We start from the raw sequence: 137,949 nt of genomic DNA on the forward strand, positions 1-137,949 counted from the left end.
GAACCAAATCAGTTAGTTTCTCGCTCCAAGCTAGTCTGAGCTCCAGCTCCAGGCCAATTAATTTATCCAGGAGCGAGATAAGGCTTGGATGGCTTCGCACGGTTTCGAACCATTGCCTGCTCAGTCTCCCTTGCCATAGCGCGCTGAATCCGCCTCCGAAAAAGAACTACCAGCGAAAAAACTGTTCAATCATGCGGAAATAAATTGTTGAGGCCAACTGGATTGATGTGAAATGGTAGTGACGTGAATAGGTCGAACATATGTATGATGTTATTATGATGATCACATTAAATGTCAGAAACATCAAAGTTCGAAGGGAAAAGTTGTTTATGGCAGCCTGGGTCCATCTAAAAGAAAATTCAATCTGCATATTTCCTCTTCATATAATTTTTCGTGGTCTGATTTCCTTGAACTACCTTGGTTAGGATTATTCTTATTCCTCAAAGAATATCCTCACAATATCGTTTACATTCAGTTTGTGTCAAATTATATCAGTTCCTTTTTCTCCCCTTACTCATAATTTAATCCCTTCTTTCTATTTTTATAGCTGAATCTTTAAAATGTGCTTTAGATAAGTGGAGAACCAATTCAAACCCCTTAGACTTAAGGATTACAAACGTCTTTCTTATCATTTTCTCCCTATGCCCGCCGGTTTGATGCCGTTGATATCGAAAAACGTAGGTCTTTGCATCAAAAAATAGTATATCGTAGGGATAATTGAAATCCTGAAGTGCAGGTGCACTACGGAAGTGAACTGTTTCCAGTAAGTGAGGACAAATGGTAACTAAAAGCAGGTTGTCCGAGCTCCCAGGAGAGGAGGAGAAGGAGGAGGATTAAAAGTTTCCAGGGAAAGAGGGGGAGAAAGAGGAGGAAAAGGAGGAGGAGAAGGAGGAGAAGAAGGAGGAGAAGGAGGAGGAGAAGGAGGAGGAGAAGGAGGAGGAGGAGGAAAATGAGGAGGAGGAGAAGGAGGAGGAGGAGGAAAATGAGGAGGAGGAGAAGGAGGAGGAGGAGAAGGAGGAGGAGAAGGATAAGGTAGTGGGGGAGGAGGAGAGGAGGAGAGGAGGAGGTAGGGTTAAGTAATCAAAATAAAAACGTTATTCTAACGGTTGGAAAGTGAACGCATGGAATTATAAGAGGATGTTAGTGAAAAAAAAAACAGAAAAAAGTAGAAGCGGGAAAATACTGAATAATGTTTTGGATTGTTTTTTTCTTGGACATTGTTGCAACTTCGGAAACGTGTAAAGGACTAATACAAAGATCTTCATGAATGATCATAGCATGAAAGACACAGTTTTTCACGACGATCTCAGTTGTAACGCGCCACCTCTGCGCACGTGCCGCATGCACGTGCGAGCGGTCGAAGATTGAAGAGGTCTCCTCAACCATTCAAGCCTATTCAAGTTGAACCAATGAAAAGAGTGCTGAGTGAACCGGAACGTGTACGTAGAGAAGCGTTCTAACGAATCTCGTAGCAAGTAAAGCGGTTCCCACGATCTTTTTTTTAGGACGATTAGGGAGAGGTTAGCGGAACCACCCCGAATCCCGCAATTCCTGACCCTAGCTCGGGGTTTTCCCGCGGATTTCCTTACCACGTCAAATTCTTGGTATGCTGCTTTCAAGTAGGTAGCGAATTTTCTCGCGCAATACAGAGAGACTCCTCTTTGTGATTCATTTTTCGTTTGTTTCCGCTACGACTCAAAAGCGTTGCACTCGACATACAAAATGCACAGAACTTGTTCCAATAGAAACTGGAAAAGAAAAAGTCGTCGTTCGTTAAAAAGCGAAGTGCAAACGAATTTAAAAATGCAAAACTTGTTAGAAATGAAACAGTCCGGCCACTGCTGGCCTTTTAATTCACTTCACTGCTGAATAATCGAAGTTATCATCGGAAAACTGAGCTGACTAACAAAAAAACATAGGTCGATGAGCAATGGTGAAGTATTATGTAGAAGTATGAAATGTGGATTCTGACAAATTCACAAAAATGTCATGAAAGCATTTCAGTTGGTGGCATCATATATTTTTCATGCACAAAACAAAGGGAAGTTCTTCTAGCGAAGTCTCACAAGAAAACGGTAGATATTCATGAGGTGAAAATAAAAAAAAAGAGCCGATAATTGATTTGAAACATGTCCAGAATACTCTACCATGATAATTATAATTTTTCAAATTTTTTCAGAGAATAGAGGTATGAATCTCAGGAATAAAAAAATTGTTTCCTTCCTAGATAGCAGCAACAAGCTTTTTTTGCGTGCATACGAAGAAATACGAAGAACTCGGTACGAAGAGGTACACAAGGAAATCAAAAACCTCCGTAAACCGGTAACTTTTCTTCAGCTCTCCAATTTCTGTCCTCCAAAACTCATCTAAGGGGATTTTCTGCGCTACTCACGACGATGGCAAGAACATCTGGCTTTGGCGATTCGTGGAGCGATTCGGTATGTTATCAAAAAATTATTAAATTACATACTCAAAAATAACGTGCAAAAAAAAATAGAAAAGGACCCAATTGGTGCCGAGTGCGTTCAAACGGGTGCTGAGTCATGCGGAAGCAAAAGCCTGCGTTGCATCGGGCATGCGTCGCGTCTACCTGGTTGAACACATTTAGAAGATGTTTGTGAGTTTTGATGTTTTTTTTTTGAAAGAAACGTAGGGTGATCAACTTCCTGGATACCTTCTCTTTTTTAGGTGCCCAATACGATGTTTGAATGGGGAGAGAACTGTTGGAAATCTTTGGGCGAAGTGAAATAGGTTGGTTAAGAAATAAAGGAATTAAGTTCACAAAATTGAATTTAAAAAAGTAAAAAAGAAGAAATCTGCAGTGGTAGCCTAATGGATACTACGTCGTGCGTCATGAAATTTTTTAGTTCGGTCCTTCTCTGATGTTCTTTCTTTTAATTTCACGTGCTTTTTTTGTTAGAGAAACCTAACATAGGGTCCCATAGAGTATTGAACATCTCGGCTACAGCTTTACGAGGATGTGATTTAATCAACAAGGTCCACAGTTTGCTTCGTAAGGTTTTTCCAGGCTATTATAACTATTTAGCAATGCAACGATCGTTAAACTTCTTGGTAAAATTTATTTGTACTATATAAAATACAAAAATGAGTGAGTCACTCCGTAGATGTCATTTGGCTTCCAGAAAACGAGAGAATTCCGCTCTAAAGTTGATTTTTCCCCACCTGTCCTTTAAGTGTTGTTCTAATCTACAATCTGGATCACTCGCTTCTTCCACTTCATCCATTTAAACCAGGTTTTCCACTCCTTCCATCTCTAGTTCATGGAGGATCCGACGGTGCACTCCTGATGTGGTCTGCCAGTTTCGTTTTTTTACATTATTTTTTTTTTTGAAGAATGGTTCCCGGGGTGGAAAGCGGGTCCCTCAACGCAATCCCTCGGCGTGTAAAGTGTGGACGTTGTTGATTGGACCACATCTTCACCACCTTACATGTATCGAAGCGTTGTATACCGTTAGGGTTTCAATGTTCAGTTATAACAGAATAAAAGGAGCATACGAAGAATAAAAGGAAAAAAAAGTGAAATCACAGAGGGAACGGATCAAAAGCGCTACTACTTAGGTCAGGATAATATTCATCCACTAAGCTACCAACCCCTTCTTCATTGACTTCTGATCGTTCTCTTCGTTAAATTGGCTGTCTCTTTAATTTTGGTCCTAGCGCCTCATCCTCCTCCCTCAATCTCAATTTAAACAACTCACACCTACATACTTTCTGCATCTACACTGTGCACATAAAGTTTAATGTGGTCGCGGTCCCTGTATCTCCGGATCAGACACTGATCTGGACAGTGAGCAGGTTCTGGTAAGCATAAAAGTGTAGTTAAACGACTCTCATACGGTAACATTACGGCAGTAGCACGTGATTCTCGGCTGTTTGAATAATTTCATCCGGAAAAACTCGGTTGGTTGAAAAGATTAACACCGACGTTTTCCACAAATATAGCATTTTGCATTCTGCGGAATCGGCAGAATCAGCAGAATAACACTTTATATAGTTCAAAGTAAAAAATTTCCCATAAGTATATAAATAGACGGTATGGGCAAGGCGAACACTTTTCCTCCCTTAACATAACTTAGCGAAACTCGAAACTCGAAGAAAAAAAGACGAATAATGGGCTGAAGTAAGGTAAATAGAAAATCTATAAAGACATAAGGCAGTTAAGGTAAATAGACATATAAAAGTATATGTGGCCTCAATCAATCTGTCCGTTATGAAGAAAGAATGACGACATTTACAGAAATGAGATTAGAAACAAGTTCCACTAATTTCCTAATTGATTGGCGCTGGACAACCATTTTGGGATTTATGAACTTGTTCGACTTTATGAATGAAGGACCGTCGAGGTGGGATGAACTCGTATGAGGCCTTGGCAGTGCCATGTCGATGTACCAAACAAAATTTTTTCCTTCCAAAAATTTCCCTAATAAGCTTGGCAACAATTTATTGAAGAGATGAAAAACATCGTTTGGCGTAGGAGTGGGACCTTTGAACCATCAACTGTGGACACTATGTAGTTAGGAGCTCCTTACCATTAAACTACACACACCAATCCATGATTAATGTATGTATATAGTGGCTATAAGGCTATAAATTGAATTACTGTCGTCCGCGACGTAGGAGAATTTATTGTGACGGACCGATACGATGAATAGATCGGTGAGAACTACAGGAATATCATGGAGGAGCTCAATAAGAATTTGTCAACATCAACAGGAGGACGTTTCAGAGGACGTGAATAAGATTTTGGTAGGATTTAGAAATTTTCTTCGGATAACAAAAAAGACACCATTAACACCACAATATAAAGTTATGGCAATAATTCCATGAAACACATGAAACGTGGTGGCGTTGGCGATGATTAATCACCGATCAGAAGAAACCGGTCTACGACGGTGGTTTGTAGACAGCGGGTGGGTGATGAGAGCCGTGGAGACGGGCGGAGTGGAGAAGTCGGGTTAGAAATGTCGGCCCGCAGATGACCTTATCATGAAAACCGTGAAGACAAGAGACATACACACTCATACGACGCAGGGCGTTCCTACCTACCTACTCTCAATCAATCGAATCATCCAGCACAGCAGGTTCACGTCCCCGGCCCATCCTTCTTCCATCAACAGCATCCGACCGACCACTCACTCACTCGCTCGCTCGCTCGCTCGCCCCGCTCGTCAAACTCCATCATCGATGTCTTAATGGGATTTATTGCCTGTCGTCAACAGTTAGCCGTTATCGGCGAAATTTCATTCATTGACGGGTTCGGACGGAGTTTTATATAACGTAATTTTGTAAAGAACGAGTGCAGCTCAGTCGGTAAGAGGTTCCGCTACACCTGTACGATAGATCGGAAGTTCGAATCCGACCCAACGCCAGAAATTTAATTCTTTTAATTTTTTGTGATATGGCGCCTTAGTCGTCTCGTCAGCAGCTTCAGAATTCGTCCGGATCGTCTTTCAAATATGCACGATGATGATAAATCTGCTGTTAACTATGGTCCCAAGCGCAAAATTACACATAAACGCATTTGAAGTTATCTTTAAACTGCACTCTGTAAAATAAAAACTCTGTAAATATACTCAAATTATTACTTTAATATAACGTAAAATCAAACGCCTACGTAAAATTCTAAGCCTACAATTTTCTCCTCGAATTTTGATACGGAGTTCAAAAGGGTAATTCCTACCGTACCCTCTGTATCGTAGAAAAAACGATTTTTTAAGTATAAAACACATTGTAGCTTAAAACTGTAGACTACAACTTCGTTGAATTAATTAAAATTTGTTTATTTTAATCAAATTCGTGTGATTGGATGAATTATGATTCTTGCTCTACTCATGTTTTCTTCAGAGTCAAAATTGTGTTGAAGCTAAGGCTTCCACTCCTAAAACTGGTGTCTCAGCGTTCAGCGTTAGCCAGTCACCTATATTTGTGTTGTACCGGTGGAGCTTTCGTTTCACTCTGTAAATTTATTCTTATTTCTAGAAAGTCACCCTTATTATGGAGAGAATGGGCTGCAAAGTGAAGTTCACAGAATACATAGAAATTTGCTTTATCTGACAACAGTAGTGTGTGTCTCTGCTGCTGATGGCTACTTAGGTTTCACTGCCGGAGGCGGCCCCACTACCACTGGGGGATGAAAAGGTGATGTGAAAGCAACGAACGAAATTACCACCACTGTTACAACGAAGAGAAGTGAAGTGTAGAAACCCATTCTGAAAGTTTTTCCCTGGTATTACCGTTGTTTTTTCTTTTATTCGATTAAATGAGAAAAATTGAAGAGAAACAGTGCCAAAGAAGTACTGAAGCTGAGCACAGTTGACGGAGAACAGTTGATTGATTCAGCGAAGCAAAAGCTGCAAACCGAAGTGACGAGATGCTGGGGACCCGGTTTATATCGCCATTCAATGTTGATATCCAGGAATATATTATCTCCTTAATGACAGAAGGGAAAAGCTTTAATGGAATTGTGAAACAATGCTCAAACGACTGATCGATTTTTAATAGGGAATTAAAAAAAGAAGGTGACAAAATTTGCATAGATGTGCTTTCGAAATGTGCTGCACATGTCCCGACCAACTCGATCACAATATGTTGGATACATCTTTAGCGAAAATAGTGAGGGGGATTAGGTCGATTATCTTTGTCATAGTCTGGAGATAACAATTCTCCAGTTTGCATCGCTCCGGTCATGGCCTTTAAATAAAGCGCCACTTGTTACGTGAAAAATAAAGGACGTAGGTCAAGCTCTCCTCCTACGTGTTCGTCGTTCATCCGTGTTACACGTCTTGTAACTTAATAAAATAGTATTATGAATAAGAGACGACTTTTGCAGAACCTTACCCAACCCATAAATATTTAGGAATAATAGACGTGCTTTATTTTCTCTTCTTTAAATCCCTTCTTCGGCCATTCAGAACCGATTCGCTTAATTGGCCTCTGATTGTTCCAAGAGAGTTCTTTGCTTCTGCCGTAAGGAGGACAGATTGCAGAAAACTCATTTCTCATATGTGTGCAATTCATTTGTATCACAGGTGTTATCACACAATGAAATAATTTAATACGTGATCGAGTTGATCGAAACTTGGGAAACACATTTCGAAACCATATCTATGCAAATCTGTCCGATTTCGTTTTCCTTCTTTTGCTATTAAAAATCCACCAGTCTTTTGAGCATTGTTTCACTTTTCCATTAGAGCCACCCTTATGACTCCTCCGTGTATCTATTCCCTTCTTCGTTCGCCTCAAGTTGGTAGGATGCCGTTATCAAAAAGTGGAAGAACGCATGCAAACGGCTGCTTAAATAGTAGCAAGATGTTTATGTGATCTGACGTGGGACGCTATTTTTATCAGTAATATGATGTCTTTCATGTCATTTTATGCCAGAACATCATTCTTTGATAAGTGTTTGGGGGAAAACAGAAGGAAAATCCTTATTTATTTATTTGTCTATTTATTTATTTATTTATTGCAACTGCAGGTGTCCCACAAAACAAAAAAAAACAAGATGGAACAGAGCTCGTTAGAATTTCGCCTGAATTTTACACAAGACTGGCTCTTCAAAGCATGAGGAGTGGTGGGTTAACAGGTTATTCTCCTGTTACAGAAGGTGCAAAATCATCACGGGAGATCCTTTTCCCAGACCCGGAACGCTACGGTAGATAAACGGATACCAGGGTTCCGGTGACTAAATTAACCTCAAACGGAGGAATCCGTCAGGGACCCTGGGCGAACGGGTGGGGGACCTCAAGCGCAAGGGTTCACCAACTTTGCTATCCTTGAACTGCTTTCCACTACCAGGAGAGAATAAGGACCAACACAATAACCAATAAGGACTAAGGGAGTTTGGACGAATTTGAAAAGGAATCGAATCAAGGCAGAATTCCAGCGAGCAAGTGTCATAATGAACAACAAAAAAAGAGGAACAAAAACTGTGAGCTAAAAACAGATACCAATCCAATGCTTATTGTGGACGCTTGTTAGAAGAGGAACTTGCTCCGCGTCTCTGAAACAATGAGATTTTTGGCCTTCTTCATATCTAGAATAGATAGGACATTCAATCTGGATAGCCTATCTTTGAATATCTTTGAGTTTGGACTAGACATAATTTCAGCTGGAAGTAGATTAATCCAGCGCGCAACTCCACAGAAAAAGGAGTTAAACTTAGTTAAAAAGAGTTTTCGTCTGAGTTTAGGGTAGTGTAAATTGAAGCTTCCTGTTCTCCTGCTAGTTGGTCGGAAAATCCAATACTTGCTTGCCTTTAGCTTAAATTCCATTCATAGGATCCGAAAACCCAAAATTAAATCGTCGAACGGTAACACTGTTGTTTTTCGCTTTATTTTAAGAAGTTAGAGAATTGAAGAGTGTTAAAAAGGCACTGAATTTAGTACATTTAATTTAGTACAATTCAGAACAGTTGATAGATTAAGCACATGAAAGTCTGCAGACTGAAGTGATCAGATGCCGGACACTCCCTTTATATTGCTATTCTACGTTGGAAATAGCAAAGCATCGATGGACCGGGCACGTTATGAGAGAGATAGACGATAGATGGGCCAAAAGAACGCTAGAGTGGATCCCAAGAGACGCTAGACGCCCTCGAAGGAGACTGCCGACGTGATGTGTTTGCTGCACAGATGGAGTAGCTGAGAGCTCAGCTTGAGAGAGCCCAAGGATCTCTTTAACGTCACTCGCCATGTTTGACAACATCTTGGATGACAATGGCGAAGGAACGAGTGGAAGAGATACTGGGGTTCGCACGTAGCAGTGAAAACGGGCGATCTAAGTAAGTAGGATAGGAATTCCCTTCTCAAAAGCATCAGTAGTAAAGAAAGACATTGTCCTAATACTTCTATAGGTTCTCTATAGGTTCAATGGTATGGAATGTTTATTGGCGTAAAGCGAATAAAGAAAAATATGAATGAACTTGTGTGCAACAACATGTAACTGCGTGAACGATGACGATTCGGAAGAGTTTGTCTTTCTTTTTTCGTTTCTTCTTTCGGTGGAAAGTCTCAGCGTTCAACCCTAGGTGGTCACCTATATTTGTGTTGTACCGATGGAGCTTTCGTTTCACTCTGTAACCCTTTTCTTTTTTTTTCAGATTGCTCTAATTGTGTAGAGGATGAGCTGCAAAGTGAAAGTTCACAGAATACATAGCATTTTTCTTTATCCGACAACACCGGGATACATCTCTATTGCTGACGGGTAATTAGCCCCGAATTGCATTCCAAGGTGATGGCTGCGGCTTCGCGAAAGCAACGAACGAAACCATCGCCATTGTTGCCAAGAAGACAAGTGAAGCGTAGAAACTCATTCTGAAACTATTTTTTGGTAACACTGGTGCTTTTAGTTTACGGAGTTAAAATATTGAAGAGTGTTAAAAAAAAGCACTGAAAAATTAGTACAATTCAAAACCGTTGATGGATAAAGCAGAGAAAAGCCTGCAGACCGAAGTGGAGAGATGATGGGGACCCGGTTTATATTGCTATTCTTCGTTGATATCCAGGAATACATTATGTCCATAATGGCAGAAGAGGCAAACAGCTTTAATGGAATTGTGAAACAATGCTCAAACGACTGATGGATTTTTGATAGGGAAGCAAAAAAAAAAGAAGGTGACAAAATTTGCATAGATGTGCTTTCGAAGTGTGCTGCACATGTCCCAACCAACTCGACCACTTACTAGATTTCATTATGTGATAACTCATGTGATACAAATGAACTGCACACATATGAGAAATGAGTTTTCTGGAATCTGTCCTCCTTACGGCAGAAGCAAAGAACTCTCTTGGAAGAATCAGAGGCCTATTAAGCGAATCGGTTCTGAATGGCCGAAGAAGAGACTTGAAGATGAGAAAATAAAGCACGTCTATGATTCGTAAATACTTATGGATTGTGTAAGGTTCTGCAGAAGTTGTCACTTATCAATAATATTGTTTTATTAAGTTACAAGACGTGTAACACTAATTCACAATACGTCTGCGAGAGGAGAGTTTCCTGAAAATAAGTTGACTTACGTCCTTTATTTCCTACTTAATAATTAGGTACATGCGGAGCCCCATCGTGGAAATTAGGAAGAATTTTCGACTGCGGAAGCACAGGAAAAATCCTGCGTAGTTTGCTCAAACACGGAATTGGAATTTGAAAGATTGCTTCATCTTAGTTTTGAAAATGATAAACCACGATTTCTCTCCGATACGGTATCTTAGTGGATTTCTCCTAGCCCTACAGGAAATCATCGAGAGCGGTCATGAACAGGGCGATGCAAACTGAAGAATTGTTATCTCCAGACAAAAGATGACAAAGACAATCGACCTCATCTCCCTCACTATTTTCGCTAAAGATGTATCTCACATATTGTGATCGAGTTGATTGAAACTTGTGCAACACATTTCGAAAGCACATCTATGCAAATTTTGTCACCTTTTTTTTGCTTCCCTATCAAAAATCCATCAGTCGTTTGAGCATTGTTTCACAATTCCATTAAAGCTGTTTGCCTCTTCTGCCATTATGGACATAATGTATTCCTGGATATCAACGAAGAATAGCAATATAAACCGGGTCCCCATCATCTCTCCACTTCGGTCTGCAGGCTTTTCTCTGCTTTATCCATCAACGGTTTTGAATTGTACTAATTTTTCAGTGCTTTTTTTAACACTCTTCAATATTTTAACTCCGTAAACTAAAAGCACCAGTGTTACCAAAAAATAGTTTCAGAATGAGTTTCTACGCTTCACTTGTCTTCTTGGCAACAATGGCGATGGTTTCGTTCGTTGCTTTCGCGAAGCCGCAGCCATCACCTTGGAATGCAATTCGGGGCTAATTACCCGTCAGCAATAGAGATGTATCCCGGTGTTGTCGGATAAAGAAAAATGCTATGTATTCTGTGAACTTTCACTTTGCAGCTCATCCTCTACACAATTAGAGCAATCTGAAAAAAAAGAAAAGGGTTACAGAGTGAAACGAAAGCTCCATCGGTACAACACAAATATAGGTGACCACCTAGGGTTGAACGCTGAGACTTTCCACCGAAAGAAGAAACGAAAAAAGAAAGACAAACTCTTCCGAATCGTCATCGTTCACGCAGTTACATGTTGTTGCACACAAGTTCATTCATATTTTTCTTTATTCGCTTTACGCCAATAAACATTCCATACCATTGAACCTATAGAGAACCTATAGAAGTATTAGGACAATGTCTTTCTTTACTACTGATGCTTTTGAGAAGGGAATTCCTATCCTACTTACTTAGATCGCCCGTTTTCACTGCTACGTGCGAACCCCAGTATCTCTTCCACTCGTTCCTTCGCCATTGTCATCCAAGATGTTGTCAAACATGGCGAGTGACGTTAAAGAGATCCTTGGGCTCTCTCAAGCTGAGCTCTCAGCTACTCCATCTGTGCAGCAAACACATCACGTCGGCAGTCTCCTTCGAGGGCGTCTAGCGTCTCTTGGGATCCACTCTAGCGTTCTTTTGGCCCATCTATCGTCTATCTCTCTCATAACGTGCCCGGTCCATCGATGCTTTGCTATTTCCAACGTAGAATAGCAATATAAAGGGAGTGTCCGGCATCTGATCACTTCAGTCTGCAGACTTTCATGTGCTTAATCTATCAACTGTTCTGAATTGTACTAAATTAAATGTACTAAATTCAGTGCCTTTTTAACACTCTTCAATTCTCTAACTTCTTAAAATAAAGCGAAAAACAACAGTGTTACCGTTCGACGATTTAATTTTGGGTTTTCGGATCCTATGAATGGAATTTAAGCTAAAGGCAAGCAAGTATTGGATTTTCCGACCAACTAGCAGGAGAACAGGAAGCTTCAATTTACACTACCCTAAACTCAGACGAAAACTCTTTTTAACTAAGTTTAACTCCTTTTTCTGTGGAGTTGCGCGCTGGATTAATCTACTTCCAGCTGAAATTATGTCTAGTCCAAACTCAAAGATATTCAAAGATAGGCTATCCAGATTGAATGTCCTATCTATTCTAGATATGAAGAAGGCCAAAAATCTCATTGTTTCAGAGACGCGGAGCAAGTTCCTCTTCTAACAAGCGTCCACAATAAGCATTGGATTGGTATCTGTTTTTAGCTCACAGTTTTTGTTCCTCTTTTTTTGTTGTTCATTATGACACTTGCTCGCTGGAATTCTGCCTTGATTCGATTCCTTTTCAAATTCGTCCAAACTCCCTTAGTCCTTATTGGTTATTGTGTTGGTCCTTATTCTCTCCTGGTAGTGGAAAGCAGTTCAAGGATAGCAAAGTTGGTGAACCCTTGCGCTTGAGGTCCCCCACCCGTTCGCCCAGGGTCCCTGACGGATTCCTCCGTTTGAGGTTAATTTAGTCACCGGAACCCTGGTATCCGTTTATCTACCGTAGCGTTCCGGGTCTGGGAAAAGGATCTCCCGTGATGATTTTGCACCTTCTGTAACAGGAGAATAACCTGTTAACCCACCACTCCTCATGCTTTGAAGAGCCAGTCTTGTGTAAAATTCGGGCGAAATTCTAATGAGCTCAGTTCCATCTAGTTTTTTTTTTTGTTTTATGGCACACCTGCAGTTGTTTTCAACAAATAAATGAATAAATGTGGATTTTCCTGCTGTTTTCCCCGAAAAGTTATCAAATAATGATGTTCTGGCATAAAATGACGTGAAAGACATCATCCTACTGATAAAGATAGCGTCCCACGTCAGATCACATAAACATCTTGCTACTATTTAAGCAGCCGTTTGCATGCGTTCTCCCACTTTCTGATAAGGGCATGCTATCAACTTGAGGCGAACGAAGAAGGGAATAGACACGTGGAGGAGTCATAAGGGTGGCTCTAATGGAAGTGTGAAACAATGCTCAAAAGACTGGTGGATTTTTAATAGCAAAAGAAGAAAAACGAAATCGGACAGATTTGCATAGATATGGTTTCGAAATGTGTTGCACAAGTTTCGATCAACTCGATCACGTATTAGATTTCATTGTGTGATAACACATGTGATACAAATGAATTGCACACATATGAGAAATGAGTTTTCTGGAATTTGTCCTCCTTACGGCAGAAGCAAAGAACTCTCTTGGAACAATCAGAGGCCAATTAAGCGAATCGGTTCTGAATGGCCGAAGAAGGGATTTAAAGAAGAGAAAATAAAGTACGTCTATTATTCCTAAATATTTATGGGTTGGGTAAGGTTCTGCAAAAGTCGTCACTTATTCAATAATACTATTTTATTTAGTTACAAGACATGTAACTCGGATGAACCGGAGCGATGCAAACTGGAGAATTGTTATCTCCAGACAAAAGATGACAAAGATAATCGACCTCATCCTCTTAACTGTTTTCGTTAAAGATGTGTTCCACCTATGAAAGCTTCTCTGTTCGTTTAAAATTCACATGTTAATTCGTAAGAAAATAATATTTTTAATACGTGATCGAGTTGGTCGGGACATGTGCAGCACATTTCGAAAGCACATCTATGCAAATTTTGCCACCTTCTTTTTTTTTGATTCTCTATTAATAATCGACCTGCCGTTTGAACATTGTTTTACACTTCCATTAAAGCTGTTCCCTTCTGTCATTAAGGAGATAATATATTCCTGGATATCAACATTGAATGGCGATATAAACCGGGTCCTCAGCATCTCGTCACTTCGGTTTGCAGCTTTTGCTTCGCTGAATCAATCAACTGTTCCCCGTCAACTGTGCTCAGCTTCAGTACTTCTTTGACACTGTTTCTCTTCAATTTTTCTCATTTATTCGAATAAAAGAAAAAACAACGGTAATACCAAAGAAGAACTTTCAGATTGGGTTTCTACGCTTCACTTCGCCGCCTCCGGCATTGAAACCTAAGTAGCCATCAGCAGCAGAGACACATGCTAATGTTGTCAGATAAAGCAAATTTCTATGTATTCTGTGAACTTCACTTTGCAGCCCATTCTCTCCATAATTAGGGTGACTTTCTAGAAATAAGAATAAATTTACAGAGTGAAATGAAAGCTCCACCGGTACAACACAAATATAGGTGACTGGCTAACGCTGAACGCTGGGACACCAGTTTTATGAGTGGAAGCCTTAACTTCAACACAATTTTGTCTCCGAAAAAGGAATGAAAAGAGCAAGAATCATAATTCATCCAATCACACGAATTTGATTAAAATAAACAAATTTTAATTAATTCAACGAAGTTGTAGTCTACAGTTTTAAGCCACAATGTGTTTTATATTTAAAAAATCGTTTTTTCTACGATACAGAGGGTACGGTAGGAATTACCCTACATATTGTTGTCGGTGTTGTCGAATAAATCTGAAGTTCGGCTCTCGTGCGAATTTTATGAGGGCGTTCAAGTCTCAGAACAATCTATCATTTAACAAAAAAATTAACAACTTCAGTTTTCTTGATTTCTTAAATTACTACTTCAAAAAAGCAATAAAATTGGCGGATTGCAGAGGTCCCATTATTCAGCTCTGCTAACGTCGGTTCATAGATGAAGTAGTGTATTTCCTGGATTTTTTGAGAACTCATTTCTTAAACGCCTCATGAGGAACGTGGAGGATTGTCATATACGCTCATACATCCACTTGTATAGAATGTTTATTAACATAGTTTTTAAACAGACTACAAAAAATATAAATAAACAAAACGAACTAAAATTAAAGAATAATGATCTCGATGACCAGTGAAAAACTGAACTTTACGGTATTTGTCGATAACATTCTTTCATAATACACAATGTAAATAACAAATCAATTCTTTATCAAAATGTCGCGTTTGAAAAAAAAACGCGGGTGAAACGCCGAAAATAAATTCCTCTAAATCATTCATTTCGCTTCGTGTTTTAAACCGGTTATTGATTTCTGCTTTGCTAGATCGTGCCAGGAACGCAATCAATCGATCTCGTATAGCTTTCGGGAGATAAAATTTTGCCGCCAGCGCCTAATGAACGCTTCTCCACTTTTTATTTTTAAGCGAATATCTGACAACCGTTCTATGAATCACTGGGCTACCATATCCAGGTCTACCGTAGCTGGACTGCGGTGATGGTTGTGCAATGTTCTGCTGTCCTACATAGGATGGTTGTGGGAAAAATTGGGATTGCTGTCCAAGCCCAGATCCCATAGGAAGATTACTGGATTGGAGCATGGTTTGCGGCATGGTTTGTGACTGACCAGGCTGGTGGCAACAAGGTTCTGAGGATGCGGGATTGAACGTTTGTGACTGTGCGGCGCCTGGAATGTTTTGCATTTGGTCGTATGGTGGTTGTGAAAAAGGTTGGTTAGGTTCGGATACGGAAGGATTAAAAATTTGTGGACTCGGCTGTGGAACGTTTTGTAGTTGTTCGCTGGCAGATTGCATTGAAGGTTGAAATTGTTGTAAATTTTGTGCAGCGCTGTAGGATGGCGGCGGTGGTTGCGGAATGAACTGCGGACGTCCGTAGCCGCCTCGTTTTGTTCTGGAATAAGAAAATAATGAGCACTAGGCGGTGGGAATGTTTGGAATCATCCTTTTCCATCCAGAAACAGCTTATTATTGATGAAGAGAACAAACTTCAAGGTGCTTGGAACCGCATTCAAAAAAAAGAGGAGAATTTTCTTAAAACTAAAAAAGTGTTGAAGTGTGAAGTTTCTTCATACTGTGCAAGTGAAAAATGCTCTTAGTTTTATAAACATGTTTTGTTTTTCTACTCCTAATCCGATTTTCCACCACAAACTCACGAAAAAAAATAGTTTTCAAGAAAGTTGAAATTACACAAACCGTAGAATAGCGGGGGATGCGAACGGAAGCACGCAGAACACAAGTAGATATTTCATGTTGATGAAGTTTAACTGCAACCACCCTGTCCCCTTAAATACTCTCCACTTAAGTAATTCCCGATGTGAAATTCCCCGAACAGAATTGAGGGGGCCTAAAATCAACGTTTTTTCACCTAACAAAATGACTCACAACGACAGGAATTCGTCCGAAATCCTTATGGAGAAAAACGTTCCGGTTCATACATCGTTGATGTATTTGACTTAATTTGAGCAAGAAATTTCTGAGTGAAAAAAGAGAAAAAAGTGCAAAAATGGCGTTCATTGACTGGATTGAGAGAATTGACTCACGTGCTACGTCAAACAATTACTTAAAGTAGAATCCAATGAACAAGACGTGAATGTGGGGTTACTTTTACCTTAAGCTAAAATTTTCTGTAATTTAAAAAAAATTAAACAAAATGAACAATAAGCAAATAATAATAAAATAATAGTAGTAAATAATAACAAAATAAATAATATTTTTTAGAGGTGCAATTTTTGTAAGTTTTGATCGATTACCATCCGCCCTGTTCCTCGCCACCGAAGAACAACAGGAAAAAAGCTTCCTGACGAGTTCTAGGGATAAAATCTTTTTTACAGTTCAGAAATCCCTGGAAACTGTAACGGATAAAACGTCTCCGTTAGATTCTTCAGTCATGAAATATGCTGGTAAACAGGTTTATTTCTTTTCAACTTCTTGTGCTCTTTCATTATTTCGACTCTCGAATACGGTATGAACGATTATGGATACAGTATCGGAACGAATTTTTGACAGATTTACTGTGAATGAGGTGGCCCTCTGGAACGCGTTGCTACAGTTACAAGTCTCTCTTTAAAATTTCATACTTCTGTTAATTATTTTAACTGTATTTCCATTCATTTCTTCCTTTTTTTCGTTTTCTTTTCTTTAATTTCTATCTACTCCATTAATACAGTGTGTTGACAGTTTTTTTTGTTTATGTAGAACCCTTGGACTGTACTTGAGTGTCATATGTGCTTTCCCCGGAAGAAAAATCATCTGACACTTAATCGCTCCCATTTATTTCTGGAAAAGAAACAACGTTCACACCGCTACAACGTTTTCTCTCCACTTTATCAACGAATTTGTTGTTTTTATACACATAGTATTAGGTTGAGTCGAAAGCTCTCGGGCAAATTGACAATATTTTTATTTATTTTACAACTTTTAAACGATAACTGTAAATCATTTGAAGTATGCCCCATTGGCATCGATGGTCTGCTGCCAACGTATAGACAGATCGTAGATACCCTTGCTCCAGAACGCTGGGGACTGCTCCTTGAAGAACTGCTCGAGTGCCTTTTTGATGTCGTCGCGGGTTTGGAAGTCTTGACCATTCAGGTGACGTTGGAGATAAGAAAAAAGATGGTAATCCGAGGGAGCCAAGTCTGGGAAATACGGTGGGTGTGGTAAAATGGTCCAGAAGAACTTATTAAGTTCAGCCTTGGTCATTTTTCCAATGTGTGACTGAGTGTTGTTGTGCTGGAAGTAGACTTCGCGCTGCTGCGGCCGTGTATTTTCGAGATTTGTCTTAAAACTCCTCAGTTGCTCAATGTAGACGTCACTGTACACCCCTGAGCGAACAGCTTCACGTATTCGACACCGTGTACGCTCCATCAGATGCAGAGTATAACCTTTTTGGCGAGTACGTTGAGTTTAAAGACGTCTTCTGCATACATTTGCTTTTTTATTTGTTAATCCATTGGGCACGCCGGTGAATGTTAGAATAGGAAATGCACTTCTCATCCCCGGTGGCTATGTTCCTAAAACCAAGCGTAGGTGCGCGTGAGAAGAGAAAGTGCCGTATCAGCGCGACCGTCCATGTCATACTGCGCCAGAGCATGTGGTACTCATCGACCTAGTTTTCGCACCTTGCCGATTGACTTCAATCGGCGAACAACTGTGGTTTGACTCATCCCAAGAGCAGGTTGCCAGTTCGCGAGTGGTTTGAAACGGATCGGCTTCCACCTGTCTCCACAGCAAGACCAAATCCAACTCCATTGGGCGTCCCGAACGATCTTTATCTTCAATGGAATAGTCACCCGACTCGAGCTTCACTTGTAGACTGTACTTCTAGCGGGGGCGTGCTCCTTGTAAACTTCCTTCCGACGTCTATCGATATCCGCGGGTTCTTGGCCAGATACATGGAGAAAGAGTATGACGTTGCTGTGGTGGAGGGACGACGGCTTGAAATTGGCATGTTGGCAGGAAAGGAATTGGCTCAGTGTAACCTACACTTTGAAGAGCTTTTTATACTCTATCAAACGGTAGCTAACACATCCATTTTTGTCGGCTCTTTGCTGAGTGAAAGAAATCATCACTACCGCATTGTTCGAGAACTTTCGACTCAACCTAATAGTACAGTGTAGTATACTGTAATGTATACAGTAACCATCATAACCTTGGTAGCATTTGTAGACGCAGCAAAAACAGAAAACAAAAAAGAGACCAAGTTGTACATCCTGAACAAAAATAGATGCTTTTATTTTTTCTATCGTGTACAGTATAAATATTAATTACGAGGTAAACTAGAGATCGTAACAGAGAGGAAGAAAAATTCCAGGAACATTTTAGAAGGAGAAAAAACATGCGAGAGGTCCACAAGCTTTCATAACCTTAAACACTGCCGATAAAGCGTCAAAGGAGAAGAAATCGGAAGTGTCGTAACTTCTCATCAAAGCGAATTTCTCGGTTTTACATACTTTACAAAAATCACATTTAAGATAGCACGTGACGTGACTGTCGAATGCGGAATCGTGGATTGTCGGACAGGAAGGAGTATTGTTCTGAATAGAGAAAAAAAAGAAATTCAATGGAATTGTAATATAATACGACAGTAATTCTCGTAATTTCTGATTCATTTAAGACGTAAATGTTCTCTAGAAATTGAAATTACTTCAATTTTTGAACAAAAAAAAAAGATCCGGAAAATTTTCTCCTTGGATAAAATTCCGTTTCTTCCCGAGAAAAATGCGAACTCACCCTGAACAAATCCTGAAGGTGTGCGATTAAGCAATCAGTGGTACAGTCGAGAAATTTACGACCTGCTGCGGTGAACTGAGAACGAATCTCTGAAAAAATCATTTATTTATTTATTTATTTATTCAATTATTTACATGTGAACAAATTTGTTGACTACAATTTAGTGTCAATAGTAACAGTAGTAGTACCTGACGAGTTAAACTTCAAGCAATTCCTCAGCCCATATTCCACAAGATAACCTTTTTCTCCACATGAGGCTTCCTTTTCGAGTTGTTTGTAAACGTCACAAGAACCTCCACCAACGCTGTTTGCCTAAGATTTATAAGCAATTAAAGAAGCCCGGTTGGGATGAATAGACTACGTCATATTATCTGGAAAAATCCTTAGAATTTCCGGAAAAGTCCAAATTCTCCGTTTCTTTCCTTTGATATGTAGTTTCTGTCCAAACAAATCGTTCAGTTAGGAATCCAAGAGCAGCATCGGAAAAGTTTTCCTCTATGTATGTACTTCACACTACTATTTTTCTAATTTTCTACTCTGTTGCCCCTTCTGACTTCCAGAACAGCTTTTTCTTGAATTTTTCATATATTTTAATTTATACATAACAACTACATAGTCGTTCTTCGTTCAAATGTGATTAATTTCATTTTTGTGGACTTTTTTTCGCAAGCTTATTATAAGACTATTTCGTCTCATTCCAACCCAACATCCCGAAAAAGAAAAGAAAAATCGGACACCCTTTAGCGGTGCAAAAAATCGCGTCTGCAAAAAAAAAAACAAACCATGTAGTTTTTGAAAGAAAAATTCAAGAAAAACTAGAATATTGCTAATTTTATTAGACTGAAAAACAACGAAATTCTGAATATTTTTGCATATTCTCGAGAAACTCCGAAAAAGAAAACTTACTACCGAATAATTTTTAAGTTTAGTGAACTCATTACTCCAAGAAAAAAAATTATTCAGAGTGAACCTCACCGTGATCAGCAGTGTTACTGCTGCCAATGGAACGAATATCGAGATTAAAGCCATTATTGTACACCGTTTATCATCCCTAAAAAATTTATCTCAATAATCAATAAAAAATCAGAAAATTCTGGATGGACATTGATGGAAATTCCCATAGGCGAAAGAAAATAATTCTTTTCCTTTTAAAAATTACCTCAATTTTTTCTTCTAGAAACTTTTTGTCTCCTAAGCGAAATGAAACAGTAAGTTTCTAGAAGAAAAAATTGAGGTGATTTTTAGAACTTCAGAGAAAAAAAAACCTGGAAAAGGAAGCGAATGTGCTCAACTTGCATTTTTTTAGAAAATACACTGGGAATGTCAGAGAACATTAAAAATAAGGATGAGATCCTCTGATGTTTCGATGAGCTCACATTAGAAAATCACAGTTGAGTTAATTATATAATATTAGAGCACCAAGCAGAGCTCTTGGAAAAATTTCTAGGATGTACTGACAGGATAAGCAGCTACTGGTGCAAAAAGCAATAAAAATTTCCATCATCCGTGCAGAGTTCACCGCAGGACAATGTCATGAAAACGTTCCTTTCTGCATAGCTGTCACAATTCTATCGTACGAACCCGAAATTATAGCTCGCAGAACTTTAGAAGCGTTTTGGATAAATGCAAAAGGTCCAAAAATGAACAGAAAGGAAGAGTGCTTAGCCGTGACCAACAAAAAACCCGCAGAGGTCTTGATACAGAGCTGGCTCTGTATCAAGACCTCTGCGGGTTTGATCTACGGGGTCATATGCGGGTCGCATCCTAATTAGTATCGGCGGAGCGATTGCACCACGCGGATATCCGCTAACATCACGGCAACGCGGCTACTGAGGTGGGCCCAACGATTTGGGCTTTTTTGGTTTTTGTTTACGGGTGTAATATCCTAGGGGATGATGACTTGTTCTGGATGAGGCATTTGAGAGGATATATTGCAAATGTTCTTACTTTCCAGGCCGAAACGTTAGCTGTAATAAATTTTGTTAACAATCTTGGCTGTTGCTTAAATTCGGCTATCAACAATGATAACTCTATTTCTAATGAATTACTGCTACTAATCGATAAATGATAACACTGTGAGCAAAGATCTTTAAAAAGAGCCAAAGATCAACAACTAGCGGAGATACCTATATGTTGGTAGATCACATAGCAAAACCTTATAGCAACTAATAATTTCATTAAATTTCACCTGCGCCACCTCAACTTGAAAATAAATTTTCTCAAAAATTGCTCAATGTGTTCTCTGCTGCAAAATGTCTGTCGATCAATTCATAAATATTGAATTTTATTAAAAAAACCTCCTCTATGTAACGTTAGAGGAACATTAAGAGAACTCAGCGAAAAATTCCTTGGAATATACATATTTGAGAGGAAATGACATGAAATGGGAGAAGTTCTCATCTTTTTTTCAAGAAGCGCTTCAATAGTTTAAAAAATAGTTTAAAAATTGTTTTTGTGCAAATTTCAAAGTAGAATCCAGCAGTGAAGCCCAGCCAGTGAACAAAAAGATATGTTGAAAATTTTTAATCCATTGGATTGGACCTACGTCCAAAGGCAGCAGTGCAAGTGCTAAAGGAAACCTCAACTTATCTTGCACCCTTCAGAGAATATCCATGGATTAAAATTCAAAAGAAGAAAAAGATGCCCTCGTTAATCATTACAGTAAAAACCGAAGAAATGGGGGAATTTTCATTTCCCGGAAAGCTCCATTAATCTTTTAGAATGAATAGTGGGCGTTAAACAGGAAAACAGCCCAGAAGAGTGAGAGAAATGGAAATCCTGAGCGGATGGGAAGTCAAGAGCGTTCTTTCCGGAATTGAAATTAAGGGATATATCCAGCAGCAGCAGCAGTGCTGGGGGGGGGGGGGATTTAGCTCAGCTCCTCCCGTTCATTTTCAAATTTCAAAGAATATTCGTGGGACAATTTAGCTATATAGGAAAGATACAGTGGTTAATCATAGAAATAAAAACATGAAGAGCAAAAAACTACTTTTATTTCTATTTATATTATTAACTATTATTACTATTGCTATTTTTATCCCTCTTTATATTGATAATTATTGTTTTTTAATATATTCTTCTTCAACTATTTTTCAATTTCCCAAAAAAAACCCAGGATTAATCTATCAAATAATTAATTTATCTAATGTAGTGAGTCAATGTAGAGAAGTCCTCAAAGAGGACAACGACTCGAAAGAGAGAAGGAGGAATGGAGAAAGTGAAGGGGGAACCTGAGAATTTTTTTCGAATTTAAATTAAATAAACATCGAATGAAACAATAGAAATACTAGCGAGTCATGGGCTAAGGCGAAAAGAGTCCAACAGTCTGTGTCAGATCGGCGGCTCTGGTGAGGAGGAGGTGATTACGAGGTCAAATCGATAATCATCGATTTGATCTTGTGTGATCATTCACCTCCTACATCACCGACAATTCATCGAATTGGTAGAAAAACATCAGAAACTATTTGTCGGGGTGTAGTTCTTACTGACAAAAACAAAATAAATGATTTATATACATAAATATTATTGAATCATTAATGAATTAATAAATATCTACTAATTACACATATATGCAAATCGTAATAAATAGATAAACAATAGTATATAATTTTTTATAAGATTTATGAAAAAAATATTTGTATTTATTTATTTATATAATTATACTATTTATTATATTTAATTATATTTATATAATCATATTTTATTTACTTATATAAAAAAAATCATGTTTTTTTGGCTACGCTGTGATGTACGGAATAATATGAATATATACGTATAAATAAATAAACAATAAATAAATAAATAATAACAAATATAAAATATATACAAATAAATAATAAATAAATTTTCTATGGAAATAGCTGCTAAAGTTCCAAAAGACAAATTGTGTGAATCTAATTTCTAAAAAAAAATTTAAAATCTAATTTACGTTTTTTTTCGTTTTCGCTGTGATCTACGGATGTCATGAAAATCAAACGGATCAATTTTTCTTAGCAAATGGCACTATGTACGTTCCACCTTTAAAAAATGCACATTTATTCGTTTGTTGTTTGTTTGTTGTTTGTTTCGTTTGTTTTCAAAAAATGTTTCTTTTTCAAAATTAATTCCAGAAGTTTTTAAGTGACAACCAGTCATTAGATTGTAAATGGAAATATTTTACAGGGAACTGCCAACCATCTACTTCTCATATAAAGGAGATCACTGCAGGTGAGTAAATGGAGGCCTGTTTTCCTTCTGTTTTGTTTATACGTTTTTGTTTTTTTTTGTGTTTGACAATGCTCCCAAGAACAATGCGTGTGAAGTCTGTTGTTTATTGCAAAAATGTTGTGTAAATAGTGTTTATTAGCTTAAAGGGAGCGTTCGCGGTCGTTTTCGATAGGGGTCGTTCCTCTCCAGTAGTAAACATACTTGGGGACGTAGCTTTTTTTAGAATATGAGCATGAACGCAGAACATTCTCTTTATACATCCGAGAATTTGATGGAGAAGAAGCATGTGATCAGTTCATCGGACGATGCAACTCTTTACACCGCTACGAATGAAGGAAGGAGAGCGCTTGAGGTAGACTGTTGATAAAATTCGTACACAGAACAGTTTCTTGCACCTATATAAATGATAAAATCCACAACAATCCCATTCATTCAATCGGATAAGTAAAACGTTGTTTCGCTGGAGGAAATGATCAGGCTGATGCTGTTCTCCATCCGATCCTTGGATTTGTAGGAGGTTTTTTTCGCTTTCTAGCTATAATATTTGTGAATTATATTAGTGATTGTAAACGAGAGGTCCACGCGCTGCTTCATTAGAGAATGACGAATTAAAGATAGTAATGAATAAAATTTGTAAATATGTTTGAAGGCGTAAGAAAAAAAAAATAGGAAGAAAGATGAAGGAAGAAAAGAGCCGCTATTCTTTTTCGGACGAATTCGAACGAGGAGGACGAAGACGACGGAGAGCTACTAATAGATGCACTATTTCAGATATTTATTATTATTTTTACTTTTAACACTTTTATATTAATTCTATTATTCTCTTTTACTCTTCACTTTTATTACTTTCATATTTTATTATTACTCGAATTCACTGAACCCTCATATCTTGAACTCTGTCTACTACTTCTGCAGAGAATCAAACGCCGAAGGTTTCCGCAAAGGTACTCAAAAAATCCACGCTCTCCAGCTCAGTTTTTTGGTGGTGCAGCTTCCAATAATTGTCGTTAAATTGCAACATTTCTACGTTTCAAAAAGTTTTCACGCCGAAAGTTTCATTCGCTTGTTTAGAGCGTATATAAATGAACAAGATAACGACTAACTAAATATGGACGTATCTTAAGCACGGCTAAAGCGCAAAAAGAACCAAATGTGACAGAGGAAGCAGTTTAGTGGTCTAAGATAGAGATTGCTAATAAGTATTTCATTTGTCTAATCGATTAGAAGCAGCGAGAATCCACCCGCAGTATGTTTATCATATTTTCCCCATACAATACTCTATTCGAGGGAATTTACAGTGATCCTTCCGATTCATTCAATATGTACTCCTTTTCCGTTTCAGCCCTTCTCCTTCTATTGTTGAGATAGCACCGAAACACATTCTGCTCCGATACATTTAGATCTTCTTACTTTTCCGCTTCCTTGTTGTGAACTTAAGAGCTGGGACCCAATTCTTACGGTTCTAGGATACTTTAGGCGACTTATGTAAACCTAATCCAACGCGTATATAAGCCACCAGTCTGTACTTCAGAAAACAACGGAAATAAGGAAAAGCGTTCTAATCCACAGCCTAATGAACCAACAGGTACTGCAAAGTAAATACTAAGAAAGGGTGTTTCCATAATAGCTTTACTTCTAGTTAATATAATTTTGTATACAATTATTAGTTTAAGAAAAATCTCTGCAAACTGTCTCTGTAAACAACAACTATTCCAGTCTTTACAATAGAGCCAGAAAGTATTTCAAATCATGTAAATCCTGTAGAACTCAATGATAAAACGACAAAGAGAACAAATGAAGCCAAACGAAACGTAGTAATAAGAGTAAGATGAAAAAAAACGACACGGTTCCAAGGATCACGTGAAAAAAAAGACGAGCAACAAGAAAATGCAACCTCTACCTCCAACAGCAGAATCAATAGCTTCGGCCGATGACAAACAATTACGAGAGAGGACAACAGGCATCATAAATCAAGTGGTGCGAGAATACCCGCCGTGATAACTTGCAGATTAAAACTAAATCTGTGGTGATAGCAACAATGTACAAATATCACATAAAATAAATCAACGAGAAAAAAAACAATGTGAAAAACACTATGATTCAGCAGCTGCTTGCAGTTTGGAAACAACTTGTTCTGATGATATCCGAGATGACGTGATAAGCAGGGTCTTCGAGCGTGATTTCCCACCCTGTTTGTTATCAAAGGGCCGGTCATTGAGATGCGATTGCTACTGCTATCGTAGTGCATTGATGAACCTACCTTATCAAGAGATAGTTCGCTCTTCTTCAGACCAAGAACCCCACGCATATAATCCACCAACTCCTCGTTTGCCTCTCCCTCACGAGGTGGAGCAGCTATAGCTACACCGATTTCAGACTCACCAACATCTGAACATTTTACATTTCCTTTTACAGCGATGCACAAGAATTTTCATATTTCTAATTGTAGTACGTATACCAGAAGCGTAGACAGCATTTCTCTGCATCTCTGCAGAATTCTAAACTTTCTTAGAAACATCACAGGGGGCTTACAAATGTGTAGAATCCTAATAATCGATTTTTAAAAAGTCCAGGGTTTTTTTGTAGTCGAATTGTACGATTAAGTTTCGGACATGTATATATACCCTACCGAAATCGTGATAAGCGCCTTGGGAACAAATCGGCAAATCGTCAAGCATAGCAATAGGAGAAAAGACATACTACCTTTATAATTTCTTATCGTTCGTTCTCATTCGTACCATAATCATACTGAAAATTAGTTCAAAATAAAAAAAAAACCATTAAACTAAATTACAAATGCCGTCAAATATAAATGAAAGCTAACTGTGTAGTAGAGGAAGCAAATAGTTGTAGAGGATTTCCACGTATCCCAGTCAAAATTCCTCCACCAGGAAAGAATTTCACAACTATTTCTTGTTTGATAATATCAATTAATGGCGACAAAATTCTCTCTTCCATGTTCCTCAAAACAGCCTTGTAAAGAAATGCCAAGTCAGGAATGGTGTAAGAATTTAAAAACGGAGTCACTACATTAATACGGCTTGGTTAGACGGGTTCCCCCAGCTGAGAGATTAAAAAATTACCTGTCACAGCACTAACTTTCGCTCCAGGTTTTGCTAATATCCTCAGAACTATGTTACCATTCTTATCCACGGAAACGGCAGCATTTTGTTGGGCCATCTGGAAGCATGCAAGCGACTTTTGTTGAAAGAAATTCTTTTTTTCCTCTGCGTCAGCTGACAAGCGTGCGTCCTTCTGCACACAAAGAGAATGTCTACAGGATGGATATTTCCGTTCCACAGAACTGAACTGTAACTAACTTTTCTCCCTAAGGACAGAGCTTTCTAGAAAGAAAATCTTCTAGAAAGAATGAACTAACCTTTCTCACGGTGACCGATCTTGACTGTATCAAAATAGTGGAGAACTTGAATAGAGAAGCTCGCATAACAACATTAAACGTCGACCATCAGCTGGAAGGAAGAGAATGGTTTAACCAAAAAGAATAATAATCATATACCTAAAAAAGGCAGTGACTGATTCAAGCATTAAAAACTTGCAAATAATTGAATTTGAAGAAAGCATAAGAAAAAGGAGAAGCGTAAATCCAAGACAAAAGAGAGACAAGGAAGGATTGCCTACAGCCAATCCTAATTCTTTTTTTCCTCTGCGTCAGCTGACAAGCGTGCGTCCTTCTGCACACAAAGTTTTGCTATTGACGACATTGGAGAGGTGTACAGAGCTCAATGGACCTGGATCCCCTTCACTATATTATTTGTCGAGAAAGAGTGTTCAAAATTAGCTAGATGATCGGTACTTCATATCTAACTTCCAACTTCTAACACCCGGAAGAAATATTCTTATTCCCCAAATTAAAAAAGAAACAAAAAAAGGAAAAAGTCTAGGAAAAGCTACCACATTTACACGGAAACAGTCAATGGTTTATGCTGTTTTAGATAATTATTCGGAAGAAACGAAATGGTAATTACTTTCTCAGCTATGGCGATAATTTTCGTTTCGTGTCTAGAACCAGCGCTCAGTCAACCGAAGCACCGTTAATTGCTGCTGGTCTAACGATTAACGGAGGTATAAAGATTTCATGCGCACTAAAAGAAAAGTATTTGGACGAGTAGTACCAGCAAAGAGCAAGAGTAAAAGTAAGAGTAAAAGTAAGAGTGGCTTTGAGGTAGAGTACACGCTCTCCTGAGGTGAAGTCGTAATATCGAAGAAAAAATACGGAAGAAAATAGGTATGAAAATAGAAAAAATACGGAAAATACAGAGAAGGACTCTTTTGAAAAGTATTCCGTAGTTAATATCATACTGATATTGCAAATTTTTCGTCCTCACAAATCTTACGAAATTAACTGCGTTTCTAGGCGTATGACTCTATTCAAACATAATTTGAGTTTTTTTCTGTTTGTTAGCGGTATGAGTCAGCGTTGATTAAATAAAAATATTTCGTAATGTAGTAGGACACGATTCTGACAGAACTCCACAAAAAAGACACTCCATGGTCTGACTACTATGCTTCTAATTAGAATCAGATTCTGTCTCTATGATTTTTGTGATGATGTTTCCGTGACTTCACACAAAGTTGCGAGAGCTTGTACGCAAAATTACACGAATTAGGAGCTATATACAAAGACTGAAGGACATGAAAAAATTTTCGAATGATTTATGAGAGAATGATTATCCAATGTCTTCCGATATTGCTTGGTTGAAATGAAAAATGAATGAGTGAAAAACGAAAAAAAAGAAAGAAAAAGAGAAAAAGAGAGTTTGCCTAATAAATAAATTAAACGTAATAAATTGTAGTGCATTACTTCTTTTTGGTTCTTTCTAAATAAATAAAGTGTGGTAGAGGTGAAATCATGCTTTTTTGGATGAAGAAAAAGAATTTCTATCCCTACGACGCAGACAAAAATGTACATAAGTTCTCAGTAGTTGCATCGTCAACATAGAAACACATAGTTTTTCTTAACCTTGTTGATATTTGCTATATTTATTTACTTTGATTCCACAACAATTAACCGTAAATATCGCAAATAATGCTATGCTATCAAATGACAAACTGTTTAGGACACGGTTGTTTTGTTCATGGGATTCCTGTTTCAACATTCTTACGAAGTGTTTTTTTCCAGATTAGGAACTATGCTGAAAAACCTAAGAGGTCCCGTCTAGAAGTAACAATAGAAAAGAAGACAGATAAAATACAATTGACAAGCAAAATAAAGATACAGTTCTAGGTTGCTTTAAAGGCATCACCCCACGAATCTGAGGTGGTGGAGATTTCAGGTGGAGTATTCGTATACAGGATGGGAGACTACGGAGAGGGGGGTAATTCCGTCCATTTCTTCCTAATTGCCGTAAAAAACGGCCCGGAAGATACGGCTTCATTCGTTTTGGCGCACCATTTTGTACAAGAGGTTCGATTGGAGCGCGCCAGTCTTGTGCGGCGCCGCATCTTCCGGGCCGTTTTTTACGGCAATTAGGAAGAAATGGACGGAATCACCCCCTCTCCGTAGTCTCCCATCCCGTATACGAATACTCCACCTGAAATCTCCACCACCTCAGATTCGTGGGGTGATGCCTTTAAACAAGAGTTTCACTTCAGGACTGACACCCTGCTCTACGTGACAGTGTTCGTAGGTCCCAGTTGGATTCTCTATTAGTCCAGTTCTAGGATTTGCTTAAAAAAGGTCCAATTTGCTGCAAACAACTGCGCGGAAGAAACTTCCAGAACCTGCAGGATCAGGGAACCGTGATCGACTACAACGTAGCCATTTGGTCGTCATTCGTGTGCTCAGCCCAGCTATTACACAACGCAATGTTTTCTGCACTTTCGTCTTTGTCATCGGAGGTTCAGCAAGATGTTTACGGTAGGTTTTTCATGTCCACGGCTGGGTTCCTGACCAGAATTACCGGTCAATTTAGTCCAGAATCAAGTTGATTGAATACGTGGTCGATAGATCCGTGAACTTGATTTTTGACCAAATTGAGTGATCATTTGATGAGGGTTCCGTTCGGGGATTGATTTAAACATAGAAATTGGTTACTGGAAAATTCTTACTGTAATGGAGACGATAGAAACTAGAAGCTGCCGAAAAACAACGAGTTGTGTAACAACTACGATGTTTGTGGTTTGTATTCGGTCCGTATAGGGTGGTCAAAAATCAAATCCATAGGAAAACGTCGATACTCCTAAAAAAAAACCCTCCACCACCCACCCACCCCCACCGATCCTCGTTCTGTCGCCGTGCGGCAGTGTTCGAACGATCGAACTCGGTCGACTACTTCACACTCCGGTTGTTATTTTCCTCTCGTTTCGAGGTTTCCCGTTCGATGCGATGGTCCTGCGTGGAATAGTAGTGGTTTTTACGTGCAACTAGTACTAATAGTCACCGTGTTCATTTATCAGTAGATTGCTTCGTGCTTCGATAAGGCATTGTTGTCCCGTAGAATCCTGAGTATTTCCCGCGTTCAATCGCTAATAATCTTTGATTTATTTATTTCGACTCAGAGGTTACAGAGGTTACGTGATCCGCTTGCTATTCACCTTTTTTTCCAGTGGATTTGATCGCTCATTGAGATGTGATCGTAAACAAATCGGCGGCTTGGCACGAATCCAGGAATGACGGTGCATGTCTCGAGTGTCGAAACATCGATGTACTTTGACCCGTGGCGCCCGGGTACCCGTATTTAAACCCCCCCCCCCGTCAAAGCACTTTGACGACACAGCGATTGTTTCCCGGATCCGGTCAAGGACAACTACTCACTGGATTTTTCTCTTTGACTGGGATATTAGTTTATTATTTGGGTAAATTCTACTCTAATTCTCTCTAAAGATAAAATTCTTAGAACGAACAATGATTTTTCTTTACTGTATTGTATACTTCCCAACTGTACAACTATACTTTTGCCTTACAGTAGCCAGTAGCAGTGTTATTGTCCTTGTTTGATCACTGTTTACACCACTCGTTCTTCCCGATATCGATCTCTCTCGGCGAACGTTCTAATGGACGTCAGACCACTGTGCCGCTGGACGTCGGACGTCTTTTGCATCATGGTCATTGGCCTTAGCGCTTTTCTCTCACGAAATTCTTCCAGTGCCGTATTTTTTCGTCCCATCGTGTGGATTTGTTAATAGCTCAGCTATTTGATAAGACTTTCAGTGAATCGATCATGCAAACCGATGAGAACGTTCCACACGGCGGAACAAAACCCGAATACAACTATTCGGACTACTATTCCTACTTAATGCAGAATCCTTGGATTCAACAAGTAGGTTTTTTCAGAACATCTCTCTGTTTATTCGAATTTCAGGGGAATCTTTTTCTCAAAACATTATAGATGAGCTTTGAAGATTGTTTTTCTTAAAGGCATCACTCCACGAATCTGAGGTGGTACGGATTTCAGGTGGAGTATTCGTATACGGGATGGGAGACTATGGGGAGGGTGGTGATTCCGTCCATTTCTTCCTAATTGCCGTAAAAAACGGCCCGGAAGACACGGCTTCAGGCGTTCTGGCGCACTATTTTCCACAGGGAGTTTGACTGGAGCGCGCCAGCCTGGGTAGCGCCGCATCTTCCGGGCCGTTTTTTACGGCAGTTAGGAAGAAATGGACGGAATCACCCCCCTCTACATAGTCTCCCATCCCGTATACGAATACTCCACCTGAAATCTGCACCATCTCAGATTCGTGGTGTGCTGCCTTTAAGTGGGAAGACATGGCCACTTCTGCAAAAAGTGCAATGTTTCATGGAAAATTAGATAAGACCTGGACGGAGATATTGGAGCCAGTAAAGTGCTGTGAACTTAAATACATTAATGTGACTACACTCGCTTCTTTCTTACAAAAATTTCGGCTTGTGCACAGCACATTTTACCTTCAAATGTATTGAAAGCACCAACTGAATTCCATGTGTTGGGATTGTTGAAATTTATAGAAAATTTCTTCTTGACTTTTGTACATCTGTCAATTTCAAAAACGTTATGGTCGTGGTAGGACGTGAACAGGTTACGGAGGGGTGTTGATGTGTAAGGGTTCGTCGATCACCTCATACCACAGTGGCTATGAGACATCGTTTGTTGACTTAAATCATAGCAAGGACGCAAAATTTTTTAGGGTGCATTTGCGCAACCTAAATATACAGAGTCATGTCGAAACGATCTGGTGCTTAGTGCATTTGCGTAGGCGGGTGTGCTCGAAGCGGCACGGTTCAGCGTAGCGTTTGGGATCGATTGGGAACCCTTGCTAGCACCCATCGCAGCGGTGCGAGTATTTTCGTAATATTTCCATTTCATCTATAATTCAAAATAGAGATATTATTAATTAGTTCTTATTTTGCAGTTTAATGCAGTCTTTTTATTATTTTTTAAAGGTAGATCCTTCTTTGCGTGAAGCATGGAATGTCGCGAGTATGTTTCAATGGATCCCCATACTTCCTTCCGCTAATTTTTGGTGAACTTTTCAGATAGACAGATACATTTTGACGCCCTTTTCTCTACTGCGTTTTTATTGACGAATTAGTAAAGCAGTGAAGTGCAGCAGTGTAGATTTCTGCGATGTGATTTCAAAAACACTTGGTGCATCATACTTATTGTCACCAATTAAAATTGTTCTTGACACAATTACGTGCTTCTCCACCCTTTCCCTTAGGAGTTTCCATAATTATTTCCTGTACCTTTGGGTTCTAATTACGAATTTCCTTAACTTCAGGCAATCGCGACATATGACTGGACAAAACACAGCAACAAATTGCTTGAATCTACTTTGGATCGCGTTGAGTCCGGTGTTTCCACTGTAGCACAAGCTGCTACTCAGAAGGCAATGGATGCTCATCAGAATTACTATGTCCGTCCAAAAGAAGCCGTAGCTTCTGCATATAACACAGGTTTGAATTATGCTTAAGAATTCGAAATTTGGTTTTGTATTCTTAGAAGGTTGTAAGAAGAAATAACCACTGTTTCTTGATATACAAAGTAGCAGGAGCTACTAACTGAGAACTTTGACGTAATATTTGAAGTGCCGAACAATTCTAATGTTTTAGAATGCATTCCTTTTTTTGATGTAGTAGTCGAACGCCAAATCGCGTGATCACGTGATCGCATCGACTTCCTTTGAGGCACATCACATGAAAAAAAGGGACATTTGGCACTATACTTATGTTGTTTTTTTAAAATCTGAACCCTTTCTGGGATCTCAGACGATCTAAATCTTCTTTAGGCAAAGAAAAAACAATGTACGCTGTGGAAACATCGAAGAATGTCGCAGTCCAAGGTGGTACTGTTGGCCTTGGAGCGGCCGTTGTTGCAACTCAGGTGAGGGTCCTAATAATTGAGTACGGTATGGTACCTGTTCTTGCAATTTTTTCCCCCCGAAAGGATTCATGCACTTTCCTGTTTGTGTAGAGTGATTTATTTATTCGAAAACACCCAGGTGTGCCACAAAACCGACAATTCTGATGCGAAAGTGCAAATTTGTTCAGAGAATTGTTTACGTCCTTTTTTTTTTAAATCATTCCAGTGCCTGCTTAGGTTGAGCGAGTTTCTCATAAAAATACAATTATTTACAGCTAGGCTTGGCCCTTTCCGCTGGAGGTGCGAATCTCTTCCTGAACACAATCGAGGGAGCACAAAACGCTGGCCAGCGTTTTCTTGCTTCTGTTCGCGATGCTGAGAAAATGGTTGAAGAGAAGATCTGGTCTGCTATTTCTGAGGGGCAGCGTGTTGCTCAGGTAAAATTAATGTACTAGTTTCAAGAACTATTTTTCTTTTTGAAATTTTAAGAGAAGTTTCTGGAACACAGCAGGTCGTAGAAAAGTAGGCGAGAACCAAAAAAAAAGTAGACAGCCTGACTATTCGATGTGATTTTGGGGCATAATTTTCGCAACTTGGCTTTCTTTTCTTTTCCTTGTTATTTACTGGAATATAAGATAGATCTATGACAGCAACGTACGTAAAGTTACTGTTTACGTCTGAAGTTTGTTAGTTAAATGAAGCCGTTTCATGGTGACGGTGCTCTATCATTGTAGTTATGAAAGAAAACTTGCCTAGTGCTGTCGCAGTCGTAATAGCTGAGTCAATTCGCACCTGATACGTCCACGAACAAAAGATAGGATTGAAGCGTCGTAAAAGCGAATAGGACATGGTGCTTAGGTCGTTTATCGACATCTCTTCTTTCCTTAGTAACTAAGTTAGTAACTAAGTCTCCATAGTAAATAGTAGCTAGTCCAAAGTTAGTCGCATTAGTCCAAAATTACATCGTCCCAAAGATGTTTGACGTTTGATAATTCCAAAAGAAAAGATGAAAAAAGAAAGGAACGTCGGCTGAGAATGGAAGGGAAGTGGGTGAACATTGTATTGTATTCCATTTGTAACATTGTAACATTTTATTCAATTTCTTTTTGTCCTCAAAGCACAGACACCATGAAATTTTTGGTGTTTCGGGATGGTTTTTGGTGCATCCATCATGTTAACCTAAAAAAAAAACGTCTGAGGCTGCCGAAGTCTGGAGGAGATCACGTTGTTCTCCCATTGTTTTCTAACATTCGTAATTTAAAAAAAAAACATCCTGCAACTTTGAATGGTTATATTTCAGTCGTTGATAACATGTGAATAAGAGCAGTTCCTTTTTCCTTTTTCGCTTTGCTGCCTCTGGATCTTCTTTAAGATCTTGTTTCGGGTGGCCAGAGGATTTCTCGTGTTATTATTATCGTGCGCAAACCTTCCATTGTATCCAATATTTCTAATTTTGAAGATCCCTGTGGATAAACTCGCCGAAAGCACGAACGCGTTCCTGGATGTGGTCAGCGTGCTTGTTGAGCGATCTCTTGGAGTGACAGTGGAAGAAGTACCGGATAGTTCCGTGAAAGATCGAGTGTCCAGATTGGCTCATACAATTGTTGGTGCTCTCAGCAGCAAGGTACCATGTCCATTTGATATGAATATGAATCACATCTCTTATTGTACATTGTATTGCTGTTTGTGCTGTAAATCCCTTTTAATCTTAATTCAGGCTCATACACATGTGATTGATCCGGTTAATGCACAGCTACACGCGCTACTCGAACATCTCAGCAAAAGTTTTATACTGGTATGTTCATATAAATCTTTTATTTTATTGTTAGCACCTTTATTTTCCGTTTTATTCTGCGTAATGCTGTAATTTTCAGGTTGATTTAGTTCGTGAAAAAAGAGAATGGGCTTTGGAAAAGGTGGAAGAGCTGTCTACTTCTGTTTCTGACTTGAAAACCCGCTTTGAAAATGAGGCCAAACAGTACAGTACAAAACCAGAGGAACTTCTAATGAAAAGTATTCGTACTACCTCAATTCAACTGAGGGATAATTTGCAACAGTTGAAGGATAATGGGCAACGAGTAGGTCCTTAAGTGTATCACATCTCACAAGAGTGCAATATAAGACAATATTTACAGATTTTCGGCGATGGAACCCGTGTTGAGTCCCTTATCACTTATTTGCAAGAGTTAGACAAGAATTTGGGAGAATCTAACGATATCTATCAAGTTAGAGATGAGGTATGTCAGTGTTATATCTTTATTTTACCCTTTCATTCTTTTTTCATTTTCTTAATCCTGTTTTCATCTTTATTTTACCCTTTCATTGTTTTTTCATTTTCTTAATCCTGTTTTCTTTTTGCTATCCGTTAAGCGCAGTGCATGATTTTCTTAGCGATTTCTCTGTTTCAAGGTTTTGTCGGAAGCCCGTCAACGTCTTGCCGAAGTTAGTGCCTGGACCACAAGCATGCTTACCAGAGAAACCAGAGAAAAGCAGTAATATGGAAAGACATAAACTATCATCATGTATTATTTTATCCTCAATTTTATCTCTAGCCTTTTTTTTCTCAACGTGTTTGCCAAGTTTTAGCTGCTCATCATCATATTAACCAGTTATCTGTCGATCCCCTTACAGTATTACCAGATGTTTATTTTCGCGTAATCAACCAATCTTATTGTCTTACGAGTTTATTTTTTTAAACCAGTAAATATATGTATAAGTATTGTACTTTGTTTCATACGTCAAAGTTTACAGTTCCGGTTAAAACAACCTGAAGCTGGTGAAATTGTATGGGTGGGAGTTCTCTGCTCTTGGTTCCTTTAATTATTTCGACAGTGGCGATTAAAGCCAACGAGGGTCCCACATCGATCGCAACACCTTACGCAATTGCACCAAGCTTTACGTCATTTTGCTCCGACTGTATGTATCAGTGACTTAAGTACTGTATACCATGAAATTGACGATGTTTAAGTCTTCAGGGGCCGGATCTGTGACAGAGAGGAATCGGTTGCCAGCGTTTTTGCATTTTCATGGTATCTGGCAACCGAGAGTCCTCAAACTTCCACGAAGTTTCTCGCTTATTCCACGGATATGAATTTTTACGCGGGAAACTCGTCCACTTTGCCGTAAGGTTGAAACCTTTCCAGCACCTCTCATGAATCTGGGCACAAGAAAATATAAAGTTGAAGGTGCAGAGTACGAGTATGAGGGTGTCCCTTAATCGTCCTAGAACTAGAAAAAAATCGGCAGCGTGGGAAACTGCAGTTTTGCACAATTTTCCTGCGATACACCTTATAGCGCGTCATCTCTGTACTCGAGCGGTCCTGTACGCCAGCCTAGCGGACAAAAATCAATGATATTTCCTCAATAGCCTCAGTTCAAGTGAAACCAATAGCTGGGATACTGAGGAAATCGACGCGTGCGTACAAAGGTGGCGTTATAAAGTGCCTCGTAGGAAAAATTAAGAAGACACTTTCCCATGCCGTTTTTCAGGACGATTTCAAGGAGAATTCAGCGTGAAAATGGCCATACTTGTGTAATTTACACTTTTAGCAATATGTTTTCATGGAGTGATCCGAGCCTAGTGAATTTCATGGTAATGTCAATCAAAATTCTGGATTTTCGAGGGAAACTCGTCCTTTTTTTGAGCACTTACAATAATAACAACAATTTATTAGCAAAACGTAGTTTCTTTGAAGGAATCTTATCAACAACTATCAATGTAACAAGTAATGGTAGATTTATTGAGGTTTAACGGCTAGGAAGAGGTTCCAGTTATGGTTGTCGTCGGCAATGAACTGTAATTTCGCATTCCAACCATTCACAAGCGAATCGTATTCGTTTTGAGAGAATTTCTGAGAAAAAATATTTTAGCAGCATAGTTTATGGGTGTTTGTGTTAACAAAATTAGAAAAAAAGCAAAGAAAATTAAAAAAAAAGAGAAAAGAATCCCAACCGATAAGAATTCTTCTTTGTTGTTCTCTACTCGTTGGCGTTCCTCTTCAAGGATCTCCTCGAATCTTCCGGTCATGTTCTCAACGACGATATCGGTGAATCCAACTTTCTCAGCTATCTACATTAAGGAATCCTGTTACCACTGAGAAATAGTGAAAAAAAAACTTGTGAAGTGGTGAATCACGGATAGTTGGTCACAAATTACCGTACCTCTCTGATTTGTTTGGTATTTTTAAGGTAATACTGCCTCTGTTCGACGTAGCGCTTGAAATTCTCACTCAACTCGCCATAACCAACACCATACATTGTGATCAGGACTTTTCCACCGGGTTTCAAAGCTCTCTAAAAAATTCAGGCAACTTTTTTCTCAGTTTTCGGGGTTTTTCGTTCGCTGCTGAACCTTTCCTATGATGTGTAATCATTTCCTTTGCAAAAAGTAAACATCGCTTTCTATTTCCCTCACCGAGTCTTTACTTATGTGTATATGGTTAAACAGAAGGAATTTTTCTTATTTATTTTCATTAATTTTTAACTAGGATTTATTAATATTTTTAATTAAGTCTTCTTCTTATTAATTTATCATTATTCATTACAAAAATTCTACTGAGGTTTTTTCTTTGTTGTCTAACCTTTTCCCTCTTAAAACTAAACTAAACTTTCTACGTTTCTCACAGGTTCTGCATTTATGTGTTGCAAACAGAAAGATTTTCAAGTGATTAGAAGGGAAAAATTCTTTCTATACTCTGGCGGAAATGTTTGGAGCACTATCTCCATTACGATTTAAAATTGAGAGTTCAATACTCTTTTTTCTCGGTTCTTTCTTTTCTTCTTGTTTTCTTTTTTTCTCGATTAATTCCAGGCTTTTTTCTGCGTTTAAATTCTGGAGCGATATCGTAGAATTTATCTCTAAAGGAGTTAACATTTACTTCGTTTTGTAAATTTTGAGCATCGTCTGTATCATAAATTTAAAAATGAAGAATCCAAATTGGACGTGGAAATAAAGAAAAAGGAAATATAAAGCTGGAGTTCGTTATTTCTCTTCCCCAAATCTTTTTCTCTTTTTTTTTTCCTGAACCGCAATTCTCTGGATTCAGATCTCATACGTGGTTCTGCTTATGAAATTCATGGAGCTTTCTAGCTGTTTTTTTTCTCGCTGGCGTTAGAATCGATCGATTGAAAATTAAAAGAAAGGAAGAACAGTTCTAATGATTGATTTAATCAACTGAATGATTAAAATTAAATTTGATTAAAATTAATTATTTAAATTGGTAATTAATTTGATGAACTTTGTAGAAGTATAATATTAAAGTCTTACATAAATTCTGCTGAAAAGATTCTCGGTGTTTTCAATATGTTGTATACAATCCCGAGAGAAAACATAATCGAATGAGGCCGGTTCGAAATCGTACACGGTTGCGTCACAAATCGCATATCTGAAACGAGCGCGCTCGTCGTCGTTTCCGAGGTGCTTTTCCTCGAAAAAAAAACTCCGAGACTCACGTGACACGAGAATCCTTATCCCGCTGGATTCGTTGCAGTGCAACTGCTAGCATGTTTGACGAAAGATCAACACCGCACACATGAAGGCCGAATTCCTGAAATTTTTCCAATCATCCTGGTCCTCAATATTTTTTTCATTTTTTCGAAAACAGTCACTTTTATTCGTAGAAATGGGCACACATTCATGAGGGATTTTGAGGAAGAATTAATCTTCTAGGAGATGAGAAAATGAGAAAGGAAATTTTCTTTTCTACACCTACATATTATTTTATTAGGTATTTATTTATTGTACCTATATTTTTCTGCATGAAATAGTAGTTTTACAATTGACCAAACAAAAAAAAACTAAAAAAAATTAAGCAAAAAATTGGAAAAATAAAATTATGTTCTTCTCAAACGCGGTGAAGAATACTCTACTTTGTTTTAACTGATTTAAAAAAAAGAGATTTTCCTGCGATATCCTTAGAGAACTACCGCAACTTCTTAATGAGATCTACCCAATATCCAAAAATGGTTTCGTGATCTGATTTAAAAAAAAAACAGAAATTCTACGAATTTTGGATAAAAAACAAAGAAAAAAAAACAAAAACATGATCTATCAAAAAATCAAAAACATGATCTGGATGAAGTACAGTCGTAGAATCAACGAATAAACTAAAATTATGACCAGTTAGGTGCTTTAATCGTCCCGTATAGGTCCCATGTGTGGAAATAAGCGTTGATCAAAAAATACTTTAAATAGGTAATAGTAGATAAAATATTTTCCACCAATGAGTTTGAGTGGGAATGTTTATAGGATTGTTTAAGTGCGATTCTAAGCCGAAACAAGATATCTCCAGGATTTTGGAAACCATTCTCAGGTTTGTTATAAAAGGGTTTGCGTTAACAGATACCACTAGAACAGCTGAGTCTCTCCCTTTTCTTTTCTTTTTTTTTCTCGAAAGGATTATGTATAGTACAGGGTAGGTGAAATAGTAAAAATTATACGTAAAATTTCTGTGAAACAATTGGGTACATGTGGTTTCCGTCATTTTTTTGCCCCTTCAGTTTTCTTTGTATGGTTATGCCATGATTACGATCGCGAAGCGGATAACATTACAAAAAAAAAATGAAAATTGAAAAAAAAATGAGATGGCTGAAAATCCGCGCGCTGACTACATCAAAAAACTTTTGTTAGAAATTTTGATGGAAAATACATCATGTTTTTTTGTTGTCAGCGAAATTGTAAGCTTTTTGAAAACGATAAATTTAGCACATTCTCAATTATTGCCCATGCGAATTTTTTTTAGAATAAAAATAAAAAATAATGTGCTGAAGTAAAAATAAAACTAAAAAATAATCGTTTACGAACTCACACTCGCGGCTTGTCTCGCTCCGCCACCGATCCCCACTCCGATGTCCAACATTTTCTGACCAGTTTTCATTGATCCAAAACGCTTCAGTATACTCAAGTTCTGATCCCATCCTCCTGAAGGATCGTGGATGAAGAATCTTTACGCCTACATGTTAGACTTTAATTCAAAATCATTTGAGGTCGATGAACGTATGCGCAGCGCTGGACCCGGGGAGTCAACGTTTAAGTCAATATTTTATCCTTCCAGACGAGTTTTTGATGCCAATTGATGGACCCTGAGGGGATGAATGGTGTGGTTAGCGGCATCAGGGTGTCATGTAAAGCCATTGATTATGAAGCTGTAGGCGAACATCTTACCGACCGCTATACTTGTTCCCTCCCGAAGGGCAATACAAAATATTACTTCATTCCTATCCGTAGGACATTTTGTCATTTTGTCTGCTCCATGCCCCACGTACGGGGCTGTGGCTATCTGCGGGGCTTACGTTTATCATCAAGACAACTAGTCAGCGCATGGATAAGAGGAACAAGAATCGAGTATGCCCTCACCAGGGTCCGCTACTGTAACCAAGGACCAAACAAGGATTCACTTTCTCTTAAAGGCATCACCCCAGGAATCTGGCGTGATATGGATACCTATATCGGGTCGTAGATTATTTATACAGGGGTAGTTCCGCTGATCTCTACCTGCATCACTGTAAAGTCTGTCATTGTCCATACGATGTCCTCTACTACAACGAACCACTCTTTCGCCCCGCCCCCGCCTGCGATTCGTCGAATGTAATGAATTGACCATTGGGGCGCCCGAATCGTTTTTCGACGAATCGCACGCGGGGGCGGGGGGCAAGGGTGGCGCGTTGCAATAGAACACGTCGTAAGAAACAGCGTTTCGGAGCCGTCCGTTTACAGTGACACAAGAGGAGATGAGCGGAACCACCCCTGTATTCATAATCTGCGACCCGATACAGGTATACTCCAACGAAAACCCATACCCCGCCAGGTTTCTTGGGGTGATGCCTTTAAATACCATGCACCGTATTGTACTTCTTCATACTTTGCAGTTACGGATTGAGCACCTTACATGGATAAACCTTATCATCACTAAATTGCTAGCATAAGTAGTTAACGTTTTTCGTAATGTATTTTTATTTTTACTAAATAATGTTTTACTGTTATACGTATCCATAAGCGGGTTAAAAGTAACTGTGAGAGAAATGTTTGCGGGAAAAACTGCAAAATGCTTACCGGGAGAGATAAAATCCTTCCCAAATATCCATTCGTATGCATAAATACCGGTATCAGTGTATTGTGTTTTGTCCAGGAAATCTCTGGAGTACGATTTTTCTCATTTTCTTCTTATTATTTTTTTCGATTCTTTAAGAAGCTTTTTTTTTATAGGATCTTGTGGTCCAACCTGAAGGTAATGTTAGAAGATTGGGTAGTTGGGAACTGTTTCTTAGTCAACGTCCAGATATAGTCCTGCCAGTTTTGATGGGCCTACAAATACTGCTTATTTAAAAAAAAATAGGACAAATTTTAAAACTGCAAATCTTTAAAATGGCTACTATGCTACCGAAAATAGTATTTGGAAAGTTCCTTCCTTTAAAATATCCTGAAAATTTCCTAGAAAACACCGAATCACGTGGAAAAATCTGTCAATCTCAGAGTTTTCGAGAAATCTAAACTCACGTAAATAGAATCCTCCACTTCGTTCACCGCATAGAATGAAAATCCGAATTTTTCGCCACCTTCATCTATCCGAAAAACGTCAAGATAATCAGTCAGTTTTGCCACTTTCTTGGGATCGTTTAGAGCAGCTGAATAATTTGCAATTCGGAGTTTTTAATTCTAATTTTATATATTTTATTTTCATACTCAGGTCCTGTCGAATGACGCATGCTCCGCCCAGTCGAAGTGATTGCAGAGCGTTGGAGACGAATTTGTCCAAGGCACTGCTATCCTGGAGTTCCTGTAAAGGCGCGATTTTAACGAAAACTATTAGAAATTAGTTTATTAGTTTGAATATAACAAATCATACAGTTAAAATGAACCTTTACCATTTAATTGACTTATTTTATAATAACATTTTTTAAAATTATTTGATCTATAGTATTTCCAAAGGAATAATCATGGTATAACTCAATAACTAGAAATAATAATAACTCCTGATCAGTTTATAATTTTAGATGACAAGTAAGCATATTATTTATTTATTTATTTGTTTATTTATTTATTTATTTATTTATTTATTTATTTATTTATTTATTTATTTATCTATTCACTTACGCAAACGGTGCTTTAAGAAAAGAAAAGCCATGTTTTATTCAAGTGGAAACAAATAGAAAAAAATTCTACATTAAATTTGATCTCTAACTTTCAGTGTCATTTGGAATAGTATTTTTTTTGAATTTAAAATTATCATTTTACTAATATCTCACATATAATTCTTTATATTAATATTTATAACCATAGAAAATTTTCTATAAATTTCCAATTTCATATATATTCAAAACTAAATTTAAATTAAAATGAATGAATTAGTTAGTTTTTTTTTAGTATTTATTGATTTTTCGACTCGTAATTATTCGCCCTGATCCCGTTTTCTAGCTTTCTTTTCTGGCTTACGTCCTGCCCACACCTATCTGATGTGTCCGAGAAGAAGTTCTATCGCAAATTAATGCGGTTATGGGTTTTCTGAAGTGCCATGCTAAGAGATAAGCGTGGATCGCGCCAGAAAACACGCGACCGCACCTATCTGATGTGTCCTATCGCGAAAAACGAGCATAGTTTACAATACGATCCAAAGGACGCACCGACCGTCTTCGAAATCAACAAATCTGCTGATTATTTTAAGAAAAATATAAAAGTGGCCGAAAAAAATAAAACTACAAATGCTAGATGCTGGATTTCTAAGCCGAGATTTTGCAGTAAAATCCATCAGTAAAATAGATTTTATTTGTTGTAAAGGTTGTTACTACTATTATTACTGTTTTAACACTATAGTTCACCTAATATGCATTGATCTTGTTTCTTAACATTCTACATTATATAACATTATTTGTATTATATTTTCATTGGATTTTATTATTTTATTATTTTATTATTTTATTTTATTAATTTGTTTTTATGATACTTTTTTTATTATATATTCATTACTTTTTTAAATATTTCATCTTCTCGTTGAACAAAAACAACAACAACAAAATCTATTTTTTCTTTGAAAACAGGAATGACAACAACAAAATCTATTTTTTCTTTGAAACAGGAATGACAACAACAAAATCTATTTTTTTTCTTTGCTAGCGTGATTGCAAATCCCAACTGTTTAATGTTCTTTTCGTTGATAAAAGTCAAGTGTCCATTGACAGCGAATATGGGACCAAAATGTGGTGAAATTGGATAAAAAATCCCAAGAAACTTGGTAAAATACGGTCGAAAGCAGGCGAATCCTCTTCTTAGAGGTTACTCATACCTCATTCTTCTAAAATCTATGAAGAATTTTTCTATTCTAGGTAAGATTCGAAAAAATGCTTTAATATGTATAATTTTACATATTTATTTAAGAAATGAGGAAAGTTGCCATTAAAGAAATAAATAGGAAATAGGTATCCCATTCTTAGTTCTAAATATTGCTAATTTTCGTTCCAATTGAAAATTACTGGTTCAGCGAAAAATTATTTATTTAATTATTTATTATATTTATTTATTTAAGAAATGAGGCAAGGAAAGGCTAGCGAAGAAATGAAACGTAAATTCCTATTCTTCGTGCAAAATTCTCTTACTCTTAGCACGCCTTTCAATAGAATAAATAATAAATAATAAATAGAATAAAATGAATAACTAATAGCGTAATAAATAAATAGATAAATAAATAAATAAATAAATAAAATATTTTTAGTTTTGGTTTCAATTATTATAAATATTACTGGTTCAGCGAAAAATTCTAACAAAAATAACATAACGTCACTAAAAAAAATAAAATGAATAGTAAATACAACTATAACAAAAAATTAAGTGAAAACTAAAATCATACACTACTTATATGTACTATGAACTGTTCTGAAATGAATCAAGAACACTTATGTAGACCCGTGTAAGAAGGTGAATAGCCTTGAAACGAATAGTGTAAACAAATCCCTCGCTAGAAATATGTTTATTAGTCCCAGTTTTCATTTTTTTTTCAAATTTTTTCCCAACTAAATATGTCAAACAACATCAAACCTTGTCAAGTGCCTGGTTAACCACAAGCACATCGAGATCCACAAAATTTTCTATGGAATTGGTTCCTTTGATGGAATTTACCGTGGTCGATTCTCCGAATTGTCCTTCTAATCTGGAAAAAAGTAAAAATTTAGCTGACTGCTCCTAAAAAAATATTTGAAAATTTAATTCACTGTGGTTCATAAAAGTCTTACTCAAGATTGTTGTCGTTTTCGCCTGAAACAACACCGACACGCCACGGCTCTGGTATTCGAAGAACACGATGAACACATTCGACAAGTTGTTGCTCTACCGCCGGCATTTGTTGACAAACAACGGAGCTGAAAACGTCGAATCAATAATCATTTAATTTTTATGACCTTCAGAGGCTCTATATATCAACAATCATTTTGAAGATGAAAAACAATAGGGAGAAAACAACAAGGGACGCGGTACATTGTACAGGTTGAAGTAGTGAAACTGTACTTTTCCAAGAAATTTGTATGGTGCAAGGATTGTGTGCTGAAAACCTTCACCTTCAATAACGTCTGAAGTTGAGCGACCGAGCAGCGTTACACTGGTAAACAACAAAGTTTTGTGGCGTAAATAAATGAACGGTCTGAGGATGATAATGGTCAAGCAGTCACGGTAACATTTACGCGTTATGTCAAAATACAGGAGACCTTCCAGAACTTGCAGGGGCCAAGCAAGCTATGATTTTAAAAGTCTGTAAAGTCACTACCGTATCAATCCACTTCGGATGTGCCAATGCGTTTTATTGCAATTCGTATTCTTGGAAGTTCTGGAAACACTCGTTGGCCTATATAATGACTTGCAGGGGCCAAGCTGACGATCAAGTCAGTGTTTCTATCCCCGCAAACAGGTTTCGTACCAATTTATCGACCCCGAAGAGAGTTGGTTGGTTGGCCCCAGGAGGTTCCGAACCATCGACTGTGCGGCCGCGCTGTGGACCTCTTACCGACTGAGCTACACCCATCCTGCTACGATTCTTTATTAGTTCTACGATTTTATGCGGACAAAGAGATTCATCTCCTAAGAGACGGAACAACTATGGGGTCACAATAAGCCAAAAGATATTGAGGCTTGTGGAAGAACTTCTTGGTAACCCCCTCGTCAGTAGACATGAGATGTTCAAAGGTTAGGAAGGAAAGGGATAGGAAAGGCTGAGCGTTAGTGATTACTTCTGAAGGGGTATCTCAAATCAGAAGTTTTTTTAAGAGTTGCCAGCAGCAACAGTAAAAGACTTGAAGGATCAGATTAATAAAAGAAATCATTAAAAATCCGCGATAATACCAGAATGCAATTTAAAGCAATTATGTAATAATAATATAACGTAATAATAATATGAAATGGTGAGAATTTTCGTGAGAAACTCGAATCTGAAAGAACTGAGAAGCTCAATGTTCACAGTGTGATGGCCGTCATCTTTGTGGATATTCAAAAACTGAAACTCCTAACCTATATATCAATTTTCAGTTGTGTATCCAATGTTTTTTGCAATAAATAAAAAGAGAAAACAAATGTTTTTTTTTAGGTTTTTTTCCAGATTTTTTTCTTTTTTCTTCTTTCTAAACTAAGTTTTTACAACTACGTATAGTAATTGTACTAATAAAAAGTGCGATCTGTCTGCTACACCCCGCATTCGCGTTTTCAAGGCTAGAGCTATATTTGTGATAAGTAACATTTGATATCGTTTAAAAATTTCAAAAAGGTTTTTTTTTTGAAAAATCAGAAATTACTGCACAATCCCAAATCCTTGTCAGCAGTCAGAAACGAGCCCAGACTCGTACAGTTGAAAAATACTTCCCACTTTTATGACGTAAGAATCGAAAGACGTAAGTATTGATTAAATTAAAGACGTAAGAATTGATTAAATTCATACTGTAATTCCAACTGAGCCCGGTTTTTAAGTGAAATTTCTGGAAAATGAACAAAAAAAAATCAAGATGAACTTTTTAAGAGTCAATTACACTTAAAATCTACAAATAATGGATTGAGATGCCCGCAAAAAAAGTGATTTCTTCCTGAACGACGATAAGATAACGTATTTATACACTCGTAAAACCGTAGCAATGGTCTTATTACCAGGTACAATGGGTTCGATTGCGATTATCATCAATTGATCACTGACCAAACAAATAAATTAGAAAAAAAAGGAGAAACATGGGTGAAAATTGCAGCATGCAGTGAGGATGGAAAAACGCTCTTAAATGGCATGAATTGCGATAATATCAAAGGTCGAGCATATCGAAGGTCATTGATGGGAATAACTGGAAAAAAGAGAGAATTGAAATTGAAAAGTTCATAGAAAACGAGAATTGTCGAGTACAGTTGAAAAATGAGGCTTAGAGGCCACGTTTGCAGAAGGAAGGAAGAAATTTTCGTCGGAAAAAAAGACGAGAATTTGGTGCTGCGTGGGTTTTTTCTATCGTTAAGAAAATCTCGAAACGATTAGAAAAATCGATTGAATAGAATTGATATAATTAAAACTTCTAGTATTAACTCTAAAACTTTTTAAATTAAAATTAAAAAATTATTTATTATTTAATTTAAAAAAAAACTCATCAGCTAGATTCCATTTCCAAACTTATATGTACTGTTCTCTGAAACTCCTGATCTTTTTCAACATACTTACGTATTTTTTCTTTCAAGTTTTTGAAATTTTGCGGAACACTGCAGTAATTTTCCTTTTTTTTTCGAGAAACCTATATTTATGAATACGGTGAAATCAGCCGCATTCCTCCCTAAATACCTGTGCAAAGTATGTTTGTTGAAACTGAGGAAAAACTAAGAATCACAAGTAAGTCAAAGAAATTCTGTGCTTGATCAAAGCACACCATAAAATGTTGGGAAAGGGAAACAGTTTTTTTTCAGCAAAAAAAAAAATTTGATTGAAATCTATTTATTGATCTTCATTGTTGGTCGTTTGTAATCCACAGCTTGTACATAAATTCTCAAAATTCACACAATTTACATGAGTTCGGGTTTTTTTTCAGAAAAAATTTCCCTTTTTTTCTTCTGTATTTATTCTGTGGTGCTCTCTTGTAATATCGTTCTAAGTACAGAAACGTAGGATTAAGGGATTTCCAGTCAGTTCTGTTCTGCTCCCGGGATGTCTAAACTCATTTTGTCGCGACCACCCCCTCCAATCTTTTTGTGACGTCACGCGATGTTGAAGATACTACAGACATACGTACTACAGAAATAGATACTAAAAAATTTTTCTAAACATAGTAGATGGAAAAATAGCAGCTACAAGCCTCGAATGAAACGGTGGTCAGGTCCCGTGAAGAATTTAGGTCCAACGACGACTTCCGTCAAGCAGCACTTTTTTTTGTTCACATCTTTATGATGTGATCTATTTTGTTACCGTACCCTCCACCGAGCGAAACCTCCGTTCAACGGTGAGGAGGAATCGCTCACTGTTTGAGTTATTAAAGGCAGCACCCCAGGAATCTGAGGTGGTACGGATTTCAGGTGGAGTATTCGTATACGGGATCGTAGACTATGGAGAGGAGGCGTGATTCCAGTCCAGCTCCGGTACGCTATTTTCTACAACGAGTTCGATTTGAGCGCGCCAGCCTTGTGCACGCGTCTTCTGGGAATCACCCCCTCTCCATAATCTACTACGCCATATACGAATACTCCACCTGAAATCCGCCCCACCTCGGACTCGTGGGATGATGCCTTTAAGGAGCCTGAAGGGAGGTTAATCTAAAGTGAATGGTCTAAGTAGAGGCGAAACAAACCACTCTTTTAATTTTTTTAATTTTAGCCTCTATCTTTTTTTTTAGTGATTTTTGTAGTCAGCGAGCAGGTAAGATATTTCGATACACTTCGGGAAGAAATATTTATTCCTGAATTGGAACGGCTGAGAATGGTTGATGATGTGAAATGTTGACGAACAGCAACAGTTAGTTGCGGGATGAATCCTTCGTTTCACAAAGGCCACACGATTTCCTGCACATCTCAGCGACCTGCTTCAAACCCGGCTTTTCGCAAGCACTTCTCTCCTTTAATACTCTGCAGACATTGCCATCTAATTCGTCGTAACAGTCCTGGAAAAATTTATAAAGAAGTTTTTGGGGGCTTTAGGCTGCATACAATGATAATTACATCGTATTCGTAGTCCTCGTCGGCGAATGCGTTCAGAACCAGCAGAGCAATGAATATGTAGAAGAACATTTTGCACAGTCGACGTCGATGACTGCTATCAAAACACGGTGCTATTTTATACTGTGCTGGACAAAGGCATTCCAGATTGTGGCTGTAAGCACGCTGTATAAATATACAAAGTCTATTCATTTTTAATTTTTTTTTCTCGGAAACGCCAGTTTTCCCTACCAGAATCGATCCGGGAAGTGCTTTTTTTGTCTGCCATTATTTTTGAAAAATCAACAAAACGCTTACTTTTCACATCGATAAGCTCCCACGGGTCATTTAGGGAGGACATTGACGTTCGTAAACCTTCGATTCTGAATTGAAGTGAGCGCTTTGACGCATTCTATGAGTATTGATTAATCCCGTGCACTTCACCCTTTGTTCTTTTATATTTACAGAACAAATACTGAAAGGAGAGCTTACTGCTCGTGCTGCTGGTTCTTCGTCTTTCAACGAAATCCACATGACTTCTTGGAACTTACTTTTCCCCTTCCGTTTCTTTACAATTTTCTACATTTTTCCAATCTCCGGATATTGGGAATGACCTGTTTTGCTTAATTTTCTTTTTTTCTTTACAAATCTTTACCTTGCGCCAATAATCGTGTAGATCAAAACTGCTCCAAAACAGTGTGAGGAGACTATTGCGACCGCAAGGTACGTATTTACATACGAGCCTCCTTCTCTTCTAGGATATCGTTCCCGTTTTCCTCCTAAAATTCGTCGCCTTATCGCAAAGAACTGGGAAAACACCCTAGAGAACACTCCGGCTGTAGCTGTGACTGTACACAGATGCATAGTGGGATTTTATCAATGGTATTATTTCAAGAGGTCAGATCGAAGATCGTAGAAATACATAGGATCCGTCTCTATTTCACAAGTGAACACCATTTCCTATGGATTAATTTGTTAGGTGAGAAAAGGGAAAAATTTGAATTTTTCAGTTTTTCAGTTTCTAGTTTTCAGTTCAGTTTTTTTTTTCAGTTCATAGTTTAGTTTTAGTTTATACACAGTAAAACTTTCAGTTTTTTTCGTGTGCCAAACATTTCGGAAAAGTTGCCGGCGAACGAAAAATTATTGTAGCTTTGTTACACAAAGTGAAAAACATCACAGTGCAGGCATGCTAACGAAACTAAAAAAAAATTTAAAAAAAAATACAGTATTGGGGTCCGGGAACCAAGTCTTTTCGAGATATTTATAAAACCTTTGGTTTTTACTTCAAAAAATACTAACAAATAAAAATATTAATAAAAAATTGAAATTAAAAAAATTAAAGTATTAATAGAGCAACATAGAATATAATAGTCATGATCATGAACAAAAAATCGTTAATCACTGGAAAATGGATCATGAACGGGAAATCACGAAATTCGCGCTATCCCTTGGATCGATCCTTTCAACGTTCCCTGGATTAAGCGCAGTACTTTTGTTTTTTTGGCTTTTTTTGATTATTAGGTCTCCTGTTCAAGGACTATTAGCCTTAACGTAAGATCGTTCCACGTAAAGGAACAGGGTGATTTCTATTCGAGGAAGCATATCATCCAATATCCTTGAATGTCCTCAATATTTTAGGTATGGTATGTTTTATCTTTTTATTTATATTTTATTTATTTTTATTTACGTTTTTGTTTATATTTTTAGGTGTATTTTAGGTTCATTTATTATTTGTTGTTTGTTTTGTTGTTTGTTTTATTTTTGTTTTATTGTTTCCCACGCCGCCAGCAAGTTTCTTCTCTAACAACGACCACTATAAACATTGCTTGTTCCGTATTTCACCCACTTTCTCACAATTCTAGTTTTTTTTCTTTCTCTTATTTTTTCATTACACCAGCTACCTGGAATCCTGCCTTGATATGCTCTTTCTCATTTTCATCCCTATAATTAGTCCTTATTCTCTCCTAATGTTGGTTAGCCGTTCAAAAGATTCAAAAGCAAGGTTAGTGAGCTCTTCCGCTTGTGGACTCCTCCCCACTCTTTCTGCCAGGGTCCCTGACGGATTTCTCCGTTCTGGGTTAAGTTGGTCACCCAAATCCTGATTACCGTTTATTTGTAGCGTTCTGGGTTTGGGAAATGGTCTCATAAAAGGATTCCTCAAGCGAGATCGATCTTCCTGGAGCAGGAGAATGACCTGTCAACCTATCAAACAATGTGTCATGAAGAGCCAACTGCCATTCTGTATAACAATTTGGAAGAATCCTAGTGAGCTCCGTTATCGCTTGTTTCTGTTTTCTGTTTTATGGCTCGCCTATGAGTGTTTTCAAATAAACAATAAATAAATATCACGAAATTGACAATTTTAGGATTTTTGTGGGACAGTGCAGAGTTAGGAGTTGTAGTTTACAAGTACGGGGGTGGCTCCGCTTAATTTCCTGTAATCTTCCCAAAAAACAGACGGCGTGAAAAATAACCTCATTTCCTACGAGGTACGCTAAAATGCGCCACCTTTCACACGCCTCGCATCGGCAAGCGAATGGTCAAAAATCAATGAGGTCTCTTCAGCAGCCTATTCAGGTTAAACCAATGAATATGCTCTTGAGAGAACAGGAGCAGGTAGAAGACGACCACGTTGAATTCCCTCGTCCTGAAAAAAAAACAGCGTGGGAACCACCACAGTTCCTATGAGGTACCTGAAGAATGTTTCACCCGTTTATACGTCCCAGTTTCTTCAGAAGTCATTCATTGTTCTCACTTGAATAGGCGACCGAGGAGATCTCATTGATTTTTAATCGCTCGCTCTTGAACGCGGCCCGTACATAAGTGATGAGGTTCATGACGTCACTCGTAGAAAAATCTCTTAGAAAACCAAGGCCGTTTCACACGCCGTTTTTCAGGATGATTAGGGAGAATTGAGCCGCGTTTATACTCGCATTCTAAAGCTCGAACTAGACTCACTAACCCACAGAGGCCAGAACATCGTCAATTTCGTGAGTGACGATGTTCTAGCCTCCTTTTGATCAATTTAATTGACTAGTACACTACATCCCAAACCTCTTACGGTATGCGGCACTTCCTCAGGACTCTTTTGCAACCGTTTTCTATCTCTTTTGCTCAGGTTTAATGTTTTTCACTGTACGTTATTTTATTTGGTGCGTAGAATAACAAAATTTCCTCAAATTATTTAGGAGGAGCTGAAAAGAAATTTGTGTTCAAATAGAAGCAATAAATAAACAACAGCAATTAGAAACTTCTTCAGAAACAGCGCCCACATCTCCCACAAATCCTTAGAAATTTGTGGAGGTCAGAGAAAGTGGCCAACGAGAACACCAGTTCTGATGGTTCTCGTGTTTACTCCGAAAATTCCTAAAAAGAAATGGATTTGTGATAAGAAATGGACAATCAGAAATATTTGAGGTAGGGTTGAGTGAGGTTTGACGAGCAGTGTCCCTTTAATCCTTCACAAATCGAGAGGAATTCATAGTTTCCTCAAGTGCATCGCGAAAAAAATATCTTAAGAATTCTTTAGGATTACCATCTCTTCTTGACAGAACAGGAATTAAATTAAAGTGACATGAACTGTCACTTTGATTCAGTACACTTGCTTGGACGAGTTGTCCTGTTGTAATCGTCGACTCATACCAAGTTACCCCCATTGTCAATCGAAACGAAGTCAAATCGCACTCCTATCACTTCTATTCCACCACGATAATAAAAGAAAAGGACAAAAGGAGTATAGGAATATAAAAATAAATATGGGAAGAATAAAAGGATAGATAAAAGGATAAGAGGAACTAAGCGACAAAGATCACAGCCAGATCTCTGGATCTGGGTGAGAACAGCTGCGAGAAAAACAGCGGTGTTCGTTTTGGTTCACGTGAAAAACTTCATTGTTCATTCATTCCATTATTTCACTGGAATGGAACTCAAACATAGAAGTTGCTAGTTGCCGCTCCAGAAAATTTATGTTTCAAAAAAAGTGGATGGAAGTAAGATTAGTTGGCCTTTAAAAAATTTACTTTTAAACTTCAAATTACCCTTATTAATTATTATAAAGTGGGAATAAATGAATGAACGAATAAATAAATAAATAAATAAATAAAGTTTCGGCAAAACCTCATTGACAAAACAAGAAAACATAAATCCAGTTAACCAGGTGCTAACGTTTTAAAAACTAAGAAATTTTTAGAAATAAAAATAAATAGATAAAAATGAATATACATATAATAAGAATAAATAATATAAATAGATAATAAATAAAATAGAAATAAGAAATATTACTGAGTACAATTTATTATTATTATTATTATTATTATTATTATTATTATTATTATTATTATTATTATTATTATTATTATTACCATTATTATTATTGTTATTATTACCATTATTATTACGTCTCCTTCATTAATTAATATGAGATGAGTATAAATTATTATAAAGAAGTCTTAAAGTAAGGATTTAAGATCTCTTTATAATATTTTAAGGATTTAGTATTACCGCACCAATCAGGCACTTTTTTGGACTTTTTCCGAAAATTATTTGCTTTACTCACTATCACGTGTAGAGCAGTAAAAATTTACGATAGAAGGAATAAAGTGTTTTTCACCGTCGTCAGATTTATGAAGGTCTATACTCTGACGGAATTACTTTCAGAACAAGTTTTTAGCCATCGTCGCGGAGTTTTCAGTCAGTTCGAAAAAAAAGATCGCTCTGAAAGTACTCCAGCGAAATGATCTACAAAAAAAAGACACAAAGAAATCAATTGCCAACCTCTTTCTACACAACGAATCGCACTTGAAATAGCTCAGATGTTTAGGAGTTGATCCGGAAAGGTGATGGAAAAATGATTCGTGAGTTTCAGGATTTTCCTGACACTCGCACTGACCTCAAATACGAATGACATAAACATTTATGAGACTGCCACAATCTGTTCGTTTCCTGCTTCATTGCAGGCCCCGTGCAAAAAAGTGTTCACAACAATTTGATTTTTTTTCTCAGTTTCGACAATAACAACCATAAAAAATAAAAACAACAATAACAAATAATCACTACTTGTTTTTTTTTTACCAGCCACTGGAATAAACTGCATGAAAAAACTGCATGAAAACCCAAAAACTTCACTCCACTTCTATTGTTTTGATCTAGACGAGAGATGCTCCTCAATCGAATTTTTTTTTGAAAAAATCTCTGTATTTTGAATTCTGTAGAAAGGGTTGGTTTTAAATAAGAAATTAATAAATATACAAGTAATATTTAAATAAACAAATTTGGTTTTATTCTAATCGTCTAATTTACCAACTTTTTTCGAATTTGGCGCTTATTAGCCTTTAAACCTACTTTTTTTATTTCACCGAGTCTATTTCTTTTTTAATCCGAAAGGAAAAACTCACTCTAAAACTACTACTTCAAAACGATCTACTAAAAAAAGGAGGGCACTCTCCTTGAGTTCCGTCTTCCGAGCCTCTGGAATGATTTGCACACTCGAAATGGATCTCGTCTCTCTACGACTCACTTAGAAAACGAGACAAACAGTAAAGATTCTCCGAGAAGCTCCTCATTAATTCTGGTTTTCCAGATCCAACGCTTTTAAGGATGGCACAGCTCGTTCGATTCCTGCTTCGTTTCCGAGCAAGAACGAAAAAAAAAATTCAAAAACAACAATTCGATCTGTTTTTGCAATAAAAACGACCAAAACCGCATAACCATCGGTTTTTATCAATCACTGGAATAGACTGCATATACGCTCAATTTGTACTGTTTTACCTAGATTTTAAAGGTTTAGACTTTTTCGAAAGATTTTTTTTAGCCTTTTATTGGATAGATTTTAGGAGATCTCCCGATCTACCAAATCTACCAACCTATAAACTTACTTTTCCCATTTCATTGCCTCTCTTTTCTCGCAGCATCCATATTTTTATTGGAAATTCTCTCCTTCTTCCCCGCTCGGGAAAATCCTTAACTATTAGTTGTTATTTGACAGATTTGCGTATTGGAATCCTTCACGTGACATTAATGTAATAGAAATTATTGATTTTTTCAAAAATTTTCCTCTTTTTTTCGTTATTTAGGATTATCTGCACCGCTCATTCACTCATCTCTTTCCCCTTTCCTCAGAAGGCCGATCTCTTTCCCTCAGCTCCAAATGAAGAGACTGGCGCAACGTAAAAGAATTCGATTGACAATGCCAATAAAAAAGTAGATGTAAACTAAAATAGACATAAAAATAAAAATAAGTATAAAATAAATAAAAGTAGAGAATAAAAACTAGAAGAATTCATTGAATGCTTTGTGAGACGCTCAAAATCGTTACAGTAAGACTACATATAAACTGATTTATTTTTCAGTAAAATAGCAAACGATACAGTAATGAACAGAAACAAAAAAAAGTTGTAGACGAAAAAAATAAATCTAGTCACCTGCAACAAATACCTGAAACACTGTGAACACTTATGATCTATGATTTATGGGCACAAAATGGTGCTGTTTCTAAGAAAATACCCTCCCTTTCTTGTGCACCGTTTATATAACTGATGATGCTAATCCTAAAATGCTCTGGATGTCATCCGAATAAATAACAATATATGTTATAGCATAAAAAAACACGATAATCGAGTATCGTCGAGGAATGAACGGGAAGGAAGAGATTCAAGCGGCCTGACATGCTGGTGGTTCACCGATGATCCGATGAGGTACAAGATCGAATCGTAGATGTGGGAAGAGAATATCTTCCGGCAAAAATAGCCATACTTCCTCGTTGATAAGCTGAAAACTGTTTCCATGAAAGACGGGAAATTTCCCCAACAGATGGAAAGGTATTCTGTTTTTTACTTTTATTAGAATTGAATGAAAAAAAAATTAAAAAAATTAAAATAAAGTGAAATAAAATAATAAATAAAATAATGAAATAATAAAAATTATGAAATTACAGCTTAGGAGCAGAATCTAACCTTTTTTTTGGGACGTTATGTGTTCAGCAAAAAAAAAGTTCCGATCTGTGTAACATTTCATATTTCGTAGAAAAAAACATTTGAATAAAAAAAAAGAGGAACCAAGAGACTGAAAGTAAAAAAAGAGACTGAAAGTCATCATAAGAGAGGAAAACAGTTGAAGGAGAGATCCACAGCGGCAAGTGTACTTCCCTTATAATTAATTATAATAATTATAAAATGCGACAAGAGTTGACGGCAAAAAGTAAAAGGTAAAGGAAAAGTGAAAAGGTAGGTAAAGTACTTCTTTTGTAATTAAGTATAATAATTATAGAATGGCAAGAGTTTAGAGGAAAAATTCACAGCAGCAAGTACTTCTCTGATTCCCACATTGTTTCAGTTCTAGAATCAATCATCAGGATGGGATTGAACTAAAGGTGGACTCAAATCCGAAGTTGTACACTGGTCATAATAGAGACTTCTCACCATTTTTTATTCACCTTTTATTTTTTTAAAACTTTTCACGCAGATATTTTCTCAAAATCAGCGCTTCTTCGCTCCGGCCAATTTTGCGTACTCGTGCCGATCAGCTGTAACCAAAGCACGTGCAGTGCGCGCCGTTCACATTCCAGGACCAGCACGTGAACGATGTGTACGCAGCACGTGATTTACTTCTCTAACACTAGGCGTTTCCGGATAAAGCAGCTAATTATTAGATTAAAAGCTTAATTTAGTAATTTAAAATAATATTAGCAGCGATTTAGCGCAGTTGGTGAGAAGCGACTGACTGCGATTGTACGGTGGAAGGTTCGAAACCGCCCGAGGGCCGGCTAGGCATTCCATTTTCCGACGTCGATGTAAATTCGATCCAGGCTTGTATGGGAGGATAAAATTTGATAAACGTGACCTGATACACTGTGCTTAGCCTCCGCCAATCATTGTTTAGGCGGACACGGGCGCATAAAACAAAAAACCTGAACAATTCCAACAACCGCAGTCGAGCACGTTCTCACATTCCAAGCCAAGGATTGATTAGCGCCAGGAACGGTTTCAGTTTTAAACGTAAGATAGAAATTGTGATATGATCAATAGGAAATGATAAAATTATCCACAAAGATAGTGCGTGAATAGTAAATAATAACAACAGTAAATAAGTAAATGACAACAACAAAAAATAAATACAAAAAAGTCATCAAGATTTTAATTTTATAGATATAAAATCGATAAACCGAAAAATATAGAAAAAAAGTCATCAAGATTTTAGTTTTACAGGAACTCCCAGGGAACTGGGAACGCTAAGTTTTGTATAATAAGAGATATAGAACGTAGCAGCATTGATTCCTCCCATATTTTCGGGCACAAATCCAGAATTACTTGAATAATTGAGTTAACCATTGAAGAAAGCGATTGTCACAACGATGAAAATCAAACGGTGATTTATAACCCAGGTAATTTGATAACGAGCGTGAAGTAAATACTAATAACAATTGTTTTTTGCTCCTAAAGGCACACCTTTTTATCCTTAACGATGGATTTTTCGGGGAATAAGAGCTATCCAGACTTTTCAAGGGGAAAGTGAAGTAGTTAGTGAGAAATAATAAGCATAGATAAGACGAGCACACAGAGAAATGGAGCAAAAATATTTTCAGTTGGAAAAAAAAAACCCATACGTACCGTTATATGTCCAAGTAAATATGTGAGCAGAGTGACGATACTCATTTCTTTTCAGTTGAAAAAATGAATCAGTGTGAGTGAAGACGGTAAATTTTTCGTCCTATATATTATGATTGCTTCAGCAGTGCTACGACTCAGTAAACCACCCATCCATCCATCCAGCCCATCGATCAGCTGATACGAAAATAAAACACAGCTGTAGGCGTGACAGAGAGACCGCAAGCGGGAAATGATTGGAAAATCGCACGACACACGATAAAGTTCTGCGGAACACAACTGGAAACTGTTCGAAACTGTCAAAAATAATCACATGAAGTTTGAAATCGAGAAAAATCGAAGAAAAATCGAGAAAAATCGAGAAAAATCTCAATGAACCTCGCTATTTTGTGGATTGCATCTGTGATATGATGATTAACGCTGTTCGTTCGTACGTTAAGTTATAGTAATTTTGGAAAGTTAAGCTCCCCTGGCTCCCGATAGGATCCATCCATTGATCACTTCGATCACTTGGCATCAACATATTCGATCCACTGATCATCCATTATATCCACTTTTTCCCGGTGGATGTGTTTTTGCATCAAAAATCTCTGAAAAGTTCTAATAACACTGAAACAAATAACAGCATCTTGATCATTGTTCTGCTTGATTTCTTGTTCGAATGATTCATGAATGTTTGAATGTTTCCAAACGCAGTTTTATAGTGTAAAAATATTCCTGAATATTTCTTTATCCATGTTCTTCCAGTGCCCGGCCAATGTAAAGTGCGGCGATGGAACAACTATTACAACGTTTATTATCCATGCACTCTGCCAAATTACTGAATTCTATTATATTTCTACTTATAAAAAGAAATAATATTAAAGTAATCTAACATATAAAAGTGAAAAATCAATTTAAATATTTTCTAGAAGCGAAATGGAGTATTTTTAGGTAATGTCAATTTTCAAATAAATTAAATTAAGTGATAAGTCATATTAAATTTTCTTCTCTCCTAAATAAATCTGTGACATTCTCTTGTACGTAAAGTACTGTAGTGATATAAAATATAGAAATATTAAATACATAAATACATAGATATACACAAAAATTATAAAGGTGTTTATTTAAAAAATTGCTTCTCGAACCTATTAGAAAAACCAATTAGAAATTTGCTTTCCTTTAATTGAAAAATAATTTTAAAAAATAGAAAAAACTCGAGAAAATCAGGGAGTCGGGATATTAATAAATGAATTTATCGGAGAAAAATTTCTAACAAGTATGTTATCGATTGTTTGAAACAAAATTAAACTGTTCGTTAATGTGAAAATCGATCGTTTCGCTGGAATCAGCTTGCGCCTTGCCGGCTTATTGTACACATACATTATTGACAACTTTTGTTGTTTAGGAAAAAAATTGTAGAAGCACTAAAGCATCAAGATTAGTCGAAGGTATTTTGTGTTATTGTTCCTGTGTTCTTTTCCTACGCGACGAACAGTTCCTTGTTATCGTTTCTGGAATTTCTATTCACCTAGATCAGCAGAATTCGTTCCAGATAACTAGTTATCACTGTGCTGACATCAGCAAATGGCTCGATCAGGGATTGTTTCTTAGCAGAGTAAGAAAAAAAGTAGAAAAACTGCTATTATATATGGTGGAGTTCTTCAAATATTAAAAAATTGTCATTTTTATTTCGATTTTATACACAGATAAATTTTGAACAGTGAATAATGCGCTCCACCTCCCTATTACATTAAAATTCACCCAACTTCTTATTTCTTTTTATTTCTTCTCTTCCTGTTTTCTTCTTTAAAAAATTCAATTGAAATTTTACTAATGCTATTTTCAAATCTTTAGTAATAAACTTATTACTTACAAATATCCTAAGCTACAGAAAATTCAAAATTTTATTTCAATTATTCAAATTTCAAATTTTATTTTATCAATTTTAAAAAGTTTTGTTGTTAGTATCGTATCCGTCTATGTATGTGATTTCAATAACATATTATATTCACCGTATTCTCGTACCTACTTGATCCCTCTTCTCGCCCCATCGAGGCAGTGCAAAGCAAGCACTTTCTTGTTACCCTTACTCCATAGTCACCCCTCCTTACTAGAAAGAAATAGGTAAATTTTATAACAATTTTCTTTTTATCTCTAATTTCAACACTGAGATTTCTTCTCTTTTCCCTCGTATCCAAGGGTCCGAGGTGAAACAGAGATCTATTTAATTCTTTAATTTCTATACTCTTATAAATTTCAGTTAAACAAAAAAAAAAGCGCAAAAGCGCTTTTTTTGAAGGAAAAGCCTATTCTCTTAAATATTCTTGGCATAAAGATCATAAAGAATTTTTATTATTACATATGAATTTAATACATTCCACGGGTCTCCAGGGGGGGGGGGAACTCACTTTTCATTCTGTCGGTTTTATTTCCCGAAGAAAAAGAAAAAACGACTCGTGCAACAGCACAAGGCGAAACTTATGCATAATAGTGAAAAGAATGAACCGTACTATCACGAATGAAGAATTGCTCTCTGAGGAGAATTCATTCCTGAATCGAAGGATGCGATCAACTCGAATTTCATTCGATACCGTTCAAATATTAATGCATGAATTCCGTGTAAATGATGAAATCAATGTACTTCAGCTACGACAGCTTTGTCAACATCGAATGAATAACGAATTAATAAAGAGGAGCATAGAATCGTTCCTAACCAAACGAATAAATAAATATAGCTGTATTATTTGCAGGAATTTTGCTCATTAATTTGCAGTGCAGCTGTAGTTTCAATGAGGTGCGCAGCATACTGGATATATACATGGAAACTAATCTTCCGGATTAAGTCAGTAAACCTCTATATTTGTGCTCGCGTCCACTCAAATTCCTACCATAATCAAACTGCAAACAGAATTCTGCAAAGTTTTTTTCAGCTATGTAGAGATTTCCATATATGACTTTCAATAAACCTCAGCATGGCGATGTTTCAGTATGTGCTCTCTCTAATTGAGCCGGACACGAAGAGGTTATAATCCACACCACAGGCATCTAACAGTGAAAGGATAGTCATCTGATCCTAGGGCTCTGAAGAATGCGATGTCCCTGAAACTTTAGCCACGAATAAAAGATTATATGACGACGCCGAAACGTTACCCAGAATAAAGATCAATAACAATCTTGGTTCTGCTTAAGAAAATAGTACACAATCAAAGATTGTATCAATCTCGGGTCCGGCTTCATTAAAGGCATCATCCCACGAATCTGAGGTGGTACGGATTTCAGGTGGAGTATGGCGTATACGGGATCGTAGATTATGAAGAGGAGGGTGATTTCGTCCATTTCTTCCTAATTGCCGTAAAAACGGCCCGGAAGATGCGGCGCGTGCACAAGGCTGGCACGCTCCAGTCTAACTCCTTGTAGAAAATAGTTCGCTGGAACGCTCGAAGCCATATCTTCCAGGGCGTTTTTTAAGGGAATTAGGAAGAAATGGACGAAATAACCCCCTCTTCTTAATCTACGAGCCCGTATACAAATACTCCACCTGAAATCCGTATCACCTCAGATTCGTGGGATGATGCCTTTAAACAAAGCAAGTACTTAGAGGCTTTCAAAATATTGAATACTTCCAATCATATGCACTGCTAATGCAAATGAATCGTTGACCCCGTATGATTAAAAATTATCTTACAAACTCACTTTTCTGCTGAGGAGCCTGAAGGGAAGCTAATCCAAAGTGGATCGTTTAGGTAGAGGCGAAACGGACCACTCTTTTCTTCCCTTTTTTCTTTTTTGCCTGCCTGCCTTTTTTCTTAGTGACGTTTCTATTCGGCAGGCAGGTATCATAGCCTGACGTGGTTGTCCCCTGCTTCGCCGAGACGTGTTGTCCTCGAGGACAGCTCTGCACAACCTTCTCGATCCACAGCAAAAGCTCGCACAGAATCCATCTATTCGTCCCTGTCCCATATCCTGTGAGTCTTGGAGCCTCGCTTGAACTGTCCATCGACACAGAGTGACCCGAGTACCTCAGCTCGAGAATGTTTGGGAGTTCAACTCAACTAAACGAAGAGTTGTTATCACAGATTCTGCGTTCCCTCCTAGGTATTTGCCCTACATGTCTGAATTGGGGTCTCGGAGTGTGGAGGCCCAGATCTGCTCGCAATAACTGGGTAATTTCCTAAATAAACTTTACAAATTACACAGCTCGTACGTCCCCAGAAAAAATGCAGAAATGTCTGATTGCATTTAGTACAAGCAAGGGCACCTGGAGCAAGAAGTAAGAATCAGACTCGTTTACTCGCTCTCCTTACAGATTACATTCTGTTAAGTATATAGAGTATAATAATTTAAAAAATAGCTGGGGAAGGTAAGAACGCACCAGAATTCGAAATATAGCAAGGTAAAGCAAGCAAGACTATCCAGAACAAGGATTTCCTTACTGTTTAGTTTGGCAATAGTGTCATAGAGAGAATTTAGTGTCGTTCACAAAATCTTTTCATCCTACCTGCCGTGATATGTTCTTTAATGATGTGTAGAGAGTTTAGTTCATATGCTACCAACTTCAACACCACTACGGAACGGCACACGTTCTCAGACGGAGATTACAAATAGTTACTGCCTATAGCGTGTGTGGATCGAACTGAACCATCGTTTGGACGTGTGTCGTCTGTGATTTGAGCTGTTTACACTGGATATTTATGGTAAAAAAGATAACAAGTGATTTAAATAAAGTTAAAGAAAAGAAAGGCAAAGTAAAGACAAAGGATGGATGGATGAATGTTTTGGTGTTGATTCCATTTACGATGTACCAATACGTTCAACTTTAATTCAGGATCCAGGTTTCTGAAACAAAATGCGGTCTGAGCAATGATATATCTATCATTCCAATATCATAATCCTCAAAACAAGTCAGGTCTCAAATAATTTCAAATCCAGACGAAACTTCTTGTTGGCTTCGGCCGGTATTGAACCATCGACCAAGTTGACTTTTACGCGCATCATCCACCATTTCAGGAAATTCTCAATTTGTCGCAGTCGCCTCTCCCACCATCTCGAAAAATTAGTTACTGGTTATCACATCTCTGTAGCAATGATAAAAGATAATTAAATTCTTAGCATGTTCTCTGCGTAGAAGTGAAGAATTCATAAAATAGTAGCATTTTTCTGCACCAATAATTGTTGGTAGTTCCCTTAAATTCCAAAAAAACCGATCTAAATGCTTTTCTTCTGCTCTGGTTCATTTTTAGTAATTATTTTTTGTGATATCCCACCACCCGCAAGCGTTTAGACCTACCGTTGCCGCAAAAGCATAAAAAATTAAAGGAAAGAAATGTGGTTTTGGTAAAGTTTTTAAAAATAAACAACTCTATTTATTTACCTTATTCTGCATATCTTGTCGTAGGGATTGCAGGATTTGTTCGTATTCAGGAGGTAGCACAGCAGTGGCAAGCAGCAGTGTAATTCCGCTCTTAAGTCAATTTTTTTTCGAAAGTATGATGAATTCAAAAAATCAGGAAGACATGCGAAATGTGTCAGTTTGGAAGCGAGTTATCATTATTAGCAAGGTTGCCATTTTTTTCCCTTCAAACTTTTCTCAGGTTAAGATTCTGAGGTGATGAACAGAACTCGTGTCCAAATAATTACGGTAGCAAATGTGATGAACTCTCAGGTAATTAAGTTTATGTCACTTAGTAGTAACTTTTAGAGGATGAATAGACAAAACAAAGATTTCTGCTTCACATACTAAAAATCTGAAAGTTAATCTTTCCAAAAATAAGGGAACGTAAATCCTCGAAAGTTGGTGCATATCGTAACTTGGATGGAAACCTTCACTAAGTTTTATTATGCAGTTAGAAGTTTTGTTGCATTTTATGGTTCCTTTATGGTTTTGGAAAACACCTCAAATTTAAATGGAAAATAGAGCCACCGCACTTTAGATGCTATTGAGTTGGTTCACAAAGGGAAATACGTGGAATGCTAAGCACTAGCAGTAATGTAGTCAGTTCCTCTACCGTATCATACGAATATACGTCAACTTGCGATACGAATCATGCAATAGTTTCTTATAATCAAAACGAATTGGGATTTATGGAAGTGATACGGAGTATATTTGCACGAGTTTTTCAAGAAAAGGCGATACGGAGACCATGTATAATCGGCATAAATGAGTGGGCTGACATATTTGCACAATCAGACTACCGTCCAAAAACGTCACCCATTAACCGCATAAAAGTTGGCCGCATAGATCGTCCGGCATCGAATCGGAATCGCATTCACAGATAGCAACATGCTTCTCTACCTGTTCGGCCTTTTCCTCATCCTTCCCTTCTCTTTAGCCGAAGACACCGACCTCGAAGATGACCTTGAGGGCGGCTCTGAGGAAGACACCAATGATACCGGTGATAACAATGAGGAGACAGACAGTGGTTCTTCCGGCAACGACAGTGACTCAAGTGACGAAGTAAGAGTAGCTAAATCCTATGCCTTGTTGTACTAGTAAAAGATTTATCCTTTTCAGGGCGGTTGCGCTGACGCAGCGAAGTATGACAAACTTTGCCCGTACCTGAAGGAGAAGGGTTTCTGCAGCGGGTACCTGCAAGACCACATGAAAAAGTGGTGCAAGAAGACTTGCGGAAGCTGTTGAAAAATTTAGTTCTGAATAAAAATTCCATGTTTTTCTTTCTTCATGGATTTTAATCGGAAATATATTGTATTTAGAGGTTGATTCTAATTTTAAGCAACTCTAAGAGTGGGAACTTACTGAAATAATTGATTTCTTTACAACATATCACAATAGTATCAATCCATGACTTCACGATCAGCAAAAAAAGTGCGTGAAAATGCTCATATAAAAAATCGAGTTTTTCACTAAAACAGCACTTTTTCACGTGTTGAATGAAGGATTCATACGCAATGTTGTCCACTGCTACGCACCTTATAAGAAAACCAATCCTCAGATGCAATACCTATTTCTGAAATTCATCTCTAATCCCTACAAAATTATATTTCATTTCAAAATTCATTAAAAACACTCTAGCAATGGTCTTCTTCTTTCGAGGGGTGTAGCGCAGTCGGTCAGAGGTCGCGTTGCCTGTGCGATCGATCGGAGGTCCGAAACCGCACTAGGATCAACCAAGCCTTTCATCTTTCTCCTATAAATTGGTACCAGACTTGCCCGGACAAAAACACAATGCATTGAGCTGACTCGACACATCGGCTGGCCCCTGCAACTCACTGTATAGGTCAGTTATACATTCGTAAACCTCAGGCGATTCTGAATTGAAGTGAAGATGGTCGAGCATCCCAAGTGGATTGATTAACACCAGACACTTTATCTTTTCTTTAACCTCTTATGGCCTTTTTATCCTAGAACTATTTCGAAACTTAATGTATGTTAAAAAACCAGAAAAAAATAATAATATAATATAATATTACAATACGGGTGTGGCGCAGTCGGTTAGAGGTCCGTTGTAGCCACACGGTCGAGCGTTCGAAACCGCCCTAGAGCAAATCAAGCCTTTCATCCCTCCGGGGTCGATAAATTGGTACCAGACTTGTCTGGGAAGATAAAAACACTGACTTGATCATCGGCTGGCCCCGCAAGTCATTGTATAGGCCAACACGCGTTTCAAAACCTTAATGATTACGAATTCCAGTAAAACGCATTGGCGCTTCCCAAGTGCATTGATACGCCAGTGACTTTATTCTTTATCCTTTTAATATTACAATAATGAGCGGGTATAGCGCAGTGGATAAGAGGTCCACTGTGGCCGATGGTTCGAAACCGCTCTAGCGCCAACCAGGCTTTTCATTTCTTTGGGGTCGATAAATTAGTGCCAGACTTATCTGCGAGATAAAAACATTAACCTGACTATAGGCTGGACTCTGCAAGTATGGGTCAACACGTGTTCCAAAACCTCAATCACAGATTACGAATCGCTGCAAAACGCGCTGACCCATTCCATGTTGATACCCCAGTGAACGTTACCGCTTTTATAATACAAATAGCATTTGTGAGAAGACATTGCCTTAGCAATGATTGGTTGTTTCTTCCTTTGTATCGCAAAGAATTAGTCGGAACTTGTTGCTAGAAGTAATTGATGGTGCTGATTACGGATATACATAGTACGTTGACAATAAAGTAAAGGATAAAGTGTCTGGCGTTAATCAACTGCGGTATCGATATTCGCGGAAAGCAGCACGAAACTTCAACATACTATCGATCTTGTATCGAAGCTAGCTCCAGCCGATGGATTTCGCCTGTGCTCTGAGGAATGGAAGCAGATAAAGAGCTCCTTGAGATCCACAACTGGAATCAGGGCAGGTGGGAACCCGATCGAACACGTAGACGAGTTCTGCTATCCGCTGTGTGTGCTGAAGAACAGCGGCAGCTACGAGAGAGATGCTCAGCAAAGATGCGCTAAGGCCACTTCTGCATTTAACTCCTTAATGAAATGCCTGTGTTTGACCCCTATCATTAAAAAAGTCAAGCTGCAAGTCTACCTATCCGCAATACGCCCCATCATGATGTGCGAATCGGAGATTTAGGCACCACTATCTACAGTGGTAGCGAAAATCGACAGCACGGAAAGGAAGCTGATTAGACGGTTGCTTGGGTGCTTTTGGCCCAAAGTACCAGGGAAATGTGTGTCATAATGAAGATTTTATGCGGAGGTTGAGTGTATTGTGTATTGTTCGGAGTGTGGATTTAGATAGATTTTAGATCATTCAGAATGATTAAAGGGAACTGACCGTTGCCTCGTGTCGTCCTGAACAGTGGCATGGGAAAAGGGTGGCGGACGCGATTCGTTTTTGTAAACGTTTCCCATGCCATTTTCTTCAGGATGATAAGCGGGAATTTAGCGTGAACACGCTCATTCTCGTGCTCTACACACCGAACTCCAGATTTTCCACGAGAGATTTCAGCTTCGTTAATTTCCTGATATTTTGCCTTTATGCAGGTATGGTATCGTATAGCATCATACATCATCATGCAATATGAATCATGCGATAGTTTCTTGTTGTCGAAACCAATGGTGTTCACCATAATGAAACACAGATTCCGGCTTATTTGCATGAGTTTTTTTTAAGAAACGATGGTAGGAAACCATGTATGTTCTGCATAAATGAGTGGGCTGACATATTTGCACAATCAGACTACCGTTCTGAAACGTCACCCACTAATCGCATAAAAGATGCCCGCATAGATCGTCCGGCATCGAATCGGAATCGCATTCACAGATAGCAACATGCTTCTCTACCTGTTCGGCCTTTTCCTCATCCTTCCCTTCTCTTTAGCCGAAGACACCGACCTCGAAGATGACCTTGAGGGCGGCTCTGAGGAAGACACCAATGATACCGGTGATAACAATGAGGAGACAGACAGTGGTTCTTCCGGCAACGACAGTGACTCAAGTGACGAAGTAAGAGTAGCTAAATCCTATGCCTTGTTGTACTAGTAAAAGATTTATCATTTTCAGGGCGGTTGCGCTGACGCAGCGAAGTATGACAAACTCTGCCCGTACCTGAAGGAGAAGGGTTACTGCAGCGGGTACCTGCAAGACCACATGAAAAAGTGGTGCAAGAAGACTTGCGGAAACTGTTGAAGAATTCAGTTCGTGATAAAATTTTCCCTCAAGTTTTCTGCATTGGTTCTTATCAGAAATACGTCACATTAATCATGAGAATTGTAGGAATGAATTGTGAGAATAATACAAGTACAGATTTTTTAAAAGAAAACGTCGTAAATACACCAAAAATTGGCTTGTGTGAACATTTTTCCATGGATTAGGGTTGAACACTAAACATGCTCATAATCTACATACGAACACTTTCAGAGTCATCAATGCATTTTCGTAACTTTGTTACGAGTTACGAGTTACGGCCAAAACTCTCAAACACACAACTTGTAGCACCGCTTACCGTACGACAGAACGTTGTCCAGAAACCACTGTCTTCTCGCACTGACTCATTGAAACCAAACCAAGCTTTCTTTTCGACTAGTTCGATAGAATTTCAAAATATTCGACAAATCACTGCGGCGTCCTGAAAGCAGGTAGCGGGATGCGGTCCGTTGCGTTAAAGGCATCACCCTACGAATCTGGAGTGGGACGGATTTCCGGTGGAGTACTCGTATACGGGATAGTAGATTATGAAGAGGGGTGTGGTTACGTCCATTTCTTCCCAATTGTTGTAAAAAAGCGGCCCGGAAGATGCGGCGCCGCACAGGGCTGGCGCGCTCCAGTCGAACTCCCTGTAGAAAATAGTGTGCCGGAACTCTCGAAGCCGTATCTTCCAACCCGTTTTCTACGAAAGGAAATGAACGGAATCACCCTACTCCCCATAATCTACGACCCCGCATACAAATACTCCATCGGAAATGCGTACCACTTCAGATTCGTGGGATGATGCCTTTAAGATCTTGGAAGGCAGTGTACGGCAGAAAGAGGAAGATATAAATCGAAAAAAATCGTACATATCACCAGAAACTTTATTTTCTGAATGCTTTTCAACCTAAAAATTTTTTTAACGCGTTTGCGGCTTAGGGTCTTGGAGTCTCATTGCAAATCACATATACATTTACCAAATACACACGAATTGTTTCGCCACTCTCTTGTGGCTCCTATGTCACTCGACTGCATAGATACACACTGAGTGATCACTTAGTCTCCATCCCACTCTACACATATATACATACTACAATACTAATGGGAAGGGGCCTAACCAGCCACTCACTACGGGCCCGGCAAGTACAAATAAATCCCCAGATTTATGAACAAAGTCTGGATGCGGGAGGGTGTGTTCCGCTTCGCCAGATAACCTCAGGGACGAAGGTTACCTCCAGCTCGTAGCAGCTCCTCCTCCTCCCTCTTGGTAGGTGATGTTGATCGAAAGTGGCGCTGTTGTTCGTGATCGATCGCATCCGCTCCCCGAGTCCGTTCCGATTACGTCTTTCCAGGTGATATGTTGATGGCATGAATTTCAAAACACGGAGCTGCTCTTTCCATAGAAGCAAAAACGGGCGGAGCTCAAAGCGCGCGAAACAGAGGAGAGCTCTGGGACCTTGTTGCGTCAGCAGCAAGCGTCCTTTAGATGTCATAGAAAAGAGTCGCGTGGAGACCGCGACACTTAAGGAGAGAATTCGCCAATTCACTAACTCTGTAAATTGACGAAACTTTTTTCGATAAATAAAACCAAAAAATAAAATAACTAAAAAAAAATAAAAATGGATAACAAATTAGGATAAAGCTATGAATTGTGAGATCTTTTTGGGACTAAAATCCAAAATCCAATTTGCGACGAAGTTTTTAAATGAAATCTTTGCAGAATCCCGAAAAGGATTGCACCACTCGAAATGTTCGACCATCGATTAACTTCGACACTTTAATGGGATGTTGTATCGGTTTTTGGTGATTGCTGTTTTGATCCACCACTCAAATTTGAGTTGACGAATACCTTTACTAGGGCAGACATCGATTTCTGAACAACAAAACATGGATGGGACGTTGGAAAAGTGCCAGAACGGAAAAGCGTTCACGAAAATAGGGATATTTTCTTAAACGAGCTCAAGATTAAAGTGGGGAGGTGTGGTCGCGAATAAATTGAAATTGAACAAACACAAGGTTTAGCATTGGAATCTTGGAGATGGATTTATTGGGGGGAAAAAATAAGGAGGAATTGGAATCCATCTCAATAAACTCTAATTGTTTCAATATTTGATCAGATAATTACAGACATATATTTCAGTACACATCTACTTTAACAAAAATTCATGTTCTGGATATTTTTCAGATGGAATTCTGAACGAAGAGGAAAAACCTTCGTACGCTTAAATGCACTGGATCCGATGTGACGAGTGTGGATAATTAAGAGTTCAAAAACAAATCTCATGTCCATAGAACTCATCGAATTCTCGGAAGATGTTGAAACGAAAGCTATGGCAACGAACATGTTAGTTCTACCAACAAAAACATTCTATTTTCCTTGAATCCATGGATTGAGTCCTTTTCTATGTTTTACTGGTACACAAATTCACTCAAATGCATTGATTGATGCATTGATTGATTTTCATTGCATTTATTTAACTAATCTAAATTTCTTTTAACTTTTTACATTTTAATTTCTGAATCTAAATTTATCTAACTAAACTAAATCTAAAAACTAATTCAAAGTAATTTTTTTAGTTGTCTTTAATATTTTATTTTAATTTAATTTTATAATGTATAATCTTTAATCTAATTTAATTAATTTAATTTTTAATTTTATAATTTATAATTCATATTTTTTTATTTTAGTCTATCTTAACTTAAAGTCTAATCCTTTGGCGCTTATTGTCGGACTTGAAACATTTTATTCACCAAAATGACTGTCCTTTGATAAAAAAAATAACTTCGTACGCTTAAACGCAGTGGATCCGGCACTTTATTTCCCCTACAAAAACGTAACGTATGATTCGTATGGAAATGGTATTGAATAGGTGTTGTAGATATTTACACTCATATGTGCTCAAATAATTTCCCTGTATAAAGGACAGGTCTTTTAAAAAGTAGAAGTAAGTTTTTTTTTTTAATTACCGGTCTTACACTTGAAAGAAAATTATGTTAATATTATATCTTACTACTTTTTTTTTAAATAATTTTACATTGATAACTACGCAAACATCATTTTAAAAGAGAGTAAACGAATTCTTTAATCAAAGAACACAACTGAATCCATGGGAAATTTTCTCATTTCCCTATCGAAAACATAAAAGATCATATTCGTGACGAGAACTGACGGGGTTACGGACTTTAAGGTCTTATATGTATGTACACGGGAAATTAGGATGATACATACGAATGCCTGGAAATTTCTCTTCCACTTCTTTTTCTTTCTTTTTTTTCGAAAAACCTGCCTTTAACTCCTCCGTCTGTGATCTGCTCGACTCAGCATTTCTACAGCAGAGGTGTAGTATTTTGCTCTTTTTCCCTGTAATTATTCCCAACGATGCACTCCATTATCCTGAAGTGGTTTTTGGAAATGAGCAAGCTGAGCCGGGAACTGTTTTATTTGATCTTTTCGCATTCTTTAAATTTTTCCAGCTTTTTCGAAGGAGTTACGATAATTACATAGGAGATCATTGTGGCAATCATATTTTTTCTAAGGTACCTGGTTTGCGTTGTAGTTAGCTATGCAAGCGGCTGCACTTGTAGTGAAACCCTCGTCAGCTCCAATTGCGATGTTTCGAGGATCCCATCGCGCCATTCCGAGCACAACCGCCCACGCATTTTCAGCAGAAGTCAAGTTTTCCTTTTGCTTCTACTTTACTTTTTTCCTATGAGTTCTTTTGGGCTTTCAGTCTGAGTGCACCAGACTCCAGATACACTTCTTCATTTTTCAGCTGCAAAATATGACCTTTCTCAGTGTAGTTTCCCACGTTGCTATTTCCGACGAACTTTTTGGGTCCCATTCAGACAGCTGACTTCGTTGACATGAGGCAGTCGATGACTTGACGCTGACTGAATACGCGAATTTTATTTATGGAGGCGAATAACTGCTAGACTTCAGTCATCTTCTTGTATTTTGCTTACTTCAAGCATACTGCAACTAGTAAAAATAAACTGATGTACAGTATATCGAAGAGCAGATCAATAGTCCAAGCGTTGTACAATAAAATAGCGTACAGTAGCGCATACTATCGTTTTTCATTCTTTAAATACTATAAACATCTTATTCAAAAGTTTAAAAAAATGTACTAATGTTTATAAATAATGTTTCAAAAAATTTAACCAAAGAAGTGCTCTTAAATATTCACCTTTCTGAAAATTGAAAATTGTTTTATTGCAATGTCCTGTTCATTTGTTCGATAAACTAAAATTTATGGGCTTGTTGCGACTTGGGGCTCTGTCTCGTACTAAATCGGTTCTCTCCGATGGTCAGTGAACCTGCGCCTACTTCCCACCAACGCTACCAGGTGCTTCCTGTCTCTGGCCTCGCCCCGCCTGTCTTTCATAAGTCTTCTCCTGCCCCAGTACTACAACATTGCATGTTTATTGTCTTCTCTATTATGGCCCACTACGTTATCTTGTAAAGAATGAGAAATCAAACGAACACTACTTATAGGGGAAAATGTATAATGTGAACCACGCCATCTAGCGCCAACCGCGTGCCACCAAGGCGTTACGCGACGGCGTGGCTCTCCCTGCTACGTTGTGATCCACTTATTCTTTCCCAAGATACCGTACTTTCCCATTACGTGCTGTGCACGTGCGCATTACATCTAACGATTCGAACATCTACATCCAGCTCGCCGGTAAAAGTGCGCGCTTTTGGCCACCGGGTGCGGTTAGAGGCAGCATACCAGGAATCTGAGGTGGTGAAGTATTTGTACACGGGGTAGTAGATTATGGAGAGGGGTGTGATTTCGCCCATTTTTTCCTAATTGCTGTAAAAAAAAAACGGCCCGGAAGATGGGCGCGTACACAAGACTGGGGCGCTTTAATCGAACTCCTTGTGGAAAAAAGTGCCCCGGAACGCTCGAAGCCGTATCGTCCGGGCCATTTTCTACAGCAAGTAGGAAGAAATGAACGGAATCACCCCTCTCTCAGTAATCTACGATCCCGTACACGAATACTCCACCGGAAATCCGTACCACTCCAGATTCGTGGGGTGATGCCTTTAAGCAATGCTCCCGGCCAGCCTTTGATTTAGAGGAACGATGCGATTCGAAATAATTCTTTTTTTTTTGAGGATGTAACTACTTCGGATTACTTCTTAGGAACTAAACTCTATTTCCACTTGCTACCTATATACTACCACTCCACACCGTAAAAATTGTCATATGTCCGCCGTCGTTAGCAAAAGCTGACATTTCGTGTAAATATGTCAGGTGCAAATGAATGTTTGTTTTCGTTTTGTTTATCAACTTTTCGTAATTCTGCTTGTGATGCGGCAGTTTAGAGGAAGGTAACGAGCATTCAGCTCCTCATAACTAAATCCTCCAATATTTTCTGTGTAATACACTGATCTCTATCAAAAATCAGATGTTCCTTAGCACTTCCATTCATTTTATTTCTTCTTTTATTTCTACACATGTTTCCTTTGTTTTGTTTTTCAAATTTACGTAGCGTGGAAATGGAAAACATAGAGTTCAAAGTTTAGAAAAGGAATATGAGGGTGACTCTGCTCAATTTCCAATAATCGTCCTAAAAAAGGCGTGACAAACGGCGTACGTTCCTACGTACGAGGTACGTGAAGCCGCGCCATTCTTGTGCACGCGCCGCACCCACGAGCGAACGGTCAAAAATCGATGATGAATCCTTAGCCAGCCTATCCAGGTAAAACCTATAAACTGGATGTTGGAAATCCGGAACGTGTACAAAGGTGACATGTTCTAATGTATGTGGTAGGGATTAAAATGGTTCCCACCCCGTTTTTGTGGACGATTAGGCTGAACCGAGCGTCATCACGTTCATGTTCGTGTTCTGCACTCCGATCTCTACCTACATTGTCTACGGGAATCCCAGAAAACGAAAAGTTTATGACACGTAGCCTCTAAAATGAAGGGAATCTTTTCCCCACAACAGAAAATCGTTCATTTTTGGCTCCACTATTTGTCATGGAATTAAAATTCTGGAGAAAAAATCAACATAATGGGATTTCCGTTAGTGCTACTTCTTTGAAGAATCCTCAACGTAAATCTACACGAAACAGGGAAATGCATCCGATTTTTTTTCCTTCAATTAGCTAACCTTCTAAAAAACCAGAGTAAAAATAATATAGAATAAATATAAATAGAATAAAATAACTAAATAAAACAAATAAATATAAACAGAATAAAATAGCAATAATAATAGAAGTACACTTTCCGCTGTATCAAGTCTCTATTTCTTCCAAAATCCACCACTTTTAATTCTATAAGAATTAAAAAAGGACATTTATACCCGATTTTTCTCCTACACCTATCTTGACCTTTTGAATCACTAATTCGGAGGAAAAAAAATCAAATTGTCCAGGAATACCTCCTTCCACTGCATTATGGATCCGATGTGACACATCGACTCGAATCGAATCGCACAGCAATCATATGTTTTTCATCTGATCATTATGTACAATCCACTAATTACCGTCCAATTATCTACATTGACTAGAAGGTTCGAATACATAAAATCTACGCCAGAAAAAAAAAAAACCTGTCCATTAACTTTTCGCCGGTGTAAAATTGCAATATTCGTGGTCGTCGGCTCGTTCGGATGTCTAATTACTGGTTCGTTACGTGATGTGATGAAGGTCACAAGTGCTGTGAACAGTGCACGACATGGTTTTTTTCCCTACGCTGCTGTTCATGTTTTCATGTTGTTTGGGGAATTGCTACGTTTTTCCCATAAGAAGATCGTGTTGTTTACGGAGAAACTTTTTTTTTTCTCTCTTTTGAGACGTTCAAATCGTTATTTTCATCGAGAAACCAGTCCATTTCTGCACTTTTTACACAGTTTCTCATTTTTCCAAACGTTCAAGAATGTTCAGATATCATGTTGTTTCATTCTACAAAAATGATGTAGTGGCTTGACCTTGACGTTAATGATCGTTTTAAACATTAAAAAAAAACTAATTACAAATTTGCAGACGTTTTTAGAAATATTGATTTCTTCTGAATAATTTTTTAAAAATTTATTATACATTTTTTTCAAAATTTGTTTTATTATTATTTTTATTATTTTATTATTTTTTAGATGATTAGATGATTCCATAAGTTTGTGCTAGATTTTCATAAATGAAATGATGTGAGATGTTTTTCGTGGTTAAACCTTGGTATTTTTATTCACTTGCTTATTTTCATTTATTTTACTATTTATTTGTTTTATTACCACAGTTCTATTTTTTATTATTTTAAAGCGGGTGTAGTGCAGTTCCAGGTAGGAGATCCACACGGTGTAGCCGTACGGTCGATGGTTCGAAACCGTCCCGCTGCCAACAACAAAGCCTTTCGTCCCTCCGTAGTCGATAAATTGTTATTAGATCTGGGAGGTTAAAAACACTGATGTCATCACTGACTGTCAACTTTTACGGATTGCACTAAAATGATTTTATGCATCCCAAGTGGATTGATACACCAGCGATTCTATCCTTTTTTTATTTTTATTTCTTATGCACTGAAAAGTTTATAGAAAAGTGTCTTATGTTACTGTTTAGGGAAAAATTGTTCAAATAAGTTGGTCTATGGCTTGGGGGATTTTTTTTTCCAAATGAAGAAGGATGAAATGCATTTGCAGCATGCAATACTGTGGGAACTTTGGAAATTTGTAAGTATTGAAACTGCACAGAAAACTGATCGAATCTCTCTATGGATCGTGCTCCAACTCTTCGAGGAGTTAAAAAGTGATTTGGAAGATTTTTTCGACATAGGGATTTCACTTTGGAAGATTAACTTCGCTCTGGACGGCCTTCTCACATCGTTGGCGGGATTGTGAGTACCTTGATGGAAAAAAAAATCCAGGGGATACCTGAAATAAGGAAATCTTGCTAAGATTGAGACAGTTGCAGAGAACAGTATGCGGACTAAATCCACAACTAATAAAAATTAATTTTTTTTCTGGGAATTTTACCTACTGAAGTTTATTTTTGGATCGGATACGAAGTTATGTAATCATCAAATACCATCATCGCTGTAAGCTTTAATCTAACTCATTAAAAATTTTTTGTTTTTGTCTTTTTTTCTGTACTTTCACAGTATTCGTTTTTCCCGTATCTCTGTGAAATCCTTTCAGGATCCTCCTAAACTGTATGTAACTCCAAGAGATGTCCATGCGGGCAGCCGACCGCATGGAACGACACGACATTAACAGAGGGATTACGGAGTAATGCCAGTCTCGACGCCTCCTCTTGCGCATAGTTTTCATTCACGGCCAACTAATCCTAAAGAGTTGCTGGCCTGGCCGTCCGAGGAGGAGCGAAGCGGGTCTCTGCCCGGCATGTTTTTAATTTCCACTGCGTCAGCAGTCGACTTTTCGAAATTGCACAGCTCTTATGGCTTTCTCTTGTCGGTGCTGAAGAACATGCAATCGTTCCTCTGCCCTTTTCACCTCTGCCTCTCCACTAAGTTTGGAAATTTCTCGGTAAAAAGCTAATATAAAAATTCTGTGTGACCAAAGTCATAATATTTAGCCCAGTGTTCCCTTTTGTCTCTCAGCTAACAGGAAATTCAGAGCGCAGAGGAAGATAGACAGGATTTGGAGGAGGGGTTTGAGGGTTTTCTGGAAGAAGTGGGTCCAATTTTCACAATTTTACCCAATCCAGGCAGAAAAAACGCAATCTGTGGAGATGCGGGCTCGCCAAAGAAATAACCCTAAGCTGAGCCTAAGCAAACCTAAGGGGGCCTGTGGACCATCCGGATAGATTTGCATTACAAAGTTTCGCTCATCTACAAAATTTTACTGGAAATCCCCGAAAAAAAACTTTTCCTGGACAGCGATTTCTAGATACAACTCTTGCTTCAGAAATTTTCACTTACTACCTCGTTTCCAACCTATACTAGCATTTTCATCTCCATTTTTTTCTGGTGAAAATACTTATCCTAGGGTCATTTGCGACAGCTTCCAGTTACCGAAAAAAATTTCTGAACTCTTTGACATGATGTTTCACCTATTCACACAAAAACTCCAATGATACGGCAAATCTGTTACGCATTTCTTAAAAATCTTATTTCTTTTTTTCTGTTTTGAAATTTTTCATTCTCTCTTTTTTCTTTTACCTTTTTTTAAAGTCACTGTAAAGTCATGACATTCCTCTTCCATCTCATCTTTGTAAGTGGGAAAGATCAAAGGTTTTTATGGAATACTCTGGAGAGGTCAGAATGGAAAAACAGCTAAAGGATTGCGTGCAACTGAGGCTAGGCCCGTTCAAAGTGGTCCATACATCTTATCTATTAATTATGGATAACCTCGAACAGGGCCTACGACCTACGCTTGGAGTGCCATTTCCGAGAAATTCCTTTATGACAGCGCGACGATTATTTGAAAGAAAAAAAGATTCTAGACAGCTAAGTAGACGAATGCTACTTCATCCATCGTATTTCGTCGAACGCACGTCATTCGGCTTTCATTCGTCTTCGTCGTGCCCTAAAACGTCATCTGCAAGCTGAGAAGATCGAATATCGTGTCAACCTCGAGCGCGAGATAAAGGACTTTTTCTATCGGTTAACTGGAAAGCGAATTATGAACAGTGAATGATGCGGCTATGTTTTAGATGAGAATGATAATTCCCAGAAGCTGCCGTTAGCAAAGAGAAATTGACGAATGTTGCAACTATTGGTGGTAGCTGGCGCACTTTTTGAAAAGACCAGTCGAAGTATTGCGTTAGCTATCTCGTCCCCGCTTATATCTAGGAAACGATCACCTGTATCACTTGCACCACCGTTATTCCAAAAAATTCAGACGGATGTAAAAATAATATTTCTACTTGTCGCAATCATGTGCAAGTGTTCCACAGTATCTCCTCTCCTCAGGTGAAACTACGTTAGCTCTGACTCAACGGCTCTCGGCGTATTACGTTACCGGTTCACCTTATTTCATTTCCCCTGGCAGAACCCATCGCTGGTCCTCATAAACACACTGACGAGGCTCTTCGCTTGTTACCTGCAACTTCTCTCACCTTGGGTCGAGACCACTAACCTAGGAAAGAACTTCGAATCCTCTCTTTCACTTGCTCAAAGCGGGATACTCCTACCATCACCCTTTCAATGGAGCGCTCAGTGAGGCAGATAGCAATTTCCTTTCCGGAGTTTCGAAGCTTCCACGTTCCTTAAAAGCATCACCCCACGAATCTGGGGTGGTACGGATTTCAGGTGGAGTAATCTTATAAGGGATAGTAGATTATGGAGAAGTGCAGATTCCGTCCATTTCTTTCTAATTGCCGTAAAAAACGGCCCGGAAGATACGGCTTCAGGCGTTCTGGCAGGCTATTTTCAACAGAGAGTTGGACTGGAGCACGCCAGCCTTGTGCGGCGCCGCATCTTCCAGGTCGTTTTTTACGGCAATTAGTAAGAAACTGACGTAATCACCCTCCTCTTCATAATCTACTCTATCTCTTATGAGAATAGTCCACCTGAAATCTGCACCACCTCAGATTCGTGGAGTGATGCTTTTAATCGTAGACCACAGCAAGATTAACTAACGGTAATGAGCACGGAGCTGGATGTTCCTAGTCCTCTTCAGTGCATTCTCAGTGTTCTTGTCTGCTTTTTAAGGTGCTCATTTTCTGCGGGCCAACTCGGAGATGAGGTTGTTTAACATGCCCACTTTCTGAGCTAGATATGCATTCCCAGAGCACTTGGTTCTATTCGTTCGGTTGAGCGTTGGAGAAGCATTAGAAACTCATCTGTTTTTCATAAGCATCGTCTTTTGCAGCCGAAGCCCTGCCTCTGTGCATGTTCCGCCACATTTGGCCAGCATTCTGCCCACTTGGCTGATGTAAGATGTTATAAGAACGACGTCACCAGCGACATCACGAGGGCTTAGCTCACAGCCATCATCTTTTGGCGGAGGATTCCCGTGCTAAACTTCCTGAAATGTAACCGTGTGTCAGTGTCGCATAGTGAAAAACACGACAAAGATTTCCTTCTGTCTTCTTTTTCTTTTGAATGGTATAAATAATTCAGTGCGAGCAAGCACTTGAGCAGTTAGTTCGTATCGTATCTACGGAACGAACGGAAACACGCAACGGTGTTGTTTGTCCAAATAGAAGAATAGGGGACTAGGTGCGGTATCAAGAGTCATCTATCTGAAAACATGCCAATTATGTGAGGCTGAGTACACTGATAAACCAGAAGCACGCCATTTACTCGAGTAAAAAGTGCCTAGATGGACTCGTAAAATCAAAACCATCAACCTCTTTAGGTGCTCATCACAGACAGTGTCATTGCCATAAAATTTCCAATGTAGCAGCCAACATTCTGGCACGAACTCGACGTTCCGACACGAAAAGCAGTAGAAGACAAACATTCATGACAGCCAAAAGTCCAATCATGAATCGTGAAGAAAAATGCATAGCTGTAACCAACAAGCTGCCGACGAGGTGCCGAAAAGACCTCTGCTAGCTTTGACCTCCGAGGTTAGGTGAAAGGGCCTTTCTCATTAAATCCCACTAGCAGCGTAACTGTAACATCGTGGTCCACCAGCATTAGGTGTCTACTGCCGTCAAAATGGGGAAAATGTGGATAATGTGGTCTTACGTTAGCTTTGAGCTTATCTTCGAGTCTTTGAGGTTGTGGAGTGACAAAGAGTCTGAGGTGCAGGTGTCTTCGAGGTTTCCATTCCTTCAAGAAGGCATCGACGCTAAAACGTTGACAAAATGAAAATCGATAAAAGTATTGGTCGTATGTATTGCTCAAGAGAAAGTAGAACGCTTCTTTTTTGTATAAACAGCTATATTTTGAATTTCGCTTGCATTTTTAAATGTGTTCGATAATAAAGTGTAAGGTATAGGGTGTGTCAAGCATGGAGAAAATGTTAGGAAGTGCCGAATTGCCCGCTTTATGATCTCCAGAGGTCAGGGAGGACAGTTTTTACGCATTCTTGTCGCACGCACGCACGCACGCATGATGCCATTCCTTACCCAGTAATTCCACAATTTCCTCTGCAATGTCTCCAAAGTATTTGCTCTGCTCTTCGATTTTTTGTTCAGCTACTAAGTACGCTTAAAGTTTAGTGCCTCAACTACGTATTTATGGGAAGTTCACCTCAAATCCACCTTGTCCGCTCATGCTTTCCTTCAATAACTCTTTTTGGAGAAATTGAGTTTGACGTACACGTACAAATTAAGTTGCACTTTTGCTGTGTTGAGCGCCGTAAAAAGTGGTCCGTAATCGTGTGAATTGAAGCGTTCGCTGCGTTTTTCGGCGCACGTGCCTCACGTTTTTCATTGTGTCGCCGTGTAAAATTGCACAAATCTGCTAGAAACGGGGGCAAATGGTGCTCAGCAGTTGAACTGGGCGATCAGATAGCGTTCCGTCGATGAGAACCACATCAGAAAGGCGTTCAGAGCATTAAAACAAGACTTCTACCGAGTTACTCGAGGTTTTTTTTGGCTTTATCCAAGAAGAACAAGGAATCTCCAGTGTTTTTCTTTTTCATTTGAAGTGATTCTGCTCCATCCCTTCCGGATATTTTACAGGGAGAACGTTTTCCTTAAATCTTGACATTATGGTTAAAATCTCCGCCAATGTTGGTTTTTTAAAAGAATTTCTGATTTTTTGTGGTCTTTTCAATCGGCTTATTATTGGCACGTAAATCCGAAGGTTCTGCTTCATTGCATCCGCATATTTTACGGGGAAAAATCTACGTATTTCTGAAATTTTGACGATATGATGGAAATCTCCTTTTGTCTTCGTTTTTTTTTTTCTAGGAATTTCTGTTTTTTTTTTTTGTGGGCTTTTTAATCAGCACATTATTTGTTTGGACATCCAAAGGTTCTGTTCCTTAGCTTCTGGATATTTTACAAGAAGAAAGGATTCGCGCATTCCCTAAATCTTCAGGATATGGTTGAAATCTCCTCCCGACTTCGTTTTTCCACAATTTTTTTTGATTTTTTGTGGCATTTTCCATCGGCTTATTAACGGATTCGAACGTTCTGCTTATGTTGCGACCAGAATATGGTGGAAATGTCCTCCTGTTTTCGTTTTTCTACAAATTTTTGATTTTTTGTGGCTTTTTCAATCAGCATATCCTTTCCTCGGGAATCCAAAGGTTTTGTTTCATTGCTTCCGGCTATTTTACGGGGAAAAAAGATCCACATATTCTTTAAATTTTTAGGATATGATTGTAATCTATTTCAGCCTTCATTTTTCTAAAAAATTTTAGAAAATTTAGTGGTCTTTTCAATTGGCACATTAATGGACTTCAACGCTTATGTTGCGACGGTGTCGGCGGCGACGGCTGTGGTCAGCTGCCGTCAATGTGTCCGCTCATATTTTCTGCGTCATCATAAGGAGAAGCTAACGATATTGAGCACCAGCAGCGTCAGTTGAGATGTGTTGTGACAGCTCACAGCCATAATGACGCCAACAGTAGCCAGAGAGAGAGAGAGAGCTGCAGCAGCAGAAGGAGTGAGCTGCAGCAGCAGTCACACATCAAGCATCAAGCGTTAGCCATCCTGAATGTGCTGTTGAAGGAGAAGGAATGCTGTCGATGTTTTTTTTCCTCCTTCTCATTTCATCGTGTTCTCCCTATCGATTGCGAAGCGTTGGCCGTGGCCGTTCGCTTAGGAAATTGAAGCGGAGGACGCACACATACACACACAAGTGCGCGCAAAAATATACATCTTTCATTTTTTTCCCCTTTCGTTACACACTTTTGTTATAAAACCGGATAGTAATTGAATTCAGTGCTTGTTCTTTTTTTTTGTTCGTCTTTTTTTTCAAACTTGAAACAGTCTCTGCTCATAGATCTCTCTCTACGTCAAGGCACCGCCTGGTCATAAGACCATCGACCTCAATGACCACTACACGAGACAACTGGACAACAATCCAGAATTTTCTGCTACCTGCACCTATTTTGAGCGAATTTTCATCTTATTACTGTTGGATGGGTATTAGCCGTTCCTATTTTTGAGTTATGAGATTTTTCTTCAATTGATAATTTGGGCTCGAGAATTTCTCTGGGAAGTTCCTATGGACGATATCCGAGTACCCGAATTCGATTATTTCTCTACTTTGTTGTTGTTCCAATGATCTATTGGATGAATCGATTGATCTTCGCTGAGCGCCCTTTCACGGACATTCTCTCCTTCTTCACGAATGTCCTCTTAAAAATGACAGTTCCTAGTTCATTTCAAATCCATTTCTCTTCATTTTTGCTTCCGATCTTTGAACTAAGAATTCTTCATTATAATCACCGTCCAGGAATTAATTTCCGCTGTGTTCTCCTCCTTGGGGTAAAATCAATAGAATTCTGGAAGATTACGTCATATTATTACTGGACTATCAAATAGAAATTGAATTTTTCCATGGAAAAAAAAAAACTTTTTTCAGACACTATTTTTCCTTACTTTGTTATAATAATAATAATAGATAGTAATTGAATTCAGCGCTTATTCTTTTTTTTTCTGCTCGTACTTTTTTTTAACCTAAAACAGTCTCTGCTCATAGATCTTTCTCGAACCAACCGAAAAATACACATATTTTCTCTTTTTGCGAAAATTTTATTCTCGCAAATGATTTCCGAGATTTCCTGGATCTCATTCATGCGACCTATAATTTCTGGTTTATGTAAGCTTTGTAAAACGTTGCTAAAACTTAAAAAGTTAAATTCGTATTTATTATTAGTATTTTTATTCTAATTCCGCAAACACTGGAGCTACCTAAAAGATGTTTTTCATGTACTCGCTTTATGGAAAAATGAATATATTTGATTTTTTTTCTACAAACAGGAAGCGAAAGAACCGTCTTTAACTCCAAGTACCTGGCTTTTTTTTTCTTGCTTTGTTTCCTTCATACGACTTCTTTCACATTAGGTAAACCATTTTTTTATTGCTCTTTTTTCCTATTTATTTAATGATGGTAAAATTTCCACGGAATCCTTAAATTCACCGCTTATTCCTCTAATTCAGCTTTCGAACTTTCACCATCTTGATAGTTTTTCATTTTTTTTCACTCCTATATTTTCTCCGGAATTGCGTTGAGGACTTGTGGTAAAATTCCTACATATTTTATTTTCCTCTGTTGGTGGTGTTCCAAAATGTTGTATTGGTTACACTTAAAACAGCAATATATCTCGCTTCTGTTTACGCAGTTGCTGGAATCTCATCCGAGAAACATGTTTGTCGAATGACGTCGACTATGATGTAGTGTGGAGACCGTCAGTCAAATGCTCGGAATTGCGGCCGGACACCGATTCAATAGTGGATTTTTGAGTTTTAATCCTGTTCTGTGGATTTCTGAGTTCTGAGTTTTTGTGAAAGTTTGAAAGCCGACGTGAACGATTTCTGATTTCTGAGTTTTAACCTTCTTTTGAGAAATTTCTCCTAAAAAAATTGCAATAAGCAGATTTTTGCCTCTTTTCGTCGCTTTTTTTTTCTTTTGCTGTTTTAAGTGTAACCAATATAACATTTTGGAACACCACCAACAGAGAAAAATAGAACCAAAATTTTGTCACAGGTCCTCAACATATTTCTGGAGAAAATATAGGAGTGAAAAAAAGAGAAATTACCAAGATGTTGATTGTTCGAAAGCTGAGTTGAAGGATTTCTGATTTCTGAGCTCTAATCTTGTTTTGAGCAATTTCTCCTAAAAAAATTACAATAAGCAGATTTTTGCATCTCTTCGTCGTTTTTTTTTTCTTTTGGCAGGATTTATGGATAAAAAAATTAGATCCCGTAAGTGAACTGAAGAAAAAATCCTCTCAATGGAAGGAAATTTTTGCTCTTATCCAGCTTGGCTGTACAAAAAGAGATTCTGAATGGAAAAAATCCATTTAATTGGTTTTTGATATTGTCTTTTCTTTAAAAAAAAAAACAAAGAAAATCTTCTTTTTTCTTCCACTTTTCTTTTAAAAACAGAAAATTTTTCTGTCTTTTCTGAACGCTAACAACTGAAATTAGGCTAATGAATAAATGGAAGGTTTCAATGTCGTGTCCGCTTGGAACAGGGACAGAGATGAATATATTCACGGATTTTAAAGCTGATTCATTTCCACCATTTCCACGGTTAGTGACGAGTGACGCAAGACCAGCTTCTTTATGAATAAACTATTTCAAAACGCTCGATAATCCATAAATAACGTCTGCACGCACAATTTCAGCCCTAAAAAGAATCTCTTCAGCATACTAGAGACATCAAACCAGGATTTTTTTTCCAAAAAATTCAGGACGGTTGCATCTTGGACCACAAATCAGTCCGCCTGATATTCTTCTCCGGACCTTCATCAGAGTCTATTCCGGAGGTATCCTTGTCAGCGTTGCTGTTCTCCAGCTTTTCTTTCCGTTTCCCTGCACCACTCCTGAGAAAAAGTACTGAAGAGAAATTCAATTTGTTCTCTCTGGGCTAGATTGCTATGGAATTTCCCAAGAAAAACAAGAAGAAAATCGGGAAACCTCCCGGAAACACAGAAGAATTCCTTCCCCCTTCGTTTTCGTTCCTCTTTTTCATGTCATATATCTTCGTTGCACATATTTTATGACCACCACCACATTCGAAATAGCTTTTCAAATTCGATTACTTCCGTAATATTAAATTTTATGTTGAAATAGGAGTTAGGTCTGGGAGACGGTGAGTTTTTTTCGTCTATTTTCCGCTCACGCGGGCCTATTTTTACTTTTCTAATTTTTAATTCTACACATATATTGCATTCTGGATTTCAGAGACAATTATTACAATTAGGGGCCGTATTATTATTACTATTACTACCATTGATATTACTATAATAATAATAATAATAATAATAATAATAATAATAATAATAATAATAATAATAATAATAATAATAATAATAATAACTATTATAATTATTATTATTATTATAATTATAATTATTATTATTATTATTATTATTATTATTATTATTATTATTATTATTAATATTATTAATTATTAATTATTATTATTTATAATAATAATAATAATAATAATAATAATAATAGTTATTATTATTATTATTATTATTATTATTAGATCTACCTGAACACTATTTATGTCAAGAACTATAATATTTTAAAGTACTACGCTAATTACACAAACTATAACAGTCTGAAGCACGAATGAACCATTCAAATTTTTCATTACATACAGGGTGCGACACCGGTGAGTCACCACTTCCAAGAGTGATTTTTCATTTGGAAAAAAAGCAAGCTTGAGACATTATTATTTGACCTACGCTAAAAAGTTTACGAAGAGATAGTCACGGTATTAGGATGTCGTTGAATCAGTGCTGGAATATTTTTTCTTATTATTTTAATTTTTTACTTGTTATTTAATTCAAAAATTCCGAGTCGGTGGACTAGAAAATATTCCACTTTTTTCTTTTTATCTTCAACGTCTCCACGTCGAAGAAAAATCTTTTGATAGGGAATTTTCCGTTGTTTTTCATAAACATGTCATTTCCAGACGCCACTCATCCGGTACAATCATCCGATGTTGGTGATGAGCAATTGATTTTTCAGGATTTTTCATTTTCGTTCGTAAAACGTTCTCTTAGGATTCGTCTGGATGTTGTGGGAACTGAAGATATTTTTCCTTGAGGAGTGGGACCTTCTCCATGTTTTCAGTCGAAAATAATTTAAACAAATCACTCGGTGGAATTTTTTTTCCAGTAATTCCTGCTTATTTTTAGTCAATGTTAGCATTTTTCCAGGTTTTTTTTTCGGGAATTTCTCAGTCGGTTTCAATTCCACTGCTCCATCCATGTATTTGCAACCATTTTTTCAAAGAACATGCGAATTTACTCAGATTTTTTGGTTTTTTTTTTCCTCGAATCACGTACACCTGCCAAGGTGCACTTAATCCAGAGATTATTTGTCTTCTCAGCGGTCAATCAATCAAACGTCGGTGATCATCCTGAAATTACACCACCGCACTGGGGCGACGCGGCACATGCGGCACTTTTGTCGGGGACAACTGTTGTTCGTCGCTCGAATCCGCTCGTCCAATTTTTTTTCTGAAATTTTTCTCACCTGTCCACCTTCGGTTTTGGTTTTGGTTTTTGTTTGTTTGTTTGTTTTTGTCCAAAACGCATCGTATTCGCAAATATTGATAGTGAATAGTGGTTACCGTGTTTACGTCCGGGCCGCCCGTGGCCATGTTGATAGCCAGAAGCAATTATTTACTCACATTCGAAGCTTTGACATTGTAATTGCCATGTTTTGTGGATTCCCTCCCTCTCATTCGTATTCCACGTACTGAAGAGACTTAGCCGCTATCTCCCGACCCTCCGACCGGCCCCTCGGATGTTTTTTTTATCACGCTTAGAACGGCTATCTGCAGAAAATGTTAATCATCTGGAGGCTCTTTTCCAGAATCTTCCCTTCCCATTCAGGATCCTTAATCTCTCTTTTATATTTTTCTATATATTTATCTGTATATTCTCCTTTAACTAACGGGCACAGTGGACTAAACGCTCACATTCACGGATTTATCCACAATTGTCTGGAAATATATCCTCCTAAAGGGAAATGTGAAAAGAAAAGTGCGTGGTATCCACAACGATCGAAAAAAATTTCTAAAAGTTCTAAAAGTAGTTTTTTCTTCTTTCGAAAAAAAATCTGCACACATATTCAGCACTTCCTTCTAGTAGAAGTTACATTTTATTTTGTTGTTTTATGATTTACCTCGTTTTTACAATTATTTTCCTCATTTCCTACCACTTCTCAGGAATTCATCCGCTGCTATCGATTCCTCATAGTCATTCTTCGATCACTGATCACCTATTTTCGTGTCATAATTTATTGATTCGGCAGTTTTTCCCTCATTTTCTGCCAGGTTCTCCGAAATTCATCGGTTGCTATCGATTCCTCATTGTCATTTTTTGATCGCTGATCATCTACTTACTCACCAGTCATTTCCCTTTATCTAGAATTGGAATTAGTGTAATTTTTTCCTCTTTTTTTTGCCTTGGATCTCTCCCTCAAATCTCTCTTCTTCCTCGCATACAGTATTTTGCTCTGAAAGTCTCTAATAGATCATATTTTATCGATTTGACCGTTTTTTCCTCGTTTTTTCTAAGAAAATGAATTCAGAGGATCCTCTTTGAGTACGTGCAAAACAGCTGTAAACAATGAATAAGGTAATTGATTTTATGAACAAAATAACTTTAGTAATTTTAAATAAAATTGTATATAATTTTATTGAGTTATTGCTAAGAAGGTAATGTGTTATTTACGTTATATTTATTTTATTTATCTACTACTATGAAAGTAGTATTCAATTTATTTTTACTACTATCTACTAGTAGGAGAAGCATTTTATATACAGTCTAATTCGGGGAATCCGTTTTTTTCAAATTCAAATAAAATCACATCAGTTTGATCCGTTTTCAAATCATTTGAGTGCAATTTTCCGTCCGTCAGGAACCCACGTAGGTATCTCGGTGGTGCACTCCTGTTATTTACAGAAAATTGCACTCTTAGGTGATCCTCTCGGTTTTTCCGCTCAATTCGGCGATTCCCTAACGAAATCGCTTTAAAAATCAGTCGTTTTTTTGTCATTTCGTCATTTTTTTTTAATATTTTTTGTGAGTATTTATTTATTTACTTATTTTACAGTTATTAAAAAATCAAAAAAATAAATTAGTAATAATAATTGTAGTAAATAATTTAAAATAAAAAAAATAAAAAAATTATACAGTTGTTAAAAATTTATTTTAGTGGTTTTTTAAAAGTTTATTTCAGAATTAAGTGTGTGGATATATCTGTTCCGACATATTTTAAAGTATTATTATTTTTATTTATTACTGCTATTCTTCACAGTGAATTATTATATGCTCATTATGACTGTCGTCCATATGTCGTTGTACTCAATTCTGGATGATCTATGAGGTTATTATCGTAGCTGAGGGTTTTGACATTTGTGGGTTGGATGAGGGTAAGTGCTTAAGCTAAGCGATTATCGTATTATATTGCTAAGGATAAGCACGTCATGCTCCACGGGGTTTTTATGGATTTTTTTTTAATGGGACCTCAACCTTTCCAGCCTCCTTCATCCTTCGATTTAGGCCTTTTCTATAATTCAAATACACACATACATTCATCTACATTATCTATTAAAAATATTCAATAATTATCTACTTATTCACTATCTCTTTAAAATTATTAAATAATGTATCTATCTATCTAGTCTGGATTAACACTCACCTACAGGTTTATCCACAATTTTGTGGAAAACTATTCAAACCATTATCCAGCTATTTTTTTTTTCCTAATGATGACTTCAATATGCATATTTTCCAACCTTCTTTCCATTTTTCCAAGGATTTTTTTTAGAACTTTTATACTCTTCCATGTGCAGCTGTTTCTTGTTAGTTCCCTACGCCGACGGGGGACATCTCGTTCATTTCTCCTGCCCTTTGTGGATGAATTTCCCAAAATCCATGCGACAGAGTTTTTTTTTCTGCGGGTGTGTCGAAAAACCATGAAATTTTAATGTGATTAGTGCCTTCGGCATCTTCGAGAAATCTTATTTGAACACGAAAATTCTAAAATTTTCTTAAAATTTTAAAAGCGTAAATAAATAAAAAAGACGAAATTTGAAGGAAAAATTTTAAAAAGTAAATAAAAAGGAATAAATACGTAAATAATATGTGCTTTTCTAAAATTATACTAGATTTTTTTTTGCCACGAACAAGTGAATTTACCTCAACACATCATTTTTGGCTGAGGAAACTTCGGGAAGGAAGACAGAGATTGTTGATGTTGATAAAGACTTAATTTTAGATCGAAATTAATTTTATAAGAAGAGAGAAGAGATAGAAAGAAAAGAAAAAAGAAAAGAAAAAAGGGAAAAGAAAAGAAAATTTAAGAGATAGATTTAAGATTTAAGGAATAGAAATAAATTAGTTTTTTTTTTGTTTTGGAAGGTAGAGGAAATATAGAATGCAACATTATTTTTAGGATTACATATTGCCTATAGGACGAGAATCTCTTGGGTGAACCGAGTGTACGATTCCAGTACACAGTTTTGTATCACTGTACTATATTATATATTATATATTACATTATAGTGGATATTACAGTACTATAGCATTTTAATCTCACATTTATAAGCGAATCCTTCGTGCAGCGAAAAATACCATATCAGTTCGTCGGCCAATTTCTTCATCCGCATCGTTTAATCCTTAAGTTTTTCCGCATCGTTGGATCCTCAATTTCCCCATTTACAACGTAATCCATTAATGTATTTCTCTAAATCTACTTATTTTTCTCAATGAAATAGATTTTTTCTTCCCTGAAATAGATTCATTGAGATGGAATTTTTCAGGCATCGAACTGATCAGGGTCTTGATTGATTCTATGAAGCCGGTAGATTTGATCTCTTTATCTTTATCTCGTATCTTTTCAGTTATGCGCATTCATTTAAAAGTAACTTTTTATTGAAACTGCTTTTCACTTTTTTAATTCTAAAAATTCTTTTCTATTTTATTCTTTTCCGAATTTTTTTTTTGAGAATGGGTTTTTATCAGAGAGTATCAAGCTGAGAGAGTATAGTATCAAACTACAAAATTCTATTTTTTCTACGATTCTCTTTGGATAATTTTTCCATCACACTGCTGCTGATCCACTCACTAGTGTTTTTTTTTTGTTTTCACCCCAAGATATCCATCTTCGGAGCTGGCAAAGTTCCTGCTCCGTTAATACAAAAATTAAGGAGATTTTTTAAAATAATAATTGCTACAAATCACTGTTTGATTTCAAATATAAAAAGAAATTTAGAAAGAAAAAGAGAAGAAAGAAGAAGAAGAAGGAGGAGAAATTTTCAAAGTTGTTATTTCTGTCTGTATTATATTTATTTTGTAGTTGTTTTTCTTTCTGCCCTGGTTTATGTTTTTTTTTTTCGGATGCTTACTCAATCCTTACATAATAGCATTACTGCTATTAGGCTACATAATTCCAGAAAATTTCCCCTAACAACGTTGCAGATCCTGCAGAAATAATGGACTATGTCTCACCTTAGCGCATTTTTCTCTCCACCACTATTTATTTTCCTGACGAAATAGATTCTGATTGAAATTGTCAGCTGTTTGCAGGAAAAGCGAAAATGAACAGCAGGCTCCACCGGAAAATTTCACGAAGAATTTTTTTTTGAGATTCTCATTCAACTTTTATTGTGCTAAAGTTGTGGATTTTTGGTGCAGGATCAATTCTCTCCTGTTTTTTTTTTCTTTTGAAAAATTTCCACAAGCTATTTTCTTTTTTTTTTCTTCGCTATTTTTCGTTAGAAATTATACTTGTTGCATTTCAATTAAAAATTCACTAAAACAAGAACAGTTGTTACTGTGTGTATGTGTGTTGAAGTGGTAAATATTTATCCGAAAAAAAAACACATTGTAATATTTTACACGCTGCTCTCGATAACGTTGTTGTTTGATCGGAATTCAGAGGTGATTGATGAGAAACAAAAACCACAAATTAAAAATGTGTAAAGAGAGCAAAAATTCCACGATGCACACACCTCGGTGGAGCAGAAAGGAGGAAAAGACGTGGTTTCGATGGATAAAATTAGTTTTTGATCTATTTATTTATTTGTTTATTCATTCACTCGCACTAATACTGCTCCAAAAGAAAAAGAAATTTGCTTATTTTTCAAAACCAGTGCTTCGAATTTATTGAGGTCTTCTCTCTCAAAAAAAAAAAATCTCTTACCTCCGCTACCGTTTGCCTCATTTTTTTCACTCATAATTATTCCTAATTTCTTTATTCCTCGCATTTCAACGCTCTTAGTGTTTTTTTTTGCATTATTTTACCAAGAAAGGGGAAAAGTGCGACTTTCTGGATTTACAGGATGGTTTAGGGAGCTCTAAAAAGAAAATTAACCAATCATATTCTCTCAGCTACCAATTTCCTGTTTAGCTGGCGGTAATTGTCCCATAAACGAGATTGCGACGCTCAAATCTGATTCGACCAGCGCTTGCGCGCTTCTGGGTCGCGATGCGGCACTGCATGGTACAAAGAACCTGGCACGAACTCTTTAACGATGGTTAGGCCTAAAGAATTCTTATTTTCTATGCGGAACTGCGGATTAGGATGAGCTCCGCATAATTATATCTTATGATTTCAACAAATCCCGAAGAAATTTGCTCACTTAGAGTTTCTGAGAGCTTGAGAAATGAAATGAACAAAAAAAAATTGAAAAAATATTTGGATCGCTATCGTGAAGCGAAATAGTTTGCTCTGTTCTGCTTTCTAAAGATGTTTTTCCAAGTAGATTTGTCATCGAGGCTGAATCAACAACATTTTCTGGAAAGGTGATTAATTGTAAAATATTGGTACGGTCATTATCGAAATGGAACGCTTTCATCGATATCCGCGTATTCAAATCTGGTTTTGTAAATGAGTTGTTAGCATTAGAACTGGCTCTTAAGCGCTTTTATAAAACGCGTAAACTCGTCCACGTACGTTGAATTCATTCAACTTGATTCAGCAAGGTTCTATACTTGATCCGTATTATAAATAGAATGGATATGTCTTATCTTTTCGGGACCCAATTGCGTTCTATCATTGAATCCCTCGATAGTTTGCTTCGGAATTGTTTTGTCCATATGTATCGACGCACATTTATTCACGATGTCACGCTTTTGTGAACGCTCTCTCGGTCTCCGCCCCACTTCCGTAGAATTCCTATAATGTTGCTCTACTTTTTCTACGCTTTTCCTCGAAAATCATTCAAATCTCTCTTTTTTTGCGTCGCTTGGTTTTTTTCTCTTCTCTAAATTTTCGAAGATCATATTCATCACAATCGTATTTTTCTCCCGGTCGGCCTCCAAAAGCTCGGACGTCGTTTTCTCGTCGTCAAAATGTGTCCATGAATAATTGGGAGCTTTTTTGTGGGGTTCCGGCTAAATCTCCTCGTTGGCCATTGTTTTCCCGCCTTGCCACATCGCTCAATTTCACTGTGTTCGCCGCTTTTCATGGATTCTTCCACGATTTTCACGTGCTTCTCGTCCCGAATTAGCCATTGTTGTGTTGCTTCTTTGATTGTGTGGATCGCTGTTGAATCGTTAAATTGCCCGTAGAAATCGCTGGAACAAAACAGCAGTTGTTAAACAAAATGAAATCTTTAAATAAATCTATCCTCATTACCGTAATCGCCGCTTTTTAATTTGTTGTATGTGAGTGTTAACGAGGTCCATGTTGATTGTGTTATACTTTATTTATTTATTTATTTACATACGTGCAGAAAAAAACAAAGCAAAACAAAACACACTTGTCTGGCTCAGAACGTTCAAAAAAAAGAAGAAGAAAAATCAGGCAACGTTATTGTCAGTCATTATATTTTATATTTTGTTGTTTTTTTTCTTTTTTTTGTTATTTTTCTAGTTGCGTTAGCCTCATCTCTCACTCTCTGTTGAGGTCGTGAATCACAGCTGGGCAGCGTAATTGATGGAAGAAACGGGGACGAGAACGGGGACGAGACGGGACGGGACGGGACCGGCGGGCAACGCTTTTCGTGTGAAACTCACTTTTTCCTCTCGCTTCTTGTTTTGCGCCGCTAGTGATGGAAGAAAGAAAAAAATCGGCGAACAAATGTTGTCCTAATAATTTCTCAGATAGAGGGTCCCATAGCGAATTCAGGGAATCTGTTCTAGGCTTAGACACACCTCATCGTGGTCGTCTCGGGTGAGGTTAATACTATGGGCACACATTCTTATGGTCATCGTTGGCACACACACACCTACGGGCCCATCCGGCTTAACGACCCCACCGCAGCATCGAATTTCCAGGAATTCTTCAGTATTTTTGGATTTTGCCAAATTTTTTTACCAATTGATTTTTTGGATTTTTCTGTACTTTTTTTCTACTTTTTGTCGAGTTTCTTACTGTAGCTTTTGAGAAATGCAAATTCTTTTCGGACGAGTTTCACGATAGGTTTTACTTTGAAAATAACGATCATCCGAGGGAGGAGCGAATTCACTTCATTGATGAACAGAATTTCTACGAAATTTTCCCCACTATTTCTTCAAAAATAAATTATAATTAATAAATAAAAATAATGCATTCATTTTTTCAAAAAGTGAACTTCATACCTTTATTCCCTCTTCCTAAGTTCTAGGACAGTGTTTTTTCCGCTTCACTCTAGATCATTTTCGATTATGTCCATGAATTTTTTCAAAATTTATCTCTAAAATTTTTTTCACGAGGGTATCCCTTCTTCGCTTACCAACACGTTTAGGAGAGAAATGTGTTACTTCTAACATTTACGTACTTATCCTCCTACAGTATTTAGATAATTTGGTTTTTTTTTTTTCAAAAAAAGAGAAACGTACTTTTTTCTCTGTAGATTTGGACTATTGGAATATTGATTATTTATAAAAAGGGCAATTTTTTGAATTTTTCCCCTAAGAATTATTCTTTGGCAAGCATATTAGGGGTTAAGGACGATGCCAGATCTGTAAAATCCTGAGAAACTTTTCGGATCTTACGTGATTCTATGGAAATATTCCTGTTTTCATGAAAATATTTCATGACATTTAAAGGATTTCCTTGCTGGAAAACTTCCATCTACTTCTATGGTAACCACCCTAGGAAATATCCAGATTTTTTTTTCTCGAATTTTTTCTTTAAATTTTTCTTCATTAAGCAGTAATACTTGTATACACATAGAGTAACAGTATTAGGTTTGTTTAATAAAAACCGCTATAGCAAACAAATTCCCCTTTTCTCATTGCTGAGAATATGATTCCGTTGCAGTATTTTCCCACAATCCAGAAAGTTCTCCCCCCCCCCCCCCTCCGATATTGATTCAGTTATAAAGTGTGTATTTGCTTGAGTGCATCGAGCGCTTCCGCCCTCCTTTTATATATCTCTACGAATTATTCATGCATATAGAAAGTTTTTTTTCTGTTAGTTACACTATTCGAGTAACGGTTTTCGTCGAGTTTTTCCTGAAAATAAGGGCTGAATACGGGCTTGAATATGTACGGGACAATATGGACGACCTCTATATAAAGGACAACTCGATAACTGCATAGTTTTCAGGTCGTCGCCTCCACGTGACGTATTATTTTTACAACCTTTTTATGCCTATATGAACGCCTAACACTACTAGTTGCAAATTGTTGACAAATTCTGTAACTGCAGACAATGTCACCTAAAAATCGGTGTTTTGTCAAGGGGAATCTAAACCAGGTGACACTGTAGTGTTTCCCGTATTGGGTAAGCGTCTGTGTGTCCCAGACGGGACCCTCGCTATCTCAAGTCGGGCCACGAAGATATAGGGTAGGTTCGAATGGACTTAAGTGAGGGTCCCATCTCGAGCGTCATCGCTTGCGCCCTTGTATCAGGCTTGAAGTCATTTCGATCCGATTTTATGTTGGGTTTTCCCCGATTTTGTCCTGGAAAAATTCTGGAAACTAATTATTGCTGGACACAGGCGCAGTTTCTTGGTGGAAACCCCCGGCAAATAAAAAATTGCGATTCGTCCAGCAGTAATTCTTTTCCTTTTTTGTTTCTCTTTTCGAGCTACTTTTTTCTTTATTTTTCTGGAAAAATTGCGGGTAATTCCACATCAAAACAGAATTATTAGCCGCATACCGTAGCTTTTGGAAAATAAAAAATAAAATCGTAAGGAAAACCGTCACTCTCAGTTAGCATTTCTTCATTTAGGAGGAATAGATGTGGTATCAAACGCCCTGATTTCCTAGTTGAAAAGGATGATCTCGGGCGGGATCGAACCGCCGACCTTCTGTGTGTTAGACAGATGTGATAACCACTACACCACGAGATCGCTGGTTGATCATGTGACCTAGCGCTCTTTAACGAAGCTGCCAACTAAGAGTGAGTGAGGGTTTAGGGATGAATTTTTTTTGTAGTACGGAGATCTCATGGTGTAGTAAAAAATATCGTACATATTCGTGAACTGAGAGGAAAAAACCTGGAAAAACAAAAACTTTGGCCACATTTTCGCCGATGGTGACCATACGCATGAATCCAAACGTAGCGTAGCTGATAGGAACCTTCTAAAATTGTTGCTCATTCGAGATTGTCCTATATTTTCCTTCATATAACAATTATAATGACTATTTATAATATTAAGAACTTATTAATGATTTATTAAACAACATAAATATGAAATACTACTCAAAATGTTCCTCTTCAGCCCGTCACGTCCCGTTCTTTGGTTAAATCTGGTCACCCAGGTCCCACCTGATCAAGCACATCACTAGGTGACGGGATTTCACCTGCCCCTATGCTTAATCAGGCTGGATGCCGGTTATCATTATGCAAATCCGGATCACATCCGAGCCCGTGTCACCTCAGGCTTCCATTTTTGATCGTTTGCTGTGTGCTCAGCTTCAGGTCTAAAAATGAAATACTACTCAAAATATATTAGAGATAAAGTGGAAAGTTCTAGGCGTTTTTTTTCTAGAATTATTTTTATTCTATATATTATATTTTGATTATTTTTATCACCGTTTTTTTTATTAGATGAAGTAAAAAGTTCCGAGGATTCTTCTCATGAGGGACCCATATATCGAGGTTCTTCTTGAGACCAACTTTATCCAGAATGGTTCCAAACGATTTTCTGACTAATCTTCAGTTACTGGACAGTAGAATACATAGGTGCTCACATAGCGGTTTGATTTGACCCTGACTTTCATGATTTTATCGAGATTTTCAACAATTCCCCTACCAGAGCGTGCAGCGCATCCTTGATGTCCATATTACCGGAAGAAGAACAGTTGAAACCACCGCTTTGCTGCAATTTTCGATACTGTATTAGGTTTATGAAATACAAAACTTTTTTTCAGCTTTTTTCACCTTTTTATCTCTCTTTATTCTTCTTTATCTTATTTTTCTTCTTTTTTATCTTATTTTTTTACCTTTTTTTATCTTCTTTTTTCCTCTATTTTGAATACAACAGGCTCCATTAGACTCAAGTTCAATATAAATTAATTAATTAAAACATTCATATTATAGAACTTTTTCTTAAAGCGTAATTTTACCTTGAAATCCCCTTGCAGTATGATCCGATATGATGTTTATGTTTTCATCAGATACGCCTGATTAAGGACCCTTAGGGAAAACGCTCGGATCTCTTAACTTCACCTAATATTTTTTTTAGAAGAAAACTCTATTACACCACCACGAGTGAACAACAACTCTGTTTTTTTTTGGAGATTTTTTTCAAGTTTTCAATCTCTATATTTCCCTTTCGATTTTTTCTTTTTCTTTATTCTTTCAATTTCTCAATTTTAGTAATTTTCAATTTCAATTCTTCAGTAACTTTAATGATTTCTTAAGCCATGGAAATCCTTGAACCCTCTAGTCGTAGGTGAATTTGCAGCGGCCTCTTATAAGAGAGCACTACCATAATCCATTAACAGCAGCCAAATTCTACGAACATTGCATATTATTGAACCTAAATGACAATAATAAACAACAACAATTTAATAGGTAGTTATTATTAAATCAAATTAATTGAAATATTCTTATTATAGAAGCTTATGCAAGTTTGTGAATATTTTCTCTCTTTTTTGCACTCGAAATCGAGCAGAATTAATTTTCTTCGCGTTCTTCGTAGGGATTGCAAGAATTTCCCTAACTATTCATATTTCGTGAGAGAATATGGGAGTGAGAGAGAGAGCGCAGACGACGTGAAGAGTGCGAAAGAGCGTGCCCCGGCGAGAGAGCGACATTCTCATAATTAGGAACGTGTTAGAAAAATAAATTAGACTGGGCTGGAGTAGAGATTATGTGAAAACTCTCTTCATTGAATTTTATTAAGGCGATATTTCCAAAATTTGCTAAGCAGGGAAATATGCAGGAAAATTTGTCTTTTAGACGTTTCTTTTGAAGTTTTATCAGAACTCATTTAAAATTTAAAAACTTAATTCATGGTTGGAGATCAATACGATACTTTCTGAAAAAGAAAAAGAAAAAAAAAGAGTTTCGAATATTCCATCAATCTCAAAGCTTAGATGAATAATTGTTTCATTTATTCTTTATCCTGATCTTTTACCATTCGAATCCGCTCGAAAAGGAAAATTTTCAGGAGAAAGAATTTTTTTTCTAGGAATCCTCAAATTTGAAAATACAGGGGTAAGTCGAATTTTTATTCGAACTAGTTAAAACTAAAAAAAACTAAACTACTAAAACGAACTAGTTAGCCATAGACAACATATAACTAGACTAATCTATGGTGCATAAAAGCATTTTAAAACAATAAAAAATGAAAATAAATTTAAAAAAAATGATAAGTAAAAAATACACAGTAAATTCTACCGTAGAAGGAAGTTTTTGCATGAACGAATGATCTTAGCATTCTTTTCAAGCGTTTTCTGCTCTGAAATTATTTTCATGGCTGAGGATTAGGCACGGCTGAAAGAACCTGTGATCAAAACACAAGCACCTCGTCCTGCGTAATGTACAATTACTAATTCCGTCAAAAATACATGGACGAACTTATAAATATTTCACAAATTTAATTTTACCCTAGCTAAGAAGAAATTCTGAACGTTTTTTCTAACTTTTTTCCTAATATTTTTGCAGATTTATTTAATTTGCTTTAATCTAAATTCTAGGGTTTCTTTCAATTTCTGAAGAGTTCTCATGTTTTCCTACTCTCGAACTTTTTCCTACGTCCTATCGTAGAACGATCGAGTCATTGTAGTCTTGTTTTTCTCACATCACAATCCTTGTAATCGGATCCGCTTCGAGTTTTCTTCGAAAATGTGCTTTGTTGAGTTGTTTGAGGAGGAAAAAGTGGCGAGAGTTCAAGTTTCAAGTCATTCGCCGCTAACAACTTTGTGGTTTGGCAAAACTCTCTCAATCCTAAATATTTTTGTGTGACCGCTGGAAAAAAAATACCATTTTTCGACTGGTAAACGGAGAGATTTTCGTTGTTTGTCAGATCTGCTTTGAAAAGACTGGCCGGTCTTTTTAATTACTTAGATCTCTTACTATTCTCTGGAAAAATATTCCTTTATTTTAACATAAGGTATTCTATGTAGATGCAATGTTGACAGGCATGGCTTAGTGGTAGGAAGTTCCTACTACGTCTACACGCTCGATGGTTCGAAACCGCTGCAGGCCAACCAAACTGTTTTTAGTAATATTGACCGGAACCACATACCTATTTTTGGAGCTGATTTGATATATCGATTAATGGCCGTATTTTTCGATATATCGATTGATGGCCGTATCGATTTTTCCTTACCACGTAAGATTGACCAGCCTCCATCTATTCTCATCCCACCATTCTCATCTAGTCTCCATCTAAAGGGGATTTCCTGGAGCAAATATCAAAAATTTTGTTCTTTTTTCGTCTAAAATTACAAATACATAAATAAATATGTATAAATTATATGGCAAATAATATTTATAACACAAATAATTAGTATAATAAACAGATCAATCTATTCGTGAATTATTTCACATGTTTTTTTTGCTGGTATTTGTGTCATAATTGTTTCAATACCTTATTCCAGAGGGTTATGTCGGCGAATTATTGGAATTTTCAGCGGATATCCGAGGGGAATATTCTTGTGCCTAATAGCGAGCACCTCGTGTGCACATTAGAAATACGGATCGTTGCATAATTAATGCGTACATAGTTGAGAATGCGTGGAAAACAGGCTTCCGGCTCGACAATCCATTACCCGCATTCTATATACGGGCGCTTAGAATTTTCTGTCGTCGATTTTCCGGAGTTTTTCTCGTGATTTGATTATTTTTCAATTACTTACTAATTATTGTGTATTATTTATTTAATTATTTCAATTAATTGTTTTGTATTTTCGTTGCCCGTTTGCACTTGATTTTTTCTAGAACTAAGAGAAACTTTAAGAAAAAACTAAATAATATATACTAACAAAATATTGAATAATAATAAAATAAAATAAAATAATAAATAATAAATAATAAAATGAATGAGTAAAATATGAAACTAATTAACTGAACTAAAAAACTAAACTAAAAAAAATAAAAACTAAAAACTAACTAAAATGAAACAATAATAATGACCCTGGAAGAGATTTTCTCGAAAACAAAAAATATTCTGGTTTTTTTCTTTATTGAAATTGAAACTATTATAGAAACTTATGAGTCTTTTTTGTTTTCTTAATGTATTTTTAGAAATAAATTGAATGGTGATTCACATATTTGTGTTTCGATAATATATATATATATATATATATATATATATATATATATATAATCGTAATAAAATATAAAACAAAATAAAAAAAATATAAAATAAAAAATAATACATAAACAGCCTGCAAGAGAGAAGAAGCTAGAAAGTAAAAAAAATAGCCTGAATTCGTCGAAGACGAAAAATAATTCAGTTTCTTCCCCTCTTGAAATCAAAAGTGGAAACTTCTGGATCTTAGTCCCGCCTTCACCATAATGTATTTCTAGAAATAAACAAAATCCTGATTCACATGTTTTTCTCATGTCTGGGTAAGTGGAAGAATTCTGATAGAGCATTTGTGATGTGTGGCGCATCGTAGCATCGAGCACGATGTTTTCTTGTGCTCTCCCCCCTTTCCCCAGCAACAATATAAACATCACGAGTCTCCGGGCATGGACACCCACTTTTGCTGCCGCCGTCGGCCGTCCGGGCCGGGGACCGACCGCCACATCCAGAACGCTATCAATTGCTAACTAATCCTGCGGTTTTTCGGGTCGATGGTGTTGATAAGCGGCTTCCTTTGCGGCGGTTGCGATGCGGTTGATGCGGATTACTATAATTCGTCGTGTCCCGCTCTAGTTTTCTACATACTTTTTCTGGATAAAAATACAATTTACTCCGTTTTTTTTCTCTGCAGTAAATCCCCGTTTAGAATGAAAAACAACATGGTCTACATAAAAATAAACGAATGGTTTGGTGAAAAAAACCATAAAATTTTGAATAAGGAAGAAATAGGATATTGATTTTTTCCGTAGCAGGATCCTGTTGGGAATCAAACGATCCTAACCTTGAAAATGTATGGAATGCAGGAATTCAGGTACATACATACATGAACGCATAAAATACGCGATTTTATCGGCTCACCACCACATTCACTTTGATGGGATGCTTTGGACGCGTCGACATTTCGTCTCCATCATTTCGTTCCTCCTCCTCTTCCTCTTCAACCACTCATCCTCTGTTAATTGTCGCGCCGTCCGGAAATCCTTTGCGACTCCGTTGGGCCCCCGTCGTGTTCTTAGATCAATCGTCCTCAAAAGTTCACCTAGTACTCTAATCCCGTAATCTGACCCCCCACCCTCCCCCGGCTCGCTCCTCTTCCCTTCCTCACTTATCATCGGCCTTCCGCTTTACTTCTCCTCTCTCCACTACCTGTCGTCTTTATCGATCCGCCGTGCTCGTTGTTTGTGCGATTGATTGCTCTGAATCAATATTTGCCATAGATGTGTAGCAGTGCAGGTAATAGCAACCACTTCGTATGTCTGTCATATCAACTCTCGTTTCCACTCGCCATATCCAGAAGTTGCCAGCCAGCATCTCATCGTCCTCGTCAGCTCATTTTCGTTGCATTTTTATGACCGAGTCCCCGGCGGCGCATGTTTTCTTGCGTTCGTTTCTCGTCGGCCTCGAGACGAGCACGACGAGGAGGGCTATCAGAGCTCTCGACGAGCACACGATTTGATTTCGGCTTCTTCAGCCAACCACTAGTGGCTGCCGTTCTTCCGTCCGTCCTCATTGCTACCACTCCAGAGACTCTCTGGAATGACTTTTTTTTTCTGACGAAAAACATTTCTGAGAAATCCAATGGAGATCTTGTAGGAAAACATTCAGAGCATTTATATCAGGTGCAGTTATGCGTTCCACCACCACTTTTCTCATTCATTCATTCGCTCATTCATTCATTCATTCATTCATTCATTCATTCATTCATTCATTCATTCATTCATTCATTCATTCATTCATTCCATTTCGTCCCACAGCTGCTAAAAAACTAAGTTAACTAAGCTATTGACTATCATTAGGGTCACCTAACTTTCTTCGGGAAAAAATTGAGAAATTTAAGAGTGGGAAAATGTGAAAAAAAAAATCATTTTTAAATTACACCACTATCAATCTTATAATTCATAATAGATATGTAAAAATATGTTTTTTGATGTTTCCGCAAGCATTTTTCCTCATATTTCTAACTATTTCTCAGATTTTATCCTTGACAACGTATTTTTCTATCTATTTGCTTTTTTTTTGAGCATCACAAAACCGCAAGAGTAGTTTTATCTGCGGATTTTTCCTTTCTGAGAGAATTTGCTGGGAAATTTTCCGATTTCTACCGTCTAATGGGAAGAAGGAAAAAACTCCTGCTTCTATTCCCGTACTTAGGATTTCTATGAGGTCAGTCGTGTTGATTTCCACGAGGTTTACTTCATTCACGTTTCTTGTGCAAGTTGCGGTGGTCACGTGCTCAGAGAAATTTCCAGAATAATTTTCTTCTTTTCTGGACACCTTCACAAATGCAAAAAAAATGCGTAGTATCCGTTTTGGGGTTCTCCAAAGGTTTTTTTTTCTGTATAGGCTTATTTTTGTTTACATTTTTTTGAGGAATGTTCGAAAAGAATGAGGAACGCATTATTTCGTGGGGTTATCCTCAATTTCTCATAGATCATTGAACGTGAATCATAAATTAACGTTAGGTTACCAACATTGTCCGTAATATTGCGTAATTCCTATAGATTTGATCAAAGATCGCTTGATGATGAGGATTAGACGTGATTGAGGAAGGTGCTCAATGACCTGGGTCCACGCTAATCCCAAAGAGTTTCTTTGAGATAACGGGACGATGCACCACCGACGTCGGAAACACTTCCGATCCCGGGGATCGTTTTCGGCTTTTCCGGACTCCGTTTTCTTTTTCCGATAAGTCAGTAATTGTCTCTTTTTCTTTTCGTTTTTCTTTTGGTTGCGTTTTCTGCGTTATTTTCCACATATTTTACTGAAAATACACTTTTTACGTCGATAAATACGATTAAAATAACAATTTCTTCCTAAGATCCGGATATTTTCTGTAGCACGTGTAAAATAAAAATGTCTTTCCTAACTTCGTGATATTTTCTCTCGTATTATCGCTTTAGGAGATTTTTCGCGAATTTTCAATGTGGTGTGTTGTAATTTTGTTTAAATTCCTAGTTTATCTATGTTAATTCACAATTTTCGGGTGTTTTCTGGCTCCTTTTTTTCCGTAGGTTTCATCCTTCCTGGTTCTTTGTTCTTTCCCTTTTTTTCTCGCTTGCTTTCTTCTTTTCTCCACTTTTTCGTCCTACGTTTTTTTCACCTTCGACCTATGCAGTCAATCCGACCGACTTTTTTCCTGATGGTCTCAGTTTTTTTTTTCGAAAAGGTCAATTTTTTGAATGTTTCGAAATTTGATCATTCGCCCCATCTACTTGTTGAAAAACAACAACTATGACATTAAAAAAATAGAAAAATTCGTTACTTCACAAGAATTCTCTTTGTATTTTTCATGTTTTGAAAAAAAAAGCGGCAGAAAATATGGGAAAATTGTTTCAAACAATTTCTTCATGAATGGCTCACGCTTTTATTTGATTTTTTTTCCAAACCTTGATATTTTTCCAAGGAGATAGTTTTGTTTAGATTTTCTTTTGTTTGTGTTACCTACAAATAGTATGTAAAAAATAAAACTGTTTTTAAAAAAGAAAAGAAATAAATATAAATATTTGTTCTATGTATAAAACCGGATTGCTATCCGGAAGCCTAGTTGATTTCATGTATTTTTTAGGCGTTAGCGCCTAAGTTAGAGAAGATTTTCCAATTAAAGTCCTAGGAAGGAGAGAGAGTACTGCCATTGATCAGACCGGCAGGAATTTTCACTTTTTTCTTGTTTTCCAGAAAACTGCCTTCCAAACAAAACCAGAAACTTGTTCTTTTTTTTGCGTCCAGAAAATATTTCCGGGCGATTGCTGATTGTCCAGCAGTCTCGTTGCATCGTTTCGACGTGTTCTCGAATTTTCCCTGTGCCTCCTTTCAAGTGCTCCTCATCTCGTGTTTTCGATGATGGATGCGGCGCGACATCGGGCCCTCCTTTGTAGTCCTTGCGTGTGCGCGCACAAACAACGCGGAGACGCGCTTGTGACTTCTCGAGTACCATCGGTTTGCTTTGTGGTTGCAGCTTTGGGAACTCTCAGAACGAAATATTGATCCGATCTTTTTTTTCTGGACGATTCGATTGTTGTTTGTGCCGTGCGCGAATTTGTGTCCGTTAGGTCGAATGGGTGAAGAGGCGTTAATTGACCTTTGCGTTGCAGCGACGGGACCTCAGGACATCTCGGGAGCCTATTTTCGGTCCCATAGATTAGGCGGCGTCAATTAGCCGCTAAATGGTCCCCCGCGCTCATAGGCGCATTATGACACCAAGAAACCAAAAAGTGAGGGAAATATACGTTCACGTTCAAATTTTTTCTGGATAAATTAAAGATCAATTAATAATATGTAATAATTAATAATATAATAATTGACTTGTAAAATAATAAAAATAAAATAATTCATATAAATTAAATCATTAGGTAATAATATGATCGACATTTAATTAAATAAATAAAAAAATAAATAATTAACACCAAGAAATCAAAAAGTGAGGGAAATTTACGTTCGCGCACATACTTTTTCTGGACAAATTAAAGATCAATTAATAATTAATATGCAATAATTAATATAAAGTACTATAATTGAATTATAAAATAATAAATTGTGATAAAAAATAAAATAATACATATAAAAAATCACTAAATAATAATATAATCATCATTTAATTAAATAACTTTGTTTAATTTGTTCATTGGATTTTTTTTGTGATTCAACTTTGTGTTTTTTCTCATTAAGCTGTTGTTTTCTTTTTTTTCTTACCGTTGCAAACCACAGCGATTGTTTTGTTTGCTTGTTTTTTTTTTTGAGAATATTAATTCTAAGAAAACTTACGATGCATTTTCTTCTGGAAAAATTGTGTTTTTTTTTCTAATTTCTGAAAAAATAGAATAATATGATATAGGTTAAATTAGTAAATAATAATAAAGTCAATATTTAATTAGATAAATTTGCGTAATTTTTTTTTCATTGTGTTTTTTCTGCAGTTTATGTTTGTGTTTATTTTTTTTACTAAGTTCTTGTTTTTTTTTTCTTTCTTTGCGTTAGAAACCACAGCGATTGTTTTTTTTTTCAAAAATATTAATCCCATTCCTATATTAATATGATCAAAAATATTAATATTATTATATTAAATATTAGGAAACTAATAGTACTTTTTTCTGGAAAACATAATGTTTTTTCTTCCTAATTCCTGATTTCTAATGAGTAATTTCCGTTGATAACTGCCTCGTTGAGAAAGCGGATAAATTATTTTAATTTGTTTTTTTTTTTCTCTAAATCTTTCTAATGATTTCAGATGTCTAGGGAAAGCAAAAGTACATTTTCTGCTTCTACAATTACAACATTCGTTTTCTTTGTCTTTAATTTCTTCCCAGCTCCGTTTTTTTCCGATAGTGGAATGTCTTCTCTTTCGAATCGCACGATTCTAGGATCTCCTCTCTCTCGTATGGTGGTGGTTCTCATAGGGAATTCGTTTTATTCTTTTGGAATTTTCCCGGAATTCTCATGAAAAGAAAAACACTACAATCTGGATAACGTTAAGCCGCTTGTTCCTAACGTATTGGTGATATCCGTTAAACGTTTAGTCCGATCCTATTTTTAGCAGAAAAGTTTCCATTGTTTTTTTTCCCGTTTCCGCGCAATCCTATCAGCTTCGGTCATGAGATCAACTATTTAAAAAAAATCTTTTTTCTTCTGTGAAAATTGGAACTTTGACAATACTAATTGCAGTATGACCCTGGGGTTTTTTTTTGCTCTCGTATCGGGCACCAATTATGAGATCGATTACAAATAATTCTCTTTTTTTTTCATTGTTGCGAAAACCAGATAATTTACATCATTTGTTGTACCATGTCCATGAGGTTTTCTTTTTCTGAGAATCAAAATTTCCATTTTTAATACTGTGCTGTTGGGAAATTCCAGAAAATCGAATCTTCTCAACTGAAAAATCTCGATCCTGATTCTTAGGACTGTATTTATTCTTCCAAGTTTTTTTCCTCACATGGTGCGATCAAATCTACCGTAAGGTTTTTCTTGAGAGTCAAAATCCCTATTTTTTTGAAATTTTCTTCTTGTTTTTGTTTTGAAATCCTTATTTTAGCCCGAAACTAGCAGAATTTTTCTGAAATCCGATAGTTTTTTTCATGTATCCACCAATAAATAAATTTTAACAAAATTTTAATAAAAAAATGAATAAATTGGTAGAGGATTTTGAGGTTTACATTTAACGTTTGACTTTGTTTTTGCTTTTTTTTTTCTTCGATGGACCAAATGACGGAAGTAGTTCACATTTTTTGGACACATCTTTTCTTTTTGAACCTCTTATGTCGGGAAATCTAACGAGGTTAGAAATGTAAGATTCATATACAGCTTACATGAGAAAAAAGGCATATATGTTGACAGAATCCTCATAGAAAATATCCTTACTTTCTTGGAAATGCAGGGTGCGAGCGCTTTTGCGAGGTGATCCAGGTAAGGCGTGCTATTGTTAGGTTTGCGGAAGAAATCTGCAGCGTCTTATGCGTCTTCGCCCGCGAAATTTCCAGGAATCGCCTACCAATTTCCCTTTTTCGGATGTGTTTACTGTTTACCAATCTAGTTTCTGGAATCCTCAATTTTCCCAAATCTCTTAAAAGGTTTCTCTTGGCTGTACATCATTTCTTCTTCCGTTGTCAAATATAAATTCTTACGTTGGTGTCGTGAAAAAATGTGATGTGACAATCAAAAAAATTATTAAAGGTTCCACAGTGACTTCGTGATAGATCTGACTCCATAGATATTTCCAGAAAATTTCTGTGTGGTGCTCACAATCCTCTTAAAAGGTTTCTTTTAAGAATATCTCCGAAAATTTCCTACTTTCGCTGTCAAGTATAAATTTTCGTAGTTGCTGTTGAGAAAAGGCGATTTAACAGCCAAAAAAAAATTTCGGAACAGTTTTCAGGCAAAATTATGACTTTATAGCCATTTCTAGGAAATTTTTGTGTTATCCATGGAAATGGTTGTTTGGTATGCACATATGTAGATGGATTTAACCTTTAATCAAATCGTGAATGGGGGAAAAATTGATTTTTCGAGTGCAGACTTACGTCTGCTCTGTGGAAGTTTTATGTGAAAATAGCATTTGGGGGGTGATTTACTGGTAATTGGTGTATTTCTAGAAGTTTTCCAGAACAAAATTAGATTTCACCTTTAGAATTCTAGTTTCTCAATCTGGAAAATGGATAAAAATCCGAGAAATTCTCACAAATCCCAGAGTTTTGATCCGGTCGATGTCAATGTCTATTCGTTCCTTTGGAATTGATTGAATTGGGATTGATTTTCCTCCGCTTTTCCTTCTTTTCACTTTTGTTTCTCTTTCTTCATTTATTTTCTTCTCTTCTTTTTCTTCTTAACTCTAATTTCACGTCACGTGTCGTTTACGTTTTATGGTCGATCGCGGTCATAAAATGTGGGAACGGATTTTTATAGCCGGTAACATTTCCACTACTTAGGTATCCGATTGTTCTGAAATCGAGAAACTCCTACCTTTGACTAATAAGAAAAATAAATATATAATAATACTATAATATAAATAATTAAAAATAACAATACAACTATATACTATATTTAATATATATGAAATTATACTACCATATACTATATATATATATATATATATAATACTACATATAAAATATAATAATATAACTAACTAACTTTAATATAAAATATAATAATAATATAACAATAATTTAATATAATAATTTTAGTATAACTACATACTACGTTTAATTTATATATATATTAACTATATAATTACATACTATATATAATGGTCCTTATTCTCTCCTGGTGGTGGCTACCCGTTCAAGGATAGCAAAGTTGGTGAGACCTACCGCTTGAGGTCCCACCCCCAACCGTTCCCCCTGGATCCCTGGCGGATTCCTCCGTTCGGGATCAAGCTGGTCACCTAAACCTTGGTATCCGCTTATCTACTGTAGCGTTCTGGGTCTGGAAAAAAGATCTCGCGTGAGGATTTCTCACTTTCCGTAGCAGGAGCATGACCTACCAATCCACCACCACCACTTATGCTTTGAAGACCCAGTCATGTTGTGTAGAAATTAGGGGAAATTCTAATGAGCTCTGTTCCATCTTGTTTTTGATTTATGGCACACCTGTAGGTGTTTTTAAATAAATAAGTAAGTAAACAAACAACTAAATGAATAAACAATTAAATAAGTAAATAAATAATACTAATATGTATAATGCTTATACTAATATATAATACTTATGCTAATATATATAATACTTATACTAATATATATATATAGTAGTTATACTGATATATAATATATAATAATATATAAGATATACAAATATAACTAACTATCTTTCGATGTTCTTCTCTTCCTGTTGCTCAACCGACAAATTCGTGGATTTATCTCTGTCAGCGTGTGGACAGCTTAAACAACGAAACTACGCTGACATAATGATCGACGAGGAATAACTCTCGGATACTCGCTCGCGAGGATCCTCTCAGATTTCCGATTTCTCTTCGCTTCCAGTACATCAACCATGATCCGGTGATTTTGGATCATCATCACCACCACCGCCATACGATCTACCACCTCGAACAAGTTGAGGTTTCTCCCAGCTGAAATGATCTCGAAATAATGTCAGTTGACCGTGGGGATCAGTTTTCGTTCAGCGTTCTGCGCTCCTTTACGTGCGAGTTGTGTGCGTCATGTTTTTTTTCGACTAACGGAAATTGAATCTGAAAATGTTTCAGCAATGTCGGAATTTATTTGTGTTTTTTTTTGTGTGCATTTTTTCATAATTCTTTCTTTTTCTATAGCCATAATCTTTTTTTCACGCTTTATCCTTTTGTTCTGTTTTTTATTTGCTTTTTTTTCATAAACCTTTCGTTTATCACACTTTATCCTCTATCCTCTATTTTACCTTTCTCACGCTTTATCCTTTATCCTTTATTTTCTTCATTCATTTACACAAGACGTGACCCTCTCTTTTTTCTCTTCATCCTCTTCCTTCAATTTTTGTAACTTTCGAATAATTTTTTTGGTTTTTGACGCTGAAATGCAAAAATCAATCCACCTGATACTAATAACAATCATCCATCATCCACGTGAAGCAAAGAGATCCAGGTTACTCGATTTTTATGCGTCAGGAATTTATGGACACGAGGATATGTCTAGTTTTTGCCGATTTACTCTCAATTTCTTATATTTCACTGTCGGAAAAATCATTGATCTATTTGCTAACCGTCTCTTTACTGAATTTTTTCATAATTTTAGTCATTTTTCCTGTTATTTTTTTTTCTCGGATGGCTTTTCGATTATTTATTTGTCGTTTGAGTCGAGTTTACCTTATTAATTAATTCTTAACGCTTGAATAAGTTGTATCATTTAAGATCCTTTAAATTCAGACTTTAGTACTTCGCCAACCACTAGTTGATCCAGATTTTCTGAATTTTCATAATTTTTATGATCTTTAATCCTTACAGATTTTAAAAATTCATCACGATCTTTGCATCTTTTTTTAAATCCATGATTATTTAATCCATTATCATCCTGGAACATTAAAAATAATCATGGTTTTTGTATCTAAGTCATTAGCACTATCTTATTTTGAAGTACTCATACTAGTACTACTAATTTTTTCATTCTGAATTTTCTTTTCTTTCTAATATTCTTAATGTCCACTTCTTTTATATGGTCGTAATACGATAGCTGTTTGTCAGATGCTAAAGTGCATGTCAATCAAACTTTTCTGGGAAATTCTCATTTTCTCCGCCGTTCTATTTACTTCTAGGATACTGATACTTCTACGATACTCCGGGGTTTTTACATCCATTTAACTATGGTTAACGTTGAAAAAAGCACAGTGATCAGTAATTAATGGGTTTTTAATTTTCTTTATAGAAGGAAAAAAAAGGTTTTTTTTTTCTTAAATAAGGATGAGGATAGATACACGGAAATCTATTGAAGGTAGGGGAAACAAAGGGGTGCAATCTGTTTTATTTTTTGTTATTGTTTGTTCCCTTAGCGAATTTCAATGTTACTGTATTGAAATTCACAGAAAAAAAAGCTGCATTTATTGCTTCTGGAGCCGTTTTTTTAAATTTCTAATCGATGAAAAACGTCAATTATCGGACATTGCGCTTTACTGAGATCGCTAATAGTTTTTTTAGTCGATTTTTATCAGCCTTGTTTAAATCTCTTCATCTGACATTAAAACAATGCAAAATATTCTCAATTTTTCTCTTGAAGTCCTGAACATTTTTCGTTTAAAAATTACACTAAAAAATTAAAGTATAACTTTGTTGATATACCCCTATAGTATGTTCTTTACCCGCTATATGTGGGTAAAGTGGCAAAAATGCAAGTGTCTTTTACCCCGGTGGGAAATTAAAGTGCTGCATGCGAAATTGAGATGAAATTTAAACGTGTTGATCACCTCGCATACATGTGTAGGTGAAAAAATTCAGCTCGTGTGTTTCTTTAAGTGTCCGTTCAGTTTCAAGATTCTCACTCGTTATATTGATTAACTATCACTTATTGATTGATTTTTTATGTAACGGAGGTGAAACTCTTCTCTTATCGTGGAAATTTAGTCCTCCTAAAGAAAAATCGGCATAAAATAAAAGTGGTTCAACATAAAAATTTTCTCTGAAATTTATTTGGTTTTTTTCTTCGACGACGACACTTACGTGTACACGTATATGCGTTGTTAAGGATGTCTTAGCCCTTAGGCGGTACATCACGTGATGGATTCGGTTCAGCGAAGACGAGGAATGAAATCATTGCCATTGTTGCGACGAAAAGAAGTGAAGCGTAGAAATTCATTCTGAAAAATTCACATGTTTTTGTTTACATGAAAGTTGTTGTTTTTTTTTCGATTCCATTGAAAAATCGAAAATTGAATTGAGCGAGTTGAAAATATTGAGGGAAAATGACGTGAAAAAGCCGAGAAGATGAATGCTAAGGACGAGGTACCGTCGATTGGGGTTTAGCGGAGCTAAATTGAAACTTGAAATGATCCGATGGACACTATACGGTCTACTTTGCTGTTTTATGTTGTTATCCGTGAATATATTATCACGTTAATGGCGCGAACAAAGTTTTTAATGGACGTGGCAGGCAACGGAGAAACCACTAATGGATTTTTAATGGCGATAAAGATGTGTGAAGTTGGGGAAATTTACATAAGAGAAACCGACAGTGTTGAGATCTCCGGGGGCAAAGATGCCGTCGGGGGTGTAGATTACGAATATAGGCTTGGGCCACGGTCGATTCCTCTTAATCGACCTGGGAAACGGCGTGAGAAATGGATCCGTAGTGCGAAATTTCATACGAGGCACGTTAGAACGGGTGCGGCTTTCGTGCATGTGCTGCATCCATGAGCAAGAGATCTCAAGGATCAATCAGCTTTCCTCATCAGCCTATTTAAGTGGTATCAATGAAAAGAATCGAGAGGAAACCGATGTGCATCTAAGAGTGTGCCGTTCTAATGTGCATCGTAAGAAGAAATGCCGTTCCCACGCTGTTTTTTCACGACGATTAGAGACAGTTGGGCTGGGCCACGCTCATTACAGTATTCCACACTCCGAACTCTATGTTTGCCCAAAATGCCCCATCAGTTTTGTGTTTTGTGGCCTCCTTCAAGAAAAAAAGATCCCCGCAACCATATAAAACATGAACTTGAAAAAATGCAAATTTATTGATTTCTCTGGAATCAGTTCCATGAACTTTGTTTCCATTGTTGGCGACCGGTTAGCCGTTCTTCTTCTTCTTCTTCTTTTCCTTACGTTCCTTAACACTCGACCACCATGATGCTCTCGGATCAGCGGCAACGAAGGACGAAATCATTGCCATTGTTGCTAGGAAAAGAAATACGGCGTAAAGATTCATTCTGAAAAATTTACTTGCTTTTGATTCGCCAGTGTTTTTTTTCCCTAATTTTTGAAATTCATTTCAATGAAAAAGTTCGAAATATTGAAGAGAAACGATGTTACAAAGCATGGATACAGTATTTGCCACATAAGCGTAAGCGTAGAAATTCAGCGTTCAGAAACCGTTCTCTGACCCCTTCTGCTACGGGTGGGGATCAGTTCTCGCTCAGTTCAACACTCACAAAGCACTGAACAAGGGGAAGGCGATGGGTTTAGTAGAGCTGAAATTCTAAAAGAGAAATGATCAGATGTGGACGATCAAGTCTGTGTGGCTTTTTTATGTTAACCGTATCCGTGCATATATTATTTCCTTAATGGTAAGAAAAAGGAGCTTTAATGGAAGTGAAAAACGATGGTTAAACCACTAGTGGATTTTTAATAGCGAAAGAATGTGTCTAAGTGACAAAATTTGCATAAATTTTTTTTTTTTAAAATGCAAATCTACTGCTTAACGTTCTCGTCAATTTAAATCTCATTGGACATTTTTTCAACTTTCAACGTTTTTTCGCTAATTTTTATTCAAAATAGTAAAAAATGGGAATTTCGAGTGTAAAATTCGCTTTACGCGTTAACAACACAGTAGCAAACAGTAAGCGCAAGTATAAAGTACGCGCCACATGCGTAAGTGTAGAATTTTGCGGAAATCTACGGCTATTTCTATTTTCTGTGGCGAGTAGGGACCAGTTCTCGCCTGATTACCTCATTTTTGGCACTTTTTCTCACCAAACGGGTGTAGCGCAGCAATACGACCTCGGTCACTGCCATCCAGATTTTTTCTGCCTCTCGTCTCGACAAGTTCGTATTGAACTCGACACTGGAAGAAAATTACTTAACCGCACGAGAATAACGACTAAGTGCCTCGGCGGTTGAACCGCAGCACATTCCAGGTGGGCTGCACGCGGACTCATAAACCTATGCGATTCTGAGTTGAAATCGAACGTATTGACGTATCCCAAGCAAATCGATCTTCGCCAAATATCTTAACCTTTTTTTTTCGGATGTATCGTTCGTGAAAAAATTCGTATAAAAATTTCCATTTTTCAATTCTTGAAATTTCCAACTGGTAGGGAAATTTTATGGGTACAAAAAAAGCTGCATAACACTTTTACACTCGGATTCGTCACCAACAATTTCGTCACTTCGCTCACCACGCTGAACTTTACGCTCCGCGTGATGTGACGTAAGACGAACGCAAGAAAACATTTCGAAGGATTGTTGTGACGTTCAAAGGATCGAATCATTTGAAAGGAATCCCTTTAAAAAGTGGATAGATTTTCAACAAAAAAACCCGGGGAACTAATGGCCCCATGGGCGATAAAATGAATCGTTGCGGGATCGTTGACGCATTTCGCAGATTTGCCAGCAGTGGTGGAGGAATTTCCGCATCACTTCACATTCGAACCTCTACTCTCAGTCAGAATAGCCTATATTTTAGAGAATAGAACTTTAATTTAACTTTAACTTTTAATAATCTTACTGTAATTTTAATTTAAACATTTCTTGACTTTTTTTTTTGAAATTTTTGTCATTGTCTCTTTTTGTCTATTAGTAAATACCTGGAGCTGTTGGGCTGTTGCTGCAAATTTCACGAAATGAGAAAAAAAAGGGGAAAAATAGGTCATAAAGCAGTAGAATGAAGTGGTTCAAGTAATTTTTTTATTGTTTTAGTAACTCCTTAGGGCACATGGCTACTCAACAAGAAATTTGACAATGGAATGTAGTAGTACGGTAAATAATTAAAAATTACATCGCCTCTCGTACTGTTTGCTTGTTATTTTTTTTCGCGGCTTAAAAAAATTTGTTGTTGTTTAAAAAACACGATCTCAGTGGTCCCTCATTAAACCCGAGAAATGAAAAAGAAATCTGTGATAAAATTTGTCAAACTTGTAAACTGACCATCATTTGCTTCGTTCTCATATATCTACAGTACTATCTATTCTTCACGTGACCAAATCAAGTGTTGAAAACTATTTACATTGAGTTTTGTTCGATTTCGCCGTGATACGCAGTCAAAATTTTGATATTTTGGCAATTAGAATTATAATAAATGCAATAATATAATTCCAATTATAATAAAAATAATACAATAATATAATACAATATAATACAATTATAATAAATTTAATAACATAATTGTTAAAGCTTTTCCTCGGTTTTAGAGCTCAGTGCGATAATCCGTTAAGCATCGAAACCATGTTCGCATGCGTAGGAGCCATGCATCTTAAGGCAGCGATCCACAAAATTTCCGATTTTGGATTCACTAAGGCAGTGAAATAGCACTCGGGGCGTATTTTGCAACTATGCGAGCAAAAACGAGCAGTACACTCAAAATCCAGGAATTCAGTCGTCTTCAGTAATATCGAAGAGATCAATTCACCCGACGAGACAACTCTTCACATCTATAGAAGTGGTGAAGTGGAAGGAGGTAATAGTAATGATTCTACTACTCCTACGAATGCAAGGAGTCGCTTTATCATGTAGTTTCGTCAAAAGTTCGCTCTACACTGCTTTATTTCTCTATCACTACAGGTGTAAAGAGTTGCCTCGTTGGATTAATTGATCACTTCGATTCCTAGATTTTTTTAGCGGTACTTTCGCTTTTTCACAATCATTCTAGAATGTTACTTCTATATCCAGGGGTACATAGGAATAGAGTCCGTTGATATTGTTGGTCTCATCATGAAAGAGTGTGCCCCTGAGATGATTTGCTGTATAAAATTGGTTGCATTTTTCGCTGGCATGTAATTAGTGTTTACTGGTATGCCACATACTGTACTGTATAGAAATAGACTGAACTTTGCGCATACCGTAACCGGTCGTCGGTACTTAACGTTGAATCCACGTCTGTCCAGAAAAATATACTTCCAATCTCTCTTATGTGCGTTCTTTCATCTCTACGTGTTTGTTCGTGGTGTTCTGTAAATCGAACGATGATTCGTTCGTTTTTCTACTTGTTCATAATTCTTCGACGTATCGATTTTTCTGCGAGTATCGTATTGAAATTTTGCAGATTTTTGGAAGTTTTGACTCGTCGTTGTCCTATGGAATTGGTACATAAAGGTTCTAAATTATGGTAACGTACTGATTTCTGGAGCGGTATTACGGTAGGGTGGAGATTTCTGGACGTATAGTCTCCGGAGTTCTTTACTGCGACTTTTAGCGTAGGAGATCTTAGCCGTGGACATATCTTTTAGTGGATTTAGTAGCAATTTATGGATCTATTTTCATTTTTTTTTCAAAAATCTATATATATAGATAAGAGAAACCGATAAGAGAAAATATATAATCTTTATATATTTTCTCTTATCGGTTTTTTTTTTCTAAAATGAACATTAATGGAAACGGCGCGAGTGGATCTGATTCCATGAACGATTTCGACACATGGATTTCTCTTGAATCAGGGAAAAACCGTTCGACCGAATCGGTTGACGATCCTACCAAGGCCGATGATCCTACCACGATCCACTCACTCGTTCATTTTCTGGAAGAATAATTTATTAGCATAGTAAGGAGCAGTTATTGGGACTTATCGCATAGTAAATCTTATCAATGTTCACATCTTTTTGTGGATTCAGTAGCATTAAAAAAAAACTGTCATCGTAGCGGTTACTGTATGCGATACTGTAGCTGTCTGCTCTATTTAACATTAATGGAATCAGCGCAAATGCGCTTCCATGAACGATGTGACCATGGATTTGGCTTGGATCTGGGGAGAAACGTTTCGCTCGATGTTGTGGACGACCATCACGGTTCACGCTCAGCTGAACCGTGTCAGCTCCTAAAAAAAACGCCAACACCAAGGTTCACCATCGCCATCACCATCTCTGCGTTCGGCCCGATCGTGATCCTATTATCGAGTTACAGTTGTTTCTGGAATTAACAACTTCCATAATCGATGTGTGTCCTTGTTATGCACCGCCGCTGCCGCCACCGTCGCCGTCGTTCCAGCACCACCGTCATCAACGTCAACGCTGCACGTCGACACCGTATAAAACACTTCCCCACCACTCTATCCCCCCGGAGTTCGTTTATATCGTCTCCGTTCGCGCTTCCGACGTCGCGGCGCACTTTTAATCCACAATACACATTCCCAACTCTCAGTTCGAAGTCATCCACACTTTTCCTGCGATGCGCTGCGCTGTGCTGTGCTGCTGCGCTCTCTCCAATTATCGTACTATTTTATTGATAGAAATTCGTTGCGGACACCTCTTGAAGTGGATTTATTTGATTGCAGAGTTTTTTTTTCGAGTCGTTCGTTCGGAAATCGTTTCAATCGGAATCCTGGCCGGGGAAAAGAAGTAGCGCAAACCCGTTGCCCCGCCGTCTTCTTATCATCACCATTTCTGCACGAATTCGGAAGGAAACTTCAAAGATTCACGTCACGTCTCATTTTTTTTTTGAGCAAATAGCTGCAAAACATTCGTTTTTCCCAGAGTTTCTTACACTTCCCCTTTTTTATTCCTAGAATTTCCCGAAACATTCTCGGAAAACCGTTTTGACACCGTTTTCCTCCTCGGCTGCTGTTTTTTTTCACTAAGAAAATTGTTGATAGACCAAAATTCAATTCAAAAATTGTAAAATTAAAAAATTAAGTTGATCAAGAATTGATTGAGATTAAGAATGAGATTTATGATCCGTCTAATCTTTTTGATCTCATGATCTTAAAATAATCGAAGTTGCTTCGGATCAATATGTGGTTGGCCTCTTTATTCAATCCTCTTTTTTTCTCTAATCTAATTTTATAATTTATCTTTATCCTCTCTTTTTTCGGCATGTGTTTTTTTCCAGATTTTTTTCTGTAGTGGTTTGGTATAATTTTTTGAAACTTTTAAAATAAGAACGGATGAAAAATCTAATTGTCGTGGTCATGCTCACAAACCATTCATTTTATCCTGTTTTCCTCCTCGGCGTTCTCAAAAATCATTAAAAACATTGTGGATATAAGAATCAATACTAAATGTAAAGACTTAATTAAGAAAAAAAATTCAAATTAAATTAAATTGAATTAAATTAAATTAAAATAATAGAATTAATTAAAGAATGGAGATAATAATTTTTTCTTGTAATCGTTTGGAATCCTCTTGTACTTGTCGAGCCCTAGGATTCTCCAAAAATTTTTGGAAGTGTGGCGGATGAGAAAATCAGCTAACTTGTGATCGCTCCTTATTGATCACTCATTGATCATTCGCCTTTCAGGGCAAGAATTCTGGAAGCGGACCCCCCGAAAATGTGGATATAGAGATTTTCGAGATTTCACACGCTCCACTGCTCCATGATTTTCTCCTTCCGATGATTCCAGCTCGTTAACTTCCTCTTATGCGCATCTCCGTTCTTTTTTTTTACCGAGCTATCGGACGACTCGGATCAAATCCGAGCTGAGCGCTAGACGTTGATGATATTTCTTCCGATGATGTTTGCGATATCCACAAATCTTGTGCTCAGTTCGGAAAGAAATTCAATGATCCGAGCGGATTTGACACAAGAGCGGCACAGGATTTTTGAATGTCGGGCGATTTTCTCAAGAAAAAAAGGAGGAATGGAAAAGAAAGTCATTTCTGTGATTTGTATTGTGACAGTGGACACAAAAAAATTCCATCAGCTGGATAGGAGAAATCCACAAACGCATCGCATTGTTTTTCATGTGAAATGAGAGGTTTTCCGTTTTTTTCTGTTTATTTAATATTTCTTTTGAGAATTCCTCTCTGTTTCATCCTCAAACTTCCTTCTTTTACTGCGATTTTGTATTCTTTATGTCATAAATTCTTTATATTTTTTTATATTCTTTGTAATCAGATTAATTTCCAATATCTGGAAGGAGGAATTCAAATTTGTGCAACGACACGATGAGTTTTAAACGCATTGCTTCGGTTTTCGTGTGAAATGAGAGGATTTTCGGTTTTTTGGCTGTTTATTTAATATTTTTTTTCCGAAAATTTTTCTTTATTTAACTTCTTTCTTTCTTTTATTAAGCTTTTCTATTTTTTTGCGTCACATTAATTTTCATATACATATACAGTTTTTTTAAAAATAATTTTAAAACCCTTTTTCTATTATCCTTAAATTCACCTCTTCCTAATCGTACCATTCGATCGATAATGGCTAAAATTTACTGAAATATTAATCAGAATAACCGATCTGTTTCTATGACATGACTAAGTTCGGGAGAGAGATCATTAAATCCTAGGAGACGCAGAATGCTAGGGAAAATTTAATAACTAGTTTCGTTGTACCTATCTCTATGAATATTGTGTTTTCAGTCCTTTCACGTATATAATATGGTCTGGCCTCCTGTTTTCCTCCCCTTTTCCTCATCCAGAATTTTTTCCAAGCAAACTGAAATCGAAAACTGAAAATTGAAAGCTAAGCTATTCGAAGATCCTCTTTTGATATTATATTATATTTATATTACATTATTTACTATAATATATCATTTTATTCCGTATTATATTTGTATTTTTTAAAATTATTATGTAAAATTTATATTACTCATTATATTACTATACATCATATTTTTTATTATCCTTTTTTATTTTTTTTTTCAGATTTCAATTATTCGCATAAAAAAGGTCCGTCACATTTATGCGGAATTTTTAAGAATAATACCATAATAATATAAAAAAATTAAAATGTATATTACTCATTATATTATTATACATTATATTTTTACATTATCTTAGTTTATTATTTTTATATTATTTTTACATTATATTTTCTATATTTTTTTATCACATTTATATATAGTATTATGATATTATTCTTAAAAACTTCCGTATATATGTGATAAACCTTTTTTATTGCGAATATTTGGATTCTGAAATAAATATTCAAAGTTTTTTAATGCGAATTTTAGGCAAAGGCAAAATACAAACAGATAACACCACCAATTTTGATACGTGGTCATATCCAGAGTAGTTAAAATCTGGAAATAAAAAAAAAATGTCGTCGCTTTTTGAGAACATTTCTTTCCTACAAACTTATACTTCTTGCTTTTTATTCGTGTTCTTCTTATGTTTAACTCACTTTTTCTTCTTTTTTTTTCGCCATTCCTTTTTGATTCCTATTGATTTATCATGTTCAGCGCTTTGTTTTCAATGCATAAATAGATGTGTAAATAATCTTGTAGAATTTTCTGACTCGTTTCGTGGACAATCATTGCGTTAAGAGACGTCTGTCACAGTTACTCAACAGCAAAAACTCGAAACTGGTCCTTAAAGAGTTTCGGATTAGTGCCTGTTCGAATTTGTTTCCTTTTCTACAGCGATTCCTGCTATTGTGATTTGATTTGTGGAAAAATTTCCCAAGTTTTTCGATTTTTTTCCGAGTCGAAATAAAAAAAAAACACTCATTTTTTGAGATTTACATATGAAGTTATGAAAATACGAATACGAGAAGCCGTTGCAGCATTCGAATTTAAAAAAAAAATTACTGAATTCTGGAATTCTGGAAAATCTGGAATTAAAAAGCTTCCCTAGTCGATGGACTTATAAAATATCCTGAGAAGTTTTTTTTTTTGTGCAGGTTTTCATCGATGTTGATCTTGAAAATTATCCTGAAATCTTTTCTTCAAGTGTAGAATCGAGGAAATCCCTACTTTTATCTTCAAAAGCTAAGGATTTCTCAGATTTAATTCTCTGTTAAACTTAAACCGTGGAAAAAAAATGCGGTCTCTCTACAGTATGTCTCAGTTAACACCCTTCCGATCTCATTCAACAAAATGAAGATTATTTTTTAAGGAAAAAATAAATAAATAAACAAGTAAGTGCTAATTCATTCCTCGTTCTGCAATATTCTTGCTGAAAGTCTATGCTTCATTAAATAATTTCTCTACACGAGAAATGTTCTTCGACTCCTTTTGTTCTTGCATGAGAACTGGTCCCTGCATTGTGGATTTGAACTTGGTCTACTCTGCTAGTTCGGTGTTGTCATGTTTGGAAATTAGAGAAATCGCCTTGAGATCGAAAGAAAGAAAACTCTGAAAGTCTGAGCCTGTTCTTAATATTTCATGAAACGGGACCAGTTCTCGTCGAGTTACCCCATTCCGTATTTCCTTGGGTCCAGCTAAAATCATCATAAAAATTTGCGTTCACGTGGATCACGTGGCTAGATCGTTCCAAGGACATTTTAACCTACTTGTCTCGAAAAAGTACGTAAAGAAATGGAAATGGTGGTAGGTAGCCTTCAAACGCCGACAACCTCGATATTATGCATTTCACTCGCCCTCTCGCCGCATTTCTAATCAATAATCGTCGATCGATAAAACTTTTGTCCTCTTAATCTTAACTTTAATTCACATTCGTGCACTTTTTATCACCGCCGCATTCTTCGTTCGAGTACATTTTTTCCTTTCCCCTATCCCCGTGCTTCCAGATGAGATGGTGGTCCCAACAATACCGCTACGATGTTCGGAATGCGGTAAAGAGGTGACGTCACCGATCAATAAACTGATATCTACTGAAAATCACCTTCGGGACTCTCCAAGAAGATTCGATACGAATGGAAGCGCGGTGGTGGAGTTCTGGTGGTGTCGTGATTGCGCACAAGGTGTTTGCAAGTGAGTTTCTGATTTTATTGATCGCTTCTAGGAGGCGGGAAGGGAGTGAACTTTGCCTCAATCGTGATTGGCCGAAGAACAATGGCTTCTTGTGATTGGTGTAACAAGTGCAGGCCCCTCCCCTTGCTGTTTTTTGCTGTGGCTTCTCGTTGAAATTCTGTAGCCATGACGTATGAAGAGTTTTGCAATTTGCGAGGGTGAGCGATACCGTAGCCTATTTTGTAACTTACCGTAATTACAAATAATACAAGGGCAATTAATCAGAGTGCTTCTAACTCTAAACTTACTATGCAGGACAACAATTCTTTGAAATACGGTCGAAAATATATTTTGTCCCTATCTCTATTATATTTTTTGCTATTTGCCTCGTCCCTGTTTTCTTGGCTTCGCTTAAATCAATAAATCATTGAGGCAGAGAACCATGCCGCACCTTCGACCGGGCGGGCCAAATTGTATCTTGCGGCGCAGTTATTCTTTAACGAACTCCGCCTATTCTCAGCACTCAATTTTCATTATCCAAGTTTTTTTCTTGATAATAACATAATATTTATTCGCTATATTTACATGGAAAACCTGGGAAATTTCGAAAAGTTCTGGAAGATAAGTGACCTCGAAGGCTTGTGTATGACTCTGTTGGCCTCAAATCTGAGGTTCTTCCCTCAGCTGAAATTTATTTAATAATAAAAAACGGAATGTAACAGTAACATAGTAATGCTATAGTAAAGTATTGATATATCTCAATAACATTGCCTAATCGGTGCTTTTTCTGTAATTGCGGACAAACTGCTGAGATGAACTGTAGGGATCTCTTTTTTTCTTGTTTTTTTTTGTACCAGTGGTGATTTTTGGCCGTCTTACGCTAGTAAGCTGTTTTTGATCCCACTGAGAGTTACTTCACGGATTGACCTATTGGTGTCTGGGTACTGTAATTGTACTCACACTGTTATTACTATTTCGAGTCGAATCCTAAGTTTTATCCGAAATTCTCGCGCTTTCCATCCACAGTCATTTACAAAAGAAATCCGAACGGTGATAAACTGTGGAATTTGCATCTTTTTGTTATTTATGGACCATATGTCCGCAATTACAGACCAAACACATAGATAGATAGATAAACAGTAACGATATGAGTCGCGATCAATAACCATAAAACATTCTGAGCAACACATGAAGGACTAGAGGAACGACGTCACATCTGAGACATTTTCGAAGCCATCATGATGCATGACGTCCAGTAGACGATGTTGAAGGCCAAAAAGCCGAGCGGCACGTAGAATCGCGCGTAGAAGTCGATCTTCGCCGGCAAATATTCCGGTTTAGTGAAGTAGCGCCGAAGTCGGTCCCGTAACGATGGACGCATGTCGCGATACTGAAATTTGAATGTTTCGACGATGTGTACACAATGTTATTCCGCTATTATTCGTAGAGTTAAGATCTTTTTGAAGATGTGGAGGTAAATCAGCATTTATAGAGTACGGTAGATGGCTATTTATGGTAGACCGCAAATATAGAACGTTAACACGAAATAAAGTGTAAATAAATAGATAAATAATAACAGATAATAATAAAACACATATTTCTGAATTTAACGAATGGTTAGTTTCATTTCGATGTTTTCTTCAATCCGTAATTTGCTGTAAATTCCTTTCAAAATCCAGTTGGTTGATAACTTGAAAGAAAGAAAAGGTTCCACCGAAAAAATCATGTTTTCGAAAAGAAAAAAAGTAAAATTGGAGATAACTTCCGATTAAAAATGTTGGACCAAAATACCTTCAAAAAAGTCAAAAAATCGAAAAAATCAGTCAAAAAATTTAAATTGGGGAAATAAAATAAAATCATTTAAAAATTCGGATGTAAATTCTAAATTCTGTAAAGTAACTTAGATTTCCAAGTAATTTTTTGGTGCAAAAAGAAACACCCAGGATTTTTTACTGTATTGTATTTCGAATTGTGTATTGATTGAACTAAACAATAGCTGAAAAAAACACAAAACAATAGCTGGATAAAAAAAAACAATAGCTGTGGGCCACAATAAAATGAAAAAAAAAGTAGAGGAAAAAGTTACAGTACGTTTTTTTTGTTGAGGGGAAACACCTCTGATTAAATAATTGCGTAATTTCTCCTTGAAGTACGGTAACAGTAGTTCTTTTTAGTACGAGATAGTTATTTTAAAAAAAGCCTCTAAAATAAAAGTTTACGTAAACATGGGATTTAAACTGTTAAGTGATGAACCGTACTTAACTACTGATACAGTCGTACAGTACTGATACTACATACAGATACCGTATATAGGAAAATACTTACCAAATGACAAGTACAAGGTGGTTGATAGGCTTCGCTAGCGCTGGTAATCTCCATTTTGGCTCTTCGTTTCTGAGCCTTTCTGGCCGCGTTACTTTTTGCTTGTTCCTCCTTTCGTGAACTATCCTTATAGGAGACGAACGCATATTCAAGCAACGCTCCGAACACAAACGTTTGACACGCTAAATTTTAGGGAAATTTACAATAATCCTCAACAAATCCACTCCCCCCCCCACTCGGATAAAGTTGAATAAGTGGGAAATTGCTGCTGAATGCTGAACACCTACCTCCTAACCAAACGTCTACCACTTTCACATAGCTCACCGGAGGTAATTTAGCATTTATAGCTGCTTGCTGAAAAGTGTTCTTTTTTTTCTCTCGAAAAAAATTGATACTTTTTTTTGCAATAGTCACGGATTGCACATAGCTAACCGCACTAATTTCCCGAGAAAAAACTCTACAGTTATCATAGAAAAAATTTCCCTAGAATCCTCCCCCTACATCCATATGAATCCATGTTTCCTTACCATTGTTGTCATGGTTAGAAGAGTGGTGACACCGAGAGCAACACGTCCAGCTGTTGAATGCATATCGATCCAAAATGATACCCATGACACAATAACAATCATCGTTGTGGGACCATACAATTGCACTAGGTAGTAGCTGAAGTCGGGATATTATTGGGCTTTGAATGGTTTTTCAGGGAAAAATCAATGAATCAGAGAAGTAGAATTATTTTTTTTCCTCGTCTAGCCTTCCAGAAAACTCGATCAAAAATTCAGTATTATTGATCTCACCTGAATTGCCTTTTCAGTATAAGTTTCATCCTTAGGCAAGCATACGAGCCTGAAATATGTTCGTGAATTACGGTAGAAAAAAACAGTAGTGCAATTTTCTTCACCTTCTCGCTCCCTTAACGCTCTGGGATTCATGTATGATTAAAGGATCCGCTAGAAAATGGCCTCATTCGGATAGATATATGGCTCATAAACCTAATAAATGTAGGCGTCTCGGGAAATGTTGACGAAAAAACTCGTCCGCTTTCTCGTCCACATTCACATGGCGGCTAGTCTTTTTCTCACCCGAGGAACATCTTCCGGGGAAAAAAGAATCGATGCTACCCGGCTTTTCATGAACGTCTGTTCATTTCCATAGAATCTAATTAGGAGAATAAGTAGTAACTAGCAATAAAGTTATGGTGCGTGCCTCATTAGCTCTATATTGAAAGAGGAGGAGCTTAATTTCTTCTTTTCAAGCTTGACGCTTTTCTCGCAAAATAAGCGTAGGCTCGAAGCGTTATAATAGCGCATGCAAATTTCTATCGCAGCCGTGCACTTTTGAGAGAATGATTACAAAGTGGCCCTAAAAACACTGTGACCAATAGGAATCGAGTTATGCTCCGCCCACCTGTGTTCGTATGACTGGTACAGTCATCATTAGTGGTGATATTCTGCAATTGAAAATTCGGTAAATCACTACCCACTCCAGGCTTCAACTGTACCGGTGCCGCATAGTCCCATTCATAGACAATATCCTGAAAACCATGAATATCCGGATGGATTACGGTAGATCACAGACGGATCGATAACGCGTACCTTCATCGTATGCGCATAGCTGACCAAATCAAAATCACAAAACTGTAAATCAAATGGATAGAGTTGTAATTGCATATGACATGAGCTCGTGATGCTTATCCGACTACTGTACAGTACCTAGATAAGTAATGTTACTGTAGGTTACTGTAATCCGGTTATGGATAGTTTTTGAACCTTTCCATCTGGATGTATCCTGAGGAACATGTTATCCGTATCGATCAGATGTCTATGTGCTGCTTTTTCGGTCTGAAAATTTTTGGGATCATTTCGATACAGTAACTAGGCAATATTTCAATGCGGATACGGTACATCGGGGTGGTCCTACCGGGAAAAACGTGTCCGGAATCCACAAATTATTTTTGATATGTGGTACGGTGAGGAATTTCGGTGCATTACGATAACCTAATTGAGCGTAGGCAAGTCGTGAATCAATCCATTGTTCACGAAATGTTAGCTGCATACTGTACTCCTAAAATTGTGTGGAAATCAGAATCAGAGGGGAGATTTTTTCTTCCTCACGGCTATTCCTCCGAATTCCCCACCATGTTTACGACGTCTATTTTCGATAACATCCTTATCATAATGTTTACCCGCACTGTCACAGGTCCTTGTGGATCTGGAAGAGCAAACATAACGACATGCGAGAGTCATTACGAATCGAGTGGACGTAATTACGTACCAGAGTAATTAGTCGGTGGCGGACGAACACGCATATCGTAGTTTCGTAGCAGATCATTGAGAATCTCCTGTTCTTGAGTGCCCGTGCTGGATCGTTTCGTGACGTGCGATCCGCTGCTGCCGGTGGTGGTGGTGGTCGCCCATAGTGCGGCGACTATTAGCGTGAACATCGTTTTCATCTCATTCTGGGAGCGGAAATGTAGCGTTTCCAGAAATTTCCACAATAAAAGGAAATAGCGAATAGCGAATAAAAGCGGTCGGAAGTGAAGAATTTTGAGTTTTTTTTTCTCTCTCGAAACTCTATTGTTCACTTGTGGTCACAACTTCTACGAAATTGCGAACAATGTTTCCCGAAGAAATATAATCGTAGAAAATTTGAGACATGAAAAATCCAGAAATAATAATCCATATATGAAAGCAGAACGGAAACGCGCCCTTTGCATTATTCTTCCGAGACGAGTCTAAGCCGTTGTGCTTTATATTCGTTCGCCTCTTTTAAGTCCATGTGATGCCGAAATGTCGGAATAATCCCTAAAGTATGGGATTTTTTTTTTCAATTTTTGACTTGTAAACATGGCCCAGGCATCGCTGTGCATATTTTTCTTCTAAAATTTACGCTATTCAGCTACTGTAAAAGAAAATACAACTACTAGGAACAGATTATCTCTTAGTTCCATATCCTTAATTTCACCTGTAATTATTTTTTTACTTAGTGAAAGCAGTGAAATTTTGCGATAAATTTTCGAAAATTCCCTCAATTTCTGATCTTATTCGGTGCTTTTAGCAGTTCTGTCAACAAAGAAAATGAGAAAAAAAAGGGATTTTTGGAAAATATGTGGACGAAAAATGATAATTAGACACACCGAAGGTGAACGGAAACTAGTTTTGCACTTGTAGGAGGTTTTCTCCGACGAACAGTGTCAAAATTCGGGCAAGAAATCCAGAAATAATCGAAATATGTATGTGAAAGCGAATAAGGACATGTCATTGACAAAAATCCATTTCCTTTCCATTATTTTGACGGAAGCAGATGACGAGACGTTTCTTTTCCCAAGATTATCGGAAATTTCTCGGTGAATTCTGGCTGCGTTCGTTCAGAATTCAAGGAATACATGTGAAAAGTGCGTCATCTCTTCTCCTACTTTTTTCGTGTACATCAACTCAGCTGATCTTAAAAGAGTCGTTCATAATAATATGTGCGCTAAGAGATGAAAGGACACGCATGCACGCATCCTGAATTAATAGGATGAAAGTTTTGCTTCGGAGAGAAAGAGAGAGAGAAAGACCGAGAGCTGCTCTCCTTTTTCTTCCGGCTGAAGAGCTGATAGATGAGCTCTTTTCGGCCGGCAAAATTTGCCCTTTTCATCACATCATTCAAACGATTTAATAATGCATAGAAATTTAATTGGCTGACAAGCTTTGCAAACGTTAATTGGGTATCGGACATAGCTGATTTTATACGTCAAATTTTAGAAAAATATTAGAAGAATAAATGAAAATTGTGGATAGAAAATAATTCTGATGCAGGTTTTAATCAGCTTCTATTACGTATGACTTGAGAAATAAACTGTGAAAAATAATTTAAAGAAAAGAAAAATCTCGAAATTACAGAATTTTCGCATTTTTCGCTCAAAAAAAATCTCGAAATTACTGGATTCTCACCTTTTTTCGTTCTAAACAATGTGAAGTAGGAATAAGAATTGTTCTTGAACATGATTTCTGGATGATCACGATAGTTAACAGCGCAATAACAAGATTTTCACATTTTTTCTTGAAGCAATGTGAATTAGGAATAAGAATTGTTCCTGGACATAATTTCTGTAGGATCACCATAGTTAGAAGTGCGTCAAATCAATCGGAACAATTATTTTTTTCTAAGGACGTGGAAAACAGAGAGAAAGCGAAAAGAAGAGAGAAAGAGGAAGCGAAAGGAGCAAGGAAGTATGCGCAGCATAGAGCGAGACTTTTATGGATGGTGTAATGGGTGTAATGTCAGCCGCGAACAGCGTCGTCGTGCTCGCCCTCGTCCTCGTCGCCGTCATCGTCATCGTCGGTGCAGACGCATCAAATGAGGCGCGAGAACCGTGAAAGAAAGAAAAAAAGAAAAAGACATGCTACGGACGAGCTACGAGCTGAAATGGCGATGGGAATGGGAGCCCGGAGGTGGAAGCGGCGATAATTTCCCTTATCCCTTCGTCACTGCATACACACAGACACACATACACATACCCTCTGAGTCTTTTGAGTCAAAGAACGAACATGAAGAAGTGCAGCAGCAATGGAAGAACGTTAAAAGAATCCCCAGGACACGCATACTACGAAAAAAGCAACAAAGGAACAATGCGTTCAAACGAAATAATTCGATAATATCCTTGAGCGCTATCGGAAGCGTTATCGGAAGAAATTCAGTGAAGTGAAGAGAGATGAGCTGCGCCTCGCGTCGACTCCGACGTGAACGGCTCCGTCGACGACGTCGCCGACGACGACGACGACGGATGTGCACGCAACACTGGCCGAACATGCGTGTGTATGTATGTATGTGTGTGTGTATGTCACCTCTTCGAGGTTTAATTGCTGCGTCCGCCGCCGTCGCACGCTGCGAATCGTTCCCTCTCGAATATTCCTCTCCGGCTATCAGGAGAGGAGTCCATGCGCGATGTGCATCGACTCACTAGGCGAAGATCGGGCTTATTTTTGAATGCCGAGCCCTTTTTTTCTGGACGGAATTATTTTTCCCCGTAAGGACTTCGTCAAAACAACTCTGAAGCTCTGATGGTAGTCTATTAGTCTACAAACTTTATTTTTACTAGAATTACTGTAGCATTGTATAATACTATGATGTTCTACGATTACTGTGGGTGGATATGGTGGAAATTTTCCCTCAAAGCGCTCAAATTGACCCGGAACTACTTAGTCGGTGGCTTACTAAAGTGCTTACAAGCTTATTCTTTCTTTTTTTCTTGAGGAGGAGATGTGTTCGCTCCGAAAAATTTTTTCTTAATAGTATTTAGATTATCCTTAAAAAGGAAGTAATAATCCTAATTTCTAATTGGAAAATGTCTTGTACGAATGTGCTCATCCGTCGGAAAAAAAAGTTCATTAAAAATCCGATTAGTGCGTTCAAGCGGAAAGTTCCTCGTTTTTTTTCTATTTTTCGCGCATGAGTAGAGCACGACTCGCAATGTCGTAGTGTTTTCTCAGCGGAAAACACTAATATCGATCGGGCACGTGGTCGATAATAAGCATTTTGTTGGTGATCAATAACTGCTTTCGGACAATCCTCACCTTATTCGATCTCGTTCCCCTTAGTGCAGATCCTTAGTGGAAAAAAATTATCATCGTATTAACTTATTATATAATTTACTCCATTCTATGGAAAAACATGGTAGAATCGAAGAATTTTCTAGATAATAGGAAAGAAAAATCAATGTACTTATCTAATAAATTGAGATCAGCCAGCTTACCCGATCTCACTGCCCGCACGGGTCCTTGGTGGAAAAAAGCCGTATCGTACAGTACTCCATTGGACTTAGAACTACTAGTGCAGCAATTATCCGAGGTTTTTTTTGAATGAGGATATTTTAAAAAAAATTAATTTTAATAGTTAGCCTTTGCAAAATTTAAAGTGTGGAATTTTTGGAAAATAAATGAAAATTTCGAATAAATTCCGGAAAAAATAGGAGACCATGCCTATTCTCGAGGTATAAACTTAATAAGAAAATAATCTTCTATAGGAATACTTCGTTTTTTCCCAATCCATTCCTTCATTTTCCTAAAAGCTTGACTTGCTTGCTGCTGCACATTTCTCGGATTCTGATTAAATTCATATATTCGAAAAGAAATTTTCCTTGAGTTTCAGGAATTATGCGCATCTAGCAGTTGACTACATACATAGGGGTACATATTAATTTTTTTCTCTCTTAATAAAAATAAATATTCTTTGGCCGGGAAATTGCTCACTTCTCAACATTGTTAAATATAATTGTTCTCGTCTATTGTAGAGATTCCTGTTCTTATTCACGACGTCACTTGCCCGCCGGGAAAAAAGGAAAGAATCCAGTTGTTTACTCAAGTGCAAGCGAATGTTGTAATAATAGATGACGAAAACTAATCGATACGCATAACGTTCAACTTTGACGTCCATAAGTCAAAAATTATTTTAAAAACGTGTAATTTCGTTGGTTTTCCGGGCTTTCTCTAATTTTTATCGGTTGTTTTTCACTTTTCAGCGAGAAAATTGAATAAAAAAGAAGGAATTATTAAGGATTATTTCCTTTCTCGCTGATTCCCTTCCTTTCTCAAGAAGGGAAAATTTTAAAAATTTTAAATAAAAGTGGTATACTCTCGTTTTTTACTTAGGTAATGTATGAAAATATATGCAAAGATGATTGATGAGGGGTTAATTACTGTTATAATTATTATTGCTAATTTTTTGAAATGTTTCTTTTACTTAAAAATTATATATTCTGCTGCTTCACCGATGGGAACAGAATTTATTTTTTTCTTTGATATATTGAAGGAGAAAACAGAATACTACAATAAAAATTTCCTTTAAATATTCTGAAGCTCGTTTCTATGAAAGAAGGTTTGAATAAGTTTTGAATTTTTGTGGAAATTCTTGGAAAAAATGTTCTACCCCAAACTTCTAGGATGAAAGGAGGAATTTTCTAGGAATAAAGGAAGAATGTCGGGAAAACGTCAACAAATGTCATCAACAAAATTTATGAAAAGAAAATTAGGAGATTAAATTCAGCAGGAAACATTTGAAACATACAGATCGGTCATTGAAAAAAAAACAGAGAGTTTAAGGAACGTGGCAGAAATCGTTTCAATTCAGAGTCAGAGAATCAGAATTCCTATTTTTTTCTTTAAAAATTTAGTGTGTAAAATGAATTTTTTATTGGGGATAGTCGTGATTTGCAGGGAAAAAACGATAAAACTTGGATTTCAAAATGAAAATCCTTCGGATTCTGATCTTCTACGCCGACTAATGGGGGGGTTGGTGGAGCTGTGGACATTTCGGCTGAAGCTCGACGTCTCATGTCATATTCTTCTGGCGTGTAATTTATACAATTTATCAGATGAACACCCTAGCAACAAAGGCGTGAAGCCGATAAACAAAGAATGCAAAGAATTCAGGCGAACGACGAGTGGAAAAAAAATCCATCTTTCAAGCCCTGAAGGCACTTATTCGTCGGCGTTGAGATCGAGAAAAGCTGGACGTGGGAAAAGTGGGGCTGTGCCTCCTGTGCGATGTGCATTCATTTAGTACATAACGAGGGCAGCGCTCTCAAGATAAGGTGGTTGAAGCGGTTGGGCGCCGCACGTCAACACCAGGAAGCGCCGAGATTCATCTTATGTGTCCGGGAAGAGAATATGGATTTAGGAGTGGAGGAGAGGGAGGGGAAAGAGCAGAAGATCAAGAGGAAGAGGAAGGAGTGAGAAAAAATTGAAAACGCTCTCTATTTTCTGGATCGATACAGTCCTCAACAAATCCTCTGAATATCTGGATAAGTCGTGAACAGCAGAGTGAAGGAATTTAAGAATAAAAGATGCTCCAGAAGCTTGAAGTATTGTGTAGTACACTGAGAATTGACCTCATCGTCTCCGGATTTACGAATAGGAAAAATCCCAAAGAAATCAGTCGATCAGCTTCGAGATTTTGAGAGTGTAAGCTCGTGTCAGCCAGTCAGTCACTCAGCTGAACTCAGCCACGCTTTCGAATCATCTCATCCCTCACCCTCATCCATCTGTTCCGAGGTTGTGTTGACATGGCTGTTGAAATAAAGTGTTGAGGCCGCGCGGAATCCTCTCAATCATTCGGGATTCGGTTGCTTAAGCGACGATTGCGCCGTATTACTTTGATATTTTCTCGGATCTTTGTGACGCCGGAAAAAAAAACGTTGCTGCTAAGTGGGAAAGTGTAAATTATGGGAAATATTAATAATAGTATAAATAGGATGACCTACTAGTAGTTTAATGGCTACGGAAAGATAATACGGTCGGTTTCCCTTGTAAAAGGAGCGCGGTTGTGATTTTATAGGAAAAACTTTATACTTTTACTTTTTTTATAGGACAACTGATAGGGGCAGGGCTAAAAAAACAAGAAAAAAATAAAGAGGGTAGTAAAATAGTAAGTAAAAAGGTAGTAAGTAAAAGACAATCCTGTGTAGTTGGAGTTAACATGCTTTTCCTCCCTCTGTAAGGAAATGTTCCGGAAAATTCCTGGTTAGCGCCTTACAATGAGTTACTGCTCAATTTGACTAAGATTTATACTATTATTGATATTTATACTCATTGGTTCTATAGTACAGTACATATTCCAGAAAAAAAAGAAAAGAAAACTAGATTTCTGGAATGTTGGCACAAAAAGTAAACTACTTTTAAAGTCTGGTAATATTTTTTGCTTCTGTTTTAATTGATTTTTTTTGAGATTTTCTCAACTAGTTAAAATTTTCTTTCTTCTGAAATCACTTGCTTTGTGGTTCCCGGATTTTCAGGGAGAAAAAAAGGGTTAAGGGTGGAGTGGTGGATATGGGGCTGGGTCGAGGAGTTCTCGTAATTCAATTCCCCCGCCCGGCACATGATATCAAGGATTGCGTGACATTCGACACCCTCCTTATTTGCTTTGGTTACGCCAGATTTTGGCGAAAAATCGGCGGGAAAAAAATTCGTTACATGGGAGCAAGGAATGTTGCCTGAGGGGAAAAAATATGATCCAAGTTTACACGATCTGGCCAGATGATGATCTGGCAGAAAAATCCGGAAAAATGGCGACTGCCAGGGATAACAACATCTTTTCTTCTTGGAAAATGTATCTTTTCCCGTATTCTTTCCCATTTTATTATTGTTTATGTCCTTTGAAATAATGTATATTGTTTTGTTTTTTTATATTTTTTCTATATTTTGCTGAAACATATCTAATACGTCCCTTCGGAAACAATATTTATTGTTTATTTGCTTGTTTACTATTTTCTTCAAGAGCTTACTGTTGGTTACAATGGCCAGTTGCTCTACCAAACGAATAGGAAAAATAGGAACAATATGGAATGAATTTATACTACATATCGATTGGATTATTTGTAAGCATCAAATCCAGAAAATAATGGAAGAAGAGAAAATTTGAAAGAAAGAAAAAGAGTATCCATCCTATTGATAATTCTCGACGAGTTTGGAGTCGGGGGAAAAAAACGGAAATTAAATTCAATTAAACAAGGAGAAGTTGCATTTTTTTTCGCATCCGATGATTTCCTGCGAATTTTTTTTCCCACGTAATAAGATTTTCACTCACCATAGGTTATTAAAAATTCAAAAAATCATCGAGAACACAGAGTTATAAAATAAGAAGAAATTTCCCGTGGAATACGAAGAAATCACGCGAGAGCCCCTTTTTGTGGGTTGCAATAATTTTCAATAAGATCTAGACCTGTTCGAAAATTAAAGGGACGTTGGGGTCGCTCAATTATTCTTCCACAATCCATCAATGTAGAAAAAATTCGCAGCTACTAACTCGTAACAAAAACGTGTTCCGATAAGAAAAGCAGAACGGTGACGTCAAAAAAAAAAATCGCAAAGTTTTTTTTTTTCAATCATTGCAGTCGTTAGAAATTTGAAAAAAGTGTGAACTCTCGCTCCTTCACTTGGAATTGCTGTTCTATTTTATTCGTTTTTATTTTATTTTTTTCTATTCTATTTGAACACGGATGTACACTTTGCTAAAATTAGAGGTATTTAATTAAAATTCTTAATTCCCTCAATGAAACAAATTGACACTTCAAAGGGCGATGAGAATTCAAGGAAAACTGGTTAAAATTTTAATTTAATTTAATTTAATTTTTATTTTTTTAGATGAACTTAAATTAAGACATTTTTTAACAATTCATATAATTAACTAATAATCAATTCATATATTAATTAATAACAGAATTCCATACATTTTGTAATGTGGATTTGAAAATTTTTCTTGGAGCGGTGGGGGAAATGAACAGCGCTTGAAATTTTCAAACGATGCGGGAGAAAAAATAGCGTAACGGCTAGGATTTCCTGTGTTAACTGGAGAAAAATAACATTTTGCTGATCGAATGTAAAGCAACGCAAAAAAAAGCAGGCAAAATTAGATTGAATAGGTTGCTTTCATCGAAACTTTGTTGAGATATCAATTCGAATATTCGAATATTCTTCTAATAGATCTAGAAATCATATGTCGATTTTATTGTTGCGATATGTGATCGTGTAGCTTAATATCTTATCCAAAATTTAGCTGTGGAACGAGAAATGACCTCTTTTGTGATTATCTTGAGGAAGGAATGTGGAACAAAAGAAAAAACAAAGATATAGAAGAAAAATGAGGTGAAAAAAGTAATTTTAGAGTTAATATTTCATTTTAAAGTGAGAGAAGAAGAAAATTTACGCCCTGTGAATGCGAGTGACAGATGTCGTTAAGGCACGTTGAGGAATTTTTGATGTACAAACCTAAAGAAGCAGAGAACAGCGTTTTTTTTTTTGACGAAATTCTATAAGTTTAAGGAAAAGAGAGGAGGAGAGATCAAAAGCAACAGAAATAAATTTTTAAAAAAAGATAGTTTTTACTAGAAGGAATTAAAGAAGCAAATTTTATAGGAATAATTTTTTATAGATAAAAGTAGCAGTAAGATCACTGACGTGTCAATCCGCATTCAATTTTTAAAAGAAGTTTTTTTCTCTGAAAAAAAAGAAACACTGAACATCTTGGCTATAAAATATTATATAAATAAAATATAAAGTAGCTAAAAACTTTTTCTTGAAGTAGGAGGTGGAGAGGTTGTGTTGTTTGAAACTTTTCGAATGGTGTGAAAAAGAAAAAGTGTGTAGAAGTAAGAGAAGAAATAGCGAGTTGAGGATTAAAAAAAGTTTAAAAAAAATTGAAAATTAAAATATAAATATAAATAATGATATAATAAAAAAATAATATAATAAACGTAATATAATAGTATATAAATTAACAAAAAAAATTAAAAATTAAAATATAAATATAAATAATAGTGTAGCGAAAAATTATAAAATAGTATATATAAATTATAATAGTATATATAAGTTAATAAAAAATTGAAAATTAAGACTAATATAAATAATAATATAATAAAAACACAATAATAAACATAATATAACAATATATATGTATAAATTAATAAAAGATAAAAAATAAAACTTCTCCTTACGTTTGCTCACTTAACGTATTACATTTAAGAAATCGAAGAGAATTTGCGCCGGAAGAAATTGAAAAAAAAAAATCATATTTTTTTTTGCTCGAAACGTTTCGGCTGCGCTGCTACCGAAAACCCAGCGGACAATAGCCGGGAACGTAGTTATGACTACATACATACGTACATACTGGCGTATGTATAGGAGCCACACCCTCCTCCACATCCACAACCCTCGACCCTCCACGGCCGCTTTCTTTTCTGGTCGCACTGCTCGCCGGGGACCAACAATCCCTTGTTGATGCGTTTGCGGGAAATTTGCCCATTCGTGTGGAAAAAGCACCTCAAACATGCGCTGAGTCGCGTGCTTACATCGGTTACTGCTCTCTTAACTTAACTACGATTTTTCACAGTGAAATTTTATTAGAATTTCAATTTTTTACTTCAAATTTACCTAGAGTTTGAAATCACATAGTAGAGGAAGGAAGAAAAACGTGGAAACATTTTTTTTGTCTGTGGAATTATGAGGAGTTGAAATTGCATTACTTAAAATTTACCAGTAGTAGCTAACTCTTCATTTTTCGACGGTATTTAAGGTATTTTTTTCAAAATAAAGTTCAAGAACTAAAATTCCTAGAAAAATTTCAAAAACTAACCATTGCAAATTTTCAATCGCAATGCCAGTGATTCTAGGTTCTTTTTCTTCATTGATCAAGGTTCCGGTAGGAAAAATATTTACCTTCGCCTTCCATTTCGTTTACAATGAGCTGTTATTTTCGACAATGCATGTTATTGTTAATAATCTGGGCGCTCGAAAGGAACACTCGAAAAGTTTTTGTTTCTCGCCGTGATGTCGGCGTATTCCTGATTTTCAATCAATAATTTCCCCGTTAAAATAAGTTCATGTTCTAAAACCGGTTTCTTCCGTTATTTCTCGAATCTGGAACGAATTATTGGCTGTGAACCAAGGATGAACGATAAATCAATCTTTTTTCTTTTATTTTCAAGAATTTAGAAGTTAGGAAATGCAAAAATACTGGATCATCGATGCTGATAAACCAAATCTGGAGTAGGAAACGCAGAATTATTGCTGCTCCAACGGAAGAAAATAAAACTTAAAGATTTTGATTCATCTCCTTCGGATATTTCACCTCGCTTTTCAATTCTGGATCGAGGAGGTTTATTAAGCCTATATGTAGCCTATATGATCACCAGCGGAGGCTATCGGATGTACCGGAGCAGTTTATTTGTCCTTAGTCTGCAAAGCGCCTGTAGAGTCCGTAAGCACCCTATCAGATAGGAGTGCTGTGGCCAAATGGAGCAGTGCGATGTGGCGCTGTTGATATGCTGATGGTTAAGGGTTCGTCCCCGCGCAATGAATGTTTACCATCTTTCGGGGCATAAACTTGTTGATGATAACATACCTTTACTGAGCGCATGATTTTTCGAAAAAAAAACAACAAATGTATAAATAATAACATAGTATAATAACAAATAATATAATCCAATAATAAACATAATTTAATATAACAACAAAAATTTTGGAAAAAAAATCAGCTCAATTTCGTATTAGAAGAAATTCTGGGATGTTTTAAATCTCAAATATTCACGAACAAACGCAGTTTGTTCGAATTATTTACTCGAAAAAGGCTGAAATGATCATAATTTTCTAACGAAAAGAATTTTATAAAGGTGTTTTTGAAAATTTATAGCAACCGTCATTGTCGGTGGAAGTACGAATTTTACAGCACCAATTCATGGCGACTTTTCTGAACCGGACCCAATTATTCTTCAAATGTGTTTTTTTTTCTAGAGTTTCTTTCCGCTACTGGACTCAGACGTTAAGTTATGTGTGGATTTAATAATAATAATAATAATAATAACAATAATAATAATAGTAATAATAATAATAATAATAGTAATAATAATAACAGTAATAATAGTAATAGTAATTGTAGTAATAATAAGAAAAATAATAATAATAACAATGTCTTAAATGAGATACTGCCGAGTCTTGTTGTTGTAAATAATAGCATAGTACTGTAACTATTTGCCCATAGGTTTGATACAACTTCCAGAATCTTTTTTTATTTCTCAAATTTTTTTTAATCCTTTTGTTTGATCCTTCTGGAAAATAAATAAATGAAATGATTAGAAGTATTGATCAATTAAGCATTATTAAATCAATTAAGTATCAGTCAATATTACTATTAATAATGTTATTGTTCACAATTTCATTGAAAGTATTTTTTTCAGTTAAAAAGGGCTACGGGTTCAGATGAAACTTTCAGTCCCTTGAAATTTGCACCCTCACTGATGTAGCTATGCATTGATTTTGAGCGATTTTATGCGATACGTAGCGCTTGGATACTTATCGTAGTTGAAAGGTAGGAAACTGGTTCGGATGAAGCCCATCGTTATGGGGAATGACGGAGAGGAGGGGGTGGATGGATGGAGTTTGATTCAAGCTGAAATCCATAGAACCTGATCTCAAGGAAGAAATTCGAAGCTGTAAGAAATTGATGAAACAATAGTCTCCCCCTAATCTTTAATGATTATTGAAATATTCTTTTTCACGTACTGATTTTTTTCGGTAAAAATCACTCCTAAATTGTAGTTACTTCAACGGTGATCCTTAGAAGAAGACCGACGAGGGATTTCAGGAACATTAAAAATTAACTACATCGTAATCAAAGTTGAAATGAGTTGAAAAAAAATTCAGTAAGTACCAAAAAATGTAAGGAACTCAAAATTTGAAAAGCTCGATGTGCTTTTAGAAACTTTGTAAAGAGTTACAGTAACCTCTGCTTGCAGTAAATCTCTTTTAGGGACCTACTTATTTACTTTATATTCTTATTACTATCGTACGTATTTATTTGTAGTTTATTACTTATTACTTTTGCTATTATTAATGCTTATTACTACCTCTTTTACTAAAAAAAAAGAAGGAAAAGATTTTTTCTTCAGATGGTTGAATAAGAATGAAAGGAAGGAAGGAAAGATTTTTCTGGATTCCGTGGTGCCTCAGGCGATGTGCGGAGTTTTGTTGTTGTAGGTTGTCGATACATAATCGTATAACTACTTGTTTGTGAACTTATATCTGAGAGAAATCTTTGATTCCCTCGTATCGGACGTGCGGAAAATAGACGAACTTCTATTCAAAAGCATATTTTTGAAAATTTGTGGAAAAGATGGTTCTTTTTTCAGGATGGAAAGGATTTATTTAGGCCTCAATAAGGGCAAAAGTTAAAGTTTACGGTGACTTTAAAAATGGCCATCACTAAAATTCTTGGGTTTAATAGAAATAATAATAAAAATGCTTGAAAAATGTTCTCTTTGAAGAATCTTCATCTCGAATATGGTTCTAAATTTTATTCTGGAACATTTCAAATGCTTAAGCTTTTCTCTGTCATTAAAATTAAATAAAATCCAAAGGAACGTATGTACTTTTTCTTCTCCGATAAGTGTGGATTACTCGAAAACAAATGTTGATAGCCTTTTAAAGAAGCTTACTTTCTCAAAAAATAATAAATAAATAATAAAATAAATATAACCTTAAGTTTAGAAGATGTCCCTGAACCTCAAGATGGATTGATATAAACAATTTAATTTCTGGAAGAAAACCGCAGGAAAAGGTGGAAAAAGGGGAAAAGAGGTTGTGGAAATAATCGAAGGCCGTTGATAAATTGGATAATGTAAAGGAATCGTTATCTAAAATTCTACAAAAAAAATTCTATAGTTTTTTAAAAGTTGAAAGTAAAAGTTTTTTAAAAGTTTTTAGTTAAAAAATAGTTTTTTAAGTTGTGCAACTAGTAGTGGTACTGTAAGTCATGGTACACGAACGCATAAAACTATGTGGGAATCTTTAAAAAAGAAAAAAAAACCTCAAATATTTCTATTTACCGCTTTAAGCATGAAAAACATTCGAGAAGCAGCCCTAGAAAAAAATTCAACATCCCGTCGAACTTGTTTTAAGTTTCGTGTGCTAAACTCGTGCGACGGTTCCCACGAGGATTTCCGTGTCCCCGGGGGCAGTTAATTGGCCTGAGGGCTGTCAATGTGGTCGTTTCACGACTTGGCAGTTAAATGAACATTTTCACGTCTCGTTGATCCAATGAAGAAGAGAAGGAGGGGACAGAAAAACTTTGTGGACGACTGAAAAACACCTCAACAGCTTCTCTGTTTTTCCAGAACATGCCATTTGATGAAAGGTCATTCCGAGCATCGTTCGAACGCATGGCGACCGGAAGAGGTGTTTCGGACGTGCGTACAAGCGTTGGAAGGACGTTGTTCACGTCGTAGCAAACAAATCCATGAACAGAAACTTGCCGTCAAGGAATTTGTTGCCAAGGTGTTTTTTTTGCTATTTCGGCGGATTTATCAACTTTTTTTTTCCTGAAATCCTGTAATTTTTCCCGATTCTTTTTTCTAGGTGGAAATTATTCTGCTTAACGAACTCGGTCGAACCTTGGAAACTGCGAATGAACCGGATAGACGTTTGATTTCAAGGCTGAACCGGGTCAGTTGACCTAGTTTATCTGATTATATAATAAATAAATTTAATAAATGCTGAAAAAAAACCCGTCCAGACGAATTGACATCTCGTCTGAGAATTTCTGGCATTTCCTACGAAAAAAGCTACTCCTTTTCAGGATGATAACTCACTGAATAAAAGAATCGTTTAACGACATTTAGGCCTTACTATCCTATGATTCTAACGATATCGGCATCTATCATGTCCCGTCACCATCTCGACCCGCTTGGAAGACGTGGAATTTGGATCAAGAGGATCCGGTGAAGTGAGTGATGAACTGGAAACTGGCCTCGTCTGAGAACTTCTGGAATTTTCCACGGAAATAAGAGAAGTTTTTCCCTGTTTCAGGATGATGCAAGTGGTGGATACCGTATCCGAATTGTTGCAATTGCCACGAGAGGAGAGCTATGAAGTGAGCGTTTTTCACTGTTGGTTTTAGTTAATGCAGTCAGTCAGTAGATCATATTCCTGGATAAAGACGACTTCTTTTATATAAAATAAAAAGTCGGAGTCTTTAATTGGGAAAAAAAATTCTGAAGTGCTTAAAAAATTGCCTAAACTGCTCCAATTTATTACTTTAACTCGAGTTTTTAATTTTTGAACCAATCTCGAAAGTATGTTGTTACCAAATTTAAAAATAATTCTTCCGTGAGCAATTATTTCACACGCGTACAAATTCTCTCGAGATTGTTTATCTCGTTTATTTTCACCGCTTTCACCGCTTTCGTCCCAAAATTCTAGTCCTTTTAGAGTTAAACTTTTATTTCCAGGAGGAAGAGATCGCCTTAAAGCCTCGGAGCGAATGGAACCCGCGTCATGTGGCCGAAATTATCGCCACATCGCTTGGAGCAAAAATTCCCGCCGATACGTCGAGTCTTTTGTAAGTTTTTGTGATCTACCCAATCAATATGCCATCAGCTCCTATTTTTATTGGTTATTGCTGATTTAATTTGTGTACTTTTCAGCTCCCGAGCAACATCACCGGATAGGAAATCGGATGTATGTGAGATGGACAACGGTAGGAGGAGAGGGAACAGCGTTGACTCGTTCCGTAGGACAATGCCATTAGAGCCGAATGTTTTTGTGGGATCTATTGCTTCACTTTCAGCTTTCGAACTAGCGACTAATAAATAATTAAAAAAATAAACAATATAAAGATAAACAACACTTATTTTAACTGTTATAGGTCCGGGATCGCCCTTCTACGATGTCTTTTCGCGAGCGATCCGTGCCATCTGAGGATACGCATACTCTACATAGCCTTGGGTAAGTGAACCAGAAAATTGAATGCAATTAGATTGCCTCACAGATTTTTTCTTCCCCACTTATCTAATATCTTTTTTTTTACATTTTACCCAACAATAAAGATATTTTAATCAATAATGTAGTCGAGAGAATAATCAATAATCTTCGATCCGGTGGTGGTGATTGTTGATTTTTTTGGCCTAGGACTCAGATTGTTGTGAATTAAAACGCAGCCGACTGTAAAAAGAGACTTATGGGATTATCTAAAATATTTTAAAATGTTGAATTGTTGTTGAATTGAATGTTTGAATTTGTTACGCGCAAAAATTTAAAAAGTTTATGAAAAAAAAACAACTGAAGAAGGCGAAAAAAGCAACTTCAAAGTGAAACGCTATGAGACGTAGACTTGTGTATCGCAAAAAAAAAAAGAGAAATTCATGAAAAAAAGAAGAAAAAGAAGACAACATAATATAATCTTCTTATTTTCCTACTTCTCTTATTTGGTACCTATTTGATTAATCTTTGTAATCTGTTAGCGTGGCTAAACGTGAAAGAAATTTACCGTAGCGTAGGTGCTGGATGTGTTCAACCGGCTGGACGCAACGCATCGGCCGCAACGCACGCTTTTCTCTGCTTGACTTACTCCTTTTTTTGCTCTTTTGCTTTTTTTTGGCGAACGGCGGTCATCCGTTCTGACCCATTCAGCGCTGAATATACATACGCAAGGAATGTTGTTGTTTACGGGAACGCCCCGTGATAAATACAAGCCAAAATGTCTCTACTGCCTTGTGGAAGGTAATTAAGTAATTAAGTAATTAACCAAGTAATTAGTAAGTGACTAATTCTAACATCTAGCTCTCTTCCTTCCTTTATTTCTTATTATTTCTTATTGCTAGCCTACGCAGGTACGCTTCGCCTATCACATCAACTTACCGTATACGTAAATAAAAAGCGGAAAAATAATGAGAAAGAGTAGAAATTGTCAAACAGTGAGGAAAAGTAGAAATTCTTAGAAAAAAAAACAGCTATCCATGTACGAGGAGATCCACTACGGATTAGAAGTGCAAAATGAGCTCCACCGCATTAGAACTGGCGTCGAACTAACTGGCTTTAGAGCTAAGTACTTACGGAAAAAAAATATCCACTACTTTTCAGCAGCGAACTTACTGCAAATATTGATTAAA

The 137,949-nt window shown here is 37.0% G+C and overlaps 12 protein-coding genes across 19 annotated transcripts in view; 4 read left to right on the forward strand and 8 right to left on the reverse strand.

Moving 5' to 3' along the window:
- Positions 1 to 641: 641 nt before the first annotated feature.
- On the forward strand, positions 642 to 10,857 carry RB195_004215 (uncharacterized protein; the record flags this gene model as incomplete). Of its 2 annotated transcripts, XM_064180755.1 has the most annotated exons (3): positions 642 to 681; positions 848 to 1,032; positions 10,735 to 10,857. In XM_064180755.1, the coding sequence occupies 3 exons, from the start codon at positions 642 to 644 to the stop codon at positions 10,855 to 10,857; spliced, it is 348 nt and encodes a 115-aa protein (XP_064033234.1). The 2 variants fall into 2 exon arrangements, with proteins under 2 accessions (XP_064033234.1, XP_064033235.1); XM_064180756.1 differs by lacking the exon at positions 10,735 to 10,857 and having other exon boundaries at positions 848 to 1,080.
- A 4,083-nt stretch (positions 10,858 to 14,940) lies between these two features.
- RB195_004216 (uncharacterized protein) lies at positions 14,941 to 15,360 on the reverse strand (the record flags this gene model as incomplete). The annotated part of the gene is made up of 1 exon (XM_013449670.2): positions 14,941 to 15,360. One exon carries the CDS (start codon positions 15,358 to 15,360, stop codon positions 14,941 to 14,943), a length of 420 nt encoding a protein of 139 aa, XP_013305124.2.
- Positions 15,361 to 17,001: 1,641 nt separating this feature from the next.
- Positions 17,002 to 17,433, reverse strand: RB195_004217 (uncharacterized protein; the record flags this gene model as incomplete). The annotated part of the gene is made up of 1 exon (XM_064180782.1): positions 17,002 to 17,433. One exon carries the CDS (start codon positions 17,431 to 17,433, stop codon positions 17,002 to 17,004), a length of 432 nt encoding a protein of 143 aa, XP_064033236.1.
- A 953-nt stretch (positions 17,434 to 18,386) lies between these two features.
- Positions 18,387 to 19,827, reverse strand: RB195_004218 (uncharacterized protein; the record flags this gene model as incomplete). Its single annotated transcript, XM_064180799.1, has 4 exons — positions 18,387 to 18,602; positions 18,799 to 18,887; positions 18,987 to 19,110; positions 19,774 to 19,827. 4 exons carry the CDS (start codon positions 19,825 to 19,827, stop codon positions 18,387 to 18,389), a joined length of 483 nt encoding a protein of 160 aa, XP_064033237.1.
- A 5,270-nt stretch (positions 19,828 to 25,097) lies between these two features.
- Positions 25,098 to 26,449, reverse strand: RB195_004219 (uncharacterized protein; the record flags this gene model as incomplete). 2 transcript variants are annotated; one of them, XM_064180822.1, is made up of 4 exons in its annotated part: positions 25,098 to 25,193; positions 25,265 to 25,392; positions 26,088 to 26,184; positions 26,384 to 26,449. In XM_064180822.1, 4 exons carry the CDS (start codon positions 26,447 to 26,449, stop codon positions 25,098 to 25,100), a joined length of 387 nt encoding a protein of 128 aa, XP_064033238.1. The 2 variants fall into 2 exon arrangements, with proteins under 2 accessions (XP_064033238.1, XP_013305123.2); XM_013449669.2 differs by lacking the exon at positions 26,384 to 26,449.
- A 3,736-nt stretch (positions 26,450 to 30,185) lies between these two features.
- Positions 30,186 to 34,799, forward strand: RB195_004220 (uncharacterized protein; the record flags this gene model as incomplete). Its single annotated transcript, XM_064180831.1, has 9 exons — positions 30,186 to 30,284; positions 31,723 to 31,897; positions 32,230 to 32,324; positions 32,579 to 32,740; positions 33,763 to 33,927; positions 34,021 to 34,098; positions 34,178 to 34,381; positions 34,439 to 34,540; positions 34,713 to 34,799. The coding sequence occupies 9 exons, from the start codon at positions 30,186 to 30,188 to the stop codon at positions 34,797 to 34,799; spliced, it is 1,167 nt and encodes a 388-aa protein (XP_064033239.1).
- Positions 34,800 to 36,040: 1,241 nt separating this feature from the next.
- Positions 36,041 to 44,305, reverse strand: RB195_004221 (uncharacterized protein; the record flags this gene model as incomplete). Of its 2 annotated transcripts, XM_013449667.2 has the most annotated exons (12): positions 36,041 to 36,154; positions 36,256 to 36,372; positions 36,465 to 36,596; positions 37,570 to 37,687; positions 37,755 to 37,849; positions 39,110 to 39,222; positions 40,354 to 40,436; positions 40,523 to 40,605; positions 40,798 to 40,925; positions 40,984 to 41,077; positions 43,330 to 43,441; positions 43,524 to 43,630. In XM_013449667.2, 12 exons carry the CDS (start codon positions 43,628 to 43,630, stop codon positions 36,041 to 36,043), a joined length of 1,296 nt encoding a protein of 431 aa, XP_013305121.2. The 2 variants fall into 2 exon arrangements, with proteins under 2 accessions (XP_013305121.2, XP_064033240.1); XM_064180841.1 differs by lacking the exons at positions 39,110 to 39,222; positions 40,354 to 40,436; positions 40,523 to 40,605 and adding an exon at positions 44,190 to 44,305 and having other exon boundaries at positions 43,524 to 43,649.
- Positions 44,306 to 47,243: 2,938 nt separating this feature from the next.
- On the reverse strand, positions 47,244 to 47,782 carry RB195_004222 (uncharacterized protein; the record flags this gene model as incomplete). The annotated part of the gene is made up of 3 exons (XM_064180852.1): positions 47,244 to 47,387; positions 47,446 to 47,570; positions 47,740 to 47,782. The coding sequence occupies 3 exons, from the start codon at positions 47,780 to 47,782 to the stop codon at positions 47,244 to 47,246; spliced, it is 312 nt and encodes a 103-aa protein (XP_064033241.1).
- A 14,501-nt stretch (positions 47,783 to 62,283) lies between these two features.
- RB195_004223 (uncharacterized protein) lies at positions 62,284 to 65,602 on the forward strand (the record flags this gene model as incomplete). Of its 3 annotated transcripts, XM_064180864.1 has the most annotated exons (4): positions 62,284 to 62,457; positions 62,515 to 62,572; positions 65,295 to 65,419; positions 65,477 to 65,602. In XM_064180864.1, the coding sequence occupies 4 exons, from the start codon at positions 62,284 to 62,286 to the stop codon at positions 65,600 to 65,602; spliced, it is 483 nt and encodes a 160-aa protein (XP_064033242.1). The 3 variants fall into 3 exon arrangements, with proteins under 3 accessions (XP_064033242.1, XP_013305119.2, XP_013305118.2); XM_013449665.2 differs by lacking the exons at positions 65,295 to 65,419; positions 65,477 to 65,602 and having other exon boundaries at positions 62,515 to 62,640; XM_013449664.2 differs by lacking the exons at positions 62,284 to 62,457; positions 62,515 to 62,572 and having other exon boundaries at positions 65,246 to 65,419.
- Positions 65,603 to 98,131: 32,529 nt separating this feature from the next.
- On the reverse strand, positions 98,132 to 98,371 carry RB195_004224 (uncharacterized protein; the record flags this gene model as incomplete). The annotated part of the gene is made up of 1 exon (XM_064180876.1): positions 98,132 to 98,371. One exon carries the CDS (start codon positions 98,369 to 98,371, stop codon positions 98,132 to 98,134), a length of 240 nt encoding a protein of 79 aa, XP_064033243.1.
- A 20,051-nt stretch (positions 98,372 to 118,422) lies between these two features.
- On the reverse strand, positions 118,423 to 121,986 carry RB195_004225 (uncharacterized protein; the record flags this gene model as incomplete). 2 transcript variants are annotated; one of them, XM_064180891.1, is made up of 11 exons in its annotated part: positions 118,423 to 118,602; positions 119,538 to 119,716; positions 119,822 to 119,888; positions 120,062 to 120,197; positions 120,332 to 120,380; positions 120,942 to 121,068; positions 121,130 to 121,246; positions 121,304 to 121,375; positions 121,455 to 121,598; positions 121,672 to 121,745; positions 121,809 to 121,986. In XM_064180891.1, the coding sequence occupies 11 exons, from the start codon at positions 121,984 to 121,986 to the stop codon at positions 118,423 to 118,425; spliced, it is 1,323 nt and encodes a 440-aa protein (XP_064033244.1). The 2 variants fall into 2 exon arrangements, with proteins under 2 accessions (XP_064033244.1, XP_013307809.1); XM_013452355.2 differs by having other exon boundaries at positions 121,809 to 121,977.
- Positions 121,987 to 132,011: 10,025 nt separating this feature from the next.
- The window catches only part of RB195_004226 (uncharacterized protein), a gene marked incomplete at both ends in the record, with an annotated part of 18,611 nt that continues 12,673 nt past the window's right edge, over positions 132,012 to 137,949 (forward strand). The window contains 8 exons of one of the 2 annotated variants that reach the window (XM_064180911.1): positions 132,012 to 132,055; positions 135,178 to 135,337; positions 135,419 to 135,505; positions 135,682 to 135,785; positions 135,869 to 135,932; positions 136,291 to 136,400; positions 136,486 to 136,603; positions 136,707 to 136,786. In XM_064180911.1, the coding sequence (XP_064033245.1) occupies positions 132,012 to 132,055; positions 135,178 to 135,337; positions 135,419 to 135,505; positions 135,682 to 135,785; positions 135,869 to 135,932; positions 136,291 to 136,400; positions 136,486 to 136,603; positions 136,707 to 136,786 (767 nt within the window). Of the gene's footprint in view, positions 132,056 to 135,177; positions 135,338 to 135,418; positions 135,506 to 135,681; positions 135,786 to 135,868; positions 135,933 to 136,290; positions 136,401 to 136,485; positions 136,604 to 136,706; positions 136,787 to 137,949 lie in introns of those variants that run through there. The other variant, XM_064180912.1, reaches the window with a different exon arrangement.

This window comes from Necator americanus, chromosome I (assembly GCF_031761385.1).
Source record: "Necator americanus strain Aroian chromosome I, whole genome shotgun sequence".
Lineage (NCBI taxonomy): Eukaryota > Metazoa > Nematoda > Chromadorea > Rhabditida > Ancylostomatidae > Necator > Necator americanus.